General features: G+C 35.7%; 1 protein-coding gene across 4 annotated transcripts; it reads left to right on the forward strand.

Annotated features, from left to right (window-relative positions):
- Window positions 1–13,759: 13,759 nt before the first annotated feature.
- Window positions 13,760–115,031, forward strand: LOC106623281 (fatty acyl-CoA reductase wat). 4 transcript variants are annotated; one of them, XM_036373304.2, is made up of 12 exons: window positions 13,760–13,841; window positions 14,640–14,722; window positions 68,336–68,361; window positions 98,895–99,028; window positions 107,654–107,728; window positions 109,970–110,082; window positions 110,328–110,576; window positions 111,059–111,314; window positions 113,319–113,511; window positions 113,572–113,811; window positions 113,885–114,142; window positions 114,814–115,031. In XM_036373304.2, the coding sequence occupies exons 4-12, from the start codon at window positions 98,968–98,970 to the stop codon at window positions 114,902–114,904; spliced, it is 1,536 nt and encodes a 511-aa protein (XP_036229197.2). In that variant the 5' UTR covers window positions 13,760–13,841; window positions 14,640–14,722; window positions 68,336–68,361; window positions 98,895–98,967; the 3' UTR covers window positions 114,905–115,031. The 4 variants fall into 4 exon arrangements, with proteins under 4 accessions (XP_036229197.2, XP_036229198.2, XP_069963785.1 ...); XM_036373305.2 differs by having other exon boundaries at window positions 13,824–13,895; XM_036373303.2 differs by lacking the exon at window positions 13,760–13,841 and adding an exon at window positions 13,957–13,975.
- The last annotated feature ends 29,148 nt before the right edge of the window (window positions 115,032–144,179 follow it).

Genomic DNA, 144,179 nt, shown 5'->3' on the forward strand with positions numbered 1-144,179 from the left:
ACATACATATATATAATATGTGTGTGTAACAACCAGCGTCAGGCCCAGAGCTTGAGCCCAGCAGTACCGCCCTCCGCGCCTCAGCCGCAGCGTCGGTTAGCCGGTAGTAAGCGCAACTTCCACAGGGAATTTACGTGGTTTGTTTGAATTTTTTTACGTTTACCTTTTTTCACCAACATTTTGCGCTATTTGCAGCCAAATGCTTGTGTCGTTGAGTGTGTGTGTGTGAAAGAACTTCCAAAAGGCGCAAAAAAGGTTGCTTTCGTGATTTTTCGGCTTCTGCATAAATGCCGCAAAAGTGAATAAAAATGTCACGCTCGAGCACTTTAAATCATTGCATATTGGCTGACAAGCGTTCCGAAGTGATTGAATATAAAGCAATAAAGAAACAAAAGTAACAACAAGAAAATGAAATAATAACAATTGATGTCCGAACGGCGAGTCTGATATTCGAGCGTTTGTCTCGAGTGTTGAAAAGAATCTTTTGGCAAGCAGAAAAAACAAAAAATAAAGAAAGTTGTACAAAAACAAGCAAAATACTGTTAAATGGTGCAATTGAATTTTGGTGAATTTGTTGTTATTAAACAAATCTTCGATCGTTTTTCGTTATTATAATGTAATCCAATTCTGCGGATATAATGAGCAATTTAGCTGTTGGTATTTAATTAGCCTGTCTTAGGGTTAACTAAATTAGACATTAGGTGAGTATAAATGTCTAGTCTATAAATTTGAAAAAAATAGATCATATTTCGAGAGTTTAGTTATTCAAAATTCAATTTATTTTCATAGTTAAAGTCGTTTAATGTCGTGGCAATTAGACTGGTTTGAGACGACGACGAAACTCTAAGCGTGTCTTTCTCGAAATCAATTTTTTCGATGCGTTCGTCACAAAATCTCAAGTTCAAAATAGTCGATTTAATTGAATATTTTTAGACATCACTCTATCGTATGAAATCAATAAAGTGATAGTTAGAGACAAAATCGGCTTTTCTTTTTTAGTTGCCTCCATTTTTTTTTTACAATTTTGTTGGTTTATAAGGTTAGGTTAAGTTAAGATGTCTAGTTGTTAAGTTAAGTAGTTCAGTGAATCTTTTGCGTTCTACTCTAGACCAAAACGATTTCATAGTCGCACAAAAGCGAGTTATCAACCAACGCCTACTTAGCGCACTCGAGACCCATTGATCCAGTGCTAGAAGACAAGATGATAATTGAGATTCAAACATAAGCTAAGCTTTCGCGAAGTGCTCCTTACAGAAAACTCTCCAACCAACCTAACTTCGACACACTCGCCCATTGCGCCTCTTTTCCAGTGACTTCTCTCCACCCACATATACTGCGTTGGGCCAAGTTTTTTTTTGATATATGGATACAAAAACTATAAGAAAATAAAAGGTAAAAGTATCAATTGGGTCTTTGGGTAGAGTACCTCTTTAAAAGCCATCAATAAATATGAACCATTCGGTTCGAGCTCGGCTCTATTACTCAACTTTGGTATGTCTGATATGAGATTGAGAATAATATAGTTTTTATAATCAAATTATTTTTATGGTAGATAAGTAATTCTATAGCGGCATTGGTTCAAACCTCTGATATTTCAAGTATTTCCATGAACAACGTACTTCTGTAACACTGATTCCAATTGGAAAATAAAACAAGTAAGAACATCAACAATCGATGCAATCCAGAAGCTCACTAAGGTCGCAAGCAAAGTAATAGAAGAAATCAGGTGGATGTATGTATAGCTGTAAAGAATACTGCGCGGTAATCATGTTCGATGTGAAAAACGCCTTCAACAGCCGATTGCGCACATATGATACAATCCTTGGAACGAAAGACAACTTGTAATATCTCTATATCTATCCAACTAACTAGCGAATAGGTTACTGTTATATGACACAGACGAAGGAATTCAAGACTATGTAGATATCTAAGAAGATACTTAAAACTGTTGAAACCGGATATGCTGCTGATACCGCAGTGACTGTGGTAGTAAACAAAATCAGCTAAATAACGTACTCCGAAAATTGCACATGATCCGGTCTTAACAAGTATGAAATCAAATGCGTGAAGCGCGATATTCCTATTCGAGTTAAGAAGAAAGGAGTAACAACGGAACAGCGAGAAACGGACTATAAACCAGGAGGAGAACAGTGTTATTTAGATGTAAAACAAACGGGCTAAACCGATATAAATAATTTAAAGCTGAGTTTTGTGGATATCAAATGGAATCGGATACAGAAATATTCACATGAGGAAGGGCTGAGCAAGGTAGTTATAAAGATTAAGTTCGAAGTCACATCCCTGACTGGACGAAGTAATGAATAGCACAGATTGAATACTAACTACTTCTGAATAACATTTTAAAGGAATTATATTTGATGAAGTAGGTTGACGTATACATATCGCTTAGTAACCATACTTTACACGTATAGGTATTTGTATTTTTAAAGAAAAGCATTAGGTGTGTATTGGACTACACAATACCTAACGCTAAGTAGAAAATAGGGGACATATCTCCGTTTACGTCAGTAAAACAAGATCACAGCAAGCATGCCGGTCAACAAAGTCTTATAAATAGTTTCCGGAACCTGATAACATATAGGGGATAAAACCACCATTGATGAATATGAGTTCCAGTAGTTTCAGATTCATGAACGATTTGTAAAGGGAATTGACGAAAAAGGTGTTCTTACAGCCAGGTATTTTAGAGTTTTCAAGATTTAGCGACCATGCGAGCACTTACTGTGTCTAGGTTTTTAGATGTGAAAAAGTGACTTGGCGGTAAAAGTTATCGAACCAAGAAAGAGGTGATCATTGCAAACGAATGTATTTTTCAAGAAATTGGAGAGAATCTAATACGCTTGACTAGTACTAAACCTGCCAAGCAATTACTGGTTGCAGAAGAGTTTATACATAGAACATTCGGGCATAGCTCGGTGGCTAATGGCGATTTGGCAAGCACTGACTACATGACACCACTTTTTAACTGGGAAAGAAGGTTCAGAGTAAACATAGAAAAATATGGTAGACGTAATGGTATGCTAATTAGCTCCGCGCAACACACTACACATTTATACGGAAGGCTCGAAAATAGAGGACGGAGTTGGTGCGGGGATATATTGTTCAGAGTTAGGCATAAGGCAGTCTTTTAATTTACTGGACCAATGAAGTATATTTCAAGTAGACGTCTTTGCTATTGGGAAAGCCTCTAATGCATCAGCAGGTAAATCCAAAGTTAAAACCTACGCATACAACCAAACAGCAATTAAGGTAGTAATCTAGTATCGCATATCGACCAGAAGTGCGTTGGGAAGCAGGGCAGCAGTGGAGAATGTCGAAGCGACTATACTTCCACCGCATTGCCAGGTCACAAAGGAATCGATCTCAATGAGATAATAAAGATAATGGATAATGGAGATTGTCAAAAGTGGTGTACAGCTGTCACCCGTTAACGTGACCGACATTGGTAAACCCATGCATTGCCTTTACGATGATCTGGACAGCAGCATGACAAGGATGTTTAAAGTTCGATGGAATGATCTATCAGCAAGCAAAACTGCAAAGGTCATGTGCAAAGAGCTGCATTAGTATGGCCACGCTTCAAACCCTTGGCTGACCCACGGTATGAAACAGTGGAAGAGGTGTCGATAGTGAGGCTGCAGAACCTATTGTTAACGGCACTCCATCTGACATCGCTAAGGAGCAAAACTGGTCTTGCGTTTATCACGAGCCTATCAGACTAACCTAGCATAAATTAATACGCTTACAAATTTAATGGTATAAAAAAGTGGAAAGATAATGCTTTAAATGTATCGAAATAAGGGGTGTGAAGAATTCAATAGTCTTTAAGTCACAGATAATATACTATGACAACTCACTTTAACATATAAGTACAAGTAATAATAAGCCATAAGGTATGAGTGTAGAATTGGGAGAACAAAACACATCAATTACATTACAGGTGCACAAAAGAACTCGTGCTTTTTTGATTATTTTTTAAAGCTCTGTAATAAAATCGGAATTTTTTCAAATGTATGTATGTATGTATGTTCTTTCAATTATATACAATAACAACGCTTGTAATTTTCGAGTATAATTATCGAATAATGAATTACGATTGCTTGACTAATTACATACGAGTAATGAATTACTTAACTGCATATTGACAACTACATATGCAAGCAAACATACTCACTCATACATATATGTACATATATATTATAAGTATGTGTAGGTACATATATATGTGTAGTCAATGAGCGTAAAACATTTGATTGAAAGTTATCCGCTCATATTAAAGTATGTTTGTGTATATGTCTATCTGTCTGTCGGTATATTTTGCACCGGCTCAGGCCGTTTGCGCATTTGAATGCAGTACACTCGCGGACGTGACGGTTGCCTGTTTGTTTTTGTTGTACGTTTTTTGTTGTCGGCGCAAATTATTGTGCGACACTCCTTTTAAACAGCCGATTTGTATCATATGTATGTATGTATGCGTGTGACAACATTTACATAAAAGTTTATAAGTTTATAAGTTCACAAGTCCAACAGCCCATCAACCTGACAGTGCATCAGTTCAGCAGTCAGTTCGTCAATCGCTTAGTTGACCGTCAGTCGCGCATTGATTTATGATTCGCCATCGAAATAATTCCATTAAACAGCAAATCCTTAAAAGAATTGTTTGACATACAAGTACATACAAATAATTGTAATTAACATATTTGCGCACACAGATGTACATATGCAAGTGTGCATGTGTGATTGCTTGCATGTCGGTTTGATATTGTTTGCTCGTGAGAATTACAATAGCGTCTGCTGGCGATTGTGCAAATACATACATATACATATATTTATATTTATATATATTTATGTAACGGGTGCTTCAAGTAGAGGTACTTTTTTCAATAGCCTTTTTTTGACAGATCACGAGTGAGTCGTGTCAAGCTGTTATGTTATTTCATGTTATATTTTGTTCAGTATTGTTTGGCATTTCAGCATGGCAAGACTTATGCCCGAACACGTTTACAAATTGTTTTTCTTTCGCGCGCTTCGCTCAACTTATGGTCAACATAATCGGCCTACTGAGCGTACTATTCGCAACACAATCACCCATCCTGAGACCCAGCAAGCTGAAGCCACTCGATCTTCCTAAGCGACATCGCTTCGCTCTACCCTGGACTCTTGAAAAGTTCCGATGATTTCGAGACAAATTGTAGTCAGCGATGAGGCCCATTTCTGGCTCAATGAGTATGTAACCAAGCAAAATTGCCGCATTTGGAACGAAGAGCAACCTAAAGAGATTTAAGAGCTGTCATTTCAACCAGAAAAAACAACGGTTTGGTGTGGTTTGTGAGCCGGTGGAATCATCGGCTCATATGTCTTCAAAAGTGATGCCGGTGAGAATGTAACCGTCAATGGCGACCGTTATCGCGCCATGATAACCGACTATTTGATGCCTGAAATTGAAGCTAGTGATCTCGGCGACATTTGATTTCAACAAGACGGCGGCACTTTCCACACATCGCATCAATCAATGGTTCTACTGCGAGAATACTTTGGTGAGCAGTAAATTTCACGTTTTGGATCGGTCAATTGGCCACCAAGATCGTGTGATATCCCACCGTTAGACTTTTTCTTGTGATGATATGATAAGTCTAAAGTCTATGCGAACAATCCCGTTTCGATTCAGGATTTGGAGCAAAACATCACGTGTGACATTGGCCAGTTACCAGTCGAAATGCTCGAACGAGTTATCGAAAATTGGATTCAACGGATGGACCATCTGAGACGTAGCCGCGGTCAACATTTGAAAGAGATAATCGTAAAAAAAAAATACCAAAGAATGTTTTTTCGAAATTAAATTTGTTTTTTGTGTTTTTCTCTAAAAAAAAAAAGGGAATTTCAAAATGGATCACCCTTTATATATAATTGCTTCATAACTTCATTTATTTGCACATACATGTATTCCACAAATTAAAACCATACCTGAAAGTAGCAGAAGCTTGAAGCCGAATTGACTCATTCCGGGGAAGAACAAGCAAAAACTCCGACACAACTTCGCGTCATCGTCCGCTGTCACACCACATCAACGACGATTCTTTGCTGTGGCCAAATTGCTGGCAGAATTAAAATTCTCATTGAGTCACAAAACGAGCCAATTAATTTTGGCTGTGTTGAATGCTGAGAAGCAACGCGAAGGTGCTGCTGCTTGTGGCAAATGAACACATTCACACATACATACTTGTATGTATGTACGAATATATGTATGCAATTTATTTAAGTGAACACTTGTAAGGTGATATGAGTATCAATAATTGTGTTTACAATCATATGTACATACACATTTATATATGCCGTTTTATAGCATATTCTTAAAACTATAGAACTCGCCGTGTTGTTTTATTTATAAATCTGTTGTAAAAATACCCTTCATATGAACATTTCTTATAGCACAAAAGGGTATAAAAAGATCTTTATTTTGATTTTGATCGGTTAGTTTGTATGGCAGCTATATGTTATAGTGGTCCGATCTGAATAATTTCTTTTAAGATTATAGAGATTATCGGAGAATGTAGCTTTGGACAATAATCTGTGCCAAATTTTGTAAAGATATTCTGTCAAATAAAAAAAATTCCTTAAAAGAACTTGATATTGTTTGGCCAATTTGAAGGGCAGCTATATGCTATAGTGGTCCCATCTGAACAATATGTTCGTGAATTATAGCGCTCATGTGGACAATACTCCACGCAAAATTGCGTGAAGATTTCTGGTCAAATTTTCTTAAAAGAACCCGATTTTGTCCGATCAGTTTGTATGTATGTATACATATGTGGACCGATATCGACATTTTCGACAAATGAGCAGCTTCTTGAGGATAAAGGTTGTTGGAATTCCATACCGATATCTCAAAAACTGAGCTATAATGAGGCGCTCTGTATATCTAGCTTCTTCTTTCATTGATTGATTGAAGGATTTTAAACTATATGGATCCCATCAAATGCACAATTCATTTTGCTCATATATTTCAAATTCAAAAATTATAAGATTGAGTTTTTTAACTTCTTTCAAAGCGTTTATCAATCCAGGAAGAGTTTTCGCAAATGGCTTGATAGCATCGATCATATTAGACAGTGAAGTAAATTCAGTATTTTGGATTTCAGAATTTCCCAACGTTGTGTGCTGCTAAGAAAATATTAAAACACCAAAAAAGATTATTGCTAGAGGACAGCATTCAACCAAGTTGACTCCAACTATATTCAGCGTGTGGGGTGCCCACGGGCAAAAGAACTGCATACTTATTTTTACGTTGGTTGTGATTTCACGTTTCTTCATATTTACCGCTCATATTACTACCGTTATCATTCAATTTAAAAAAAAATTCAAAATCGAGAAAACGTTTCTTATCGCCAATCACAACGTCTCTCTATAAATATATTATTAATGTAGATAGTAGAACATCACTTGACGAAATAAACATATACTGCGACAGTTGCGCTGGTCAAAATTGCAACAAAACGGTTCTAGCAATAATAGAATATTTTTTTAAATTTTAAAATTTGTATAAAAAAATTAGATTTTGTTTTTTGCTTTTGGGTTATACCATGATGCCCATAGAATCGGTATATAGTACAAATGAATTAGTTGTGCGCAATCGAACCATTTGGACTCCAAGTGAATGGCCCACAATCATACGCAATGCCCGCACCAATCTATCCAATGTGCAAAATTGTAATTCCAAAAAACAAAATAAAAATAAAATTTAATTAGACTTCGAATTGTTACATTTGGAAAACAACTTTATTAATTTTTGCCAATACCACAGGTAATCACTACATGCTCAAAACTTGCGAAAACGAATTTATAGTATTTGCCATTAAATGGCAATATTTACAAAAATAGGCAGAGTTCGTAATTAAATTTTGGTTGGTATAGTCCGTTGCTTTACTATTGTTGCACATATGAAATTTACAAGTAATGCCCCAAGCAAAATTGGAAAATAACATAACAACAAAAAACGCTCTCCTGTTACATACGATTCGTTTGCAAAAGGGGGACGATATGACTAACCCATTAACTTTGATACCTTTTTTGCATCACTTTTAGATCCTGGTAGAACTTAATTTTTACTCCTAATATGTGCTTCTACAGTTTGAACATTTTTCAGCATATTTTGCTCAATTTCTTCATAATTTGGTAATTTATAGTTACCTAAGAAATTTTCGACTATCAACACAAAACTTTTCCAACCTTCAATTTCCTAACAGAACTTTTACTTTTCTACAAATTTATTGAAAACAATATCCTTGCGCTTTGACAAATTGTTTAACCATTCCTAACTTGTTCATGTTTTAAATCGAAACATCAAAATTTATTAACATAACACATCAAGGGGAACAAAAAAGTAGTTGTCCTTATAGAGCTGTGCAGTTTTCTGTTTCTTTTAAATAAATAAAAAACTTCTAAAGTTTAGAGAAATATGAACGTGTAAAGGTGACTTCCAGTAGGAATATAATTCTTTCATAAATATCTGCTATTGTTGACTGTCAAATAATACCTCACAAGTTTATGGTTTACTTTGGAATGCTTTTTTTTTATTCGTTAAGCTTATTTATGAAGAGCTTTTAAGCTCTTAACATGTTGAGAATATCAACTTTTCATTATTATCGAGTTGAAATTCTAAAATTAGTATTGTAAATACACTTTTATTTAAGATCATAGCAAACATCACCCAATACCATCAATTTACTACTATGATACATTCTAGGTTGAACATAGTAAAACCATCTTCAATTAAGGGAAGGGTCAGCCCCTCTGAGGCTCTTTCTCAGCTTTCAATAACATTTCACTAATTTTATCGATAATTTTTAGTATGTCGAGGCCTTTGAATATATATAAAATATATATGTATGTATATATAAATGATCAGCATGACGAGCTGAGTCGATTAGCCAGATCCGTCTGTTCGTCCGTCTGATTGTCCATCTGTATGTCCGTATCTCCCTCAGTTTTTCAGATATTGATGACACCTTGCACATGTCCCTTTCACCCTAAGAAGCTGCTCATTTCACGGAACCACCGATATCGGGCCACTATAGCATATAGCTACCATGCAAACTGACCGATCGAAACTAAGTGCTTGTATGGAAACTTCTTCATTTAACGAGATACCTTCGCAACATTTGTCTTGTAATATCTAAAGCAAAGGTGATTTTCCGAAGAAATTTTTCTGATCGGACCACTATAGCATATAGCTGACATACAAACTGACCGATCATAATCAAGTTCTTGTAGGGAATATTTTATTTTTGTGAGGAGTATCATAGCTTCAGTGCATTTGAAGTTTACGTTTTTTCTTGTTTTAATTTTTTTATGCTGGTGGCAAACCATTGCTTAACCCTACCTGATCGATCGTTGAAGCTTTCAATAAGCTGCAACATGAGCGTATCATCTGCTTGATTAATAAGCCAATCTGGTAATCATCACTTGTTTTAACAGTAATTGAAAATGATAAAATGTTACAAATAGATTCAGTTTGTTGTAATTGTATCATTGTAACATATCTGCACTTAGTATATCAAACTTCATCGTTTGTAAACTTACGGAAAAATGTTTCGAAAGTTCTATTAGAGATTGGGGTTTCAAGTGAGGATTTGCAAAGGCTGTTGGAATAAAAAGAATAAAAACTTACTTTGACCTCGACGACTGATCATAAATAGCGATACTCAACGACGAGATCTTATAGTAGTGGCCTTTGTACGTAAAACGAAAGTATTAAGTATGATCCTCCTCTTAATCCATAATTCGAAGCACACTTGAGAATTAACTCTGAACTAAAAATATTTGATTCGGGATTTCGACGTCAGAAGGTCATCAAACTGGTTAGAACATGCTGAGAATAACACACACCTCTAAAGATTACGTCACCTAATTTGTCAACTATTATTTGACGGCTTGTTGTTAATTGATTGCTAATTATGTTACCAACCGAAAAAAGATTATTGCTTGGTTGTCAGTGCCTTAACCTCGCAGCACTTACCAGCACATACAATGATAAGTGGAAGATTGCAAACTGCATTAGTCAGCATAAACTGAATGAATGATGCGCAAGTAACTGCGGATATGTCGGCATAAGTGAAAGTGAGAAAGAGATAAAAAAGTGGCGAAGCAGAACATAAAAAAGAGGTTGCGAAATGTAGGCTGACAGCCCGGCACATCAAGTTATAAGAGAATGTCTTATTATTAGCCGTCAGCAACAATAAATCTCATTAATTTTAAAAATACGGAAATTTCAGCACACAAGCGAGGAAAAAATAATAGCCATTGTCCTTCATTTTGCATCGGCGTAAAAGTGATCGCTGTAAAGATTTTATGAATTATGCATGCTGGCAGAAGGGCATAAAGTTCTTCGCGTTACAAATGAAATGGAATGTGGAACAAGTTCCCCGTCTATTTTAAGAATACTCGATATTTTGATAATTGAAGTTTTTTTTAATTGTTCCCACTTACTGTGCAATTTTCGAAGGTTTGGGAAATTATGTTTGAAAAGGTTAAATGACAAAACTATCAAGGAAAACTTATGTTCCGAGATTAGAAACCGAACTTTACATACTATCACAAATTTACAAGAATTAAAGACGTTTTTCCATCGCAGTAAAACAGCTTTCTTAATATTCGAATTATCTACCATAAAGTTAAACTCATTAACGGTATCAGTTTAATCATCATGCTAGGACTGGTAAAATTGTATAGATCGTTATCATTAAATTTTGGTACTGAAGCAAATAATGCCAGATGAACATTCCCGCTTAAATTGATTGAGATATTATGGACCCTGACTCTGCTTAATTCATTATAATACCTTACATACCAGTTTTACGATATATATGGGAAAAAGTGTACTGGAGGAATAATGGTTTTGTATTCAGTATATGATGGCTGTGGGAATGTATGTACCGATCTCCATCACTTATCGATCCGAGTTGCCACACCTCAGAAGTACCATTTGTGCTAAATTGTATTTAGATATTGCTCAATACTCAACGGTAAACTGTATCAATCCAGCTATCTAGTTTTTTACTGAAGTTATCGCAGACGTACCACGGGACATTCAGACTTGCCGATCAGTCATCCTTCCATGGTCAGACAAGATATGCTAGAACGAGTTCGAATGTTTCTTTTTCATTAAGTTTCAATGATTTTTCACTCTGGCTCCTTAGCTTATATTACCTGCTACTTATATCTTTCATTCAAAGCCTTAAGCAGGCTATCGATAGCTTTACAGCTCTGAAATTTTAAACTGGGCAGAATATTTAACAATGTAATATATAATGTAATAGTGTGGGAATGGAATATTATATATCTGTATTTTTTAGCACTCATTTTTCAGAAATTATTTATTTAAACTAAATTAATCTATGTATTTATGGAGTGCTGAAAGATGAGTCCTGTAAATATACTCTACTCAATTACCTTTTTGAAATATGATATCGAGTCAATAATCTGATAGTCCAGATATGACTGTGCAATTGAAAGTCAACGTTCAGAGCAGTATTGGAGCTAGAAAATCAATTTTGTTGGACCAACAAGTGGCTTTATCAGTTAAAATTTTGGATATTTCATTTAGTTTTATGTATTTCTAATAAATTTATTGACCACAGGCAGCAGTTCGCCATTATTCGGTGGATTTGTTGAAATATCTCAGTTTTTTGACCTATCTCCCTGCTTAAACTTCTAACTTGTTTATCATACGCCGCTTATGCTCTATATTCTTCCCATTCCACTTTGTCAAGTGTGAAGGTGAGATCTAAGATGTAAGTGCCCTGTGATGACTTCTAACCTATCATCATTTCTTATTTTCTAAAAATAGTATGTTGGTTCGGAAGTTGGCCTATCCACTATCTAAATTACTCCAAAGTAATTTTATGGTAGGCCGTACGCGTTGGTGGTGCCTGTTGTGCCCTAACATCCTAACTAAACAATCTTGGTCAACTTATGGCAACTGCGTTCCAGATCATACCAGAACGGAACTTAGTCTGCTATTTTTATTTCTTTCTATATATTGGTTAAGGACTGAGATTATTTGTTTGTATCTTTACATTTCGTGTTGGCGCTGCGAATAGCCTTTATTGCCGATTGGCAATCCACAAGAAAGCTGATAGACTTGCTTATTTTATTAAACCAGCAGTTTGCTTGGTGCATTCTTTTGGCTCAAGTCTGTTTATCCAGTCTCGGCATAAAAAACTAAATTGTAGTCAGATCAAATTTGACGCGGACTGTTGCATTTAAACTACCCGCGAAATCCAAATCGATATATTTGTTGCCTAGATTGGTACAACCTTTTTTATTTTCGTGCAAAGTTTGATCTCCATATGTCAATTAGTGTGCCTTTAGCAGCTGTTTGTTTACGATGCGTAGATTTTGTCTGGCGATTTTTAAATATCGGCTCAATGGACTCATGATGCTTTAACTTCAGTTTCGAAAACTGAAAAAAGTCACAAGGAACCAAATTTAGCGTATACGTTGTCTGAGCATACGAGATGTTAAGATCTTCTGGTATCTCTCTGATACCAACCCGCCGATTATTAATGGCTTTAACAGAGGTAGATGGACCTGCAAAGATAAAGCTTACTGCTATGCCTTCTTCATACTTTGATTCAACGGCCTATTGGATATACTGCCGATAACAGTTTGTGATTCATTTAAATGAGGTTCCCATAAATGTTAAATAGAATAGTCGAGGTTATTTGAACTTAATATTATACTATAGAGGAATACTGACTGTATAATATATAATTTAAAAACCTGACACCTCGGCTAAGGTCAAAGCTAAGTTATCCTTTCAAGGTCTTGAAGAACATAAAAATGTTACAAAATTTATTCAAAAAACGATAAACGTTATAAAATTTTATTTCAGCACTTTATGCGGTTTATTATGTCTCGACGGTAATTTTTTAAATTTTTTGTTTTTGTACTGCTCGCTATAAAAAACGTCACAATGTACATAATATTAACGTGTATAATGCCAAAAATATGTGATTATTGCAGAGATTTGACTCTAATGCGCAGGCGACTCAGAGATTTTGAGAAATTTTAAACGTTTACCGATAACATCTGTGGGACGTGAGATGATGTGACAACAACAATAAATAATAATAATTACAATGCAATGACATGAATAACAAGAGCAACAACGATAATAACAACATTAACCGCAACATCAACAATAACCTTAAATTGTTGAAATGTTTGTAAATACACACGCGCACACACACACACACGCACACAAATGCGCGCTCATGCGCACAAACTACAGCGAAATAAATAGATAAACAATACGACTGCCAGCCACACGAAATCACTACGAAAGAAAAACGAGTTAAGAAAGCGAAAAAACAACAACAACAAAACGGTATGGTAGAATCGTGCGACGCTGTTAGCCGCTGTTAATTAGCAGTTTACGATAGCAGCAGCAGAGGATAATGCTGTAAACGGCAGCGCAGATATGATGGCAACAGCAACAACAACCACCACAGCAAGCGATCTGCGTACGATCCTAATCCGTTTAGGTGAGGTTGCTCATCCGCACCGATGTCGGCGTCGCCGTTCGACTTACAGTCACGCGCTGCGTCGGCGCTATTGTTGCTAATTTGTGCAGCGCGGTTGGGCGCGTCGCTAGCTACGGTGCGCGCATGTTGGACGTTGGCGTGCAGTCGCTGCTGTAGCCAGTTTTTCACTTTTCAATACGCGCTCAGGTGCTGCTGACTGTCGGCACGGCCGCTGCTGCAGGTGTTGTGGTCGTTGCTGACTTAAGTCAAGTTGAGTCTGTTTTTGGCTGCGCTGCGGTAAGGTTCTGAAAATCTCCTGGCATTTCAGCTAAGCAAATTGCCAACGACAAAGTAATACTATAAAATACTGAATGAAATGCCAAGTGTTCGAAAGAAGTGTGGCTGAACATAAAGTGCAACATTTGACTTGCGTAATAAGAAAAATTTGCTGAAATTTATTTGTGCGCGCATAAACGCCAACGCAACGAAGTGCGACGCCTACGCGCAGGCGTTTGAAATTTTCGCAAATTATTTTTCTGTTTTCGAAAATGCATTTTCCACAATTTATGTAATTTTTATTCCAAATGTGTTCGCGAATGTCTTAAATTGTTTTTCTTCATATGAGCCGCATTTCATACAGACAACTTTGTTTGTCTATGTGTGTGTGCGCGCGTATGCATGCTTAAGTGAATTTTCGTGCGTTGCAATAGAGTTTTCGAATCCGTTGCAGTTCGCGATTTTCTCACCGTTTTCTACTTTGGTTTAGCGTTTCTAAGGCCTACGCTCGCGTATGTGCGCGCGCGTGTCTGTCTGTATGTGTGCGCGCTAGTTTTCGTTCGGTTGTTATGTGCGCGGGTATACTATGTTGTGTTTTTTTTCTTTCAACAACAATTTAAAGTCTAAATTTTACGTTTTTCTACTTTGTTATTGACTCCAGCAATTTGTAACATTTTTATTAGTTGTTGTTGTTGTCTAGTGCTTACTATATACATGCATATGTATACTTATGCATACGTACAATATTTCATTAATTTATTGTGCTTTTTCAATTACGAGTTTATTATTATTATTGGTATTTTTTACTACTTCACGCAGCTACAACTACTCAAAGTGGAATAGAAATTTTTGCAACGAAACTCAGTCAGTTTTACAGAAATTCAAGCAAAATTGTTTTCCAGGTGAGTAACACTAGCTGATACAGCTAAGAAATCTAAAACAACAAAATAAAATAAAATGAATAAAGGAATAGAAATAAAATTAAGCAAAACAAATTAAATAAATAAAAATAAAATTAAATAAAATAAAATAATATAAATAAAACAAAATAAAATAAAACAAAAAAAATTAAATACAGTAAAATAAAATAAAGTAAAATAAAATAAAATAAATAAAATAAAGTAAAATAAAACTAAGCAATAAAAAAAAAACAAATTAAAAAAAATAAAATAAAATAAAAATATAAATAAAATAAAACAAAATTGAAAAAAAATTAAATCTAAATAAAATTACTTAAATAATTATAATCGAACATAAAATAAAACAAAATAAAATAAAAGAATTAATAAATTCAAATAAAATTTAATGCAAATTATGTGAAGATTAATATATGGATATAAATAAAATAAAATATAATAAATTAAGATAAAAGAAAATGTTATCATGTTCAAAAAAATGCAGTGGAATAAAAAAAAAAAATTTGTCTAAATAAAATTACTTTAAAAAATTATAATCGAAAAAAAATGTAATGTATTAAAACAAAATAAAATAAAAAATTTAATAAATTCAAATAAAATTAAACGCAAATTAAGTGAAAATTAATATATGGATATAAAAAAAAATTAAAAAAATAATAGTTAAATGAAATAATGAAATAATAAAGTATTAAAAAAAGGTGAAAACAATAATAAATAAAAATAAAATGAAATTAAATTAAATGCAGTAAAATAAAATAAAAATAAATATTATAATATAAAATAACATGTAGGGAAATTAAATAAAAAACTTAATTAAAAAAATTTACTTTAAAATTATAAAACAAAATTAAAAATAAAATAAATTGAAATGAACAAAAATTAAATAAATTCAAATAATATAAAAAATTAAAATAAATTAAGTGAAATAAAGTAAAATCGAAAAGAAACTAAATAAAGTAAAACAAAATAAATAATTATTGATGTTATGTTCTATTAGGAAAATAAAATAAAGCCATTCTGGGGTTTTAAAATTAAAAATAAAATTAAAACTTGAAAAAAAAAATGATGCGCTGTATTTTAACAAAATATTTATTTTATTTTTCCATGAAAAATATTCGAACATTTATTCGGCGAAAATTATGATATATTGGCTCAAAACTCGGAATTTATAAATTTTTCACTCATCATGCGCTGAGGTACGAAGTTGTTACTAGTTCACATACGGTTTATCAAAATGTTAAGTTACCTAAGAAAAATTTTAAATCAAATTTTTTCAAATCACATTTCAATTCTCATCTAAGCTTAAGCGGAATGTTTCACATGAGTTTGACAGCTATTTATGATAATTTTTGACTGAAATACAATTTTTTATTACTATCTCTTGTGTTAAATTATTTATGACCGCACTAAAGTTTTCTTTTCACACAGATTTTCTGATTTTAGCATTTAATTATTACTACAATTGATTTTCCTCTTGCCGTTTGGATGTTTTGTTTTATTGTTATTTCAGTAAAAATCAACTCACCTATGATTGCCGATTAGTTGAGTTGTTATTTGTGTAATCAGCATATTAGCACCTGCATAGTTGCTAGTTACTCTTCTTGGTGGATGTCTGAGAATTTCGAGGTTTAAGTGTATATATTAGAAATAGCCATTATCACATGTCAATGCATGTACTTGCCTTTGTATTTGTATTAAATATGTCTGTAAGTGTGCACATTTAAACATGAAATATTTGACGCCAATTCGCAAGTCATGAGGTGACAACACTGAGGGAATTTTTTCGTTCTTTTTATTTGATTGTTTATTTTCAGTTATGTTCGATCACGTGCTAACGAGTACTATCAACAACGCAAGGTTCAACTAAAATAAATTTGATAAAAATAGTTCCTTCCCCTTGGATTTAATGATATAAGCTTTGGTTTATAGCTGTGAAAATTAGTAAAAAAAATTTCACTCTTGCACTTTATAGTCAGCGAAGAAAACTGCTATATTTATTATATTTTTGTCTTAAATTAACCCTTTGACGTTTGCTGCATTCATTTGAAAAGATAATAAATATCAATATGTATGGTTGTCTTTGGTCTGTCATAATACAAGAGACTTTAGGGCTTTTGATCCATCTGCAGAACCCGATAAGCGGACCGAGTAACGCACGTCATTTTTACTTTCGGAATATGGAACATTTTCAGGCTTAAAATACGATTTGTTTGTTTATAGATAAGAGAAAAAAAAAAGAAAATACAAAGAGAAACGTTTATGCACTAAAACTGTTATAAGAAATCTCGAGACCCTACGATTCAAGTATGTTATTTTCTTTGTTTTCTTATTTGGGTCTCCTCATTGTTAGCTAATGTTTAACTTCCTTTTCAAACATCTTACTGCAGTATCCTACAACATTTTGAACTCCATAATTTCATTCGTAAATAAAAAATGCTCTGCACGAATGTCAATAGAGCTCTTAATCGTATAGCCGAGTCGTTCTTATTATTGATATTTTTATAAGGCGACGCATTTAGAAGATTTACTTGGATATTACTTTCTTGTGAGCATCAAAAGCTCTTCATATTTACCTACGCTTTTTTTTCTTATTTCGAGAAGTGCGATACATTTTCTTTTGAATATTTATTTGATCTATTTGTCTATCGTTCCACATTGTAATACGACGGGTACATATACAGGTTTTCTTATATAGGAATGGCATTACAGACTTCATCGCTTCACTATTTCTTTTAGGTTCCCTAATGTCTGATTTAAATAGTCACCCTTTCTCATGTCACATACCGAGTTTTATAACAGAAGCTTTAGAAGATAGTAGTGAGAGTCGAGAAGACAGTCTTTTAGCTTTCTGTTTTTATTGTGTTCTTAAACCTGAACTACTGACTGGCTCCAAATAACTATCAGAAACTAAATTACGTCTTCTGAGGACCTCATATGTAATAATTTAAAGATATAAAATATAGGTATTAAGTCTCAGACATTAGATCAGCCCTAGTCCGTTACTGGAAGTTTCATCGAGGAGGGAGTATACCCGGAAGGTTGGATTGAAATGGTCTTCCTAGACCTGAGTGCACTAACTTCAATAACGTGTTGGAATCAGTGATTTTGAGTGCGGTTTATACAAGACTTTCTGATTATTTGCCTTTTCTATCTTAATGGAGATATCAAATTGATGAGATGTTGAAAAATGTTGTTGTAACAGAACTCATTTGCATAATTACTATCAGAGCGTACCGAAATTTCTTTATAACTTATCCCATCCATCTTCATTACCCTGAAGATGAAGAAATTTTGCACACGTCTATTTCTCTCCAAGTAGGTGCTTATGTGAAAACTTTTTTATTTGACAGGGTTTCTTCGCAAATTTCGGCATAGCTAATAGTCCAAAACAACGGTACAATCTCCGAACCAATTGTTCAGTTCGGACTACTATAGGACATAGCTGCCATCCAAATTGACCTAGCAAAATTTAGTTTTTGTGTGGAAAATTGACTCAATATTCTGACACCGGCGTTGTTTGAGAGTTTATTTGTAAAATGTTAAGCTTTACCGAGAGTCTGAGCTGTGAAGCCTCCAACTTATGTCGCTTATTTGTCAGTAGAGAGAGTTTCCTTATGCAAAAAAATTTTATATTATGAACGCATAAAATTCGGTTTGTTCGTTATTCTTCCTCTTTTATTTGTATTAAATTTTCACATTAACAAAAAACTAAGTAAGTAAATGAGTAATAAAATTCAGAACAATCCAACCGCATTTTTGAAACACTTTTCTAATATGACGCTCGAGGGAGTCGTACGAACTATGTCTGCGACAAAGTTCAATTTCACAAATCCATTACCAACCGGAATTGTCAGAATTGAGACTTCTCAGGGCAAAAAACTACACACAAACACTAATACATTCATATCTGCACGTGTATGTGTATGCGTGAAGCTTATTTATGAAGGTGCGTTTGCGTGTATGTGTGTGTGCGGATGTAGTGCAGCAGCTGCAACATGCCAAAGCGCCAACAGCGACAAACCATTTCTCAAAACTTTGCCACACTCCACTCTGCACTCGCACTTTGTTACGCTCCTCACAGAGCCATTCATCATTTCCTGCAACCGTCGCACATTGTTGTTGTTGCGTTATTATTGTATAACACTGTGTCCGGGTGTCTGTGTATGTGTGGTAGGTCTCGGTGCTTGTATATGTGTGTGTGCGCACACCGTTTTTCTCTCCTGACGCGAAAGCTAGTGTTATCGCCCGATGTCTTGTTTCTAAGTATGTTTGTTTGTCTAGTCTGGTGTTGTTGGTGTAATAGCGTTGTTTTTGTTTTTGTTGCCAAAATTCCTAAGCTTTAAGTGCATTTTGCAGCAAGTATTTGCTGGCTGCGCCTAATTCGCATTCTAAGCGCGCGAACGCGTCGCACATCCAGAATGATGATTGCAACGTTTCGCGCCCGCTTGGTTGTGTGTATGTGTGTAGTAGCGACGCAGCGCGTTGTAGCTCGCATTGTCATAGCAATTGATTGCATAAATGTTCGCATATTTGTAGACATTGATGTAATTATATCTTATATCTGTGTATATATATGTATGAATGCCTGTATATGCATGTATGTGTATGCATATGCGCGTTTAGCTGCAAAAGGAGCTATGCACTTGCGGTGAGCGCTAAACTTCGCAAGCAGATACGTTATGTTTATAAGTATATATTATATTTATATATATTCGTATATTTGTATGTATATCCCCCTCGTTGGCTTCATTGCTAGCATGGCGGCTCAGTTTGGCAGCTGGTAGCGCTCATTGCATACGAATTGCCACAAATCCCTAATGTCAATGGGAAGACAGTCGCTATGGCTCAACTATGTGCAATAGATATATGACATATATGTATACATATATATGTGTATATATTTATATGCATATGTATATATCTATGTTCGTATTATGATAATAGCGTTGACGAATCGTCTTTGGCAGGCAGTGGTTAGCAACATTATTGACACTTTGTTAGTGCGTGTATTGTACTGGTGTAAGTGTGCGTGTAATTTAGATATTAGATTGCAAATTTTACCTCATAGGAAAATGCTTGCTTCCCTCTGGGTTATTAGATAATGCATTTCAAAGTAGAGCCTGTCAAAGCGTAATTTCTATGCTGTAATAATGAATTAATTGTTCAAAATCTTCCTTAAAAGCAAGTTTGATGAATGGAATACTAAATACCATTATGTGTAAAATAGATCTGGTTTTTCTGATTTCCATACATCTTTCACAAAATCTTTTCTCCTATGTCATAAGAGCTGTCTCAGACTGAGTATTTTTTCATCGAAATTTTCGACAACTGGTCTTTTAGTGCATCGTGCTTCTATGACATGAAAATTACCGAAACGGAATCGACGATAGACGCATGATAGGCTGAATTGGAATTTTGCACTTATAGAACGCAAGTTACAGATTACTACACCCATCTATTGGAAAAATAGGTGATTTTTTTTACTAAACCTAATATATTGAGTCCAAAGTAACTCTGCTTTATAGGTGTAGTTCGACGTTCAATTTCACTTTCTCGAAAATATTATTGCCAATAGCTATGGTAGACCAAAGCAGTACGATTGCCGAAGTGTGAGAAGATTAAGATTAAGTTTTGTTTTCTTAAGAGTATCATAAAATTTTTGGTATTGTAGAAAAAATAAATGCCACAGTGTTATGTTTAGCTCCATTCACGTTTTCATGCTAGATGTAGTGAGGGTTGAAAAGGTCATAATTGTTCTCGCTCCCATTAGGATATATTGAAGAACCTTTGAAGTTCTGCTAAAGGCTTAAGTGGGAATAAAAATGTTTGATGGAAGTGTAATAAAAGATGGATCAAAAATCGAGCCCCGCTCTTCGTTCTGATGAAACATTAACTGATTTTGAAGAAAATCGCAAAAGAAAAGCGATAAGCTTTATGGGTTGAGCTTTTCTAAATTTAAGATGTTTCATCCTTTGTTTCTTTTGCTCTTTGTTTATAAAAAAAATGATGATTGGTTTTTAATTTTAAAGCGGTTTCAAACTTTTGACTAAGTACTTAAAATAGCCAAAAGACAGCTTATGCTTTCACCCTTCCCTTAAAATTCCCGATAGTTTCATGTAATGGGAATAAAAATGGACTTTTATAAAAATAAGACTTCAGAAAACCACTTTGATCAAATTCTTCCTAAAAAAGTCCGACGCAATGTTCGATGAAAGCTGATATGAAAGCTTGATGAATTGAGATACCAGAGACCTAGTGTTCACTTGACTTATTATTGCCAAATACGTCAAATAGCTTGGAAGAATTCTAGCGAGTTGAGACTCTTCGGCGAGATTAAAAATCCCGCTCCCTTTCCGTTACATTTAAACGGTTATCGTGGCAACGAATAGTCTTCCTAAGTCACTCCGACACAACCAGAAAGCGACTACAAAGCGATACCTGCAAATAATTCCATTAACAAAGCACTTGTAATTTATACTTCAATCAAAGGATATTTATCGCCACAATTTCCTTCGTTGCCTTTGTCTCGTGCTCCTCGCGGGGATTAACACAAATGCGAATACGTTGTACATTGGAAAAGTTGCCTTCGGTATGCGCGCTTTGTATGCAAACAATATTTTATTCAGTTTACTTCGTATTGCGCTTTTAGTGCATTCTTTCTTTGTTTTCCTCTTCTCAACTTTCATTGGTTTGCATTTTTTATTTTTTCTTTTTTAGTTATTTTTATTGATTGCGTGTCATCATATTTTGCGCGCTTACATTTGTTATTCGCTTAGATGGAAAAAACTGATAGATAACACGGCGCCTCCTCGCCACTCCCCTGTACCGTCTGCTCATGCAACAAATAATCACACACTCCCGCACATGGCGAATCAGAGCTGCCAACTTCGGTTTCGCGCGCATTGACATCAAAATCGAATTGCGAAAATTGATTACAATAAAATGGTGTAAAATACTAACAACAACAACAACAGAACAAGTGGAGAGAATGTGAAATAACAACAACAATTGCATACGCTTAGATATTGCATGCAAATTCCGAATTGTAAATTTTTTCCCCACCTCACTCCCCGCCCCCATGGCCGATCGCTCAGCTTTGATTGTGCTACACAATAATACCTACATACATACACGAATTTTGTGTTCGAAGTGTGCGCAAAGTGCTGGCATGTTTTGCGAACTTTTGCAATGCAGAGGTGTGTCTGTGTTAGTGTTTCTATATAAATTTGTATATATAGATTTTGAAAAATTTGTATGTATGTATTCGTACGTATGTATGATATTTGTTGTAAAAATACATAAATATGTTTCACAAATTCAACACGTTTGCCAAAGCATAGCCGATTTAGTTTCGCCAAAGCTTAAATACAATTTGTATAAACATGCACAACTACAGGGTGGTACAAAATGCCAAAATGGGAAAAATCGAAAATTCTTTCTTTCGATATATTAGCCGTTTATTCAGAAATATTCACATTCTATATGAAACGAAAAAAATCGAGTCTGGTATGTTTCGACGATTTCTGGCACTAATTTTTGCATACCTTATTAGATAAATCAGGTTAGTGAAATTATTGTTTTAGCAATAACGGTGCGTTTCAGAAATTTAAAATATCAAGTGAAACTAAGTCTATTTCTATTTGTTTCAACCAAAGTGTATCAGGTCTTCCCCTATTTCTAAACATGGGGTCTCATTTCTATTTTCTAAAAGCTATTACCGCACGGAATCCGGTCGATAAGTCCGAAGTCTATAAATATTAATTTCCTTCATTGGTTCAGTTTATTGATCCACATGATGAGATTTTGGCATCTAGCAATGCATAAATAGCTATTCCTTAATCTTCGTAAAAATCACTTGAGACGTTTGCTCGGATATTGCAAACCTTCGTATGTTTCTAAGAAAGCTTTAAGATGCCATATCGCAGCTCCGAATTATCTAACTTAGTTGTCTAAGTCCTGAGCAACGACTTCTCAGACTAACCAATAAAGTTTTTTGTGTTGGCGTGTGAGGGTGTGGAAAATGCCTTTCACATCATTAACTCGCCACAGTAACGGTATGTGACACTTGCAAGTCACTAAAAACCTCTCTCAAAGGAAACGTCGCCAACCCTGGAATTACGTTTGCATAATTTAAGGGTGTCTGGGTTTAATAATGACCTGGAGAGTCCAAATCGTTAAAAAATATAACACATGATTACGAATAACGATACCATCAAATCGGCTAACAACACGAAAACTGAAACTGATGCCCAAAATATCGACTATGGCATTAGTTACGAAGTCATCTAGTTGAAACAAAGATCGTTTAATATCAAGTATTTTTTTTTCAGTTAAAAATATTTATTATAATACCGCTGTAGTGCTCTTGTTGAACCAAGTAGAAAAGAAATTTATACTAACTATGTCATCGCATTGTAATCCGTATCGAAAATGAGAAAATGAAATGTGAGAGAAATTAAACTTAGAGCTTGTAATATAACCGCCAAAAATGACTGTCTGTATCTGGTCAGAAAAAATATTTTTTCGACAAAAATCGTTTCAAAAGAAAATATATCCACCAAGATATGAGTATGTAACTTTAATAGTTGTTGTAGCGAATAATTCCTAAAAATTTGCGTAGAATGCTTGACATTCGGAAAAAAAACCGAGTTTACTATATGAAATCTATCGGGTGAACCCTTACTATCTGGTAAAATCTTTTTCTATTTGGTAAGACCCGTTAGTTACAACCTGTCAGGAACTCCAACTTAAAATCGCTGTCATTGGTCAGAAAAATAAATTAAAATCAATTTATGAACCAACTATTACAAATTTTATTTACTTTCATATTTTTTTGTGTTCGCAACGCTTTTCACCGCTGTGATTTCATTCCTGCCACTGCCACTGATGTTGCTGATGTTGACGCTTCTTTGACAAGCTGTCAGGAAAGCGCAACGAAATTTCACAATAAAAATCGAGTAGCAAAAAAATGTTGAAGCTGCAAATAAAATCACTGCACATTTGCATTTGACAGTACATTCAACAAAAAAAAAAATTAAATAAAATTAGTAAAAGAAGATAAAAATTAAATTGAAAAATAAAAAATGCAAATTGTAAAATAAAAAGTCAGCGAAGCGTTAAGCAGAAAATTTGCAAAATAAAAGAGGTCACCTAAACAAGTTGTGCAAGTGTAGGTTATGCCCTCACCATTACAACTTCACACTTTCACACATACAGACGAAGCGTGTAAATTGCTATGCATGAGCATTTATGCCACGCCCAGTTACATCACTTACATATGACTTCGGTTACAGTTGACTTACGGCCTTTGGTGGGCGTGTTGATTGACCAGTTGAATGATTTGTCGCCGAATGCAAATTAACAGCCAACAATGCATTGTGGCAAGTGTGTGTTGCTGTATGTTTGCAATTTAGTGATTTCTTAGCAGATCTGAGTAAGAATTCAAGAGAGAAGTTAGAACTCAGCCCTTCCTTACTTGTTAAAATTGTTTCCAACTTAACAGTATTTTCGGAACCTTTAATTGAGTCAGGATCGCGTTTGCTGTTCATACACACTCAATTAGGCTTGCGTAATTAGTATTTGACAGTTGGCAATTAAAGACTTGAAAATCAAGGCAGCACTTAATTTATTATTCATTTATGAGCTTATAATAGAAATATGATTTCATTTCTTATTTTTTTATAATTTCTGTATTTTTTTAAAGTTTCAGGAAGTAATTGCTCACCGTATCATTGTTATACAACTAAATTGTATCGTAAATCACGTTAGCGACAATATTTTAAAAGTAGTAAATCATGATAAGTTTTCGTCTATTCTCTTCTCTTTTCTTCTCTATTTTATCGTAATTAGGAACCTCCGATCCCAAAGTAATATATTAAAATGAAACACAACATCGCGTGTCAAAAAAGTCGGTCAGAGTAACTCGTATTGACTTCATTAACTGTAGTGAATGTGGTCAATCAGCTTAATCAAATAACATATTAATTAAATTATCGTATTTGGTGTTCAAATTCAATCAACTAGGAAAACCATTTATGCTCTACAGCTGTCAAACGCATTCTGAGGTTGTCTTTGTAAATAAAAGTTCATACCAGAAATATTGAATTTTGGAGCTCTATACAATCGAATTACATTCCTCTTTCGTTGGATACACCTCAAAGTGTCGCATACGAACATTTACATTATTTTGTTGTCAATTAGATAAAAGTTGTATAATTAAATAATTAATTGATTTCAATTAGCTGTTAAATTCTTGAAATTATCTTAATTACTGAAGCAGAAGTGCGTTGAGTCATGATATTAAACTTACTTATCAGTATGTCCGTCCGTCTGTATATATGCAAACTAGTTCCTCACTTTTCGAGATATCGACTTGAAATCTTGCACACATCCTTTTTTCACCAAGAAGCTGCTCATTTGTCGGAACCGCCGATATCGAACCACTACAGCGTAAAGCTGCCGTACAAAGTGTATGAAAAACTTGTTAATTTGACAATATATCCTCACGAAATTTGGCTTAAAATATTACTCAAAATATCTCTATAATCTTGAAAGTAATTGTTCAGATTGGAAAACTATAGCATGTAGCTGTCATACAACTTCACTTCTATCCGTCGGTAGAGAATTTTACTTCTGAATATCTAACTCAGTCTATGCCAGTTCAAAGGTTGAATAATTAGTGGATAATTAATTATAGGTTATTCTCGGTGATGATACTTACTTATACCTAACTTAGGTACATTCCAAATATGTAAAAACTCGAGCTCGCTGGAATGTCCTTTGAAAATTGAGTGTCAGAATAGATAGATAAATTAAAATTCCATTAAAACTATATATATAATATAAGGTCTTCAAAGGGGCAACAGCAAGTCTAAAAGCTCGAACGTTTGATTGTTATTTGACGTTGTTTCTTTAAAAGGTCTATTGCTGGCTTTCAGTAAATATTCATTTGTAATATCAAATCTTTAAATAAATGTATTTACCTTAATTAAACGTGCCAATCACTATAAAGAGTTTTTCGATTGATTCAATGCCACAGAATTGATAATGAAATAAATACTGTGCCATTCAGATTGGCAAAGACAAATTCCTTTTTTTTAAGCTGCAGCAAAATCTTTTTATATTTTGCTGAATGTCAGTACATATGTACATATGTATATATATATATAAGAATCTATGTATATACGGCTTTAAGCTTTCGGTTTACTAAAATCACGAGAGCATGCAACTGCCCCGTAGAGATATCCACGCAGTAAATTTGTATACTGAATTATTTCAATCAGAAAGATATGGATTTTATTGGGGCATCCTTTGTAGAATCTGACTCGTCCATAAACTGGGACTTCAAAAATCTTAAATCGAGATTTTATTTATAGTATATTTGGATGGCAGTCAGTATTCACCAAACTAATAGATCCAACCTTATATTTTCCTTAGTAGTACTTTCTATGGGGTTCTGCAGAAGTAGTCTCGATTCAACTGCTGTATAGAGCTTTAAATAGAACTTAATCTCATCGCAATAATAGTTTTTAAGACATTTTGTCGAAAAGGGTTTATAGATAAGGGAATACATATAAGTAGATATGGCCTTTACGAGTCTAGATTAATTTTAGAGTTGCCATTGTAATGGAAAAGATATTTAGCTCATAGTTTTTCTGAAATTCTGCTGAAAAGATAGTTCATGGATCAACCGAATTTAGGTAATTAAACTTATACAGACGTAATTTTTTTATGAACATATATACATAGATATGACCTCTGCAGTTCTACATTTATCCCAGTAATGTGTAATATTAGAAAAAACCTTATCTAAAATTCTATTGAGCAGTCAAGTCTTGGAGGAACCAAATGTATGTACCTTTTGTAGAGATGTATAGTTGATACAACCTCTTATATTTGAGGATCTTTGATATCTACTTGGTCTGCAAAAAGTTCTAGGCACAACTTTTAATTGAGAATGAAAAATACGGTATCTCTTTTGTATTGATTCGAGAGTCCGAGTTTGACGAAATACAGCCAGACTTTCCTATTGCATTTATTTAAGAAAGTATATGGAACTCTAGCTGTGGACTGTACTAATATGTTTAAAAATTCTTGTGTAGTATGAGTAGACCTTTTATGGCTTCTATCGCTGTTTTTGTTATAAAAAGTCTCTGGTAAGACAAATAAGTTCTGGACACTGTTACTTTAGTGTTCATCAGCCGCTAGCAAAAGATATACTCACCATGCGGTTGCTTGCTTTTTTTAATCAACTTCAAAGTCTCAGTGTCTCACCTAGTGCAAATATTTCCTACAGGGCTTCTATGGCCGAGAATGAGTTCCACGTTTGTGAGGTTTTGAGCGGCGCAGTCAGGCGGCCGCAAAAGTGAATTTGTCGTGCATGAAATGTCGGTGAAGTGGCTGCTATTAGTTGCAGACTGTTGCTTCTGTAACAACAACAACAACAATAACGATAAAAGCAACAGCAACAACAGCACGACACTTGTGACACTCGCTGGATATGCACGTTCACCAAAAACGGTTTGTCATCGTACTTACTAGCTTGCTGGGCTGTGACTGTTCTCATATGTTTTTGCTGTTGTTGCTGTTATTGTTGCCAATGCAAGATGCAGAGATGCGTTTAATCGAAGATTGTTGAGGTATAAATTAACCACGGCATTTGGGTGGCAGCGGTCGGTGTAACTATAATAGCACGAACGACTGCTTGGACAATGGCCAGACGGCCGAAGATAATTCGAAAGCTACACAAACATACATACATACATACATGCATCACACATATACTATATATGTGTTTGTATATTTGGAGACAAAGCGCTTACAGGTGGATCAGATCGGCAAAGTGAATATGTTGCAAGCGCCTTACTTATAAGCCTGTGTTTAGCTCAGCTGAGCTCAGACGTGTTTGTGTGTATCTAACTGCGGGTGTTGCACCTGCGAAGCTGCAACTTTGTTTCTATTTGTTTGTACGTTTGTAGAAATGTGCTTACGTAGCCGTAGCGACATTGCAGCTACAGCATGTTGCAAGCACACTTACATACGCAACGACATGCATTTAATGTGTTCGCCAATGCAGACAGACAGACAGCCAAACGAATATATGGCGTATGTATGTATGTAAGTGCTTGAGCTATTACTGCTTGCTTTTATATGCACATGTGTGGCTGCGTGTGTGTGTGTTCTTGCGTGCTTGTGGGCGTTTTGTATACTCAGCGGACGGCATCTGCTAGATTACACTCGTAATTGGATTGAATGCAGTGAATTTTTAATACCTTCAAAAGCAAACACTGTCACGTACATACACACACACTCACACACAATAATAGACCAATGCATACATGCATATAAAGCCACACACATATACACAAATACATACACATATATTTGTATGTATATATGAGCATGCGGTCAGCAGCATCCGCAAAAACAAACGCGCTTTATAGCCATAGGGACACACACGCACACTTATGCAATCATATACGCACACATGTATGAGTATTGAAAAACGCACAAAATAACGCTTCCACATTTGGCCGAGTGCCCTGAACCTATGTTTACTCAACTATGGCCTTCAGTTTAATGTATCAACGAATTTGGTGTCTCACTTATTTGCAACAAACAAATTTTAACAGTTTTTTAAAGTCTTAGAACTGAAAACTGATGGAAGGACAAATGTAATTTGGTTGTCTATACGGAAAAACGTTGCCACATAATTAGAAAGTTGTAAGGGATTAATAAATTGTATTTCTGCATTAAAAAAAACTAATTTTAGCAGAAAATGTTTTCGTAGAGTTGCCACCTAATTTTCAACATAAACATGTATATTGAGCCAAAATTTTATTTGCGTTTAGCACTGCATAAAAATGTTTAATTTCAACTGAAACCCTATGTTACATACAAATAATGTTAGCATTGCCACTTTTTTTAAAATTTTTAAATATCTCAATTTGAAATATAATATTAATTTAAATAAAACTAAAAGCATTACAGATTGCCAGTTTATTTAGATTATTATTAATATAAAAGTATGTTTTATTGTCCTTGCCACCGGATTTTGAATATTAAATCGTTGAAGAAAAAGGGATGCCACCTTCTTTAAAAATTTAAAATATATTAACTTAAACTATTGGTTTTAAAGTAACTAGATGTGATTTATTATTGTAGTTAGTAACTTTATACTCTTAATATTATAAAAACACTTCACAAAGTTGCCATATGATTTGAAATAAATATTTATTTAAAAAAACTAACACATAGTGATAAAGTAGCAATTTACTATTTTCAAAGTATCAGAAGTTTGTTTGATTGATGAAATTAATAAATGAATTCTTTAATGCCTTGCTTTCTAACGGGATCAAGGCTTAAATACAAAAAAATGTAAAGCTTAAAGTTCGAAACCATTATTTTTTTTTTCATTAAGCATTAATGAAATGATTTTCAAGCCTAAAGAGTGCTTTCGAGTAACGGCATACCTCTTTCTCATTCTTTATGGTGACACCATAAGCAGCGTAATATGCTATATACTCGTTCTTTCTCTAAATTCAAATAGTTATCGAAGTGAAATAATGACCAGAGGTTGCGCTCGACTAAATATAATCGTTCTAAAATAATTATCTAACATCTTGTTTTTCGTGAATTTTTCGTAAACAGACATAGAGTTTCACATATATATGTTCAATACACCGCTTCAAACTTGTACGAAAATTTATTACGGTCCGCTTTCAAATCAAATTATATTCCACATATTTGATACATACTATACTTAATGTATGCCGCAGTTCCTTTAACTGCTTCGTCGAGATCTCATAATACTTTGCGGGGCTCAGAGTAGACCTTGCAATGCCATTCATAGAATTGTCTCTTAATAAGCGAGGAGGAGAACTAAGTACAAGTCGTTTCTCGCATAAGAAGTTTTCTAAGTGTCTAGAGGAGTGTCTTTCTGCACCCGTAGTATGTTTCGTAATTTTTTGATGCCGAAATAACCATTTTCAATACAAATACTATTGGCCAGCTAAAGTCGCTTAAATTGTTGAAATCAAAATAATTTTATTTAGTATAATATTTTAAGATTCTTCTACAAGAAAACTTTAGTGGACATCGCAATGGCCATCACACTTCGTCTCGACCTTCACATTGAAAAAAATAATAATAAAATAATTTAGAGTCAATTTTGAGTTATATTCACTTTTCGAAGAAATGACTTTACACATTAATCAAGATCAAGTGCGATGGTTTCATTTAAGTTTTTCGAAGTATTAGCTATATTCCAATTGGAAGAGTTTTTAAGTGAACACTACTTAGCCTCAAAAACGAGGATGTGAAAGAGAGATTATTTCAAAAAAAGATTGAAATACGGAAAAACAATTTCGTGCATTTCTATAGCATAAAAGGATATACAAAGATTTTTATCTTTCTTTTGATCGGCCAGTTTTTATAGCAGCTATAGGCCAGAGTGTTCCGAACCATATGTTCGGTGTTTGTAGCTTTTTCTTAGACAATAATTCACGCCAAATTTGTGAAGATATCTTGCCAAGTACAAAATTATGTCATATAATGACTTGATTTCGATCGATCACTATATATACAATATATTAGAGGGTCTCCGAAGTTTCCTTCTCGGTGTTACAAACATCGTGGCAAACTTAGCATACACTGTTCAGGGTATAAAATATGTATATAAATGATCAGCATGACGAGCTGAGTCAACTTAGTTATCTCCGTCTGTCTGTATATACGCGAACTAGTCCCTCAGTTATGTAATCTGAAATTTCGCAAATGTCCTTTTTTCTTTAAGAAGCTGCTCGTTTGTCGGAACCGCCGATACTATAGCATAGCGCTGCTATACAAACTGAACGATCAGAATCAAATGCATATATAGAAAACTTTTTCATTTGACGAGATATCTTTACGAAATTTATCCAAGGCAATAATGCAGTCTCATAAGAAACTGTTCAGATCGGATCTCTATATTATACAGCGGTCATACATACTGAACGATCGGAATCAAGTTCTTGTAAGGAATCTTTTGTATTTGTGCAGGGTGCAACCGAAATCAACGTTTTTTCCTGTTTTTATTTAAAAATATTTTATTTATTATTATTTATAAATATCTATATATATTTTATCAAATATATGTATATGAGTAGAGCAGACTTTAAGCACCATTAGCACTACCAACATTGTATGGTACAAATCTCTTAAAGTGGGCGATATGTGTGTATGCATGTGTTTGTGTATGTGTTTAAATATTTTTTACACATACACATACGTACATACACTTGTGCGTGCTTAAAGCCGCTTTGGTATCTCTATGATTTGTGTACAGGTAAGAGGATTATGGACCTTTTTAGCTTTTTGCGCGGTAGAGTTTCAATTTTTATTTGTTATTTTTATTTCTGTTGTTGCTTTTGCCAATAAAGTAGTCAATATTAACTAGCGATAAAATGTGTGCGCAAGAATTTTTCGGTTGCTATTGGTGTGTCGTGCTTATTTTAGCGCTATTTGTTGTTATTATACTTGTTGTTTTCTGTTTTTTTTATTTATTCTTATGTTTTGCTTTTCTGCATCGACTTGCTATATTCGCAACAACGAGCAGCAGCTGCAAGTCATCGCGCCTCTATTCATTGGCGTTAGTCAGATCGTTGCCACTGCCACTGCCAGTGTGGCCACAAGGGTGACCTTGTCTTTTGCACTTCTGCAGTGGTTTTCCTTGTATTTATTTTCAACAACTACGTTGCACACAAGTAAAAACTGGCAAATAAAATGTAAGTAAAACCACAAAAAGGTGGCAGCCAAAGCAATAGCTGCACGACACTAGACACACTAGATAATAACACTTACCACACAGGTGAGCACGCACACACATACATTTACCTTTATTTCTGCATGTGCAGTAAGCGTTCCAAACACACGCGGCGGCGGCGGCGATGTTGGCCGCTGAAACCTGTTCAAATAAATATTTATGCGCCTGAAAACCATATGTATGTATGGATGTGTGTGTATGTGTGCCTGAGTATGTTTGTGTGTGCGTGTGCCACTACAGAGTGTTTCAACTGAGATAAAGTTACTAAAAATCACTTTAACAAAATTTGCAATAAAAATAAAACATTTTGCAAATGCAACAACAACAACAACAGCAATTATGTTGGAATTTCTGCGCGATAGACGCAATTTAATTGCTGCAGCAAGCGACGAAAATAGCCAACACGGAGCTAAAAACAGCAGCTTTAAAACCACAACAACAACAACAGCAATAACAACGACAGAAAAAAAAACAACTACCCGGCCACTTGTAGTTGCGGTGCTTGTATTGTTGTTGTTTTCACTGGCGCGGCAGTGGCGACTGCTGTTGTTATTGTCAGTTTGGTTGTTGTTGTTGTATATACGAATGTTGTCGTTATTGTTGTTGTCCACTTTGAACGCTGTTGTTATAAATTTTATTCTTGTTGTTGTAAAATTTGCTGTGGTTGTTGTTGTAAAACTTCTTGTTATTGTTATTGCTGTTGTACATGTTAGTGTTGCAGTTGTTGCTACTGCTGCTTCTAGTGGTAATGCTGGTTGCGGCGGCAGGCGGCAACCGCAAACGAGTGGCGGCAAGCTGCTACAACAACCATCACACACACACGAGCAGACAGCACTGTCACAATAAGCAAAAGCAGCTGGCAGAGAAAAAATCGAGGCAACCAACAAGAACCTGAGCAATAATAGCCACTGCAGCTGCGGCAGCAATAAACAAGGTAGCAACAATGTTGGCAACAACGGCAACAGCAACCACAAATGCCACACGCGCACACATATACACGAATGAGCGCACACAGTGCGGCGTCAGTTGGAGTGACAATAATAACAACAACAAACAGCAACTCTGACGCCAATAACAACAGTAACAACTAAAATGCAACAAAATGCTCAAAAAAAAAAAAAGAATAACAAAATTAAGAATAGCAACAGCAACAACAATTCTGTCACCAGTAGCAACAGCAACAATATGCTCGACAACAACAAATACAAAAGTACGAACAGCAACAAGAATTACAGCGACCACACTTATAGCAGCAGTAGTCCAGCATTCTCCGGCGGGCGCGCTGCAATGTGGGAGCGAGCTGCGCGTCGGGAAAACGTTTAATAAATAAATTTACGAACTCGAAAATTGACTTTTTACACTTTTTCATGTTGTTAAAAGTGCGCCGATGCTGAAAAGTTGCACACATGACTGAGCTGCTGTCCATGCATGTAGCAGTTGTTGTTGCAGCCGTGCCGTGCATATGCGGGCACTCAATTGCCAGAAGTTGTCTCTGCGTGTGTGCGCAAACTGTTGGCCGCACAACTTCGTCAATAGTAGCGGTTACAACAACGATAACAACAACAACTGCAACGTTGCAACAGCAGCAGCGACTACGAAGTCCATAGCGATGGAGCTGCTGCTTCATCATGGACGTTTGAGAGCCAATAGAGACTGCCAGCCATCCGTCTGTGTCCGTCTGCGTCACTGTGGACGTGATGTCGAATTGCAAATAGCGTGGAGATAAGACAAGCTGAAAGTAAATATGTGCATTTGCAAAAATTCTGTATGTGTGCCTGTCTGTATGTATATCCATCTGGACTTAAGTATTTACGTAAGTATGCCTGTATGTGTGTGCAACTGCAACTGCAGATAATAATATTTACACGAATTTGCGGAGCGCCCAAGCATGTCTGGCATGCAAGAGTTCCTCTGCTGGCGCTGCTGGATAGAAGTTGGAGAAACCGCTTGTCGACGGTCGCGCATTTACGCCCGAAAGAGAGATAAAGCGGAAAATTAATAATAATAATAATAAAATAACAATAATCATAGTGGAGAACTCTCACATGCTCGGCAAGCCGTTGTGATCAAGTTTGCATTTCAGCTTGTGGCGCGAGTTTTTAGGAAGCTTTTCGGTTTTTTTGTGGCAATCAACGGTTGCAATTTTACGCATGAGCGTTCGTGGATTTGTTCACATTTTCCTTAGTTTCTTATCTACACTTTATACTTAAGTAATGTCGATCGTCTTTATCGAATGCAAAGCCGTCTTTCTTAAGGTGGCGAACTTAAGACATTTCGTACCTGGACAAAACTATTGGAAGTCAATTAAACCAGAAGCTTTGCTTACTATATTTTTGCATTTGCTAGTGACCTTGTGGATAAACGTTTTTCAGAAAATTTTAATAATTTCTAGCTCAGTATGTTTTGTGACCTCGTTCATGAGTAGTTCTCCTATAGATATTGACCGTTATAGGTTCTATATACTGTCAATACTATCATCTACATCGTATATACTTGTAGTTCTCAAGGATTTTGGCGTCAGTCACTTGTCGGGTAATTTCGAAGGGAGATTCCTTATTTTTTCTTTTATATAACGGGTGTTTTTTTAGTCATGTGGTTTTAAAAAAAAAAAATTAATATTGTGGTCAAGAATTTAGCTATATTAATGCTTTCGGAAAAGTGACCTCTGCGGTTAACTCTAATGAAATCCAGCTGAGAGGCCAATTATCAACCACTATTTGCACCAATTGAAGCCAAGGCTTCAATCGTCTTGGCTTTTTTGTGCAGATAAGCGACTTCACATTTACCCAAAAAATAATAATCAAGCAGTGTTAAATCGCACGATCTTGGAGTCCACTTCCAGGCCCTTGACGCGAGATAATGCACTCACCAAAAGTTTCATACAATAAATTAATGGTTTCATGTAGCACCGTCTTGCTAGTCCAAATCAACATCGTCTAATTCAGGCACGAAAAAGTCATTTATCATCTTTAAAGCGCTCTTCATTGACTGAAACATTATGGCCGAACCATTAATTTTTGTAATATTTGCAAAGCTTGCTCTGGAGTAAGTCTGTTCATTATAAAATGGCAAACAAAATTGAGTACAAATGAAGTAATAGCTGTCAAAAAACAAACTCTGAAAAAAATATTGCCTCATTAAAAATCACACGTCTAAAAAACACCCTTTATGCTTACTCTCTTTTGAAAATATTTCGGTCTACAAGTCATGATAAGTTTTTAATTAATTACGGTTTGTGGGCGTGACAGTAGTCCGCTTACGCCCATCTACTAACTTGATCCTGATTTGACCAAGAAACACGTGTATAAAGTTTCATAATAATATCTCAATTTTTACTCAAGTTACAGCTTGCACAGACATATGGACGGACAAACAGACAGGCATTCAAATTTCAACTTGTCTCGTCATCTTGTTCAACCTATATTTATCTCGATTAGTTTTAGGTAATAAAAACAACCGTTGGGTGAATTGAATTGAAATGTAAAAACTCTTTACAATTTAAGTGGTAAATTTTTTTCAGTTTATTTGATTCAAGAAGACTCTTTACGTTTTCTTTATTTGAGTTTTCTTACGCCCGACCTTACCTTACCTTTTCTGATTGAGTTTGGGTCTATAGTTTTACAGTTTTCTACTTTCAAATGAGACTTCATTAAGAAAGTTAGTCATGTGCAAAAAGTCATTGAAACTTGTAGTGGTAAAAATTCCTTATTTACTCTTCGAACAAAATTACATTTTTGTTCTCTTTGTTTGTGATAGTGAGATTCTTATGATCTACTACTTATATATCAACCGGCGTTCTAAGCTGTCCAATCTTTGTTTAGATCGACCCCATAACCTAACCTTTTCACGTATTTCTTTTGCTTTGGCTACCCAGTTTTGCAAGTAACCAGCTGAAGCTTAAAAGCTTTCTATCAATAATTTACTTATTTTTGGTTCTGAATACTGGAATCTTCCTTGTATGTCTATATATAGCAAGTTTTTCGCTTTCCGTAGACTGACGGAAGTAACTCATTACTTTCCAACTATCTGCAATTCTGGGGTATAAATAGTGTAAAACTATGCTGAACATTCTAGCGTTTTTCAATTGCAGTACGCTTATTCAATGATATTTACTAAATGTATTGTATGTGAATTTGCTCACAAACTAGGTGTGGTTAATAAACGATTGAGCCTACTTTGAGTATGTATACTTTTTTACTGAAGTTGTGTCAGAATCTTTTATTGATGGTCCGGTCCGGTGGAACTGAAAATGAGTGAAATCTGTCGAGGAATTACCTCAACTCCCATATAACACTTATAATGAGAGTATGTCTAAATGCATTTGTGTTCGCCATGAGAACTTTAAATCGTTTTATCTAATAGCCACACCTCGCATATTTGCATATGCAATGTAAATTTCGTCTATTGGGTAATAAAATGCGGGCGTTCGCAAATTGTCGACTAAGCAAATATTATATAATAAAATGCTCATAAAGAATGTATGTGTGTAAATACTTATAGTAATCTTATTGTTTGAATATATTTATTACTGTCTTCTCAAATTACCTGACTAATTGCTTGACATCCGTTATGCAAATCTGTCTAAACTTCTAATGGAAAGCAGTCAACGCCGAGCTATTTAGATTCCGGGCGGAAAGGATTGATTAAAGGTCAATAGTATAAATGCCCCTTAAAGTGTTTAATTAATAAAATGCTTACTAACTATTTGTTTGCCTATTGTTTATTGCGTATTTAGAAAACGTATCGATTTTATTGCAAAAGGGAAATGTGTGTCTTAATGCCAAGTCAGCATTTCTATTCATTTTATATAATATTAGCAGAGGTTCAGCAAGTCAAATGCATTAAATTGCTTTTCGGTGGGGGGCTTATTTAAAATTTTAAAAGTTTCTCCAGTTCTTATTGACTTCTTGACCTGCAAAGAATTTCTTTAAAACCAACAGCCATTCGTAGATATCTTTAAACAAGTAAGGTCCTTAATAAAGCGAGAAGTACAAGTTGTCGGTACTTTTTCAACACATTTCTCAAACATTGGAGTTACTTCATATAGTTTTGCTCAAGTTGAACGCAATTACCCAATACTTTCTGTATATTTGTGGCAACTTATGTAAAGAGGTTAATAGAGATAAAGTGCCTCTTCAAAATTTTCATCTTCGAGCACTCTACTTTGGCCGAGATGAATATTTTAAAATCCTGTAAACAACACAAATAGCGCTCGTATGTTAAACGTTCCGATGTATACATCAAAAATATCAAACTCCACGATAAGGCTTAGAGTTTTCAGATTTCAACACTAGCGTTGCCAAATCCCGAAATATAAAAGGCAATCTACATACAGTGCTACCGATGATTTTCCAAGTGTTATATTATTCACTCTCAGCTAAGGTGTCATTTGTAAAAACACTATAACTGCGGATAGGCGGAGATTTTAGGATTTATGGTAAAGGTTGAAGATGCAATGCTAATATTTTAAAGATCGCATGACTTCGTCTAAGTCTTCCATAGTTTTATTGAAGTGGTTCAGTTCTCTAATTAATCTATGATGATTTGGTGGTATCAATTATTGTTGGAATAGCGTATTAACTTACATGGTCCTAAAAGTATTTTTGGCCAAACTGCATTCAAAGCATTCATTAATTCAGGTTAATTATTAGTAAACCTTCAGAGAGGGTTTAAGGGTTTTACCTTACTTTTCCATAAATGTTTGATATGCTTTTACAAAGCATATTTAGATTTCTCTTTTTGATGAACTTTATGCGGTTTTGGCCGAGAAGCATTAGTCAGTCGTGGAAGTGGAGTACTTCCTGTTTTTGTGCTTTATAAAAAGTTTAGCCAATGTTTTCTTTACTCCAATTTTTTCCTCCTTAATTTTTGTGTGAGTACGTCAGTTTCCCGATTCCAAAGCTATATATAATATAATATTCAAATCTCTCGATGATGACATTTCTACAAGTATGTATCATTTACTTTGGAGACTATGTGTTCTTTAAGCGATATCAAATTACTTCAATCTCACCTAACCTAAAAATATCATATGATCAATATTTTCTCTACTTTTAGTAATTTAAATTATCTCATAGGGCCTAGACCTTGAATGACAATTAATTTGATATTGTATCTAAAGGGTAAATCCATAGTACCGCATTGACCTCTGATCTTATCTTATCAGACCTATTCTGTTGCCTACATATGTATTCCTCCCGTTTAAAACACTGATTTAGTTCGTTTCAAGAGGGATATCTATTATCCTTCTCACAGTTGTTCTGAGAAGTTCATAGCGGTTACAATGCATATTATTCTGGGACCTTCGATTTAGATTTTATTACTTCGTACCTCCAAAACTTCTTCTCTAGTGCCTTCTGGTGATGTATGATAATTGATTAAATAAATCGTCGATAGGGCCTGTACATATACCTTGAACAGGATATAGTAAGTTTGCCACGGTTTATAACACCCAGAAAACACATTTGGAGAGCCTATAAATTACGAGTTCGATTGTCTGTATATACACGAACTAGTTTCTCGGTTTTGGAGACATCGATTTAAAATCATGCATTCGCCTTTTTTTTCAATAAGCTGTTCATTTGTAAGAACCGCCGATATCGGACCACTATACATATGGTATACATACATACATATGTACATACAAACTGACCGATAAAAGTCAAGTTCTTGTATGGAAAGCTTTTTTATTTGACAAGATATCTTCACGAATTCTTGAGTTCATGTCAGAGGTCTTTGTACTGCGTAAGTTTTTGCAAAATGTTTAATTGAGAAAAGTAATTCTTTTTTTTTTTAAATTTTAATGTTCTCTCTCTCTGAGGGGAAAAAAAATTTAAAAAATGTATAAATTGAACCAAACATGATGAAAGAGCCAAAGCCTCCACCTGCCTGACTACTTATATGTAAATATTTACGCAAATAAATTTCTCGAAAAGCTGTGATGATGAGTTGAATGATGACATCAAACAACAGCGCTAACACGTCAAAAAGAGAGAGAGAAAATGCTGGAAAATTCGGATTCCCTTGAAAAGATAAAAACGCTGTAAATTTAAAAGGAATGCAGCGAAGCTTGTAATGGTTTCGCGGCCAACGTGTGATTTAATAACGTTCACTTATGTAAATATAAATATGTACATACATAGGTGTGTAAAAATAGCGGAAATATGAAGAAACGCTTAAAATGTGAATAACACTACGAATTCGACGCACGAAATGAGCGATCAAATGAGCAGTTATTTACATATGAATGTGTAAACACACTCAAACGCATGCGTTTTAGTGTGTGCTGATGTTCGTTTGAAGGTTGAGCACTTGAACAATTTTGGTGCTAATGAAAAGGATCAACAAATCAAGTCAGTCAAGATGTGATATACGATTTGCCATGAATTATGTTGATATCACATAATAACACACACATACATACTAAGAAATATATTTATATGTTTATACATATGTCAATAAACATATGTAAATTACAAAAATATTCTCAGATGTGATTAAATATTAAGAACAAATGCTTAAGAGCGTATTTACACAAGGCTGCTACCCTACAAGAAACTGCTGATGGCTTTACCAATACACTCACATTTGTTAGGTCAGTAATGACGGGCAATTTACCCGACAATTAACCGTCACTGTTATGGTTAAAAAGAGACCCTTACGATTTATATTGCTTACTATAGCTTTACATATGTAAAAATGAATTAGCTGCATTCTTTAGTACTGTCACCACTGACAGTCAAATGCATAGTAAAATGACTGTCAATGTTTACGATTTTTCCAAAAGCAAATTCTGTAGACGTCGAAAAGAGACAGCATAAATTTCCATAGAAGTTTTGAGAAGTTGTGAAATACCTATGTAACTGTTATTCTGTGCGAGAAACCAAAAGTGTTGCGTGCTTCTGTTCAATAACTCTTTCTGTGTTAAGAAAATAAATAAATAACGAAGGAGTTTTAAAATATAATACGAGTTTACGTAAATTATTATTAAGTTTCAAATAAAATTATATTTTTAGGTAATTTTTATTTTTATTTAGGTATTTTTAAATACTGGAGAAACACGTACAGCAGAGCTTTTGAGAGAAGCAATCATGGATTTAGGTGAAAATTTCTTTTCATAATTTATTATTTAAATGTATTTGTGTTACACTCCGGTTTTATATTAATGTATATTATTATAACTAATGTTAATTAAAAGTTTTGAATTTAGTAATGAAATAATAATTGTTTTTTATACTGCGCAAAAGAGTTTTTCACTTGTGATAGATTTACAGTCATAGCTGACAATTTGCAGCTATATGGATTTATGATCAGCAATGACTCCGGAAAAGGCATGAGAGTGAGCAGTATAGATATATAGGGAACCAATTCCGAATATCCATGTGTTAAAGGGAGATGCAAACTCACACACATACGTTTGTTTACATCAGTTTTCGCACAAGGTTCTTAAGAAAATGGTAAAAACTTTGTTCTGAGCGCTGACAAAAAGTTTTCAGCTGTGACTGTCATCTTACCGGCCAGATGACTGTTCTTGTAGGGTATAGCTGTTTGTATGCATGTGTGTGTACTTGGTTGTATATATGTATGTGTATGTGGCATATTAGGCATAATTGAATGCCTTGAAATGCCAGCACTCAGCTATTAAAGTTATGTTAACTAAACGGCGCGGCAAAGTGCAAAGGCAAGTATTAAGAAGAAGAAGAAGAGAGAGAGGGAGAGTGTAAGAGCATGAGAGGGTTGTAGAAAGGGTGAGGTGCCAAAATGTATGCTTCCTTGAGAACTTTAGGGAATGTGACGACTGTTAGGAAGTGTCTTAATATTAAATATTGAGGTGTGGTTGAATAATTGTACACTTAGGATTTTGGCATATGTATGTTGTGTATGTGTTTGTGTGAGAGCAATCGTAGATATAACACAAACACACATATGTACATGCATTGGTATTTAAATGCGCACTTATGCACTTGAGGCGCAATGCCATGCGTCACAATGACACAAACAAATACATATCCACACATATATGCATGCATATATACACACTCATACATACATATAAACAGCCTCACATACCCGCCTAAATACACACACAAGCAAACTTTTGCATGGAAAATCGCTTCAAGTCTCAAGGTGCCACAGCGAAGGCACAATGCAAGCACTCACACACAAACATACACATTCGCATACATACACAAACACTTGTACGACATGGCAGATGCCAATAAGGGCAACAACACCAAAATGATTTAGGGCAGCAAACCATTTGGGAAAAATCCGAGCAACATTTGGGGCAGCAGTCAAGTTTACATGCTTACACACGCACATACACACATACATATGCAGATCGACACAAACAAGTCCGCATAAAGGCCGCTGCGGCGCGCAATGCGCTCGCAAAGGATTGTTTTGTGATTTCTGTGAAATTGTTTGAACATTTCGCTATAAATTTTAATGACACATTTATTAGCATGAAAAGTTCCAATGGGAAAAGAAAAGTGATAAGCACTTATTTGCTATGTTTAAGAATGGTTAACAACAACAACAGCAACAGGAGTATATTTCGTGAACGAAAGCGCTGTGTGGCGAAATAAATCGTAAAGAGATGTAAAATTAAAGTGTACGACTTTAAGCTCATTAGCATATTTGAAAGCTTAAGTAGTTCTGGGGGGTCGCGAGTTCAAATCACGATATGGAAGGTTCTAGCACCCCTGCAAGGGGCTTGGTTTGTAGATCTTCAAATTTCGACGAAATTTTCTTCACATTTAATAGAGCTTTCATTAAAATTTATAGTGTGCGCCTTACTGTTGCCCAATAAAATGGAAGGACCATTTTAAGCCTACTCTGAACGGTAAACGGTTTTTATGTGAAGACTTTTTATAGCACAAATTTGTGATTGTAGATCTTCCAAGACGAATTTCTTGAAAGTCATCCAAAATCAGTTGTGGTTACGGTTATTGGTGTTGTGCGAAAACTGATATTGTAAAATTGTCATGTGACCTACCGTGAGATTGAACCAACTATAGGCATGAGTGGGATCAGCACACATTCAATATAGCATGAATATTTGACTGTAAAAAAGTTTTTTCACGTTGGATCCCACACAATTTGTCAATTGCTCAAAAAAAGGCTCGTGTCGACTAACGCAATGTTAAAAAATACGATAGCGGTACTTTGAAACAAGTCTATGACATCGTGACAGGTGAAGAAACATGGATTTATGCGTATGCGCCCGAAAGTAAACAACAGTCGACTGTATGGGTGCATCCAGATGGGCCGAATTCAACAAAAGTTGTTCGAGCATAAAGCACTTCCCAACAAAATGGCACTAAACAGTAACAGTAAATGGTACACAACCATTTATTTATCAGTTGTCTTTCAAAAAATCTTGAAAACTAACCGCCGAAGACTGATCGCTCCTCATCACGACAATGCGAGCTCTTCCACATCGACTGAAACAACTGCATTTTTGAGCACTTAAAACTCAATTTGATACGTCCTCCATCGTATAGTCCTGACTTGGCACCTAATTATTCCCGTACGTAAAATATATACTAAGAGGTCAACGTTTTTCGACACCTGAACCCCTTTTCACGTTCAGAATGCATATTTTGGAAATACCTCAATCAGAGTGGCGAAAGTGCTTCGACAATTGGTTCAAAAGTGTATAGATCTTGATTGAGAACATTCTGAAAAACAATAGAGCGTTTTTCAAAAGAGGTTTAGTGAGCAGTTTACCCTCAGCTCACCTTTCTCTAGTTGTAGGGTTTTAATTGATCAATGTCTGATTGTGAAACACTTAAACACGTTTGTGAAGGATACGAGGTAATTTGTCGATACATGAGATCCAATAGCAAGAGATTTCTGGCTTCAAAAAATACTGTATTTGTAGTATATCATAATTAGGTATACAAGATTATGGTAAATGCTGTTCTGACTTTGTCTTAACGTTGCACCTAGTCATGGCAGACGAAAAATCTCTTTACTACTTTTCCTTGACATCTGATAATTTTTTTGCAGAAGAGCCGCTCTCCATTTTACTCTCGACTACTTACAGTTCAACTATGTTGTCTTTGCTGACATTCAGAATAAGCTGACAAAAGAAGATTTTTTTTTTTTTCGCAAATAAAAAAAATGTATTTAAGTAAATATAACTAAGAGTACTTAATATTTTATCACAAAGTATAAGTATTTTTCCTATGTAGATTTTTTATGCAAATATTTGAATATAAATTCACATTCTTAGTGACAATAAATTTTAATTGCTTATGATGTTATTGCTACTGGCTGCATATTAAATTTGCATTAGGATTATAAAATAAGTACTGACGTACATAAATATGTGTACTTTAACCCAATAGAGAAAATGTCTGATTGAGGAGTAGTAAATTGATAACCTCACTTCTTCAACTGGCAGTTATTCAAAACTAACGAAAGGTACTTTAAAATGATAATTATAGTTTTGAAATATTTAGAAATATTATAAGCGACTTTTTCGTCTTCAATTTAATCTTTTAAGTCGCTGTTTAATTCAGCGTACGCGTATAATGGTTGTTGAAACCTGTTTGCTTCACAAGCTCAACTTGGTATTTCTTAAGCTGGATTGTCTGGTGAGGTGTCGAATCTTACGACTCTGCGCTATATTATGCGATAACGCTTCATATTTCCAAGAGATCGTAAGTAAAACTGTTGTAGTTACGATCGGGATTCATACAGTAAGACCAAATATCTGCCAACTGCATCAGCTGTTTGGAATGAGATAGAAATATAAGATTTTTTGTGTACGAAGAGTAAACCGCTGCAAAATTAAGTCCTTAATTAATAAATTTGACTAGGTCTGACTTTGCTTTTCTCGAACCTCAAATTTAGACTTCAGACCATGCGTCATCTCTGAAATGAGGTCACAAAAACAATTAAAATAGGAAAACGTTCCTACGACATTCGGTTCAAAGTAGAAGGAAAGGTTCCGTCATTAATTAAATTTATTATTAAAAAGTAAATTTTCAATTTATAATTTTGATATTGAAAATTTATTTAAAATTTTTTTATTATCAATTTTTATACTCTGAACAATCTGTCTGTCCGTCTATCTTTATATATGCAAACTAGTCCCTCAGTTTTTAAGCTATCGATCTGAAATTTTACACCTGTCCTTTTCTCACTAAGAAGCTGCTCATTTGTCGAAACGGCCGATATCGGACCGCTAATAACTATTACTTAAAATGTTAGTAAAATTATTTTTTTAAGCATTATTTGCAGCACTTGTTTATACTTATCTCATTTACCATTTTAACTTCATACAAGGCCAAGTAGAATTTTATGGTTTTCCTGCTGGGTTGTTTGTCGATGTACTTGTACATACACTTTTGTATATAGTATACATACAAACATAACTGTGTTACTGTATTGCTTATGTTACTTGCAATTTAAAATATTTCAAAGTGTTTAGCACTGTTCAACAAATTGTTATTGTTGTTTGTATTTCCGGTGTTTTCTTGTCAATGTACATATATACTATGTACATATGTATGTATATGTATCATATATACTATAGGTATAAATGTATATATGTATGTTGGTTTTGTTAATGTTGACAACAATAACCAAAGTTGTTACTATTATTGTACACAGTTAGGCACTACAACTATGTGTGTTTATGTGTGAGTATACTTGTATTTGTGTAAATGTTGTTGTTAGTGGTATTTGGTTAGAAAACACAAACAAATAAACAAGAATTTCATTACAACCGTTTAGTAGCTGAGCCTATGAGTATAGCACTCGGGCAACACTACACCTTCAGCAGCACCCAGCACCCCCACACTCCTTTCGGCAGGTCACGCCTTTAAATTGGCCGCCTTTACGCTTGTTGACTCTGTTGTCTGCTAAATGCTGTTGCTACTGCTTATTGTTGTGGCTGTTCGTTGTTATGCGTGTTGTTGTTTTTGGCAGACGTTGTTGTTGTTGTTGTTGTGCCCGCATAAATGCGATTGCTTTGTTGACGCTTTACTGCCTGCTATTTGTAGAACTATTGTTATTGTTATTGCTATTGCTGTTGTTGTTGTTGCTGTTGCTGCTGCCACAACTATAGTGGCTGTTATGCACACTGCCAATTTAACTGTTATTATAACCACAAGTGCAAACAACTAAATCGCCTTTGGTCACAAATGGCCGGATTAAAGATGCCGTCTGTAGCGCATTTGCACTGCTTGAGCTAACGGCATTAATGTTGTGTGCACGCGGGGAGGCGTTTCGGGTGGAGAGCATCGGCAATACATTCGAATACAAGTCATATGAACGGTTTGCGATTGCTGCAGCTGTTCCCGTTACCACAATGTGCCAGTAGTGGAGCCGGTTTGTTGCGGCTATTTGGTGGCAACCTAGTTTTCTAACGGCAAGCTGTTGTCACAAAATGCTGCACGCAGCTGTACCGGTGCTCATGCACTAGTCGAATTGCGACGATGCTTAATGTTTGTTGCACATTCGTCGTCGTTTGTGCTATATTTCTTTAATTCATTCACTTTTCTATGCGTCAATAACGTCTTGAACCGTTATCGCATGTATGCATGCACTGATTGAAAACTAGCTCAAAGAAATAAAAGAAAACATATCTCAGTTGGCACAACCGTTATTTGGCCTCTTGTGTGGAAAAGCTCAAAAGAAAACGCTGGCGCACGAAGCAAGTGCGCGAAAACTGTAAAAGAAAACGAGTAAAGCAAGGTTTGCGTTCGTCTCGACGACAAACATATATTCTTGTGATTTGGACAGTTTTATTGTATATTTTTATTACACTAGTTTTACTATACCAGTTTCATAATACCACAGACATCTCCTGGATACTCTCTGAGCATAAATACTAATGGTAGCATGGATATCAAGGAAAATGAGTCCTTTATTTTCTGAGATATCGATCTGAAATTTTGCACACCTTTTTTTCTCCCAAAGCAACTGTTCCTTTGTCGGAACCGCCGATATTAAACCACTATAGAATATAGTTGCCATTCCAACTGAATCATCGTAATCAAGTTTTTGTATGGATACATTTTTTATTGTTCAGATCGGACCACTGTTCCGTAGAGTACTATTGCAAATCTAGTCCCCCTTAGGCGACATAGAACGAAGCTATTTCTCTCGTCACGTTCTGAACCAGGTCGTCAAAAATTGCACCGATTGCTTGGAGTACCGTTAGATAACCCGCTGAAATTAGCTATCTTAATAGTAAATATGTACAAACTTTAAGAGAGACGTAGCAACTTTTTATTGTAAGAGCTTAAAAACTCTCAAAAGCTACAAAAACTAACCTGCATTACAACTTCTAACATTCTGTGCAATTTGTAGAAGCTTTACACAATTGACCTTCGCTTAAACAGAAATTTAATCAACGCTGCACCAGCGATTTTTACCCATTGATTTCCAAATGACTTTTTAATGCTTGTAAATCAACTGGTTTTTGCACAACCCATGTATGTGTGTGTGTGTGTGTAATAGTGTATGTATAAGTACATTAGAGACTGATCCATCATCAGCTACCAGTTAGCAGTTGCCAGCAAACAGTAGTGCACAGTCAGCTAGTCGCTCTGTCAGATAGTGGCAACTACACACATACACACATGCATACCTTGTAAACCTTCCATAATCGAGTAGACATCATTGTCAATGTCAGTCAATTGTGCACTAGCAGCTGTCATGCGGACGATGCCTCATACCGGGCGAACACTCAGCCATGCCACAGACACACTGCGCCACATGCCGCATGTCACATGCTACTTGCCACAAATGTGGAGTTGTTTGGAGTATATGTATGTATTCAGGTATATATGTATATCCATGAACTGTTTAGTACGAGCATCAGGCTCCGTCTCCCGCTCCGTGGCTTGCGGCAAAGCTTGCCACCCAATAACCCACTTAACCAAATGGTGTATGCGCGCGTTTGAATGGAATTTTAGTAGCATGTGAGTGATTGGGATGGTTTTTGATAGTGCATAATGTTCGTTATATTGAAATGTGTGCATATGTTAGACAACTGCCAATCGCGTCAAATAGTAGTGGAATATATACATATATATGTGTAAGTGTGGGCGTGCAAATACAATTGAAACGTAATCAAATCAAAAGTTGACACTAGTCGAGTTACATGTGACTAAATCGCAAGCGTTGAAATCGCGGGACAATTATCTGCAAGCAATAATAGATACAGTTGCAATCAAATGCAATACGAACCAATATGGTTTCATAAAAACAGAAAAATAAAAAACATTTTTGAAAAATTTTCTGTATATAGGTGAACATACACCCTCAGTGCATGAGATATCGATCTGAAATTTTCCACACTTCCTTTTCTCACAAAGTAGCTATTTATTTATCGGAAACGCCGATATCTGACAACTAAACTATATAGCTGCTATACAAACTGACCAATCCAACTCAAGTCCTGGTATGGACCACATTTTTACAAAATATCTTCAGGAAATTTCGCATATATTCTTATCTTAGACATCGCTATAATATAATATATTCATATCTTAGACAACCTCTGAAGAAATTATTCAGATCAGACAGCTATAGCATATAGCTGCCATACATTCTGGCCGATCAACTAAAATTTTTGTATAGAAAACTTTTTTAGTTGACAAGGTATCTTCACAGGATTTGGCATAAATTTTTGTCGCATTCATTGCTACAATCTCCGCTGATCGAATCAGATCGCACCGCTATAACATTAAGTTGACTTTCAAACTGAGTGTGAATTCAAGAAAAATATTTTTGTATACTCTTTCATCTCATTAAAAATGCTCACGGGTGTTGTTGTAGTGGCAAAAAACATTTCCCAAATAAAATTTAAAAATAAAAATATATTATACTAGGGGACCCGACATTTACGGTTTTTCCGCAAAAAACACTTTGATTGAGATGTGTTTCCAGCTTGTAGCGTTTACAAAGGTTCTGGTGGCGGATTTAGTGATGGCAGTGAAATTTTTAAAGATGCGCAATATAAACCGACCGAATCACTATTGTATTCGAAAGCATGACAATATTGACATTCTTTGTCCATCATACCAGTCATGATTAGCGAATGTGATGAAAAGTCTATTTCAGGGTCATATTCAAACGCAAGGTAAGGCCAGTGCTCGATGATTTTGCACCCGCTGTAGTTCATTTACTCTGTGAGCGTCGGCCACTCGTTCACGCGCCACTCGTTGCCTTAACGTATTAGCACGAAGACGTTGATTATATTGCTCTCAATTCTCATTTGAAAAAAAATCATTGTTAAAACATTATTTAGTTGATTGAATTGTGAATCTAAACCATTCTCAAACCCCCTTAAATACACACAAAAAATTGCATCAGAATCGGTTTAGCCGTTTAGAAGGAGTTCAATTACAAACACACGCACAGAAAATTTATATATAAAAAGATATTCCAGACTCTGTACCAACAATCCTCTTTCCCCTTCTGGTTATTCTGAGAGAGCCCAATGTATCACATTTTATTTTAGAGCGAGCCAGGACCAACTTCCGTTAGGATCCGTTATTTTTCGAAAGATTTAAAGCCTTGGTAGAAGGAATTTTGTCTTAGTAATTATCACCCACTGGGTTATACCGACCGTAATACGTACGCTGCGGAAGGAAAATCGGCTGTGCGCTTCACGTGAGCATGGAAAATTATGATTGCTTAAAGTTTATTTATGTTGTTCTTTTCTTTGCTTCACCGTGCGTGGCAAGTGATGAGCTGCAGTGATGTGACGTGTGCTATAACGTGTCATCGTTGTCGTCGCCGCAACAAAGAAAAGCCAATAAGTTTGCTGGAATTTCGACAAAAAATCGATGTTGACTTTGTAGCGATTCAGCCATTCAACTGAAAGCGAAAACTTCTTGCTACTTACACCTTGCGCTGTGGCATTGTGGTTTATATTTTTCTTTCTTTTGTTTTTTTTGCACTCGCTTTGTTTTTACGATCGAAGCTGCGATTAAAAGGTGGTGGTCACGTTTTTATTATTGTTGTGCGCACCGACAGCCATTGTTATTGGTTTTCTGATTGCTGTTTTACTGCATGCGGCATCTTTTACAGCTATTCTTGCGCTGAGCGGAGCTGAGTTCAACCGCTACTATTATAGTCATTATTGTTGTTGTTGACTCAAACACGGTTCACTGTAATTTATACCCGTTTGCTGGTGGCCAATTTCATCTGCTTGCATGTGGCAATAACAATAACAAGTTGCTGTGGTCCTGCTTGCTCTCATTGCTCAACTGCTTTCTCGCGTCTACGTGTCGCGCCCGCAACCAGCATGCTGGCATGGGTGCAACTCGGTTTCTTTGGCAACTGCAGCTTAGCGTTCGAATGCATCGCCTTCGCGTTGCGGCCGCACTCGTGCGCCTCCACGTTCACCTTCATCACTGTAGCTCGCTTCGTTTTCTTTAACTCGACGCCACTTGCCGCATCGTGCTCTTTGTGGCGCCTTTACCATTACTTTTTTTCGTATTTGTACGAGTGCAGGTTTGTTGCACCAGGGTATTATGGATTTGTGCCACTGAAGGTTGATTTTTGATAGAAATGTTCGAAGTAAAAATGTCTTAAAGGGATTAAAATGAGTAGATGAGTTCTTTCTCACGAGAATCTTTGTTTCTTAATAGAATGTAGTCAAATTCTGTAATTTTAAGAACATTCGTGTAAATCATAATTGGTCCGTAATCATAAACTATGCATGGTTAAACTTGAGTTTAAGATTTGTCAGTGTTATAACGAATGAGTGTAAGAAACTTTTCAGCTCTAGCAAAAAATGTACTGTGCTGCCAGATATTCAACATTATGTTATGCAGACACTTTTCATTTTGTAGATGTTTGGATGGATAAATCTCTTTTAAATTGATAAATCACCTTAGATCTCCTTCTATTCCTATATGACTGTGCACAAAAATGTTATTAACCGAGTTATCTATGTTGCACAGAGAGTACAATGAGAGTCCTATTTATTGGCTGCTTGCATAATCTAACGCAGTGAGACTTAGTATTGGCGCTACGGATAGCCTTAATTGCCGCTTGGCTATACACTGATTAGAGCAGAAGCCCATTTGGGACCTTCTCTTATGCCCGAAATGTCGGCATGAATGACTGAATTGCGGTCATTTAGTTTGAAGCTATCTTCAGTGTATGCATTACTACAGAAGAAGCCCTGTTAATATTTTACCCTTCTCCGTTCAAACTGTCGATCACGAACCCATACACGATTCTGCTCTATTGGAAAATGAAATAAATTCCTCCTGGGTCTCTTTTTCTCGGTCACATTGCCAAATTAGCCGGAATTCACTTCACTTCCTTATGTAATGATATATTTCCAGAAATAGAACGTAGACTATACTATGTAAAATAATCGCGAGTGCTTGCAATATAACGGCAATTATATTGCTGAGAATAAGTTTTTTTCGGTCTGTTTAAATTTTACTCCACCTTACTCTCCAGTGTTTGTTTTTTCGCATTTAATTTTCCGTAATTTCATTTTCCTTTCAAACTACCGGCACCGCATGGCAAATTGCTTTCAATTTGAGTTTTTCACCTCTGCACTTTTACTCTCTCACACACACACCCACAAACACACATATATAAGTACAATGATATTTTCTTTAGTTTTCTTTGCTAGTTTTAAGTTCTTCTGCGCTTCTTCTCGGTTCGCTAAGAACTATGCCCGTTCGTTTTGTTTTTTCGTGTTATAAATTTTGATAAATTAAGAAAATATTAGCAAAGAAGTCATAATAAATGTAATTGCTGTTCTAATTTCCACGGCACCCTGCATTTAATTGCATGCGAACGGTCTTGTCACCAAAACTTGCCGTCTTGGAGATGACAAAAAGTGTATTTGTTTTTACAGTAGTGCTCGCTGGTGTGAACTAATGTTGGTAAACGGTTCTCTAAGTTTTTTTTCATTTGCAGGTAAAAAAAAAATAATTTTTATATAAGATTTGTTAGATCAGAATCACGACCCTCCGAGTGGTGGCTAAACACTCAACTGTAATGGGCGATCAAATAGCTCAGCTTGTCGCGCATAATATTGACGAATGAATTAGATAAATCGAATTATGATTATTTAGAGTCATATCTTCTTAACGATCTCAGGAAAACATGACCAATAAGTGCTTCAAGTTTACTTTGATATTCCGCCACAGTTTTGGGATAAACGACTAATAGCCCTTGCCGTTTAATCACAATTATGGTCTTTGATTTGGAAGTTCTTTCAAATATAAAAGTAACCAGATTTTTCTATGTTATAGAATCATGACAGTTCCCAAGATTGTATCTTAACGGTAACTGAGATACACATCAACTCGTGTAATCTTTAGTTTAAGAAAGAACTATTGATAGATTTTTTGGCAGGGGATTTCTAACATCCTCTAAACACCTAGAACAGTGTAGATTGGACTGTGAATCCAATAATATTCCATACCAATCTAACCAGTTCCATAAGCTGTATTATTAGAAAGCTGAAGAGATCGCAACAGCCAGAGAGCTTTTTTTGGCCTTCTCAATTTTACAGTTGTTTGCTTCTTTGAGAAACGCAAGAACCTCCTAGTTAAAGAATATGCGAGCGACTCATCTTTCAAGATACAAAGCCCAATTATCGCGTCTGTAAGTAAAATTCCCGGAAGTATAACTTAGTTCAGGAACTCAAATTAATTTAAGGAGAAGGTATTTAAAGGCTACGGAGAGAAAAGTCAGACAACTTTTAATTATCTGGGATCAGATCAGCACCTGCCGACTGCCAATTAGAGTCAAAATTAAATCCCAAACAGCGAAGTCAAAAAAAGGTCTATCCATCAACCCGACACTTTTTTCGATGTTGAGTATTTTTTTTTATTAATCCTCTCAAAAGGCATTCGCTCATGTCATGTTCCACATTTAATTCGCCTTATTACATTTGTTTGAACTCATTAAATAACGATTACGCCTCGCTCGCTGCTTAACTGATATATAATATATCTATACATTCACACATACCAATTCGCCATTTGCATGGTCAACTTGTAGCAAGTTCAGTGACCGCTAGAATATAAAAATCCTTTCACTACCTTGTAATTACTCGCCATTTTGATACACTTCCCGAAAAGCCACAACAAAAAAACCGCCTTGACTGTTATCTCATCGCCCCACTGCCATTGCCGCTGTCTCATTAAACGGTCGGCATATCAATTTAAGGATGCCCAAAGTGTTGACCTCTCCCGTCACCAGCCGGCCTTTTGTGTTGCCTTCCTTTCTCTATGCCCTTCGTTTTGATGCCGCTCGACGGCTATGGACATATACATATGTTTGTATGTACCGTAGTTAAGTGAATAGACTAATTAATGTAATGTCAGGTTCTTACAAATTTTCAGCGGTCGTTTTGCCCTTGTAATGTACTCATTCTGTCTGTTGTCCGACTGGACAATCACAACAACAACAATACAAACAAATAAAAAACTTGAGTTTGCCCTGTTTTATAAAGTTTTTTATTTTTGTGCTTCGTCTGCCTGATATTTTGGTTTGCCCTTGTCGACTTTCGGTTCTTCCATGTATGTATGTTTGTATGTTTTGTTATGTTGGGTAAACGCTTGTACATCCTTGTATGGATTCGTACTTTTCGAAAGTTTAATATATGCTTGCATTAATGTATTGCTCTCAGCTTATCTCTGCTCTTATTCGCTCACTTTGCGATTTCGACGCATACTTTGGCGTGTCCGCAGTCAAGGTGGGCGCTGCAAAGATTAATGGAAACATGCAAATTCATTTAAAGAGTGCAAAATATCAAGTGTTATTGCTGTTGCTGTCGCTGTTGCCGATAATGTTGTGTTATTGATCAATATAAATCTGGCTTAATTAGTAATGATGTTTAGCAAATTATGGAGATTTGCTTGGGAACAGCATTTTTGAGCGACACTGTGTAAAAAACGTATACGTATGATTAATTGATTGATGGCTCTGTGTGTGTTTTGCTAAATAAATTTGCGGAGTACTAATGAAGAGTAAATTTGATGTAATTTGAAGTGGCTTGCTACAGTGATAGCTACTTTTTGGTTTTTATTCTCTTCGAGATAACTGGACATACTTGTATGGGAACATATCTGGTAGAGGGTGGGGTCAGTTATCATTTTTCTAAGGCCTACTGGTGTCAAATATGTATAATTTTTACCATGTACATGACAACTCCGTTTTATGCAAATTATTACATATATCCCGAAAAGAACTTTTAATATTTCCTTTAAAGAAGTTTCTAGATAAAAGATAAATTAAAAACAGTTGTTTTCTTATTAAGTTTTACTAAAATTTCTCAGCTTTCTTCATGTCGATTTGAGAGCAAATACTCTGGGCAATATTAGAGTAGATATTAAGGCGACAGAGTTCACATTCGGACAATTATAGATCGTTTCTCTGTGTCATAAAATACTCCTTAATGTGGATCAAAATCCACATGTATCGACAAGGTCGGAGAAATAGTTAGGTACGCACTTATTCCAGATCGATAGCTTGGTAAGGTCTAAAAGCGGTGTCTACCATCTCAATATAATACCTAATAGTGATTTTTTATAGTCGTGAATCTTCGTTGAAGTACATTCTTCTTCTAATGCGAAATAATTATTAATATTAGTATTCGCTGTAATCACTACTTCCGAATTTTTGGGGCGATTAGTACTTACATAGTCTGTGATTTACTGAACGTTATAAAATTTGTGATATTACCTTGGCTTAGGTTAGGTTGTGTGACTGATTAAAGATCGGTCGATCACGCCTTAGCAATTACAACATTATTTTGTAAGGACGACTGGTATATTTAATGAAAATCTCCTTCTTGAAGGACACGAAAATTGCCATGAGTTCCTAATCTCACGTCGAAAAGCACAATCGATTATAGTTGCAGTAATTAACGCAAGTAGTATTCCAAACTCTAAAACTTGTGGCACAATATCGCTATAGTTTCTGTTTTACAGTTATTAATTACTATAAGTGAGTTGTGACCTCCGAACTTATGACAAAATTTAAAAAATACTTAGCCATGTCGACATAAGTTTAGTGGGAGTATTTTTTAGAACTTTGGTATCTTGACTCTTGATATCATATTCCCTTCAGACATAAAGAAGGTTATGGGGCTAAGTTATGAGATATTTTACTATAAATAGCGATTCAATAAGTCCATAATAAAAAGCCTCTTCAAAACTTACATAATTATCAAAGGGTAACTAATATTTTCGAAGAATCAGAATTTGTTTCTGTCTTCCTATTAATTGATTGCCACAGTTGGTTTAATGATAATTTCTTAGCTCCAAATGTTAAATAATTAAATCAAGTATTTTTTATACCAGCCTTCTCTATTCTCTTCAACCACTGCTTTTGAATCATTAGAAGAGTTTGAATTTTAATTCAATCAGTGAACTTTTTGTTGTAGTATATGACAAACGGTACGTGGATGAAAGGGAATAATCGAGTTTTGGGGATTGAAAAAGTTTCGGAGAATCCAACCTGACACACACTCTGGAAGTGCTTGAGGAATGACTTTGGTTGGTTATTAGTTTGCTGTTATCTTTTTTAGGACCTGTAAAATGAGTTAGGTATTAATACTGTTACCTCTCTCAAAACTCTCATATATTACACAGCGTCGTGGTTCTATTACTATTTGGCAATTAAGTTCGGTTGAAACTAGTTCGCCTGTATGACTGAAGTTATGAGATTCAAGATGTTTCATCGTTAGTCTTGCGAAAGCTGTAAAAAGTAGTAGAAAAATGATCTGGAACCAAAATCTGTTGTCTACGTTGGTTTTGTAAAAAGTTGAAGTCTGTTAAGACAAGTCTCGTGTCTTGTAGCAATGAGCTTCTTGCCAAAAATATGAACTAAAGTTTGTGCCTAAGAGATTTTGGCGGTATTTGCTATCTCTTCAATGCTAACAGAATGCTTTTTAAGCTACTTTACTTGAATTTCTGTATCTTAATCAAATTGAATTGGAGAATATGGAAGACGCAATTTTTCAATAATAGCACTCGAATTTGTAGACGATTTTAGCGAAAGCAATTTCATATTGGAAATTATGGGATACAATTTTTATACCTTGAACAGCGCATATTAAGTGTGTTACGAAGTTTGTAATACCCAAAAGGAAACCTCGAATACCCTATAAACTGTATATATATAAATGATCAAGGTGACAAGCCAAGTCGATTTAGCCATGTCCATCTGTCTTTCGGTCCTTCTGCCAGTCGATATATACGCGAAGAGACTAGCTCAGTTGCTGTGATATCGTTCTGAAATTTTGCACATGTCCTTATCTCTTCAAAAAGCTGCACATTCGTCGGAACCGCCGATATCGGACCACTATAGCATATAGCTGCCATACCAACTGCCCGATAAAAATCATGTTCTTGTATGGATTTTTCTTTATTTGTGGAGAGTATAATAATATCGGTTCACCGAAGTTAACGTCTAACGTCAAAAAAGCATCCGTTATAATTTCGTAACTCATTTTGAGTATTCTTAAAACAACAAATTACATGTGTATGTATGTACGCGGTGTGTTCAAAGGTAAAGGTGAATTTTGAAGTTTTTTCAATAATACTTATTTATTCCTCAATATCTATGTTCTCTCCTTTAATGTAATCTGATTCGGATATAATACACTTGTGCCAACGCTTTTCGCAATCCTCTAAGCACTACTTAAATGCGCTTTTCGGTATGGTCATCAGCTTTTTCTTCGATTCTGACTTGATCACAGCAATTGTGACAAAACGCTTTCTTTTCATTGGTTTCTTTATTTTTAGGAATAGGAAAAAAACGCAGGGAGCCAGATCTGGTGAATACGGTGGTTAAGGCATAATTATGGCTTTGTTTGCCACGAATAAGCATTGATGTGTGAGCTGGATCGTTTGAGCCGTATTGCTTCACGCAAACTTGCATAACTTCCTTGTAGTATTCCTTATTAATTATACGACCTTTTGGCAGGAGCTCATGATACACCACACCATTGATCGAACATTGCTTGGCGTGTCTTTTTCGGTCTTACCTCATCTGGCAGCTTCTATTCGGATGATTGGGCTTTGGTTTCGACATCATTACCATATACCCACGTTTCATCATCAGTTATAACCCGTTAGAGTAAGCACGAGTCGTTGTTGACGTCATTCAGCAACTCCTAAACGATACTAATGTGACATTGCTTTTGCAGAAAATTGAGCAATTTCGTTCAAAAATCGAAGAGCACACAAAAGCGTGACTAACCTTTTTTGTTGTCAAAAACAAATCGATTAGTAGCGAAATTGGCAAACACATGGCAAACATATAATATGTGTTCGATTATAACAAAAAACAAAATATCGATAATCGCATGTACATAGCCAGTGAAAAATCAAAATTCACCTTTTCGTTGAACGCTCCTCGTATGTGCGTGTATTTTCGAATTCTCCGGCAAATGAAGCACAAAATTAGCTTCTTAGAAATACGGAGTTGAAAGCAAAGTATTTTGAGTTCATAAACTTGCTTGTTATTATTATTATTGCGCTGGTTGTTTGTTTACGCACAGCTTTTACTGTTATTGTTTACACGGCTATTTATATGCCGCACTCCTACGCAGATTGCCGTTATTTTTATTTCGCGTCGCATAATTACGCTTTGATTCAATGACACGACACTGGAACGGATTTGCGTCAACTTTTTTTACTTGCAATTTTTGCATTTGTTTATCCAACAAACACACACATACACATATGTACATGGATGCGCTATGCTAGCGCACACGAGCTTTCACACGAACAAATATGTATATGTCTGTATGTGTATATTTGTTTTCACTAAATTGTTTTACTTTTCGGCTTTTGCTATGCTTGTTAGTTCGCAGTTATTGTAACGGTATTTATTACCATTTGCATTTTGTTTTTCTAATTGTTGTTTTGACTGCTTTTATGTGCATAGTTACTTTCAAACTCTGTGTATTTATGTATGTGTGCACATGTGTGGTAATCTTCTTTCGAGTATTTTCTTTTCATTTTGTTTACATAACACTTGCCACAATAACAATATTTTGCTTGTCTGGCTTCATTTGTGCTTCGTAAGCGGTAAACAAGCTGAGAATTTTGTCACTTGCGTCATGCGATTAGCTGGCTATTAGATGTGTGTGTGTGTGTGCGCCCCACTTCCAGCATTTCCACAATTTCTAAGCTGTTCATTGTCAATTGTCTTTGATAGTTTGCGCTTATGGCTTTTATTCATTTACTATTTGCTGTTGTTGTTGTTGTTATTGTAACTTGTAGTTTTTCTGCAAAATTACTTAGCAAATGGCTGGATATGATTGGTAAATGAGTAGCTTAATTCGTATGGAATAGTCGGGTACATGCAGTGTTCATGTGTATGTGGGTTTGTAATTTTTCGATATATTAGCTTTTTTTGTACACTGTAAATAATTTATATATTTATAATATAAACATTTTAATTCTTAAAAACCCATTTTGTGAAACAATTTTATCAGCAAAATAATGGTAGAATTCTGTTGACTATTAAAGACGATGTCATCAGTCGAAGTCGTCAGTGCGGTTCTTTAACTTGAATTAGAAATATAATATAAAATATTGATTAAATCTTTAATTTGCAGGGGGTTCGCCTGAAGTCTTCAAAGTTCAGCACCTTAGAAAAAGCCCTTTTATGTAGGTCAAGGTCACCCCAATAACTAACCACTGTTGTCTACCCAGCGCCTGTAGCTATGCTTTGAGATTCCTTTCTTGTACATTTATCAATCAAATTGATGACATAGTCCACAAAGTTAATCAAATACGTGCTTTGTACTTCAAAAAATGCTGTCCTTACAGATGTGCGCCGTTAAGAAGATTGCTTGAGACGATAAGCGAAAATTTATCGTTTCACTCAGCTCAGGAACCAGTGCTTTACAAGGCTTTTAACTTGATTACTTACTTATTTATCACTTTTCCTGATCGTTGGATCGGCCTCCCATCTTGACAGTGATTTCATCAAGAATGATCATCACCACAATGTTTACTACTTCTTTTCCAGTTTGTTGGTAATTCTTTTCCTCGAATTATATAAAAAGTGAAATTTCGTAAAATTGTCGGAGTTCAAAAAAATTACTGAAAATCTCCTTGTTGTGGGAACTTTAAGCAGGTGTCCTAAGATGCCACACTGTTTTACGAAAATATGAAAAAATAAAAATCGGTAATTGATATTTCTATCTCTTGATTGTTTCATTTCCCCAATGAGCTCATTTCTGCTCTTTTCTTTGTTATATTTCCATAAAATGAAATATTCCATTAGAACTTGAGAGAAGCTTATGTCATCTACTCAGCGAACTCTGTATGGCTACAAAGTTTGTGAGAGTGAATAACTATACACTCTTCAAAATTATTCACTGCGTCGAAAATGGGTTCTTAATACTATTGAAAGACTTTCAAAATAAAATAGAACTATATAGTTTGCTTCGGTTATTTTAGTACAAATTGGCTAACGTTAAGTTAATCTGGTTCCAAAACGATATATTGAAGCTTACACCGGTTGCGATATATACTTGATTCAGAGTAACCTAACACATAAATTCAGTTTTTGAGAGGCCTGGAAACGAGAGTGTTAGAAAGGTTAGAGACCTTTGAACCTAGTATTGATTATGGAAATATTGGTGATATCGAGCTTGTTGTCCAGTGTTTAAGGTCCGCTTTAACTTCGCAGCAAGTGGAATTCCGCTACATCTTGAATTAAGTTTTCTCAACGACAATCACTTCTAATTTAACCTTTTCGCTGTTAGAGGGCCACGTTTTTAAAATTACTATTCGTTTTTTTCTCAGTGTAGCAATTTATGTGCCAACGAAGCATAAAAAATATGTGAACTTAGGTAATACGAGTACGTTGCAGTATTGTTGACTAAATCGTGCGTAACACTAAAAATACTTAAATACGTGCATACATACACACAAACATATATTACATATATATGTATGCATATAAATGCTTACCTAATAAGCGCGCGAGTATTTATTATGATTTCACTAAAACTGTGAACGCACAGACTGGAACTGGACAGCGAACACGAGCTTTAGTAATTATTTTAACGCATTCATTACACACACATATATATATACATATATATATATACATATATACGCACATATGTCGGTAATTTGATTTGCATTAACGTTGCTTTTAAGTACAAATGCCAGGTGCCGACAGGCAATAAGTTTAGTATTATGAAAATGCGCGCTAATTGAAGCGTTGGTAATTAGATCGACGGGGCAGGGATTGCGGCAATCCAAATGTGATTATTTAATTGGCGTATAAATGTTACTAACAAGTGATCAAAGGATATTGTAATAGAGTATTAGTATATGGGTTTCTAAATAAATGGACGTATGCGTATAATATATGTTGTCTATAAATACAAGTATATATATACATCTATATAAGTAGTGCTTTGTCGGATGGTTTGTGATTGCGGCGTCTTGGTCTCATTTTCAATACAGGGTGACTTCAGTGATTTTTAAGAAACGGTATCTCAAAAGTGCTTTGCATGACAAACAACTGTTTTTCGAAGCTAAAGGAACAGCTAAAATCCTCAAGCTGTAAGGTGTTCCATAGAATTCTATTACTAATTTCATGACCCGAAATTAGTATCGAAAACTGCTGCAAAATTTTGTAATACAAAGGAGATTAAAAAAAGACTTAGGTCAGAGATCTCAAGAGAGCTGATTATTAAAGTCAATTAAATTTCGATTTAGTATTTCTGGAGGAACCCTCTTTGCGGTTGGGTTAAATTTATGGCAAGAAAATATATGAATAGGATGATGATGAAAAAGAAGAAGTATGAGAAAAAGAAAGTATAATATGGAAGTCTACGAAATTTTTCGCAGACGGCATGGGTGGTATGAAGCCGCCGGAAGAGAGGGGCAGTAAGCTTCTTTACGGATGGATTAGAGCTTGTGGGTAAGATTAGTAGAATAGTCTATTGTCGAGATAGCACATCAATATTTCACAAACATAGCTAGCCGTGCGTTCGAGTTTAGTAAAGCAATTTCTATTCTCAGTATTATTAGCATCGAGCTATCTCTTGAGAAAATGAGTATTGAAGCTTGAACACCGTCGGAACCCGTCGGAATTGTAAAGCTGTTGAACTTGCAAGGAAAGAAAATTATATATCGGTATCAGTAGAATGGGACATGTCGTAGCTCCACTGTCTTCTTACCGTATACTACTGGATGACTGTATCTCACGTAAGCTTGGCGACCCCGAGGTTAATGGGAAGAGAGTGAGCTAATCCTTTTTGCTAAGGCTTTTCGTTGTTTTTTAGGGAAGTTACCTAGTCATAGCGAAAATATAAATAAAAACGTAAAGAGATTTCTCATAAGTCCAAGGATCTTTGTCGATACATCAGTGTCAACATGAGTGTTCGGGCGTTATGTCTTTAGTTGCTTAAATGTGATACCTGTCTCGATAATCAGCCATAGCACCTAATTTAACTAAACATTTGAAACCTCTAGATTGTATTAAATGTTCAATAGTTTAGACATCTTGCCACAAGATTTCTTAAGACGGGATGAAAAAGAGGTCGGATGAGACTGATGGTTAAGGTATTTGCTTTGAAGGCATATATAAAACTATGGACACTTAAGGGTTCTTGAAAACGTGTTAAGTGGTAAAAATAGAGTAATATCTATGCTAAACTATCTTCAGCGATTGATGGATGTCATAGTCAATTTTGTAGTTGTAGCTACAGACCTTAGGAAAACTTTTTCAAATAATAAGTTTTTTTTTTTATCAGAACTCATATTTCTAGAAATAATTTCGTTGCTGTTTTGGTTCAAAAGCTCTAGTAAAAACCCTGCAAAAATAACTCAACATTCTTAAACTGAGACCTTAAAACCTTGAATATTTTCTTTGATCTCCCACTATGGATGTAAAAAAATTTCCAAAAAGTCATCCATTAGTTGATCCAGATGTAGAAAAAATTCTGCTTATTTCGATATTTTAGATATTTAAAAATATACTCTTAAAAGAGTTTTTCATAATTCAAATTACTTTGAAATTTATAAGAATTTTATTGTCATCACTAGATGTCAAACCTAGTCTGAAGCGGACGTCGAAGCTTTAAATGCGATTTTCGAATATAAAAATTATTAGTTGATTAAATTGAAATTTGCCAAGAATATTTTTAAGAATATTTTTTTATATCTTCATTGTACGAGTATGAATCAACAAAAAGCGTTATTTACAGTGCCTTCAGAAAACAAAGTTTTCGCTTTCCAAAGTGGAGGTAGCGTTTATTGGGAAAAATGTTGTAATTATAGAAAATACATTGTTTTGTTAAAGCTGACGTTTACTCAATACTTGCTACAATCTCCCGCGTTGTCTCTTATAACCTGACATCTTTGATAGCAGCTTGCAACTAAATTTTCCTCATATTCCTCCACGTATATTGAAATAGCCGAATGCAGTTTTTTTTGACGTTAATGAAAGCCAAAATATCTGGCTTTAATGAAAGCCAAAACATTCTCTATTGTGTAGGTGTTTGTGTTGGAACGAAAAGAAAAAACGTTAATTTTTGAACGCACTGTATGTGGCTGTGGAATATGAAAAAAAAACTGGATAGTAAAAATATTAATTGCTTTTTTATCAATCTAAAATCTATTAGCATTTCTATTTGGCTTTCAATTTGACGATACCAATTTGCGAGTTAAACTCGAATGTTATATTGACCATATGTTTTTAGAAAAAGTGTAGCATACTGTTCAGCGCCAAAATGAAAATATGTCAAGCAATAAAAAGCAATAAAATACTCGTACACAAATGCACATATTGAAATAATTATACGCACTTCGGTTGTGTAATTGAAAACCATTTTCTAAATCGCTGAATAAAAATAAAAATACCGTTAAATATATACGCAGATATTTTCGCATGTGTGCGTACGCTTTTACACCTTTTCACCACACACCAGCTGATGTTTGCACGCGCGCCTTTAGCAACCGTTAGAGCATGTGTTAAAATAAAATTGCGGCTGTTGTGGCAAGCGGTGGCAGGCATCGAAAGCGCACACCAGCGCAATGTCTGAAAGTGAAACGCAATAAAAACCGCAACAACAACAACAATATATGTATACGGGTGAGAGTAGAGCAAAGCAAAGAGCAAAGTCAAGCAATGCAAAGCAATCACATCAAAAACAACAAATAAACAAATAAACAAACCAACAAAATGAACAAGCAGTCATCAAACTAAGCATGCACTAATAGAGCACTCATACGCCGTGTAGGGCGGCGGGCATGAACTCGCTCAACGCACACACACACTCAAACAGACGCGCAAGTGCACGTCACACCCACCGATTAACACTAAACACGCCACACTGATTGACTAAATGACTGACAGACTGACTGACAGACGAACGGGCGGGCGTACGGACTGTTTGACTGACACGTATAAACAATTTGCCATCATAAATGTAAGACGGCTTGACGCCGCGATTGATGGGCGGATATGCTTGAGTGTGAAGTGTGTTGTGGGTTGGTGGATTGTTGGGTTGATGGGTTGATGGGTAGTCGAGCAGGTCGTGCGGGTCATGCGGGTCGTCAAGAAGGCGAATTAAGCGTAAAGCCATCGATAAGGCGTGATGTATATGTATGCGTTTAGTGCGCCAAAGTGAGTTTATGTGCGTGTGTGCGTGTTTGAATTGTTGTGGTATATTGAGGTGACGCAAATTACTCGCATGCGGAGCGATATGCGTCAGGCATTTAGACATCAACACTATAGGCGTTGACTAACATTATTATTACATGCTTGTATGACACGCACGCACGCACACGCACAAGCACACAACATACTTACATCTCGTAGAGATAATGCATGCCATGTAAGAATTGTCGAGCTAACGGTAATACATGCGTTCTACGTTCCCATTGGCCTAACTTCTTTTTTCCAGATTTTCTTAAACAAAACCTCTTGCTTGAAATGTGACACCATGTAAAAATTGTATGCCCTCACAACATGCAGCTTAGAGTATATTAGTTTTGTTAACCTAAAAGTAATTATTAACGCTTAAATTTAACAAAGCTAAATAAAGAATTGTGTCCGTCCGTCTGTTCATTTGTCCGTGCAAGCGATAACTTGAGTAAAAATAAAGATATTTCGAAGAAAAGTTGGTACACGTATTCCTGGCTTCTCTTAGGCTAATATTGCATATGTTGAAAATCGTATTACTGCCACGCCCATAAATTACCGTTATTCTAAAAATTAAAAAAATGCCTTCCTAAGTCAATAATTCGAATTTTGTAAAGCATATTTGTGGTTTAAAAATATTTTTAAAAGTGGACGTGACCCCAATCTTTTAGTGATTTAATATACATAACATATAAACTACTAGAATATATGGAATCGGAATTATCAATATCCGCAGCGTCGATTTATCGTATTTTGACAGAAAATTTGGGCCTCAGAAAGGTTTGTGCTCGATTTGTCCCGCACACTCTGAAACAACACGAAAAAGATCTCAGAATTCAACATTCAAGATTTTGATGTTGACCAAAAATTGCATTCATATCATCAACCATTCACCCTATTCGCCTGATATGGCACCCTGCAATTTTTATTTGTTCGGAAAGCTACATTTGGCCATGAAAGGAAACCGCTATGCTGACGTTGATGCCATCCAAACGGCGACGACCGCCATCCTCAACGCTATACCGACAAATGACCTAAAAAAGTCATTCGATAACCTTCTTGAACGTGCAAAACGTTGGCGGAAGGAGACTATTTTGAAGGCGACCAATAAATTTTTCAAAAAAAAAAAAAACAAATAATATCCGTTTTTTTATAAAAGTCCTGAAACTTTGGAATTGCACCTTGTACATAGGTCAATATGTGAAATGTGAGTGAAATCAATCTACGAACAGCAGATAGTATATTCTCGCCTTTGATCCTTAAAATTGCGATTAGTCTTTGTTATTTGTTTTACTGATATTGGAAGAGTCCCTAAATCGATAATTTTGTAATCCTTTAAGATATTCTTGCAACTTTTACAGCCGGGTATGCGCCTACCTACACACGTATATAAAAGTATATGTTTACCTCCATACAGCCACACATACATACACATTTTACACAAATTAGGCGTCTTTCTTATTATGCGTGTACATATATGTAGCATGCGATTATATTAGCTGGCATCGCTGATAAGTTCATTTGTTTGTTTATGACAGCCGATCAAGCAGGACCAGCGTCTGCGCCTGGAAGTATGTAAGCGACAATGCGTATATGTCAGCACGTGTGTATATGAATGTGACAGCTGTTTAGATGTGTCACACTCATGTATTTGTGTTTATTCAATTTTTTGTTGTTGTACTGCATATTGAACGTCAGCTGCCTCTAAGCGTGTTTGTATTTGCTTAAAATGGCGTGTTTATTTGTTGTTGTTGGATTGATTTTATTGTTTCGGATTTGTAAAGGCCCACAGCCGTGCAAATAGCTTATCAACACTTACAAAGCACACCTGCAAACATACCGTTAGTTGTATGTGTGTGCGTTCGTTTGCAGTCTAACTGGCGAAAAGCGTATTTACGTATATGTGTGTGTGTGTTTGTGTAAATTAGCATTATATATTTCATCATGGAAATGACCATAAGTGACCCACAACTGTGCCGCATATTAAATATACCAAAACCATTGATTGACAAACGCTGTGTTCAGCAGGCACCTCGTAATTAGTCCATTGGACAACAATGTTGGTTATTTTTGGGTATTCCTTGAATATACTTGTATAATATAAGTAGGAGCAGATGGTCATTCTCATTGAAAAATATTTTGTTGCCGACAAAATCAGTACCTTTTCAAAGCCCTATTGGTTTCTCCATCACTCATATTGATTGACTAAGAATGCAGTCCTTTAAACTTCCGGAAGGTTGATCTTCCATTAAGCGCCTGTTAGAACCATAAGTGGGCCAGTCTCGATTTATTCCTACTAAGCCTCGAGAAAGTTAATGAAACTGGCTTTCTAGCGCCCAAGGTCAATTGTACTCGATCGCGTTAACAGGTTTCTGAAGAAATTTTCTATATCGGACACTATAGCATATAGCTGTCATACAAACTGAACGAACAAAATCAAGTTCTTCTATGGAAACTTTTTTTATTTGTGAAGGAATTCTAGCAGCGAAGCAACCGAAGTTAAGTTTAAATTTACATATAATATTTTTACATTTTTAAAAATACCGTAACGTTAGCGCTATGAACCGATTGTCAACATGTTCAATTCCAACCTTTCCCATTTTCGTTCACATATCTCAATACATTTTTAAAAGCATTCGGATATTTCTACCTATATAAAGTATATACGTTGGTCTATAGCCACTTCGATTCCCTTATACCAATACAAACAACCGTTAACCGAAAGCAATAACACTTGTACTCAATAAATCGACAAAAATATCCCTTTTCATAACTCAAATCATTGCATATCTTTCGCAAATAACATAAATCAAAACTCATATCAAACCTCTTTTTGTGATTGCTGGGCACAACAGCACACAGGCACATACACACACAGGCATTCACAACGGTTGACGCATGGACGAGCCGGGGTGGTTTTTGTTGTTGCTGCTGCTATGGTTATGGCTTGTATTGCTACTTAATTTGTTGTAGTTGTATTGGTGGTTGTTGTTGTTGCTGCCGCTAACAGTAAAAATAAAATTATAATAGCTTAGTTGTAATACAATATTAGTGGCGCAACGCAGCAGCGACGCCGGCAGCGTTGCAGTTGCCATAGACGCCATTGATCGGTTGATTGGCGGTCAAGTGGCAATTGACATGGCTATGTTGTTGTACACATTTACGTACATACATATATACGCCATTGTAGTTTGTCAATGTTGTCAGTTGACTTTCGTGGCAGCGTTAAATGATACTATTTTTATGCTGCACGCAGACGTGGTTATTATTTTGATTTTCAGCTTTAGGCAGTTTATCGCCATTGTCGTTGTTGCCCATAACAACGCCACCGCACAACCAACTCAAATGGCAAAAGCAATCGCAATGTCAATTGAAAGAGCAATTGCGATAACGGTAATGCATGAATGGCTGGCGATCAACTGGAATGAATTACAAAGTAAGGCGCATAATATGTGTGTGTATGCTTATATATATATGTATGTAAGTGTGTGTGTGTCTGTGTGCTAGTAATGGTATGTATAGGTATATGGCGCAAGTGAGGTTAATAATAAGTGCGTGAAAAATCGTTTACTTAAGCATAAAACATGTACGTGATTGCCTTAAGGAGTATATATGTATATTATAAGTATATAATACATATATAAGGTATGTATGTATGCATGTATTTATGTATTTACAATATATCAATAACATTGCATAATTTTGTGCGAATTTACGCAGCCTCATTTTGACCGAAAATACTTATTAATCCCTTTTTTCGGGCTGAGGTTTTTCCAAACCCTAAAAGTAAGCTATGAATGAAGTCATTTCCGTTTAGAGGCGATAAAAATTGTACAAGTATACTTTCATTTCACTTTGTATGCTTTTATATTTTCTTTCCTTATTTTGGTTCAATATATATATATATTTGGTTCAAACTTCCAATGTTATTTGCTGGAAATTGCATTAAGCAATACTCGGAGTATCACCGTTGATAAACTCGTTTTATTTCTTCCTTTTGCTGAGAAAAGTTCAAGTTGTACAAGTTAAGACTTATGTACCTTACGGGAAAAGTATAGAATTTAGTATACTTGTATTTGTATAGAAGGTTTGTTGAAATTGCTTAAGAGAAACGACTTTCATCGACATGGGTTTCAAATTTTTAACGACGAGTTCGTGTTGACCCAAGTTCCTAATATCCAATGTTTTGTATTTAGGCCACATTTTTGATGGAAATGTGTACTGTGTAACCCTATTTTTTTACTTTAACTCTCAGAAACATTTTCCAGCCTAGCCTTGGAGAGAGCGGGGGCCATATTGATATCAAAGACGGGTAAAGGAGTCTCCCTTTATTTAAAAGAATATATACCATTAAGTCTAACCTCATTCGTCTGAAGACTTTCGAAAGGATTCTAGATGCTTACATTAGGCACAAGATTCTATCGGCTTACCTCTCAGAAATTCAACACGCAGATAAGAAGGGCATATTTACTGAGACTACACTTCACTCGTTAACCGAAGCCAGGCTCTATGGCATGACATAGATAAAAGCTATACTAAGCTGCAGAAAGTTTAAGGCAGACTGGTAACAAACCAGATTGCGCAGATAAGTGCGAATGGGAACTCCTCTGGGGATGTACTGTTTCTCCTGTGGTGACTTGCAGCAAATGAGCTTCTGGGAAAAATTGATGGAAGAGCACCCAAACTGATAGTCTACGCAGACGATATCGCTATACTAGGGACGTGCAAGTTCCAAGACACAATTAGAAGCATGATAAATAGCGCTCTAAAAGTCATACATCAATGGGCAATATCGGCTAATCTAGAGGTTAATGTCGATAAGATGGGTATGGTACTCTGTACAAGGAGGTTCAAAGCTCCGTCATTGAAAATTCTAAATCTCAGGGGTGTAGAGCTAACTACTAGGAAGAGAGGAGTAATTTTGGACAGCAAACTGACATGGAAACTTAATACGGAAGAGAGTGTGAAAAAAGACAGTGGAGTCAACATCTTATGCATCATATCCTTATGCAAGCATCATATCCTTATGCAAGTCGCTTAGAACGGTATACAATGAAATTTCCGAAAGGGCTGACAGTTGGATCAGCGTGCATGCAGGATCGACAAGATCGTATTTAAGGGAGCGGACAAATAACGTCCAAGCTTTCTACTCGACACAGGTCACAACTTACTGGCTTCCCATGCGAGCCGAATGGGCAATAGTAACGACATATATGCAGAAAGTGCAGTGAAATAGACATAAGAGAGGCATTAGAACACCTCGTCTCAATAGATAATAAACCACAGAGATGTCAGAAAATAGCTTTGAGTTGGATGACGAAATAAAAAAATGACTGACCTATCAAAGTAATATTGTAATAACATTGCGGAAGCGATTCAGTTTTTCCACACTCAATTTTTATTGCATAATTTTTAGTTTTCGCCAAATATAACATATTCCACTTCTACTAAACATCCGAATAAAAATAAAATAAATTTAATAAGCACTCTCAGCTAGCCGATTAAAATATTTTATTGTCACGAGTGATAAACGTTGACCTACGCCTTCGACAACAACAACATCATCTACAGATATTCCTCACTTCTTGGCTGTTGCTCTGTGCACTTTAATTGCCTTGTTGCAATTAGCCAACCTTGTCATTTACCTTGAAGAGCAGTGTCAATAATATTATATTACTGCGAACACATGCATTGAGTTTGTGGCAATTGTATCAAGTGTTAGGTTAAGACTTTGAACTCGATCCGAACACTTTTGCAAAGCTCTTTGCTTCGTTATCAATGTCAGGCCACATGGGCCATTACATTAATGAATCCATTCCAAACCAGTTTGATGGCCAACAAGACTAGCTGCGAACTAAGCCAACACTTGGGCAGGCATTTCGGTTGCAATTTCGTTAAAATCTGCGAGTTGAAGTTCATAAAATTTATTGCAACAATTAGTAATTTCATAATATTTAACCGTTTTTTTTTATGAATTTTGAAATTTGGTCAGCAGTAGAAGACAAATGGGATGTATTACATATTTTTCTTGAAAAAATTCAAATAATACGTACCTAATTCTTTTTTTCTTGAAAAAATTCAAATAATACGTACCTAATTCTTTTTAAAATGTTTTTGAAATTTTATTGACAATTTTTAATTTTTTTTTTTAATTTCAGTGTCGAAACGATCCATTACACTATATGTAAGTACTTAAGATAGTTAAGATTGATTGAGACGGCAATGAACAAAGGTCTTCTGGTTTAGAAGTATATTAAGAGGAGATAGATATAAATTTCTCAACCTAAGCTATATATATATATATAATAACTTTTCAGATTTCCCGATATCTAACATATGAATCCGCGTGTCTGTGGCTGACTTTTTTACTGAAATTATCGATAAATCTGTGAAATATAAGGTTGTCATATCTCCCTTCCGCTTTTTTGTCTTCTGAATTTCGCGGCTATGTACAAAGCGCTACAGAGCTCATATCTGGCAACACTATACATAATTTGAAAGGTCATTAATCACATAACCTACAAAACAACGCTATGCATGATTAGTTTGGATATTGCGTTCAACAGTTAAAGACGTGTAAACATGGAGTTCACTAACGTTCCGTGAGATTAATGGTGTTTGGGGGGGATGGTACTCTATCACTTCGAACCGCGGAGGAATGGTTTCGACGATTCAGAGCCGGTGAAAACGACACCATGGATAAGCCAGCCGGCGGAAGACCTGCGACGACAAATACCGATCAAATCATGGAATACATCGAGTTAGACCGGCATATGGCATCTCGTGACATCGCCCAGGAAATGGGAGTTAGTCACCAAACCATTTTGAACCATCTGCAGAAGGCTGGATACAAAAAAAGTTTGATGTTTGGGTGCCGCGTAATTTGACGCAAAAAAACCTTCTGGACCGAATCAACGCCTGCGATATGCTGCTGAAACGGAACGAACTCGTCCCATTCTTGAAGCGGATGGTGACTGGCGATGAAAAATGGATCACATACGACAATATCAAGCGAAAACGGTCGTGGTCGAAGGCCGGTGAATCGTCCCAAACAGTGGCCAAGCCGGGATTGACGGCCAGGAAGGTTTTGCTGTGTGTTTGGTGGGATTGGAAGGGAATCATCCACTATGAGCTGCTCCCATATGGCCAGACGCTTAATTCTACCATCTACTGCGAACAACTGGACCGCTTGAAGCATGCGATCGACCAGAAGCGTCCAGAATTGGCCAACAGGAAGGGTGTAGTGTTCCACCAGGACAACGCCAGACCACACACTTCGTTGATGACTCGTCAGAAGCTACGGGAGTTCGGATGGGAGGTTTTATCGCATCCACCATATAGCCCGGACGTAGCGCCAAGTGATTACCACCTGTTCCTGTCCATGGCGAATGCCCTTGGTGGTGTGAAGTTGAACTCAAAAGAGGCTTGTGAAAAGTGGCTGTCCGAATTCTTCGCAAATAAGGAGGGGGGCTTCTACGAGGAAGGTATTATGAAGTTGCAGTCTAGATGGAAACAGATCATCGAACAAAACGGCGCATATTTTAACTAAATCCGATCACTGTAACACTTTTTATAAAGCATTGAATGAAGAGGAAAAAAGCGGAAGGGAGATATATGACAACCTTTATATAGTTGAAATTCAGAGATAAACTTTTCTCAATAATAATGCGCTCTTGTAGCACCAGATAATATGCCACCAGCTTGAATCCTTGAAAATTGCAAGAATATAAAAAGCTATTTTATTTGTTTCGAATAAATTTATTCCAAAAATAAGTCGATTTTTGTTGAAGTTAGTATTTATATATATTGTAATAAGGATAAAACTATTTCAGCTTGAAAATCGAAGAGTCCATTGTCCGAATAAGTTATAAAGTTCTTTTAGCAGTTGATTCTTCGAAACCGAAATTGAGCAGGTTTCATATCCAGATATTGTTTACTTTTCAACGCAATTCCAAAATAGGTTCTTCACAGAATTTTACTAAAGCAGATTAAACTTAGCTATTCATACAATTATATATAATTAACGCATGCAATGTAAGGCTAAATACTTTTAATAATGTTCACTCTGATCTTTGTTATTTCTACCCTCATCCGACCTCAATTTATTCTATTCCGAGATAGAGTTTGAAGAACACCTCTGTTATTTCAAAACATGATTAGATGCTGATAGTAAAAAATTAAGGGGAAAAAGTGCCAAGGCAGCATTTCGTTCTCTAATCAGTCATCAGTCGTATTTCCAAAAAACAAAAAACAAAAAAAAAAACAATATGGCGGTATAAAAATCTGTAAATACTTTGTAGCCATATTGTTTCTCTACAACATTAAATATTTAATTTGAAAAGCAATTGGAGTGTACAAAAAATTTGAATGAAATGAACATCAATTGTTGAAAGCCAAATTTAATTAAATTGTGTAATTAAAAATGTTATTGAATTTGATTTTTGATGGCCAAAGATTTTTTGAGATTTTTTTATGTGCGAAACAAAAAATATGTATATGCAATAGAGTAGATAAAGGGTGCCTTAGAGAAAATTTCTCAATCTATGATTTTACAAAGTTGAACAGTTCGAGAATCTCGATGGATTCTAGGCCAGTAATAACTTATTCTAATATTAATATATTTTAACTCATCTTCCCAAAACAGTTTCTAAGGTTTGAGATCAAGTAAACAGGTTTCTTTTAAGAAGAAATTCCAATTTTATAAATAAGAAGTTATATAAACTATATACCATATTTACTCAATATAATGTCAAGTCTGATTACATTAGCTATAAGCTTAAATTATTTCACCCATATTTACTTCTTAAAACTTATTTTTAGATAGTGGGATTATTGGTATATTGCTCTGTGTAACCAATGTTAAGTTTCCAAAAAGGTACATATATTTAAAGGGTGATCCATTTTGAGGTTCACTACTTTTTTAAAGAAAAAAATATACAAACAACTCAAATTTAATGGGAAATATTTATTATCATTCGCTGAGTATCGAAAAGAGTAGAAAGATATAAGAATAAAGAGAGAGAGAGAGATTTCGAAGTTCGTAAGTATACACAATAAACAAACACTTATCTTAGTTTTAGTTAATCTTAATACCGTCTCACTCACAGCTTTTGAGAAATAGCTGAATCAGCAAAAGTTAATGGGAAGACTCCATCCTTAGGAGTACCTTTGTAGGAGCACAATGAAATGGTATACAGGCGGTCCGAAAACAGCAGATGAAGTTATGGTATAGCGGGACCACGTACTAAACTATCAGTGCACACGGGCAGGTCTCCAAGAATTTTTCAAGCTGAGGTCTATGCACTTATGCAGAGATTATTCTAGAGAAAAACTATAACGGGGAACAAATTATCATTCTCAGTGACAGTCAAGCTGCACTTTAGGCAATCTCCTCTGTCGTCAAATCAACAACTGTACTGGAGTGCATAAGAATGCTTAACAGAGATGTCACTGAAACAATATCCTACTAGCATGGATTTCTAGGGATTGAGGCATCAAAGGAAATGACCTAGTCGATCTCCTGGCGAATGAAGCTGCGGCAACCAGTCCGATAGGACCGGAACCGTTCTGCGCTGTGTGGGCCCACGCTTTACGAGAGCAGAGAGTTCGATACAAAACAGTTAACGAAATGCGGTGTCATCTGCACAAATTAGACCCCCGCAGTCGCAAGAAAAAGTGGTCAGACTGAGGCTGGGTTTGGATTTGACTGGGTTAAATGAAGTCTTGCGATATAGATAACCCTCTCCCATAATAGACCACAAGTCGCAGTACAATTCCTCAAATTTCAATCTATCTATCTATTTAAATAAAGACGCAAAAAAAGTTGTCAGTCGCTATGTACATAAAATGGATCTGTATTTTTAATCGGCCAAGAACTGTCAACTTCACAGGATTTTGCAAAGTTAAAACAACAATAAATCGAAATAACTTGGAGTTGCTTTATGGTTTTTTTTTCAATCTCATTGGTAGTATGAAAATACCACAAGGAGCTGAATCGGAAATGCATACATGAGTTCGACTTATTTTATGTCCCCGTTTTCTAAATAAATATAAACCATCAAATCAATAACAAAATTTCGTTGCTGCTTCAAATGACCATGACATTTGAATCCAATCGAAAACTATTATTTTACTCTTCAAAGAGGTTATCAGTTAGTTAGACTTTTTTGTGCGACAAGAGACAACAAATTGCACTGTTTGCTGGCTTCTATTGTTAATTTTTTTATTGTTGTCAATTCTTCAATTTCAATAACATCAGCTGTAAATTGGCGTTTTTCATTTACCTCAAAATATTTTCTGCATTTCACGGTTGCTGGTAGTGGTGGTGGCGTTGAGAGTTCATGAACGAACGTTTCGAGTTTGGTCGCTAAGCCAATAAATACACACATACGCGAACACCTGTTCATCAATGAGCTGCACTCGACAAACATACACCGCATAAATATACGGGGACGGTCTGTTAAGTACTTAGCCTACAAAAATTAAACGGTAAATTTCGGAAAATGGTGACGTATTTCTGCTCGGAGCCTTTTTTTAGCTTGATATACTTGACCCGTTTTCTGGTGGTCTGCAAAGTACAACTTCGTGATCGGCAGTCACTCAGCTCAGTTTTCTATCCGAAAAGTGACTTTTTAAAGTTTGGAAACAAACAGAGATCAAACGGAACCAAATCAGCACTTGATGTAGCAGCTGTTCATAACCTAATGCATTATTTTCCGCGTGACGGCGGCGGACTCGTGAAGCGCTGCCTTCACATGGTGAAAGAACACTTTTTTTCTCCGCCATTTAGATTGATTTTTTCGGCAATTCGACGTCAAATCAGATCAAGAATTCAGCATAATATAGCCATGCTATCGTTTTGGTCTCTCTCCTTCTGGTAATCAATGTAGAACACACCTTGTGAATCGTAGATTGGTGCAAATCAACTTTCCAGTCGATGATAGCCTTTGCCTTCTTCGGAGTAGATTCGTCTGGTGAAGTCCACTACTTGAACTGTTCCTTGGTCTCTGGTTTTACCATTGGATCCATACTCGTCGACGCTCAAGAAATTAAACAAAATGTCTTAGCGGTTTTCAAGATACCTGGGCGTAACTCATCTGTAGAGGAGGCTAATCAAAAACCGATGGGCAACCTCGAGCTTTTCACACCAATTTTTGACAGTCACCATCGAAGAAGAATCTTTGATTTAATTGCGCGATTTCCCTTCCAAGAGCGAGCATCAAATCACCTTACAATATTGCTTTTACTCTATTTTTTTTTAACTACAGGGACGCACCCATGGTCAAAACAAAACTACGACTTCGATTCGCCTGAGATTTCGGAACGCTCTCGTATGAATGTACATATACTTGTATGGCTAGGTAATTCTGTGTGTTAGCCATATTTATTACACTCTGCGGAGCGGCTTGCGCGTAAGGGTCGTGTAAGCCACTGTTTGCCATGTTAATGACGTGTGAACAATCAAGTGTAATTAGTCGTACTTTATGTAATTATTTCTACAATATTTGTTATTGCAAAGCTGTTGTGAATGCGCGTTAGTATGTGTGCATTTTTATACTCGCACAATTTACATAGTTATTACTCGATTGTGTCGAGTGTTGCAGTTTTTTTGCTTGTTTGATCTGTTGGCAGGGCTGACGGCGGCGGAGGCGGGACGTCAGCGGTTTGCAGATGGTTTTTATGCGCTTGCCACAGCGCTGCGGCTGGTTGTATGACAAAGTGCCACAAAATTAAAAAAAAAAACGCAGACTATTGATACGATTTCGAGGAGCACTAATTAAAAGTGGGCGTAGGCCATTGAACGGTACATATGGTACATACGAAGGTGGCCACAAAGGTCTACCGTGCTAAATGAAGCGCCGTTTTTGTGGCATGTCAAGTGAGCATTGACAGCTGTCAATGTGCTGCAAAGTTTCTAGGAGCAAGTTCAAAGTAAAATCTGCAACGTTTTTTGGTTTTAAAACATCTTCGGAAGCATCAGAGCTTTAAATTTCGTATGCATTACTTAAGTCCGATAATTTAAAATCTTTTTCTATCGAATGAAAGGAATCATTGAAGACGTTACAAAACTGTGCTTATTGAGATCGTGAACTTGAGTGACGTAAAGCATGCAAAGAGTGTCGAGAGATCGCAGAAACTCGATCGTTTATGTGAACCATTGAAATAGTTCTGAAAAGGTTCCTCAATACTTATCACGATAGCATTAGGAAAGATATCAGAAGATCTCTTGTACTACATTTACACGACGTATTTAACTAGATGAAGAATGTGGCGTTTTGGAAGTGTCGAAAAACCCATTCTGACAAAACCAATGATATTGAGTGGCGTATTATGCCAAGAATAGAGGAAATGAAATAATAAAAAAAAATTTTAATTAGCAAGTCATGAATGAAGGAAACACAGCGAAAGAGACGAGACAAAGATTAACGGTGCGATAAATTTAGTACAATTTTGATTGAAAGTTTTGTTGATATCATTGAAGTATGAAGGGAGTGAGAGGCAGAGAGAGAATTTGAGAGAGAGAAAGCGAGATAGAGAGAAAGACAGAGAAAGAACTAAAAAAAGAAATCAAGAGAGTAGAGATAATGGAGTTTTCTTTGTAAAGATTTTGAAAGTACAGTTCCAAGTCTCTCCTACAAAACATAATTGTGTTCTAAAATTTTTCTACATGGTCTCTTTCAATATTTTCAATCTATAATCCAAATATTACTGAGATTCTAAATAAAATTGCAATTTTTAGAACGTTGTTGATTTTGATGGATCTCTTTAATTTTTTTGACTTCGTCCAACTCAACATTTTTAAGTGAATGGAAGTCATTTTAGCCTATCCATCTTTTCGCCCTTTAAGAAGGAATATTTAGTTTATCACGAAGTTTGTAACACCCCGAAGGAAGCGTTGGTGATCCTAAGAAATATTATATATATATAATTTTTCAGCGTGACGCGTTGAGTGGATTTAGCCATTTCCGTCGGTCTGTCTGTACATACGCCTTCTAGTCTCTCAGTTTTTGAGATATCGGTCTAAAATTTTGCATACGTCTTTCCATCTCTCCAAGAAGCTATTCATTTGTTGGAATTGCCGATATCGATACTTTATAGTATATAGCAACGGTGTGAACGAACCTAATCTCATTCAGGGAGTACTTTTTAAAATAATAATTATGAATTTATAAAAGAAATTAAGGATATTTCGACCAACATATTCAGATTTCATGTATAATTATCTACTGCCCACTATAAAGCTGTCAGGCAAATATTTGAAATTATTCTATTCTTACATTTACTTCTTGCTCTTATAACAGCGATTTGCCCACATGGACTTTTATAAGTTTTACAAATTCCTTAAAGATGGCAACTCCTAGTTAAAGTGTGGTGGGCACTCCAAATTGTCTATTTAATGATTTTTTAATATCTTAATTTCTGGTCAGCTGGCAATACTATGAAATACATATTTCTAGGAAAACGTGCTAAGACTTTTAATTATTTACAAGTTTTTTTTTGGTAATTATTTTGTATTCAAATTTCGTTTAAAATTAACTATTGCCGCAGTAGTATTTCAGGTGGCAAAGTTGCAATCAAAACATTTTAAGTAATATTCGTATACTTATTTATTATTAAATGTTATTATTTGTTGAAGAAATGGTTTCAGTTGCATACGGGTGGCAACGCCATTTAAAATTATATATATTGTATTCAAAGTTTCAATATATAAATTGCAAATTTTACATAATTTGTACCGTTATCTGGCAACACTGTGAAAATAATTTTTGCAAAAATGTTGTCTAAATAGCTTTACTGCATATACAAGTATGTATGTACGTAAATTGTAAAGTTTTGCTTCATTTTTATGTTATTTGTAAATTTTAAACTAAAATAATTGGCAACCTTGGTTAACATTTTTTTGGGGTAAAATCATAACAAAACAACAAAAAAAAAAAAATTCAAGCAACTTTTTTTATTTATCTATATGAATGAATTTATATAACTGTCAATATGGCAACCTTATTTGAAAAGTTTTGGAGAAAAACCAAACACCCCAAGAATAGGACATTCAAGAAACTGGCGTCACATTTTATCTGTATACATGAATAGATTTATATAACTGTCAGCATGCAAAATAACCGAACTTTTACAGTTTTGATCCACTGTGCAGTCTCATCAAGTTGCTTCGTAGAAGCTCTCGAAAGTCGTTGACTAAGTAATCGCTCAATGAGCTGTTTGCCAAATCAATTGCGCATGCGCACGCGCACGCATCGTAAGCGTATTCAACTCACATATTAGTGCTGTTATTGTTGTCGATAAGCTAACTGCCCTTGTGCGACCAAACCGGTTTACTTTAGTAAACGCTTCAAATTAAATTTGGCCACTGATTTTGTTGTTGTGTTTTATGTTTTTATACATTTTTATGGAAGCTGTTTCAATGCAAAGCGGCGAGTATTTACCGTTAGTACGCAACGTTTGGCAGCAGCCAATGTGGTAAAAGCGCGCTAATTATTTAATAAGTTGCAAGTGCGGCCAATGTACCGTTGCTCATATGAATGACATGAAAACAGCAACAACAACAAGCCGTGAAGCTTTGCAACTCCAATCGTAGGGGAAAAGGGAAAAAAGAATATATATATATGCACATCAAAGAGTGCACACACACACACACACACAAATAGCCACCAAATTAGCTGTTAAAGTCAACAATGGAAATAAAAATATGGTAAAAGAGGCGTTGAGGAAGCCATTTAGTGGCGCAACAACAACAATAATACGCGCGCGTATGAATTGCATTGCTATTAGCTGCTTTTTGTGTTGGCATGTGCATATATGTATGTATGCGTGTGCGCGTGTGTGCGCTTATAAGTGGCGGCGGCGCCGGCATTTATACGCTGTCGGCGCTGTGTAAAGTGGCTGCCATGCCACAATAACTACAATGCACACAATGCGGTAACAAATAGTAACAACAACAACAATAAGAGCAACAACAATACACACTTGGTGTTTGCGAAAGCGCGAGTATTTTGTATTTCATATGAAAAGCGAAATGCCCACGGCAGCAACAAACAACACAAAAAGCACTCAGAATACAAACAACAAAAAGCGAAAAAACGAAATTGCAAGCAACAACAACAAGCAACAGCATCAAAAATCGCGCAAAATTGGCGAGTGGCGTGCAACGGCCGTGGTGGCACAAACATGTAGATATGCATAAAATGCGCCAAAAAATACAATAACAACAATAACAATGCAATGCGACAAACCGACCGACAAGCGAAAGCACGGCGCGACGAAGGAGTGTTGCCACAGCGCTGGCGTGCAACTGTGCAGCTTCAAAGGATGGCTATGCATGTGTTTGTGCGCCTAGCTGTGTGTGTGTGCCTGTGTTGTCCGACTGCGGCTCGCCGCCGGCTATGTAACTTGGTCGGTCGCAATTCGTCGGTTGAATTGGTCGGGTGCAAATGTTATTTTGTAGCGCTTGACGCGGCAAAGCTGTGACGTTGTCAGCGTTGTGTTTGTTGTTGTTGCTCTGCTGTTGGGTTCGTCCTTTTTTTTCGGGAATTTTTTATTTTATTTTTTGTGCTGTTGCGGCATGTTGCAGTTTTTATTGTCTCTAATGCGTGCATGTGCGCTTTACGGTAAATCCTGCAAATGCAATTAAACTTGAAAAAATTTGTATGGACTTTATTCAAGGTTATTCTACATTTTTAGATATTTTATATGTATTTCATGTATATTTTTTTACCACAAGCTGTAACAAATGGTACTTATGGTTGGATTAACCATTTAACTTTTATGAAGCGATCGATTTTCATATGACTTCCAAAATTCTTATACCGTGTTCTTGTGGTGGTCCTGAAAGAATGAAGTCTCAAATAGCTGCCGAACTATTGACGCAGTTTTATGAAAATATGTTCCAAGTCCCAACAATACTTGGTGGATGACTGTCGAAATCGCCTTACACTGAACAATGTGTTGCCTTTGTTTTAATATGATACCATGGGTTTCGGCCCAAGTATCCGCACCACTCGACTATTCTTCGAAGTAATTCTGTTCAGTAACTAAATGTCCATTTATGGTATGCCCTCCATGTCTCCATATAGACCACTTCCACAAATCATTACAGCCAATTTTTCTTCTCTGCTTTCAGATTTAGGAGGAGTTTGAAACCATTGAAATTTATTTTCAGCCTCTAGATCTATATTTTTGTTACAATGGATTCGGATCTCTATAGTTTGGTTGACTTAATTGTCGAACATTTTCCAGATTCTTATCCTGCTATGCGAGTCTTTCTTGTCGACATGCTGCTGAGTTTTCGCCACTATTGACACTGTGAGGCTTTTTCGATATCAGTAATGGCTTAGTTTTGACAATATTGTGAACGATTTACGTTGTTTATTCGTTACGTAATTAGCTACAATACTGTCTTTCTCTAACTCTAACACTGCTAGCACGAAATATTATAAGACCTAAAGCTGAAAATAGATCTTATATGTATTATATTTATTATATTATATTTTATTTTGCTCTGTTATGTAAGCCGTTGATATCATTTCCAAAATCGACAAGACTTCAGGAAGCCAATTTATTCAGAACACTGGAATCGTGCCTTCCGATACCAGGCTCCACTTAGTACGATAAGGTCCCAGAAAAATCATCCAACTTTAGGCAAATACCGGAAGTTACATTGTGGAGGTGTATCTTTCGACATTTGTAAACAGTGTTAATTCTCATTTAGTTAAAGGTTTAAATGCATACTAGCAGAACTAACGTATAGAAAAAGTCACGGGTACCGTAATACGGTACAAAACTATTAATATGCCAATTGTTTTAATTTATTTTTAGATTTCTGGTTTATCCAAATTATAAAATCAGTATGCCGGGAGTAAAGAATATAAATCGAAATTCAATATTATTCATTTCGAATATTATGTAGTAAATAATAAACATAAAATCGGTATTTGTACCGATTAACCGTACTAATTATATGCCTTCTTTTTTAATCGACTGTATTTTGTACTTTGTTTATTTAATAGCAATAACGCTAATAACAAAAAACTTAAATCGACCGGAAACAGAAAGGAAACTTACCGAAATTCGGTGCAAATAACTTTCTATTACTTGCAATATTTTTGAGTATATTTTACAATATAGCCAGACACATACCTCTTGTACCAAAATTTCGTACATGTACCGAAAAACGGTGCACATATTTTTGCCATTAATATATAAAAAAAATTTTAATCAACGATATTTTTATGCTCTTTCTAGATGTTGTCGGTGTTTTTACACCCGAACTTATCTCTACCTTACAAGTTTTAATTTATTTACTCATTTTTAGTTAATCTAAAATCTAAAATCAATATGCAAAGTGTATAGAAAATGTGTCGGAATTTGGCATTATTCATTTCGTATATTTTTTATACCTAATTAACAATAATGATATGGTCAACTAATACATACTACATAAGTTATTTGTACCGAGATTCAGTATTAATTATATGTGTACTTTTTTGATCAAATATACTTGGTACTAAGTTTATTTATGAGTAACAACGATAATAACCAAAAACGTAAAGCGATCTGCAAAAATAAGGAAACTTAGCGAAATTCGGTACAAATTAGTTTTTATTCACTTTTAATATATGTGTATTTATTTTATAAAACAGACACCTACGATTACTAAGAATCGCATAAAGTTGCTGTACCGAAATATGGTACATGTACCGAAAGGCGGTACATTTTTTTTTGTTTTTATTTCATAAATTAGTTTTTGTTTTTATTTCCTTTTTATTTTTGAAAAAAAAACTTTTAATAATCTTCTAATTGTTGTCGCTGTTGCTTCCAATGTTCGTGCTTTCCGTTACCATTGTTGCCGCTGCCTGTTAACTATTTCATTTAAATTTTTATGTAACACAATATTGTTTTCCTTTTTTCGCTGTTGTTGTTCTTGCTTTTGTTTGTCCTTTTCCTGCTACATTTTACACTTAAAACATATTACGAAATTATAAAGTAAAAAATAAATTTTACGCCACATACATTTTCTCCAGCAGTCACAGCGTTTGTGGGGAGCGCATTCCAACACACATACATATACACATTTATATGCATTTGTATGTGTGTGTGTTTAACACAGCCGAACTTTCATGTAGTTGCCATCTGTTAATGAATGTGTGTTTATATGCGCGAATTTTCATTTTCGTTCTCAAGCGCGTCGCCTGCTCTTGCATGTATTTGTGTGTGGCTGTGTGCGCAGCCCACACTGTAACACGCTTGCAAACAAGCACATTAAAGCGACGATGATGACGATGCAAGCATGCAATGTTGCGGCCCTTGTTAACGCTGTTGTTGTTGTTGTAGCTGCAGCTGCACTTGCTGTTTTTCGCAATTTTTCGCCGGCTACTGTTCTTGTTGTTGCTGTTGTTGTTATTTTGCTGTAATGTGCACGCGAACACCATTTGCGGCGCCGGTCGCCACCCTCTCCTTGCCGCACTGTCCACATTCGCAGTGCCATTGCATGACTTTATGTGGTAGTCTATGTGTGTGTGTGTGTGTGTGTGTAGCGCCATTTAAGCGCCCATTATGTGCAAAGCAAATTCCCACACAAACAAACAAGCGACATAAAGTAGGACACACACAAACACACTCATCCAGACTATTTTGGCTGGCAGCTAACTGCTTAAGTGTGGCTGTCGTTGTGTGTGTGCGGGCCTCCGAGTTCATAGCTGTCAAACTGCTTTGTGTCGCCAAATAGATGAGCTCATAAAAGTAGGCTATTATCTATGAAAGTTTCAATAATGCATTATTGAGTGAGTTGTGGCGCTGTAAATGGAGTTTATTTCATTATTACTTTTCATTCGTTTTTATTTTTTACTCTTCTCTTCCTCCTGCCTTCCTCTTCTTTATTAAGACGACACTAAAAGGAGTGCTCCTTTGTGAAATATGTTGCTGTGCGACGCAGAAGTAAATAAATAAAGCGGATAGCGATAAGCTGGTTAATAATAATAATAAGTTGGCTATGAAGAAAGGATTTTGGAATTATTTGCAGGAATAAATGGAAAGAAATACGAAAGTAATTTTTATACCCTAATCAAATTTGTAACACCCAGAAGGAAAAATCGGACACCCAGTACAGCATATATAAAAAAATCATCAAAATCATCCGTCTGTATATGCATGAACTAGTCCCTCAGCTTTTGAGATATCGATTTGAAATTTTGCACACACCCTTTGCTCCACTAGAAGCTGCTCATTTGTCGAAACCACCAATATCGGACCACTATAGGTTGTCATACAAACTGATCGATCAAACACGAGACCTTGTATGGAAAACTTTTTTTATTTAACCAGATATCAACACGAAATTTGGCATAGAAAAAAGAGACAACACTAAAATCTTCATGCCACAAAGGTTTTCGGACGCAAAATAGTTTATATAGTCAGATGCTCAATGTAATAAAGTTAGGTTATGTGTAGAGTGACACCATGGCTATGGCAAAGACACTAACAGAGAACAGCTTAAGCATGATCTCTTAAAAAACTAGTCGAACTATTTGGTTCAAACTTGGTTAATAAAATTAGATTGAACATAGAACTATAACCCCGACTACTTCCCATATAACATCAATATGAAGATGTTGAAATTAAGCACAAAAGAAGATATTTTAGGGTCTATCAACTCTATGCTGAAAGTTTTCGAAATTGTAATATAATTTTTAAAAACCCCCAGTTACCGAATATGAAGGACTAAGTACCAATAGCTGACTTCACACAGTAAATAACAGTCAAAGTGTAAGATATCTTCATGGAATTAAGTGGGGTAGTGGGGTATTAGTAACGAATAAAATTTGTGAAATTACAATTGTTAATTAAAATCGTAGAATTGCTATGGAATGCAGTTAAAACGTCCTCGGAGTCATATACCTACAAGGTATATATGCATATGCATATAGCTATGTACATATGTATATAAATAAATAAAAAATAAATTCAATTTAGTTTAACAGCATTTTTAACGCTGTAGCTATTTATACTCTCTTTTGATCTCTCTATCTCGCCTCCTCACTTCATTTTTTTTTTGTTTTCTCCAAAGCTCTCAGAAAGGTGTGATACTCATACGCCCCAGCCGCCAAGAGAGAAAGCAATGACGTTTCTCCCCCTTTGAACCTGCCTGAAAAGCTAGTTTGAATTCCACGGTTTTTTATATAACGGTTTTCTGTTCATACAATTTTGAAAATCTCCCGCAGAACCGCATTTTCCAAGGTGACTGTCAAAATGAAAATTGAATTTCTCACAATATTTTTGGCATCGAACGCAATCTGTTGCAGTTAGTTGCAAGCAAATAATCGAATTTTATTTTATTTTTTTTCTATTTGTTTTTGTAGCAAAACACATACATACGTTCATGCTAAAGTGCGATTTTTCGGCCACATTGCACTTCTTCCATTACTAAAAGCTTGTAAGTGTTGTTGCTGATGCTTTTATTATTGATGCTTTTTGTTGCATGGACTAAAATCTGGCATGCCACATTGAAAATAAAGCACATACTCATACAAACATGCACTGCCATTTTAGATTTCGGTGAATTTTTACGCGCACACGCGTCCACATTTTTTTATGTGTGTATTTGAGTACATGTGTGTGCATTTTGATTTTACGGTGCAATAATATCTCTTTTTATTGCACCACACTTGTTGCTACACATCAGTCACATTTATTGCTAGTTGCTAGCGCTTGAAGTCTGATTCAATTAGTCAGCAATAACAACACTACGTAGAAAAGTGGAAAAATCCAAACGGTTGAGGGCAAATATATGTACGTATGTATGTTTGTGTTACATATGTGTGTATATGCATTCTGGTGGTTAACAACGGTAAATAACAAGGCCATTAGACAGCATATGAACTCATTTAAGCATAAGTTTTCATATTTTTGTGAATATAAGGGTGGTGCTTAAAAGCAACAATAAAAGTTAAACGTCACAACTACGGAACCTAAGCCTCTACACATCGACGTTAAATTCGAAAATTCAAGCACATTCTGATAACAATTTTTGTAATTAGTTTATTGTTTTAAGCATCGCTTTTTAGCATATCAAAAAGTATCAGTTAAGACCATAACTGCTTAATACATGTTTATTATGGTGTTCCTTAAAACTCGGTTATAATATTTTTCAACTTATTAATATTTTTTCAAAGTATTTATTATTATTTTTTATTTATACATCAAGTACTTAAAACTAAATAATTTACTTAATTTTATTGCGTCAAAAAGTATTAGGGCACTCATTAAACCGGGAAGGAACATTTTTCAACAAATTATTTTATTTTATGCATTTTACCTACTTTTTATTTAGGCTTTTTCTTTATAACACCTAAAATTAATTCTTTTTAAATGAAAATGCTTTTCAGCATGTTAATGCATATTGTTCCGGGGTTCAAATTTATAATACGCTGCTAAGACAAAAATGTTTAATTATTGTCTTTTTTTTTGGATTCTATCATGTAACAGCTAGATTGAGGAATGTCTTTTAAGAAAAAATAAAAAAAAGTAAATATATTTTAAGGTGTGCATAAAATCTGGAAGACATAATTTTTATTATAATTAATATATTAATATTTTTTTTAACAATTGAATACGTTTTTTTTTGATTTATTTTAGATTTCTTCTATTAGAAGGCGGAGATTCATAAATCCGTACTGCAATTTTTTTCATAAATTATAAGGGTGTATCTTAAATTTTTATTTTGTCTAATACTCAGTCTAAGTAGGTGGGGGGATTCATAAATATTTACTAACATGTTTACACATACATTAAAGTGTTTCTTAATTTGTTTTTCTTTGAATAAGTATAAAATATTTTTTATTTTCAAACACGCATACATACGTAGACATTTTTGCTATCCATTTTACAATTACAGAAAATATTTAAATTATTTGGTGTTTTAGGAGCTCCCTAATATGTGTTTAGCTTTAGTCTGTAACGCATATGTCTGCCTAAAAACCCACTGACACGCTTATACGCCTTCAGACACACACACACAAATATTGCCGGTTATTAACATGCCAATATTGCAAACACACACGCTCATATGCACTCAAACGTCATATACATATGTATGTATATTCTATATGTATATATGGCATTTTGTACATATATTAAAATATGAGTAAAGTATATCCATTCACATTTCTCCTCATTCATCTTGCCATCTACAAGCTTTGTTTCATGCCACACAGCCGTCATTCAAAGCAACAACAGCCTCCATCCTCTCCCCGCGTACCCTCTTTGGTTGCCTGTGTGGAGTGGCTGCCATGCTCTGGTGTCCCAAATTGTCTGGAATGAATTGGCGACTGTCTGTCTGTGTCGACTGCCTATTCTCTGCGTTAGCTCCATTACATTTAAATGCACGTCTATGGCTATGTGTTTGTCTGTATATATATGTATGTGTGTGTGTGTATATGCAACAGCGTACTTTGCTGCTCTTATTGACTACACCCACTAATCCTCACCCTGTAATCCTTTCCCCCCTTTAGCTAGCGCTTTTATTGTTGCTCCTGTTGCTTTCATTATTGCGCACTTTGCTGTTACTGTTGTTGTTGCTGCGCCTGTTGCTGGTGCTGCTGTTGCCGTTGCCATCAACTATATCACTATGTCAGTCTGTTAATGGGTTTTTAGTGTTTTAGTGTAGGCCTTACTTTATTCGCCATCGTCATCATCTTTGCTGCCGTTAATGCTACTATCATTTATTGCTGTTGTTGCTATTATTGCTGTCATCGTCATCGTTTGCTTTTTGGTAACCTAGTAATTCAACGTCAGCTGAAGGCAACAGCGCGAGCAACAACAACTGCAAAATTGGCATAAAAACAGTAACAATCTGCTCGCTCGCCGCTTACAACGGAACTATCAGTAGCGGCATTATAGGGTCTAACGCCAGACTGGCTCAGGCCGAGGCTATCCGTCTGTCTGCTCTGCTGCCATCGTTCAGCTATATTGGTTAGTCATTTCCAGCTCCAACGCCCGCTCCAAGCTTACTCCCTCTGACACATAGACCCCTCATTTCACACCCATACACACACAGCACCAGCAATTAACGCAAAATAATCGCTTCGCTTTGTTGTTGCTCTCTGCCTTAGCCTCCACAATATTGCTGGTTGTTGTTGCTTTTGTATTTTTTTGCTAGTCGCTGCGTTAATTAAACGACTTTGGTGATCGTTGTTCACTACGCGTTTATTTTCAACATAATTCTTTCGTTTATCACCATTTGCAGAGTTTTCTCGGTGTCGTTCGACATTCATTGTTAATATTCACTCAGTTGGTTATATACACTTACATATATACAAATATTAATATTGATATCTTTGAACATTAAAAATAACGGTTATCATTTTTGAATTAACTTTTAATCAATTTAATATAGATTTTGACGGATTTTCGCTCAATTCTGTATTATATATTAGTTTGTAATAGGCTGGGCGTTACAACGTCCATAGCAATCTTCCGTCTCTCCACTGCAATTTTTTGTAATAAGTTGGTTTTTTGCTTCTGATGGATGATTGCTTTATTATTTTTCTAATGGTACTGTGCTTCCCCGATTTCTATGTTATATTCACTACTGATATTATTCCCTTTCTGTAGAGTCGATTATTTCGTATACATCGCAAAATATAGAATTTGTTAGTTAACTGTTGCTTTTGCGTGTCATGCTCATGCTTCGGTTTCGGTTCTTTACGTAATGACTGTGACCTCACTCGCATAACGGTCGATTGCCATCTGGAGAGAACTGAGAGATTTACATATCCAAATGTTCCTGAACACTTTGTTCAACACATATCTTTAATATCTTCAACATCTTTAGAGTTCATTTTACCACAATCCCAAATTATTTTTCTAGATTTTTGGTGTTTTCTTTCGTAATTGTTTATGTATATTATTAGACGCATACTCACTAAGTTTCTAAACAAAGGATGGGAAGTGCATTCATTCTGAACTAATGAAATTGATTATATGTAGTATATAAGAGCTGGGATAAAATGTGAATCGAAACACATTCCCTCCGAATTTAGTCCATATTGACCGATAGATACACTATAAAGTCAGCCGGAAGTTCGAAAATAATTATATTAGGTGTATGAGAATTAAGAGAAGTATTGCCGCGACTTTATTAATTTTTTTCACAAGGGCATGTTGTCATCACAAAAATATTTAAACAAAATTTCAATACTAGAAGTCACATATTTATTTGTTGTATGGGACCATGAAATGACTTAAGATGGATTGAGGGCACTGTTTGTTCAAAGTTGTCTTCTGATAACTACAATAGTATTTGATTTTTATTTGTATATTATAAGCTGATGAAATTTAAAAGTTGATTGTATGGGCAGGAGGCGTGACTGCCAACCGATTTCGCCCATTTCACAGTGTATAATACGTATGTTTGGGTAACCTCACACATCAAATTTGGTTGAAATTGCTAAAGTAGTTAATGAGATATAGGATTTCACTTTAAATCTACTTCTAGATCCTATATCCTATCCTGGTTGTAAAATTTAATACTTGTGGCTCATTTACTCAGTGAGCTATCGCACTTTTAGTTGTTTTTAACATAACCGTTAAATGGAGAGTAGGAGTAGTTATTACTGATTTTTATATACTTTGTAGGCATTCGTTTAGTGGCGTTTTGTGAGTGTGGCAACGGTCCAATTACGGTACAAATAAAGGAACGTTAGGTAACGGTTGTTTGTATCACCTAAAACTACAATACTTCTAATATTACACAATATCAAATTCCATCTGATTCTTTTGCTTTCCAGTATACAAATTAAGCAGCAATGAATGTATCGAGATAAAACTTTGCACGAATACTGCCTTTGAAGTGTGCCAGTTTATGACCCAAAGTTATCTAAATCGAAACAAAACTGTTCAAGCCCCCAGCTAAAGAAAATATGGACCCCAATTCCTATTGCGAACCCTTTATCGAAAATATTTGTCAATTTGTGGGATATAATATAGAAACTCAGAGCGAATCTTTACCTAATATCAGTATGGCTTTAGGCTTGTTTGCCTAAAATGAGTGGAATCAAATCAATAATTCCCTTAGTCCTCATATACCTAATAGAAAATTTTACGAACTTATGGATACTTTATACCACAAATATCGGTCAATATGCGAGTTAAAAAATGTTGTCTTTGTGCATAAAATAAATAAAATCGATTTAAAACTAGACCTAGCCGCCACATAACTAATATTATGATATTTTAAAATCGGTTGACTTTATCCCATATACTTGTATTTGTGATGGTATGTGAAGTACTATAATAGCAGTTCAATACTTTCCCTATCTCTCATATACCAAATACTCGTGTAAAATTTGCAACCTTCTGATTAACTTTATACCGTATATATCGGTCAATATGTAAGATATCTTAACAAAACTAACTGAACGGATAATTTTGGACATACTATAGTTTAATATCGAATATATGTGATATTGGTCTACGAATTACCCAACCCTCATATACCACATATAATGATTTTCGTTATTCTAACAAACCCTATGCTGAATATGTCGGTCAGTGTATGAGGTATACATATATAAAATTAATTAATTGAAGGAGTTTCCTCAGATTTGATCCATGAAAATTGCAAGAGTATGAAATAACCTTCCTTACATGTTTACTCTTGTATTAATGAAGGTAAGATAACACCATATTGAAGTGTTATATAAATGAGCTATGCAATAATTAACTTAATTTTTTTTTCAAATTAACGAAAAGAATTATGCATGCAAAATAAGGACGAATAAAAATGTATATGTATGGATGCCTGTACGAATGCATTCACACAGCCTATTTGCGTTTTTAATTGAAGGTTGCATTATGATAATATTTGAACAATAACAATTGCAAATATTTATGTTAATTGGCAATTGCACTCGTCTTCTTTTTCGAAAGCACACACATATGTACATACACGCACATGTATATATGATATACCATAAATCTGGTAAGCCAATTTTTTTCCTTATTTAAGTATAATTTTTTATAAAAAATCATATGCATGTGCGTATGTATGTATAAACTTACATATATGTATATGTAGCTATAGCAATAAGTACATGCTATGAAAACATGTGGCAAACAGCAGCAAATTGTGCGCAAATAATGAAGTAACCGCCTTTGTTGGTTAAACGCAACCGCAAACAAAAGCCGCACACCACCAAACGCAACCGCATTCGCCGCCACATTTTCCGCATAATAAATCACAAAATAATTGTACATTTTAATTACATGTAAATCCTTGAAATGGTTAATTATATGTATTTGTAAGCATGTGTAGATATTTATTTATGTACTAAAGTATAGATATATATATGTATATATATATATATATGTATGCCTGAATTCACTTACCTAAGTGATAATACCTATACACCTACACTTCAGCATACATATGTACACAGAACTAATTATGTAACCGATATGTGAACGGTAATATGTCCGAGCTACCATCAACCCTGTAGAAAAATTTCACGGGAAAAGCTAGGTTATTCTTTTCAACTCATAAAATGTAGAAAGCCTAGGATAAGCCATTATATAAAGAGCGATCAGATATGCACCATCTCCATTTTAATTGACTTATTTAAAAATATATGCTTTAATAAACCGTTATTATTATAGAATTCCAAATATTTTTTTGAACTCGGTGGCAACATGACTCAGTTATGGTTTTTAGGAATAACTTCTTAATTAATATCATTACTTTTTAGTTATTTTACATATAATTTTTTTTTTAAAGTGTGGCAAACCCATTCCAATTTATAATAATAGTCACAAAGCATTAAGGCTGTGAAAAAGTGTTGAATTAAATAGTTTCAATTGAGTGGACAGGAAACTGGCAAGCTAACAACTCTACACAGTATTTAATTCACAAAAAGATATATATATTTTTTTAAGACCCATATTGCAGTGGCAACACCTGTGCAACTTACAATTAGAATCACAAAAATGTAATTTGTCACCAACTCAGAAGTTAGAATTTTCACTTAATTATTTAGTTTGAAACACTTTTTATTTAAAGTCCGTTGGCAACACCACAAAAAATGTATGCATAATAAAGTTAGAAATTATGCTTTGAATAACCCGTTATAATAATTTTTTACATTTCATTATAATTTATTTATTTTTTAATAAATACATGTGGTAACCTTTTTTAGTTATTTCCTATGGTAGATATTTCTAGGCTAATTTTTTAATTGTACAACAACACATTTGAAATGAAGTGACAACGCCGTAAAATCATGGTATATCATTACTTTTATATTTGGTACTAATTTCATACGAATATTCAAATACAATATTTTGTACTATCTTTGATACAGCTTTTAAGACTGGCAACGCCACATAAACTCATAACTAAATTAACATAACATTAACATTAACATAATTGAAAGCATCAAAGTTCAACATTTACATTGTGTTACTATTTTCCATCTATAACTCTACTTTAAAGAATTTTTTTCTGTCAGGCGGCAACTACAAAAAAAAAATTTGGAAACTTCCTTTTTTTTAGAAAAACTTCTTCTGTGTACCAATATAGAAAAGTTTTAAAGGTTTGTCTGACATTTGAAATTTAAAAAAAATGTGGCAACCCTCTACTTTTCAATAATAACAATTTTTCTTTTGAATCGAAGGTTGAAGGTTGATGTATATGATGTGAAGTCATCTTGAGACTATTATAGAACTGCTCTATAAAATATTCCGACGATGAATGCTTTGTATTCCTATATACTTTTAGTGACGACTTCGAAGACACTTTCTTAAATATAGACCAAAATAATTATACCTTGTACAGGGTATATTAAATCTGCCACGAAGTTTGTAACACCAAGAAGGAAACTTCGGAGACCTTATAAAATACAATATATACATAAATGATCAGCTTGATGAGCTAAGTTGATTTAGCCATATCCGCCTGTTTGTCTGTATATATACGAACTAGTCCCAAAGTTTTTAAGCCAACGATCTGAAATTTTACATTTGTGGTATCTTTCCAAAATTCGAAGAAATTTATTAGATCGAATCATTATAACATGTAGCTGCCATAATAACTGAACGATCTGAGTAAAGTGCTTGCATGGAAAACTTTTTTATTTGACGAAGTATCTTCAGGAAATTAGATCGGAATCAAGTTCTTGTAATGAACCCTTGTATTTGTGAAGTGAACGTTTTTTCTTCTTTAATTTTGTATTGAACATAAGACAAATATGTTTTAAATATTACAATTCTTAAACCGGAAATAAGAGTCCCGTCCAATACTTTGTAGAGCCCAAGTTTTATACTTATTTGACTGAAATACTATTTATATAAACCAATCCCACATTCCAAATTCAACATTCGATTAACTCGTTCGCTTGGCTCGCAATTTGTCCAGTTTCTCAGTATTAAATTACGATAATTTTCAAAGCTCATTGCATTACCAGTCGAATTCCGCTTTTCTCCTTTGCATTGTTCCTTTGACTTTGCTTTACTACATTTAATCCATGCTAACTCTTTTGAATCCGCTTGCTTATCGTTACGTTTTTGTCAACAGATTTTGGTAAAAATCTCATTTAACATTTTTCGCATTTATTTGCTTGTTGTTGTTGATATCGTTGTTGTTGTTTACACTTCACTTGATTCCTTTGATACAAAACCACTTTTATTTGGATTCGTTGACTTTGTGGATGGATTCATCGGTAATAGCTGTGCTTAAGCTAAAGTTTAATTCGGCAAGCAAGTGAGTATTTGCTTCTTGATTCGTCGTTAAATTTGATTACACTTTTTGTGCTTTAATAATTATCGCATTATTTATTTACTTAATTAGTTGACAGCAATTACATAATGCTGGATAGCTGCTCACTTGCCTTTCAATGGTAATCTCGCGTTCATTTATGTTTTAACGGTTTCCCTTTTGTGAATGTGAATACAGTGTTTTAAGAGTAGACAGACTTGTCTCAAATTTGACAGTTGTTGTTCTCTGTGAAACAGTTTTGAACTTCATGTGGAAATCAAGACATTAATAACCGCTATTTTATGCTAATTTGACTTATATAGCGTATGAAAGGTTTTTCTTAACATTCACATCTTCGAACCCTTTCGTAAATGCTGTGGAGGTGAGTAATGGCAAAGTTTTCTGTACCTTCTCATCGACAAGACAATTAACGAATTCAAAAAATTGTGATCGAATCAAGAAATTCCGTAACGGAAAAAAACCTAACACGATAACAAAGTATGCGCAAAATGTTTGCATACTTTTAGGCTTATTTTCGCATATATCAAGCGAAACAAATCAATTGAAGAGCAGGGTGATTCAAAAATAATAATACTCAGTAAAAATTTTTTTAATGGCAAATACAAATATAGAATTTAATAAAAATTTAATTAATAACAAATAAATTTTTTAATATTCGGAGCCATAATATTAGTAAGTATTATTATTGTTTTGGTAGATAGCTATTCCACCTTTTGGAACAGTATCTCGTTTTGACCAGTAAATTGAAATGAGGTATTTCCACTTATATAATATTATGATTATTATGATAAAATATCAGACCGGTTGACAACTTTTCTTTCGGAAAAATTGAATTTGAAAATGAATAATAATCCACAAGAATCCACAACAAAATATGAAGCCACCATTAACGCGGTATTTTCCAGATATTATATTTAGAGTATATCAAGCCTCAAATTTATGTTTCTTATTTCAGCTACCATAAACCTATAGTTTCAATCAGGGATAAAGAGATGCCCAACTCATCTCTCACTGGAAATGAGAGCCCAATTGCTAAACGTCAAAACCTCCTGAACTCAGGCAATTGCCAAGGTTCAGTAGGTCTGACATTTAGCATTTGGAAAAAGAAGAACGGCCAGATTGAAATCCTACAGAATAATATGTGAACAGAGAGATTTGTTGCTGCACTTGAATATCACTAACAAAAATTGGAAAGAAATGATAATGAAAGGAAACGCAAAATTGAAATGTATGCGATGAAATATTTTGTAATGCCATGCTTAGTAGTATTTATATTCAATTGAAAATTATAAAAAACATTTATTAATTGAGAGCCAATACATTTATTCTTTTCATTAAGTATTGAAAGTTCAAAAATCAATAGTTTTAATATATAATATTACAAAAACACAAAATAAAAATTTAAATAAGTTCTGCATATGTTTAACGGATACATGTATAATAATTTTTAATCTTAATAAATTTTGAATATTTTAATTTAAATTCCCAAAAATTATTACTTTGTCCGATCTGGCTGCAATGGTAAATGTTATAAAAAACGCTAATTTTGAGGCGCTTTCACGCTGGCATAAGTTGGACATCCTTTTATCCCTGGTTTCAATGATAAAAATTCCTGAATAAACTACATGCATTTTAACCAATATTTACTTATAGTTTACGTATCGGTCACCATGCTCAAAAAGTGTAATTTGAATTAATATCAAAGAAAAAAAAAACATTGCATAAAAAATAAATAAATAATTATAATAAGTTGATAAAAAATGCCTCGATCTGTTTCACTGTGCGAATGCATTAAAATACAGTTGGGAAAACTTTATTCATTTCGTCGCGCATCGAATACAAACCATGTTTCACGGCTCGGTAAGCTGAGTTGCCATTGGTTTCAAGTATTTAATTGCCGAGTAAATAAGTACATGAGCAATACATACACATACATTTACATATATACTTGTATATGTAGCAATTGGCACTTAAATTGTGCTGTCATTTGATCATTCGTCAGCGAAAAGTTTCATATTAACTTCAGACGCTAGACAATTTTTCAGCGCTTGCAATATTTCAGAGACCTCAAGTGACCAAGGGCCCACTAATTTAAAAAAGGGCAGTAGGAACCATTTTACACAGTGTTGTATTGACGTCTTCAAGCGGTCCGATCTATGACTCTCAAATAAATAACAGAATCCCAATATGAAAGGATGGGAAGCTGCCGAAAGTGAGTCATAGCCCATTAGTGTTACTAAATTAAATATTGCCCTTGAAGAGATGAAAATCAGTCAGTTTGAATGGCGATTCCGAAAAAGAAGAGCAACTTCTTGGAGAGAAGAGGATTTGTGCTAAATTCAGATCTAAATCTCAAAACTGCGGAACTAGTTTTCTTATAAACTTTATAGTGTCTCTGATTTTTCTTTTTAGGTGTACGTGGCTATATTAATATATCCTGTTCAGGGTATAAAAAGGGAAACCAAGTCATAGCTTTGTAATTAACAAAGGTTGGAGCCTTAGTTAAGTTCGAGAGACTAGATTTTGCTCGTTTTGTCTACAAATATTATTTCTCACAGGTGCGTAGTGTATTATACTAGCCATGTATGCACATCTATAAGCCTCTGCTGGACGGTCGCTAAAAAAGCTTGAGTACTGGAAAGGTTTTTGTTACTGTATAGTCGGGTATTTCTGTATGTTGTACTAACGTTGGCGTATCTTTTTCCATTAGTGGTGGTTGGCTTTATCCGACGATTGTAAGATACAGTAATTTTTAAGCAAACTTGCTATATTTTTTAAAGTGAAATATTTTTGAAAGTAGACTTTTCAACCGCGCAATACATCCAGCACCTGTTAGACGTACATTAGTCTACATTTAAGGTAATTAGTCTATGAGCTGATGTTAGTCCTGGTAAATAGAATGCGGTAGTTCAAAAAAAGTTTGTGTATTCGGGAGATTCGGTAGAGTCTTAAAGTTTCAAAAGTTTGTTACAAGAGCCTACATGGGTCAGACTTTTGCCGGTCGATTGGGACCGTTTTTATTGAAAAGGCATTTTTATACCCAAAACAGGGTATTTTAAATTTGCCACGAGTGTGTATAATCCAGAAGGAAACGACTTAGACTCTTTAAAGTACATACACACATATATAAACGATAAGCATGACTAGCTGAGTTGATGTAGCCATGCCCTTCTATCTGTCCGTTTAAATATACGTGAATTAGTCCCTCAGTTTTGAAAATATCGAACTGAAATGTGGCACACACCCTTTTCTCCACTAGAAGCTGCTCATTTCTTGGAAACGCGGATTTCGGACCAGTAAAGTATATAGCTGCCATACAAACTGAGCAATCGGAATAATGTACTTGTGTGATAAACTTATTTATTTGACGTGATATCTCCATGAAATCGGCTTGGAATATATGCAATGATGCAAACTCCGCAGAAACTGCACGATCGGAATCAAATGCATGCATGGAAAGCTTTTTCATTCGACCTTTAACAAATTTGTCCTGTAATATATTCGTTAACTATTTATAAAATATTCCTCAAGAAATAAATAAGTAAAGTATTTCAGAGCTCAGAGTTGCACTTGACTTTCGACACACACATTGAACGCAGTTCAAGCAATTGTTCAATTCAACTTCTAATTGATATTATATTTATGCAGAATATATTGTTTATATTACAAACATAACATTTTTCAGAAATATGTAATATATAAGCATATATGTATGGTTTGTATTAGGGTGGTACTGAAAAATTTCAATTAACGATTTATGTCAGCCTCATGCATTTACGTTAGGTTAGTCCATAAATAATTAAAATAAATTTCTCTACAGAAGATTAAACGAGATTTTCGAAAGAGATACATATTTCGACATGGTTTCTTGACCGTATTAAACCTCCGAGACTCAACGGTCTAGAGTTAACAACTGAAGATTATACCAATTACCTGGGAGTAGGAGAAAGTTTAAAGTTTCACTAAAAGATGGTGGAGGCACGCGACTAACAAGCAGAACTCTCTACACGGACCGATTCAAAACTAGATCTCAGTCGACTCTTCAAGCTGTCGGAATACTGCAGTATCTTCCAGGCTGACGTCTTTGCGCTCAGAAAAGCTGGTGAGATAGCTAATAATGCAGGAAATGAAGTAAAGAACATCAGTATGTACGTTGATAGCCAAGCGGCAATTAAAGCAATAATTTCAGAGAATGTCCTTAGAAGCAGGACAACCGTAGCTATAGTGGCTGCCGGTAAGCGGCCGCATACATGCTAGGTTAAAGGTCATAATGACATTCCTCGAAAGGAAATAGTAAATAAGAGTGCCATCTGTTTGGCTACCGAACTTGTTCAGGAAATACCCAGGATGCTGAAAGCGATATATAACAAAATTTCGGAAAAGTCTCACGTACTGGCATCACATGCGAGCCGTACAGGCATTATTAACGATGACGTATGTAGAAAGTACAGTGTCGTAGGCAAATGAGAGACGCTAAAACACCTCCTCTACTTTTGCCCGGCCATATTTAGAACTCGGCTTAGATATCTAGATGGTTCGAAGTTTAAGGAACTGGTGAATTATCAGAATTAGATATTAAGTCTCAATTAAACTTCACAAAAAGCGTGGACAAAAACTTCAGCTCATCTTAAACTGAACCGCCGTCTGACATAACATATAACATATAGGTTCATGTGTGGGGTGACAGTCAGCCAATATGAAATAATCTAACCTTTGACTTTAATGTAGTTATAGGTTATGAGTATAAAACATAAAATAGTAGTTCTTTAAATTTGTATGGAGAAATTGGCAATTCGACATCCCTACGACACACCCTAATGACGCCAAAACTTAGAAATTATATTATTTGATTAGTTGAGATTTAGTGTTGTTGTAGCCCTAGGGGCAGATTTCAGCCTTAACAATTATTTTTATTTACATATTTACGAACCACCCGAATATGCCTATACTACTATTTGCAGCACCATAATAGCAGATATTGCACAGCAGTCGTTGAGATCATTGTCGAATGTGTCTATTGCTAATTATTGGGTTGCTATTGTTGTTGTTTTCGGTAGAGTACAGCACATGAGTGCATTACAGCATTTAATATTTGCCTAAGCCACACACATACATGCGTGTAATTTCGGTTTATATGTATATATATATATATATATATATGTGTATATATGCGTGTGTGTTTGCTCTGGCAGCTATGCCTTTTATAGTAGCTAATTAATTTGTTTTATTTGTCATGCGGTCATTTCATGCCTTAAGCTCACACACACACACACACATAAACACCTGCATATTAAAATATTTATATGTCTGCTTGTTTACACAACAAATGGCCAAAGTGCCAAATAAACAATTGCTCAGTGCCTAGAATGCAATCCATACGAGCAAGTGAACTAGATTTGCAATTACTTACGGTACTTATACAACAATTGCCTTGTCTAATTGCTCAGCGTAAGGAGGCACTTTGATAAGCCGGTAATGTCAGCAAATGCATTCATGGTGTCACATGACTTTGTAAATGTGTATGTGTGTGCTCGAGTGCAATAAATCTCTAATTACACAGATGCACACAATTAATGTTTTATATGTATGAAAGTATGTATATATGTATACATATATGTATGTGTATGTATATACATACGTATGTGTGTTTTTAATATTGTGGATAATTTTAAATCGAATATAGGCATAATAAGTAATAAGTAGCTTATCGAAATTCGAACATAATTGCTAATCATGTAAGTACAAGCGCATGTTTGGGTGTGTTTGTGCCGATACACACACACACACACACAGGCATACAGAAATAGGTTCAATAAAGATATACATTATTCTATGCAAATCGGGGTTATTAATTATTTGTGAATTAATGATATCAAATATTAATAATACTAGTTAATGCTGTGAAAAATGCATGTGTGCATGTGTGTCTAATATCGCTATCAAGCGTTAAAGTCAAAATTAAAGCCTGATAAATAGGCAATCAAAGAGCTACATACATTTGTAATTTATTTAGATTAGGGTTTGGTGCCTTTAGAAATGTTCAGAGCTATTGTGTTTGTTGTTTAGCAGTAAAACAAGTAAAGCGCTTACTTTGGTTGCACCGAGGCTATAATACCTATCACTAATACAAAAGATTCCAAAAGAATACAAAAATTTTATTCCGAAGATTCAGTTTATTTGGCAGCTATATGCTACAGTGGCACTCTCTGAACAATATGTTCGAAGTTTATAGCGATGCCTTAGATAATAATCTACGCCTGATTTCGTGAAGATGCTTTGCCAAATAAATAAGGTTTTCCATACAAGAACTTGATGCCGACGATTCAGTTTGTATAACAGCTATATGCTGTAGTGCTCCGATCTAAACAATTTCTTCGGAGATGGCGTTATTGCCTTAGATAATAACTCATGCCGAATTTCGTGAAGATATCTTGTCAATTAAAAAAGTTTTTCTTACAAGAACTTGATTTTAATCGGTCAGATTGTATGGCAACGATATGCTATAGTGCTCCAATATCGACGGTTCCAACAAATGAACAGCTTCTTTGCGAGAAAATGACATGTGCAAAGTTTCAGATCGATACCTCAAAATCGGGAAGTTGTGAGTCTATATATACTTTTCCTGGACCTTTTTAATAAATCCTTAGTTATTGTTTATCATATATTATATTTGACGATATCTGCTTCGCTATTCGCATTTGGTTATAGATTGCCATCTGTTCTATGATATTTTTGCAAATTGTGTATTTGGTTGCCCTTGATCGTTCCTAGCGGGTCTTATTTTTGCTTCGGATTCGTCTAGAGTGGCCTCTGACTTGGCGAACTCCTGTAAACGGGAATTTAAAATATAGACAAGTAAAGTAGACCTCCCTACATTTGTTGACTGCGGTGGAATTAATATTTTGCAACGGCAAGGCTATCAATACCGCTTGGCTATTTGTGCATATGGTAGCTTTCTATATCCTCCCGTAGTCAGTCAGTAGAACTCCACAGGCCTTTTCTAAACCGAGTATATCTGCTTGGAAAATGCTGGCTGAGTTTGGTAGACGGTTACAGAGAGATATATCAAGATTTCTTGAGTATACCTTTATCCCTACTCCGCACTCCATTTTGGAACCGTCAGCATAGATTGATATAACATTCAACTCCGCTACTAAATCGCTCCTCGATTCACGTTTAGAGGGTATTCTAACCTGGAAGTAACTGTTATAATCTAACCTTGGGAGGATATAGTATGATTTATTTAAATTAGTATCGTGTTGGTTCAAAATATCGCTATATCCATAACTCTTCCTGTTCGAACCGCCCAATCTCCTTAATTCTTATAGCAGAAAATGTTCTTACTTTTCTATAGGTAGTGGATGCAGGAGCATATAAAGCCCATCATGCGGAAATGCTGAATAGCCACGGTAGCCCTGCCCTCTGTATTCCGTTTAATTTTCTGATGTTATATTTTTTCTTTAATGCTGGCCACTAAATCAGTGCTCCATATGTAAGAATTGGTCTACTGACGGCCATATACATCTGCATGACTATATTCGGTTTTAGGTCCCAGTTTCTGCTGAGTATTCTCTTGCACGTGTAATACGCCGTATAAGCTTTATGAATTCGTTTCTCATTACTCATTTTCCAGAAACCGGATAAGTTCCGAAAACGGATAAAGTTTAAAATTGTGGAAAATAATTATTTAAATGGTGGTCATTAGGTAAACCTTCTAGTGTGTTCCCTATAGCAAAAATAATTGCTGAAAGTGTTTTGAGCCAGTCGAAAAACTTTGGATCTTATGAGATCTTTTTTTGAAAGAGAAGATTAACGTTCATATATTTTTTTTCGAACTATTAAATAGGTATGTGTACCAAGAAGAATATTACGTTATGGTGTTTTGAGTAATTGCTTAAAGAACAACAAATAAGATTTGTGTTATTTTTTATATATTCCAGATTTTTGCAAATATTTGATTCCAAACATCACTCCGAACTTCAAGATAAAATACCCTAATCAACTCAAGTAGAAATGAACAACAACATAAAGGAATTCTCCAGTATAGAGGATCAGTTTATTACGCCCGTCTTAGGTAAGTACAACAACACTTAAATATTTATACGTGAAAACCAACAACAACAAACAAACTGTGCGCAAGCGAAATGAAAATTTAATAGACTCCGGCGAATTGGGTGCGGGTTAATCTGAGCGTCACTTTTGTGCAACAACAACACTGTGACATTGTTGACAATTTGTAGTAAAAGCGAGAATGACGCAAAAAAAAAAAAAGAAAACAACTACATACAACAATAACAGCAACAACGACAACAAAGTATCACTGTGGCATAACAAGTGAAAATATGTTGTCTATTGTGTGTAAGTTTTAGTATATGCATGTATATATGGTAAAACAGCAACAACAACAACAAGCATAATAGTAATAGCAATAATAACAACAGTGCTAATGGCTGGTGACAATAACTTCAGCGCCGCTGATGGCTGCTTTCGGCGAAAAAGTGCGCTTAGCTTTTATTCTGCCTTCGCGCGTTTCCTCTCCCCCACCCAAAGCGCTCAACCACAGCGCTGTGTATTTTTGTATAGCGCGCGCTTTTGAGTGATAAATGATGAGACAGCACAGCGACAATGGCTGAGGAAACAACAAAAAAGCACATAAAAAGTATGCCAAAATAATAAACATGTTGTAGTTGGCGTAAAATCTGTCTGAACTTTCAAGCTGTCGAAAAATATGAAGTGAAATGTCTGACTAAATGTGCTAAAAAAATTGACTAAAAATTCAGATTTTCAGGCTGATGTACTCATATTTTTGCTTACGCTTGACAGGTTGCTGAAAACTAACGGAGTTTATACCATAAAAGTTTATTGTATTAAAATGGTGCTGATGGTAGTTGAGCTGATCAATGAGTGAGTTGCAGAAGTTGAGAGTTGGAGTTTAAGTTGGAGTTTTGATTTTAATGTTTTTTTTTAAGTAGTTGCAGTGGTTTTTAGTATACCCAAATTGAAGTTAGTTTTGTTTCTTTAAATATTTAGTTTAAGTAAACGCATATTTGATTTTGAGTGAGAATATTTGTGTATATTTAAATGTAAGTTACGTTTATTACTTAAAATATTTGAATTGAGTTTTTTGCTTTACAAAATTTTATATGAGTCTTAATTGAAATCATATTACCATTAGTATTAATTATAGTTTAAGCTTAGTCTAAACGTGTTACTAAGTAAATGTATGGGTTTATAATTAGTTCTACATAGTTGGTTGGACTCAAATTTCTACAATAACGTTTATAGGAAAGTCAACTATATACAAGTATTAAGAGGCAGTGAAAGTTGAGGTCGAGTGTATAAATTGGAGTTTATTAATTTTCATGGAAAGCGAAGTGGCTTAGGGCAAAGAATATAAACTACATTCGAATCAAAAACTTACGGAGTTTAATTGCACTTAAGTGCGTACTTAAATTGTGACTAAAAATTATATAGATTTAATGTTAATTAAATTAGTTACAAAAATTTGTGTCAAAACTGCAGTAACAACTTGCATTTAAAGATTTATTTATTAGATAGTTATTTTATATTTTTAACTTATGGAGTGCAATGAGTTAAACTATTACCGAGCGCTGATTATTTCACTCATATTTAAAATTCTGATGAGAATAATTTGTTTTTTTTTAGTCTGAATTTCAATTTAAGTTACAATTTTAAGTGGTAGTTGGATTTTAAATTTTGTTTTGAGTGCATGCTACATAGAGCTGAACTGCTTTCAATAATTATTAAATGTTTAATATTCCTTTTAAGTCTGAATTCCAATTAGAATATTATGATACAATGGTTGAGTAAAAAGTTATTTTTGAAATATATTTTTTTATTCAATCTCCCTTAACTTCAATACACCTATTCCAATGATTCTCCAATAGTTTTATGCCATCCCAATAATGACTTTCCAGCAGCTCTGCAAAATACTCGTCTACGGCTGTAATAGCTTCTTCATTCGATGAAAAACGCTTTCCAACAAAGAAATTCTTTCAGGTCTCTGGTAGTAGTCGCTGGCAGCCAAATCTGGTGAATATGGATGGTGAATATGAATGCTCAAGCAATTCATACTTCAATTTGTTGAATTGTGTCTTTAACAATAACAAAAAATCTGATCACTGCTCAATATACAATTTTTTCCATATTAAAAGAAATACTCTGACACGTCAACTTCCAATGGCTTGTAAATAAAGAATTAATTCACAGAATGACTTGTAACTTTGCATGTGTTCTCACGACAGATGTACCAACTTGAGAAAAAAAATTGGAGCTAGTAGTGCTATTTCCAACTTGTCAAACAACCAACTTGTCAAACAACCTGTATTTGCACAAAAATTCCACTTTGAACAAAATATTCAAATTTCATTGAAGCGAGAGGTTTTAGTGTGGCAACAACGAAACTGTGTGTATCGGCTGTTTGATATAATATGTCGCTGCCGTCCTCAAACGCTCAAGAAGCTGGCTTCAAGACGACATTTGCTGACCAGAAAATTTTGCTGCTGTTGCTGTTGGGCTTGTGTGGATGTTCGAATCGAGCTAAAATTGAGTGAAAATTAAATTTAAAATTTGAGTAGAAATTTGAAAAAGAGAGCTGTTTACAAGTTCAGTATAATGTATATTAAAAAATTTTTAGTGCCCCTTTGATTCAGATTTCAACTTGCATAAATTTGAGTAAATTTTTAATTTGTATACTCTCGACAATATAGCCCGATTTACCACGAGATTTGTAACACCCAGAAGGAAGCATCCGGAAGCTTATGAAATATATATGTACATATCATAAGTGACCAGCGTGACAAGCTGAGTCGATTTAGCCCAGCTGTCTGCCTGTCTATCTGTCTGTAAGATTTATACGCAAGCTAGTCACTCAGTTTTTGAGATATCGATCTGAAATTTTGCACACGTTCTTTTCTCCGCAAGATGCTGCTCATAACTACGTATTAAATTTAATTAACAGAAATATATACGTTATGCAATCGTTGCTGAAAACTGCATGAAATCCATTGTGAAGGCGTTAAATATTTCCATTAATAAAAATCGACGCTTCAACGCGTTGAAAAACTAATAAAACCACAGAAGCGTTAGTGGGTGCAACCCTAAGGACATAATGTGCGACAAACAGCAAAAAAAAAAAAAAAATGAACAAAAAAAACACAGAAAAAACTCTCACTCAGCTAGATTGCTGCACCATTGTTATGCACATCCTCGGCGCTCGAGTGTGTCGCCGCTTTACCCACTCCAAGCTAACCTCTCAGCTGGCAACGTCGAGTGGGCGACTTGGAGAGTGCTCGAAATGCATTAAGCCAATTAGCATAGGCAAACACAAAAGCACTTCAAGCAAGCGATGGACAACAAAAACAACACCAACAACGACAACAACAATGTTAGCGGCGAGAACCGCAACATTTATGATAACCAAAATGCAACACCAACAATTGCCTGCTTACGAGTACACATACATATGTATGTGCTTATACGGTGCCTGTATGTGGCAGCGCAGTTGTTGTTTCATGGCATCCGTACTTAACGTGGTTGACGCTGGTTATCTGGCCGATAGCGGGTGCCCGCCAACTGCAGACTGTCTGCATGCGCTTTGTTGTCGGTTATACAAGGCCACTCGCTGATATGCTCGGCTGCGCGGCTGTCTGCTGGATGCCTGCTGCAATTGTACCGTTAACATGTGTACGCCATTGTCGTCGCTGATGCGCTCAATGTGATTGTTGATTGACTGAAGCTTTGCCTGGTTATAGCTGGTTGTGGGCTTTTTCCTTGTCGGCGTTGTCGCTGTTGTAGTTGTTGTAGCTGCTTGTAATTTCGCAGATGTTTGCAAACAAATGCGGAGATACAAGTATGCATATAGATAGGTCTGTATATGTGTGTGCGTGTGTGAGGCACTCGACGCGTCAAAACGTTTGTTACATTGTAATTGCCAATGTTGTTGTTATTGTAATTTGCCAGCTAAGCAGCTGTGTCGCGTTTTAATGCTAATTTCAAGTGTCTGCATGCTGCACATGTGCCGCGGTGTGGTGGCAAGTGTTGATGGCATCGCGAAACTGCCAAAAGCGGCGTCGTTATTGTTGTTGTAGCCAAACGCGTTTATGCTCGGGCTGGCACGCACATGTTTGTGATTAACGGTATCGATGGCGCGCTGTAACCTGCATTAGCGGAGCTTCGCGGTGACAATAACACTGCAAAGAACTGCGTTAATAGGAGTCTTCGCGGCGCGGGCGCATACGCAGACAGTCCCGGCCAGTTGTTGATTGACGAAATTGGGTTTTCCACTTCATGGCTCAGAGACCGTCCCCTCCACACATTCTTCACACAAATTTTGGTGTTGATGAATGGCTTTGGGAGCGTTCAGTGACCATCTGACACTCAGCCAATGAAGCTCATGGTAGAAATAACAGAAGTTTCGTTGTAAGGCACATGTTGAGGCTAACCCGCGCGGGAAAAAATAAATGTTGTAACGCGACGTTGTTGAATGAGTTCTACGGTTCCGCTGTGACCGTAAGCGCTTTCCAGAACACAGAAGAATTTTTATTTATTGGTTGGATAGACCATAATTTTCTCATTTATAGCACATTGCTCAATCAAATTCCCCGACATATATATTAATATGTATATCTATCTATCTATAAGCATATCATCTAGTTACGAACCATAATCTAATGGCTTAATATCCTTGACCTATGTTGATTGAAGTGGATCTCAGTATTGAGTATTGAGGAGTGAACTAGATTGAATGATGAGCTGTTTACGGTTAGTACCCATTCGTCATAAAATTCTTAAAAAACTTGACCTTAAAATTAACTCTGTATACCCTAGGTCCCGCACAAGTGTACTGCAAACCCTGCTTATATTATTGGCTCTGCTCTAATTGCGATGCATTTGCCCTCACATTTTCTGAGAAATTACTTGCTTGCCTCTGAGTTCAAAGCTATCCAGGAATTCTAACCAAATATTTAGTATGGATTCCAATCCGCTTAAGAGCTGCTGAGTAAAACTACAAAATTCGGAAAAAATCATATGTTTTTGCAAAACCTGATCACATAGTTGACCCCGCTACGATTACATAAACCTAATAATACGTAACTCAGTTTCTTTTGGTCGTCGATTGGTGGAAGGATGCCAGCTAATCTTACAAAACTCAGAATTAATTATTTGGGTATCGATCCACTAGACAGGTTCCGGGTTTAGCTATAGATTTTCTTTACTTTCCGGTTGGATCCCAATCTTTCTGCATATGACGTAGAACCTAGTCAGATGATGGGCTTTGTTATCTAATCTTTATTAGTCTGAAAATTTCACCAAAACCATAAAATATTTTTAGTTCTGATACATATCTGGTACCGAGTGGCTTAAGAACTCGAGCAAAAGTGCAACAATTCTTTACTTCTTCCTCAATAAGTTGAATTTCTTCTAAAAAGTTATTCTTTAGTCTCCTGCAAAATGTTGAATTGAACTCAAATCCATTTGTAATATCCTGCAAACTATAAACTTATCGTGCTGTATTGGATTCAGATATCGATCCATCTGAGGATACCTGAAAACACTGTACCGAAATCTCCTCTAAAGTACCGGTGTTACCATCTACTAAAGGAGTAATTAGCATTATTTATTAACTCTCAATAATGCGAAAGCGCACCATTAAAGAAATCGATTTTCCTAACAGACATCTCTCTTCGAAAAGGAATCAATTAAGTTGATTTAAAAAAACGTTTCCTAAAAAATACCCTCTATTCTTTCACAAGCAACTACATATTATATTAACCCCAAAACTGTGTGGGAATAAAACCCCTGCTAAATTGCCGCTTCGTGTGACGCGCAAAAAGCCACAAACTGTCACAGATAATTGCTACGCGGGGAGTTGCAGATACGCTAAGAGAATGCAGGTGATGAGTATTAACTCCTGATCCAACGGTCGTAATATGCACAGCAACAATCTATGGGCGTTGCTTGTATTTGCGTACAGTTAAAGCAATGTATACAGTAACTACAACAACAATCGCGTCAATATTTGTTGTATATATTTGTCAACAAACGCTTTGGCCACTTATAATTTATGGTGTCATCATGATGACAATAATGAACAAAGAAAACGTCAGAGTGACGACCAGACCAGACGAAATTATTGCACACATGAGCAGATGGCGCGCGGATGAGGGTACGCACGTGTGTGAACTTTTGTAAGCTTGTGAGTATTGTAAGCGTGTAAAAAAATTCGCCACTTTCGATGTCAAGTTTGTCAGTTTTACTCATTCAAGCAGTCAATCAGCGAATAGATTTAATGGCGCACATATTATGAGCACACGAACCCAGCAATGAATTGGAATGTGACTCGAGCGAACTGTAATTAGCTTTGTTAAGAGAAAATGGAGCCTTCGATAGTCTCCATTTATGTATTTCACGTAGCGTAAATTTTTGAAGCTCCACTATTTATGTAAAAATATATGCCATACTATTTTGACCACACCTCTATGTTATGGACCGAAACGTCTACTCTGATATTCTCTCTTGATTCAGTTGTCATCTTTTATGAGTCGTCGAACCCTGAACAACGCTGAAGTGCTTTGAAACGATGTTCCGATATGAAAAAAAACGTTTTATGATCTATTCATATGATCTCTACAACGATGTAAAGATAACGATAATAATGTATTTCTACGATAGCGCGGACTTAAGCAAGGACTGATTGATAACTAAGAGCCTTCTTGTCTGAAACAGGTCTGTAGTAGGGTTGATCCTAAATTGATGGAATTCATTGGATAGATAATAGTCGTACTTTGTGTTACCCATAAACACCAGTCGATCACCAGATGCTCATAGATATATGAAGTGTTTTGAGCTTATCACAAATTTATTAAGGCGGTTAATATCAATTCCAGAAACTTGGCTAGGTTCGCAAGTGGCGTTAGAGGTTCGGAGAGACGAGTTCGGAGGACCTCTTATGGTTACCTCGAGTCAGAAGGATCTCGCAGTCGCACAAGTTCTCGTTGTTGACCAGCATGGGGATCCAAAATTTCAACGCTAGAAGACAAGACAACATCGGATAACCAACTTGCTTCCAATCTGATGAAATTGGGAAAAGCTCGCCCTCCCTAGCAAGCTCATCGGCTTTGGAGTTTGAGCCGATTCCGCTGTGACCGGGCATCCATGCATGTCTGATATGGAATACGTTTGAAAATATTGCTAATGAGGTCATGCACTTCGTGACGAGGTTTAAGCGAACAGTCAGCGAGTTCAAAGCACCTCTCTGAAGAAAGCTGCACTTCGGAGCAGTACATCTACTGCTACCTTGATGGCAGCCACCTCCGCTCTGGCCCGGACTCTTAAGCGTTTTTTCGATGAGACACGATTTAGCTCTATCATAATGTTCCGCAAGCAGGAAATTTGTGTAGATAGCGTAGATATAACACAGTTACCCAAGAAATTGTCATAAATCTACCACAAAACTATGAGTAGTTGAAATTTTTATCCAACAGGGTTGGACGGGATTTCGAGCTCTCGCTAATCTCATTAAATAGGACAATCCAAAGATAGAAAAAATTCCAGCTATAGCCTATAATATCAATCCGAGATCTAATTGTCAGTTTCTTCAGAATTATTATAAAAAATATTAAGTTGACAAATAGTTTACATAATTGTCAGATTTCCTATTTATTTCGATCTGTAATATTATATAATATTTATGCTAAACCTGATTAAATAATGGACACTGCTTACATTTAGACTCTATGGACCTTTACAAAACGGATCCTTTATTGAGCCCTCAGTTAATTTGATTGAATAGGACTTCATAGACTGAGAGATATAGATTTATATTTACGGGACCTTACTTAGTGATAATCTCGCAACGACAACAATAAAACTAGGTCAGGGGGTTCACTGAGAGGATGAATACGTCACTACATTGGAATGGAGCTTCTGTAGGTGGAAAAGATAAGAGGTCTGCTCTATAGCTGGTTGATGGATTGGCCAAGAATAATAACCACAATATATAACCAAAAATCGCACTTAAATTTCGTAAAGTTACTGGTGTAATTTCGGAAAACAAGGGCTAAGTTCTTCGTATCCCCTTTTAAGCCGTTTTTGTACTAGTTTAAAAATAATTAGAAAGTAGATTATATTGTACTAGTTGAAGCCTGCTATAACTAATCCCCTAGACTATATTCGAGTCAATTCTTTACCACCCATGTTTGTGTGTGTGCTTATGCATCATCGTGTCATGTAATTACGCGCAGACGCAATGCACGCATTCGAGAAAAATTCAAGCACAGCTCAGCGCTTTTGCCATTTGATTACTTATTTGCATCGTCCAAAATGCGCATTCATAATGAATCACCGACGGAGAGGCGAAGCGCTGGCTAGTGGATGGTGGATGGTGGGTGACGGCTGACGGCTGACGTGGCGATAGCTAGGCACTTGCATAATTTTACGAGTACCTCGAAAGTGTCATTAAGTTGCTGCGCATTTTTTGTCGCAGTCATCTACATGAGAATGTAACATATGATTATCATATATAAATGTGCGCGTGTGTGTGTGGGTGTGTGAGCGCCGACACAAGCATGAATTTATTTTCGCTTGCTTACCAATTTATTCTTTAATATTAAATGCTGACTATACGAAATATTTCGTTTATTATATTTATGCTCTGGATTTTGTTTTTCTTTTGCAGATGAGTCGCCAATACAGAAATTTTACAAGGATAAGGGCGTATTTCTCACCGGCGGAACCGGTTTCTTTGGCAAAAGTAAGTATTGGTGCTTTGTGATATGTGTCTTCACAGACAAAATGTGAAAATTATAAACGAATTTGCTTATGATACCGTTCGGCTCTCAAGACGTCGAATTATAATTTTAACACAGTATTTTATTATATTATCCTTTCAAGGTAAAAGTACTGCGTAACATTTTCCAATTTTTAAAAAACTTCAAGTTGAACCATCTACTAGAGAATCATAAAATCCAGACTTTTTCTTGTCATAGCTATGTATATACATATATATTGTTAAAGGGATGTTTAATGTCCTTTGGGCTTTCAGCGCTTATTCCATTTAAAACCAATTTTCTTTGTAGCAAATAAATAATTTCTCGCACATCATCGGCTTATGGTGAACTTTATGAAGTGTCCAAACGATTAGGCGATTGGGTATTAGAACAGACCTTTGTGAATTGAACATCTGCAATTGGTGTATCCGCGAAACTTTTGTTTTAATGCTTCGAATAGAGTCCCAAGTTCATGGAATACTTAAAGGATTGGTAGTCCGATTAAAAACTCATCTCTTGTGATTTTCACTGATTGTTACTATTAAATACTGCTCTTTTAAATGTTAGATACATGGTATCGCAATCGCTAAAGATTTTTAATGGAACGCCATTCCTTTGACAGTCGCGTTTACGACTGCTTCTAACGGCAAGATTTTTCAATTATTGGGAGAGTTATTATCTGCCGGTTAAGTTACAAGTAGGTTTGGTTAGACGGCTGATCCATCAGCAATGAGATGGGGTCACACTTAGACTGTTATGTACAGCCTTTTGTGATGACAAACTAAAACTGCTGCTGTAGGATATCAGTAATCGGAAAAAACGTCCTGATCCTATCACAAATATGCATAAGCGTTTTATTTATATTTCCGCTATTTCACTTGGCTGCTTAAAAGTATGGGATCCGAGGAGTTTTTGCCTTGATCTGGCAAAAGCAGGACTTTCGCGTAAGAAGTGTTGAGATGATTCTATCCCATGCATGAACCCTAATCGCGCAGTGTTCAGTTAAAACTCCTACAACCATTGATAAGTGGACCTTGCTGAGAGCGAAGAGTTTTTGTCTCTTTACCGCAGTTATTGAGACTAAAGTACCAGTTCTAGCAAGCTCAAAATTTTTTTGATGGTATGATTAAAATAGTACTGCTGATAATGTTTAGGATTCATATCGATCCTTAGAAGTTCGGGAATTTCAATTGGTTATCCGGCGAAACGTTTCAATAAATGTAAGGTGTTTCAATGTCCTTAAACTATGTCTACAGATGCGTAATTTAAAATCTTCTTAGATTGTCAATTTAATGAATAGTCGAACGAATTTGATGCGGACCTTTAAAGCCTTTAGTAAATTTTGGTCTTTTTGGTTTCGGCTAATTTTTGAAAAGCCATTGGCTAGATTGTTGCATAGCTTCGACGTCACATTCACAAAACTACGTCTCGTCAGCAGTAAGAATGCGTTTGATGATTGTGGGGTCCTCAGCTATTTTACCAAGTATCTCTTTTGTTAGCTCAACTCGACGTAGGTTTTGCAAATCATTGGTATGAATCTAGCAATGACACGCTTTATACCCAAAACACTAACCAAATAATGTTGAGTCGTTGTATAAAAGATGTTGAGATCTTATGGAATTTCTCTGCTGCTAACACAACACACAATTTTGAAGGACCGTTTCTTTAATTTTTTCGATATTATGGTCATTAACTGAAAAGTGTCTGCCTATAATGTATTTTATACTGCTCCGGAGTTTCGAATACTCAACCCATGACGTGACAGTCTTTAGTTAGCCTTAACTAGTGTCATCTATTGTATATTATTATTCTCACAATTGTTATTTTAGATTCAGTCATTACTGAAAGAATGTTAAAAGTGTTTCACATGTTCACCTTAGCGTAAACTTAGCCTAGGCGCACACTACATTAGCTGCCTCTCTCATAACAGATACATACACTTTCAGCTTATTTCTTTGTTGTGCTCGTAATTTTTTTAAATAAATTGCTGCTAAATAAGTATCAAGTAATAAAAGCGCATATTTTGTTTTATGTAAAATTTGTTTAGCAGAAAATTATTAAACTAAAACCGCAGTTGCCTTATAATTTTTACGCGCCGTTTGTATTTGATGGCTTTTGGTATAGAAACCACAAGTAAATAATACATACGCACTTTTATCTCACCCTTCTTTTGTTCATTTATTTTATTTAATTCCTTTTTCTGTTGTTGTTGTCATATTTTCCAGTCATAATAGAAAAATTGCTGCGCATCACCGAAGTGGCTCAAATTTATCTGCTCATTCGCACCAAAAAGGGCAAAGACGTCTACTCACGCATCGACGATCTGTTCAATGATCCAGTAAGTGATGCTTATACAAACATATATTTATATAGTTATATAGCGTTATAGGCTAAAACGCAAGCTAAACACTTCGTTTGCTTGTATAAAGGAACCTTTTTTTGCATTTTATAAGCCAATATTTTTACCTTTTCCGTTTGTTTTGTTCTTTCAATATTTCTCGGCATTTATTATTATTAGTATTTATTTTAGTATCTGTGTTTGTTTCTTTTTTCCACACTTTTCATAACGTGCTTGCCGTCCAGGTGTTTGAGAAATTGAAAAAATGCAATCCCAAGTATCGGCAGAAAATCACTATCATCAGCGGTGATTGCTCGCTGCCCGCGTTGGGCATCACGCAAACCGAACGTGAGCTAATCAAGGAGAATGTAAACATTGTCATTCATGGGGCGGCGACGGTGCGTTTCGATGAGAAATTGAAAATGGCCATTGCCATAAATGTGAACGGCACCAAGGAGATATTGCAGCTGGCGAAGGAGATTGTCCACTTGAAGGTAAGCTCGGACCGTAATCGCTGAATGATACTTGGCTAAAAGGATATGCACGCACACAAACACACACACACATATACCGACACATTTGTACAGAATAGGTGGAATTCAGCTGAAACTTTGTGTAAAATAATGGAGGTTCGGTAATTTCGTCCGCAAACTCGATAGTGTCCACTGTGCTTGTGTTTGTATGTGTGTGTGTATATGGTATGTAGGCGTGTGTGGCTTTGTTATTAGGAAGCGATTTCAATTTGCCCGTTGCAAACTCACATACATACCTATACATATGTAGTTGCCACCTGACAAACTTTGCGTGCGTCTATATATACACTTCTATCCATGTGTGTATGTGTGTGTTTGTGTGTGTCAAGCAATTTATGTTTCTATTTACCGTTTTGTTGTCGCAAGTATCTCACTTTCATTTCATTTTACTTTTTTCTTTCTCTTCCCATCTCTCTCTCTCTCTTCTCTCTTTCAACCCACAGGCCTTCGTACACGTCTCGACAGCCTTTGCCCATTGCAATCATCGCTATATACAGGAGCGTTTCTATCACAGCGCCATTACCGGTGAGAATGCCTGCAAGCTGGGCGAGTGCCTCGATGAGCATACGCTCAACGAGCTGACAGCGACCATAATCAAAGGATATCCGAACACGTACACATACACTAAGGTCCTGGCGGAGGATATTGTGCAAAACTATGCGGAGAAATTGCCAGTGACGATATTTCGGCCAGGCATTGGTAAGATTTATTTAATGAAATTGTGATTTCTCCGACAACAACAATGATTGCTATAGACAACACCAACAAGAACAAGCCACGGCAGTAAAGCTAGGAAATTGCTTTCGTGTACTGCGAATTTGGTTGTTGGTATACTTGTTGTTCTACAACTTGTTGTTTTTGTTTTTTACTTGTTGTTGTTGTTCTATTAGTTGTTATTTTTGTTCTACTATTTGTTGTTGCTGCTTAAAACCAAATTCAGCAGTCAGCACATCCATAAGCATTTGCTATAAGGTACAAATTGCAAAAAGTCGATTGTCCAGGTGCCACACACCTCAGTTTCAGGCAATTCCGGCGTCTCAGTTGACAAGCAGTAATACTACAAGTGGTAATCCTTGTACTATGTAAAATCGGCCAATTCAATGTAATAATGCCGCACGATTTTACTAAGGATTTGTGAATGACACGAGTCGATAGCAAGCCATGGCAAAATAATTCATTTCACAAGCGATATTTGCTGGCTCAAGTGCGGTTGGCTTTTGCGTTGTTTTAAGAGATGACTTTGTGCCGCAAATTTGGTTAACAAGTTTTCTTAAGATTGAATTTTTTTTGCTAGAATGTTAAATCGGTATGAATTATAATTAGAAGTTGTCTGCTGGGGGTTGTCAAATATTAACCCACCATTCTTCGAAGCAATTTTTCATTTGTTGGTTGTTTTTGTTGTTACTGCAGAAAATCGACCTGAACTCAGTTCGGCCGACGAAAATTTCAGTTTAGTGAATACACGCAGGTCTTGAAAAAGATCTTTAAATCCAATGAATACATAGAGGTCTTGAAAAAGATCTTTAAATCCAATGGAGAGATGGTCCAATACAGGACGGCAAAATTGGTATTGGATATGGTTGGAATTTTGAAAATCCTTTACTCATTCATCGACATTAATGTTTCTTTCAGAATCGGTTCAAAAACCTGATGCCAAATCGCTAAAAATTCCTTAAGCAAGACCAATCAATATAGAGAACTCAACCCATGTACCTAGAGTTCTTTCGAAAAGCTCAAACCATACAAATACCAACTCATCTTTTTTTTAGTATCAGCATAAAATGTTTTTCAGCGTAAAGAATACATAGAGCTATATAACATCAATTATTCATACAGGCAGTCCAACACTAGATCCAAATTGGTTCGAAAACCACATGTCAAATAGTAACAAAAAACAGAAATATTTTACTATTTCTTTTCCTTTAGTATGCGCCGAAAATTAAAGAAGAATATATGCAGTGATTCGACACTAACCCGCGGAACTAGTTCGAAAACCTCTTTCTAGACACTGTTAAAAGATAGAGATCTTTTACATTTTTAATTATCGGTACAAAATATACCTATATGTGTATGCATGAACTTCACCAGAGTAAATTTATTACATTTGAGAAGGAAGTTCTAAAGATTGTCACTGCGGTAGTGAAGGTCTCTAACCTTTCGATACTCAGTAGATTCCGTTACCTAAAAAAATTCTTCTCATTACAACGGAGCTTAAAACCACTAGCAAATTAGTTTTGATAGTAAAGAGAAAGGCCTGAACAATTTAAGTTCGAGTTTGGTACCAAAAAGTATAATGAGTACAGGGAGTCTTCTGTAATGAAAAAATGAAATTTGTATCGGCTTTTAATGATCATAACACTGAAAGAAGTATGTGTATGTGCTTGCTGAAGCAAATCAAAGGCTGGGGTTAGATAGATCAAATGGAATATAACTTTACTTAAAATACGTAGCTTGGAACCCAACTAAAACTATTTCTGATATCGGGTTAAGCCATGTGATGCGGTTGAGACAATAATGAGCTTGTAACCTTCTATGATTTGGTAAACCACATGAATAACTTGTTGGTCGGTCTTGCTCACACTTCAAGAGGGTTCTTCAACTGCTGTGTACTACTTTCAAAAGTGTAGTCTTCGGAGCACTCCTTACGCTTTTCCAACTATTGTTATTAGTTTCATTTATATTTAAATTCTTCCTCCGCTACAGTTATCACCACATACAAAGAACCCATTTCCGGTTGGATCGATAACATGTATGGACCGTGTGGCATAATCGTCGGCATCGGCTCCGGTGTGTTGCGTGTCTTTAGCGGGAAGGTGGACAACAAAGCAAACATAGTGCCAGTGGACTTGTCGGTAAATGCGCTATTAGCTAGCGCCTGGGATATTGCACGCAATACGTAAGTGATAGTGAGAAGAAGAATTAGCAAAATTTATGGTGAAATATTTTTATCTTACAGTTACGATACACCGCCCATCTACAACTATGTGCCAGATGCCGACAATATGGTCACTTGGAAGGAGTATATGGAATATGGTTTCGAATATGGCTGCAATATACCAATGCGCAAATCGATTTGGTATCCACGCTTCACAATCGTACCCTGGCGTTGGCAATTTGTGATCTTATCCTTTTTGTATCACACAGTGCCAGCGATGTTTATGGATTTATCAATGGTTGTAGTTGGAAAGAAACCAAGGTTTGATAAATATATTTTATTAAAACTATAATAACAACAATCGATTAATTGCTAACTTTCGGTATCATTTCAGAATGTTAAAAATCTACCGTAAAATACACAAATTCTGCTCTGTGATGGAATACTTCAGTTCTAATGATTTCAAATTCGATAACGATAACGTGCGCACATTATCAGCGAAACTGGAAGGTGCCGATAAGCAAATATTCGGCTTCGATATGCGTCATCTCGATTGGAAGGAACTATTTCGAGTCAGTTTGGTGGGGTTACGTTTGTATGTGGTGAAGGATGATCCTAGAAGTGTGCCGGAATCGATCAAACGTCATGCGCGGTAAGTTTTAAATACGCTATACAAAACAAAATTAGAAGTGAGGGAAGGGGCGTACTAAATTAAAAAAGTATTGGCAAAAGTGTATAGTAAGAATTGAAGTCTGTGATTGGAATAAGAAAAGATATAAATATAGTAGTTAAAATTCGGTCGATTTAATCGATAAATTACGCAATCAAAATGCTAATATAAACAATCGACAATTTTTCATGGTATTATAATATTAATCTTAATTACTTGTTATTTGCTACGTAACAGTTATTCGGCAGTATTTGAAATATATTTTTATGCAATAAACTATCAATAGAATTAATCGGTATCGATATATCTTCCCATAGTTTTATCTGGATAAAAAACAAAATACTATTTTACAAGTAAAGAAATATTCTTCGAATAGTTTCTGAGAGATTATTACGTACCGACTTCGTTTTCGGTAACCGTTCGAAAATGAATATTAATTGTTTCGAAAAATTTGGAAGAATAATTTACCATAATTAAAGCATAAATAATGACATAAACAAATACAAATATATATATTTTGGTATTGTACCCTTTTTGAAAGAATCAGTTTTTCTCTTTCGATATGAGAGATTGTTGATATTTTAATAACTATCTTTAAGCTTTCGTACATATATATAGACTTTTTATTAATTATTTTTCTCTTTCTCTTTCAGGCTAAAATTGCTGCACTACACGACGCTCTTTATTGTTTACTCACTGGTGTTAGCGTTATTATATAAGATTACTAATTTCTTCTTTTTCTAGCAGTCATTTAGCTTATTTCCCTTTTAATTACTAATAACGAGTGTTTTCTAAAGTTTTTTTTCCAAATACATATGTGCAAAATGCGAAAAATAAATATAAATTTATAAATCACAGTTTAAAATATAAATATAGGTTCACTGGCTATACTAGAAATTGAAGACTGTAAAGTAAAAGGGTAATGGTTGCTGTGTCATTATGGGTATGTATAATTATATAGAAACAAGGCTTTATATGTATATGCTAGGTATATTAATCTTATTAACTTTATTATGAACAATTTAAAAACATAACTTTGAAGATAAACCTACTAAGAGAGCCATCATTTTAATCGAAGTAAAACAAGGTTCAGTCGCAACTCCCCTTCTATAGAACTTGTCAGCAAAGTGTGTCTCTTAACTAACATTAAACTGAGGCATATTTATCATATTATATTATCATATAAGTTAGTCAGAGGAGGCTTAAAAAAATTTCCTTAAAATAATCAAACTTCAACCGCTAATATCCTTTAAACGAAAAAATCGTTTAAGACCTATCTTTTTTGTAAAGCTTTCAATTTACTACAAAATACAATAAGAGCTCATGCTTGGAGAGACTTTCTTAGAGAGGTCTAAGAAACTATTTTTCAGAGTACAAAGCCAAAAAAATTATATTCGATTTTTTTACTCGCCCTAATAGATATTGATATTGATATTGATATTGGTATATGTACTATACGAGTATATACCTATATATAATATAATATATTGAAATGGGACCTGAAATTTGTGAATAAAATATTGAGAAGAGAAGAGCTATTTTGGTATTCTTACGATTAAATACATAAAATAAAAGTAAAAAATGCCTCCGAGCTTCATCACTTGCGACTTGATACTTCCTTCTTTCAACACATGTACACTTCATCAGTATATTGTGCATTTGACAAACCACACTCGCAACGCATGACCGGTGAAATATTCTTTTCATATACCATAGCGCACAACCTTTCATACTCACAACGAGAAAATGCAAATACTTCGTCACCTGAACTCGAACAAACTTACTTATGACAGAATATAGCCCAAAGCTCACTTTTCTTTAAAGACGAACGGAGTCTTATGACAAGAGCGTTGTGTGTGTGTGTGTGATACGCCGGCGACCGAGCTGGTTTATTTGAGTGCGAAAGCACGCAAGTTAAAAATGCCTAAAGGCGCTGCTGCCTCTGCGCAAGATGGCACACACAACAACAACACACATATGTGACCTCACACACACGTACAAAGGCACATCAGCATAAATACGCTTATAAATGCTACATAAAAAGGCATATAAAGTTTTAAAGGCGACCTTTTGTCGGCGGGCGCACGTAAATGGCAAGCGTCTGTGCGAGCGCAATAAATCCCTTCGGGGCTGCCAAGTGGCAGGTGAGATTTAAGAGTTGACACGAATAACATAGACTTTGAAAACTTTTACCTGTTTATACAATACAATACGCCAATGAATAAATAAACTTTAAGTAGACATATACATATACATATTGTACATATGTAAAATATGTAAGCGCACACATATACAAACATATTTATACGAATATGTAATGTAATATATAATATCTTGTGTATATGTTTTTAGCTTAAAGCGAAACTCAAATATTTGTTTTAAATACGAAAATAATTAGAGGATCGCAGTGTTTTAACTAACCTCAACCTCAAACAGTTGGACTAATTTCATGCGCAACCAAATATTCTAAACTTATTTATATTTTCTCGAAAATTATAAACTATTGTCATTATTATTACCATTTTCATTACCATTACCAATCGCATTACTACCACCAGTTTCATTACCATTACCATTACCATCACCAATACCATTATTATTTCCATTATCAGTCCCATTATTATCACCATTACCCTTACCATTACCATTACCATTACCATTACCATTACTAATATCATTACTACTACCATTACCGTTAACATTATCATTATCATTACCATTTTCATTAATTTCGAGGCTAATGGCAATTCCCTTCCTAACACTTTTTGTTTTGTAGCGTAGTTTAAGCCAAACTCACTGGTAAGGTAGCCGTAGATTTGTAGCTGCGGAGAACCGCCTTCAGATAAGTTATTATCCATTCCGATAGCAAACTATCAACCCTGCATTCGAGCCTAGTTAAGAAATACAGAACCTCACTATCAACGGCATCGAGTGTCATCTTGTTAAATCGAGTATGGGTGTCAGGCAAACCAAATGAGTTCATAAGAAAAGGATGCTCGGCCTCACTATCAGTAGAATATGAGTCGTTATAGTCGTCGTTGTTCTAAATGGTAATTTCCCTAACGATATCCATGCGCCAAAACTAAGAATATTACCGGCTGCCAATTGTAGAAGCTGTAGGGAAAAAAACGGGTTAGAAATATCTCAAGGCTACTATCTTGTCTGTCCTGTCTTTTCGAGACTAAGGCTAAAACATCACGGATCTCACAGCGTCTGCCATCGCAGCGAGCTAGCGAGAATATAAATAAGAAGTTATGTCTAAGCACATTTCTGATTGACTCAAGACGATCAGACAACTTCTAGGTTCTAATTAGTGGAGTTTTTTTTCTTCACAAAGGATTTTATATAGCAGTCGAAGTGGCATCCCATCTTGAGGTTCAGCCATAGATGCCTAACCTAACATAAAAAAATACTACTATAAATACGAATATCATTCAAAATTCATTATAAGTTAATATAAAACTGGTTTATCTCAACGACATATCACCGCCCTCTAACCACATTCAGCACTGGATCGAAATAGTTTACCTTTAAACATTTTTTGGCTTCCATTTTACTTTGCCTTGAACTAATTTGGCTCCAATCAAACAACTTCAAAATTGGGTTTCACATGCCGGAGCCACAGCAAATTCGAATTGAAAATCGCTACACTAGTTGGTGTGTACCCTGTAGGCACGCATTCGAGCACTTTGTGTGTGAGAATGCTATCACATAACGGTTATTAAATCTACACCCACACACACACATACACACATACACAATAAAGTTCACGCATGCGACGGAGACATCGAGAATGCAATTATCCACTCGGTTGCAGTGCAAATACAGCAAAGTAACTTCAGTCGCACTATGCAGTTGTGTGTGTGTGTGTGTGTGCAGTATAAGCGTATGGATGTGTGTGCGTAGCTACACTTAATATTTGCAACATATTTCAAAATTTAAATACCTAAACGTCCCCTAATGCCTGTTTTGTCAACCCTGCGCTTGCGAGTGCCTTCCCCCTCAAACAACTCTCGTTGAGCGTCACTGTCGCTAACCTAGAAAACTTGTACCGAAATGTGAGGAACTCTACATAAAACTTTGTTTGCTGTGCCCGACGTTGCATCACAGACGACTGAGTTATGTTTTGGCTGGCAAAGTTGTAGTGTTGTGGCATACAAGTTTAACACCGCCACAAGCCACCCTCATTCGCATCATCAAGCCCTAGCCAACCCTGGTCATGTGGCCGGACCATTGTTGATTGAAGTAATTTAAGCATCCTAAAAGTATACTTCAAAATTATGACATCAAAATGTTCTCAATTAAAGCACTTGCGCCGAGCTGAGAGTGTGTTAGGCAACTAAACTTTGATATGAGATCAACTTTAGTTTGTGTTAGTGTGTGTGTGGGTGCAAAAGCAGGCCAATATGCAAGGGGGTGTATACATGTATGCACGTGTATTAGTGTAAATGTAATTGCATGTTGGTGCAGCTTATGCTTTTTTGCTGGGATAAATGATTTGCTTCACTGAAGTGCAAATTAAATGAGCTACTCAAGCACCAGATATACTCATACATAAGGACTAAACACATGCATACATATATATAGGTATAGTTAGTATGTTGTTAAACATAAATGTCGCTATCAAGGTAATGAAATTACTGTACATATGCATTTTGCAACATCAATTTTATGATTTTATGCGATCAATAATATGGCACAGTATCGGAGAAAGCAAGGAAATATGGAGAAATCAGTTCAAAAACTTTGTCCGAGTAATGTAGTAAAGCGTAGTCAGAAAACTTTTAAACATAGAAGAGTTGTTACCTGTAGGCAGGCAGTCAAGGAAGCTTCTAAAGGTCAGAATTTCTGATATATACAAATCAGCATTAAAAAAACAGGGAGAATTATTACAAAACCTCGACTTAATTGGCATGAGCATTGGCTACCCACTTGTCAGCAGTACCACAGTGTTGCAGTTGGGAGGTATCTAGTTAAGGTCTGTCTTTTTTTTTGTTCGTTGCTACTCAAGAGCACAGTATTCAGATGAAGAGTCTTACTATGATTGCGGGTACAGAAAAAGCTGGATTAAGGTGTCATGCGACCCGTTCCGAGAATCAACTTGGCTGGGGCCTTTAAAGAGCCCAGTCTCGAACGGAGCTTATAGATACCTGGCGCCCTCTGTGATAAGATAGTCTTACTTGGGTAGCGGGGACTAACTAGTTGTTCCGAGAAGAGAGCAGCGCTCGAGCTCGAAAACATCCGGTACAAAGACTAGCACTAGCAAGGGTGCTGAAGCTAAGCCAAGCTCGAGGAAGGCCACAACAACACCAGTGGCAGCCGCAACCAAACACTGTAGCCACAGTATGGTTGCTAAGCAGAAAGCGGATGGTTATGCCAAAAGTGTTGCTGCTAGTAGTGGCCGAAGAGAAGTTGTAATATATGGCGTGTTTGCTATATTTCTCTCGTATTTGAAGCATGCTCAAATAATAATTAAGACACAAAACTGTAATTTGGTTCAATGAATCGCAATAGGGAGATACATTTGGGGCTTAAAAGTTTTTATAAAGTGGGTGTGGCCCCGCCCCCTAAATAGGTCTAATGTATATATCTCACAAACTACTAAACTTATCAGGACAAATCTTTTCGACATCTCATGCGACAGTGTGAAATTGAAAACTAGTCAAAGCGCGTAGCTAAATACGTTAGAAACATTAAATTTTACATCTAATATGACATGGATTGATTCATAGGAGCGGATGCCAAAATTGGACAATAGGCATGGCACCGCCAATCTTTAAGTGAAATTTTATACTTCAAGGGCTTTTGCACCACATTCAACCAACATTCTTATGCCACATTGAGAAAGAGGCGAAATCGCCCTACAACCATGTATCACAATTTTGAATTCCATGTGATTCTTTCAATTTACAGTATTATCGAAATAAAAAAATGTGTACAAATTGTTGAAATCGGACCCTAACTCTCCAAGCCCTTGCATACTCAATATGTGGTTCAAAGTGTTTTTGGACGACTTAGTACCGAAAACTTTGATCAATCTGGAAGATGAATTAATGAATTTCAAAAAAAACCTTTTCTCAATAATATGCCCCAGACAATACTTCCCATTTCCCCCATAGCCCTATAATAAAAGGTTCTAAAGTTCCGGTTGACTTTATACCATATATGTATCTGGAAAAAATTCCCAACCGAAATTGAACCGAGTAAATTGCGAAGGGATAAAATGTTGACTTACACCCTTACCTAAACCTTCCTTAATTGTTTTAATTTGTTTTGTATACATGTATATACATATGCATGTATGTGTAAAATGCAGACGACAAAAAATAACTCAAATTAAATTTTCATTTAAATACTGTAACAACACTTTTGGGAATTGCAGAGCAAAAGTACCTCAGAAATCATATTATGAATGACACAAATGCACACACACGCCCACATACAAACTCACACAGATGACAGCGCTTAATGAAAAACACCAAAGTATTTGCAACATTTAATATAAATACTCGTATGAATGTATGAGAAAAATGTTATGTGTGTGTGCTTTTGCTTGCAGCACACAATTGCTGGCAATGCAACATGCCACACAGTAGCCGATTACTTGCTTGCCACACAATGCCAACGGCGAGTGTACGAAATTGTTGACGAACTTAACACATAATATTGTTGTTGTTGTTGTTATGTTTACTATTGCGGTGTCGCTGTTGCTGCACAATAATGTTAACTGTTGCAGTTGTTGTTAGTGCTTTGTATATGTATATGTGCGTATGTTAGTATGTGAGTAATTGAATACACGACAGGAGCACAAGTTGAGCTCTCCAATCAGTCGTCAGTTGGCGCGTTGTTGCTGCCGGAAGTCAGCTACAAATTCTCGACACTTACTTGCCACAGTGAATTGCATTTGTGGTGAAGGAAAGCAGCGAAGTTGACAGCTGCCACTCTCTTAGCGCCAAACATTTGAGGTATTTGTACTTCGTTTGTTAACGGTATTAACGACGCGCTTTCATTTTTATCTCTCTCTCTCTCTCTCTCACTCTCTCTTGCTCTCTCTCTCTCATGCTGTCCCTCTCTCTAGTTGTTGCTGTTCTTAAAACAATTTGAGGCTCTTTCCTTATAAAGGTTTCATCAAAATGTATGCACTTATCATTATTGGCATAAATAAACTTTGCTCTCACACAATTTTGCCGCTCTCTCGCAACATAAAACACTTCGCTCTCTCACTTGCTTACGCGGTGGCAGCCTCCTACTCTATTGTAATATGTTTTGAATAACTCCAAAATTTCAGATTCTCTCTCACTCCGTTTCTCACATTTCTCCGCCGCCTAGCGCTCATTCTCTTAGACCACGTTTCTTTCTTATTACCTCAAACTCCCTTCACTACGGCCATGCAGTGCTTTGTGTGCCATTGTATGCATTTGTGTGTACGTGTGCATCTGTTTGAGTCTAAATATTTTGTGTGTGTGTTTGCAACTGTGCGTTCATATTGAAGTGCTCCTTAAATGTTGCCACTCGTGACTCTTGCTCAAACAAACTTTGCCCATTGTTACAATACAACTATGCAATTGGTGGTTTTGTTGTTGTGTTTCTTATTGTTGTTTTTGCTTTTGCTTAAATCGTTCTCTCTGTTTGTTCACTCGTGAAATTAATATTTGGACGGCATTTTGATGAGCATAAAGTGTAAGCGCCTAAATGTATACCTCAAAGCAATGTTACTTCAACAAATATGAATGAGTAACCGTGCGGACAGACATATTGACAGGCTGTATGCTTTTGTGATGGAGTGCGCGCTCACTCTATTCTGCTTCCTGAGCTGTTGTTGTTGATATATTGTATTTTTTTTGGTTGCGTATAGTGTACGCCATCATTGCTATCGAACAGCATTAGCTTCATTGCATATTGTTTTTGTTCCTTCTATTATTGCTTTTTGGATTATTTTGGGGTTGTTGTTGTTGTCAGACTTTTGGTTGTTGTTTTTGTTGTTGATGTTTATATTGCTATTGTTATACGCCAGCATCGTTATGATTATTAGTATTGCAGCTGATGCGTTGCCTTTATTGTACTCATTGTTGTTGTCCAGTAATTTTGTTGTTGTTATTGAATTGTTATTATTGTTGTTGCTATAAAATTTATTTTCCGGCTATTTCGATCTAAGCCGCTTTTGTTGCTATTGTTGACCGTTGCGCCATAGCCAGCACAATCAACTCATAGCTCTTCCCCACCGCCCCTCCGTGCATGCTCTTCGGCTCTTTACCCGCCTTATCACGCATAACCGCTATTTCCCTGCTATATTTCTATTTTGGCTTATTATACTTGATTGCTTTTGCTTACGAAATTTTGCTGAATTTTTTTCTCGCTTTTTTCTTTGTTTTTGTTATTCATTCTCTCATTCCTTTGTCGTTGTTTTTGTTGTCGGCGTTATGCCGCAAACTTATTACGCTGGTCGCTGTTACTATTTCAGTAATTTGCTGTCATGATTTTGTTGTTGTTGTTGTTGCCTTCGATTTTGTATACAGTTTGATGTGCTTTGGCTCGTTGTTGTTGTAATTTTAGTACTCACAATTTTGTTGCATGTTGCCGGCTACTTTAGCTATTTTATATACTTCTATGGCTGTTTTTATGCTACAGCGTGTTGTTGTTATTGTTTGTGGTATGCAGCTTTCGGCTGTGTAATTTCAGGCTGTTTTTCCTGATTCTTTGTCCCCCCGCAGCGCATAGTGTCGACGCCAGCCGTTGCAACAGTGTTTACAGTTATCGCCTTTATAGTTCATAGCTCATGCCACATACACTTGTTGTTGTTGTTTTTATTTTCATATTGTACATTTTTTGCTGTCGTTAACATTATTACTTTATATTCGCTTTCGCTTCACTTCGTCTACACCACTTCATGCGCTCCTCCCCTGGTCCACCGTATTCGTCCGCTGCGTAGTAAAATATGACAGGATGCTCGGGTCATAAGCAGAAAGCGGTTTTGGCGCATTTAATATTTTTGCTTGCTTGTGGCACAACGTCGAAGTCATAGTTTAAGTATTTCGTAGTCAAATAGCGGGGAGAAGGCAAGGGTATCTTTTGAAAGGGATTGTAGTAGTTAAGATTAGAAGAATACTTAACCTATTAAAAATATTTACCCTATGGTGAATATAAATAAGATGTATTCGACACCCTCCAAGTTACTTATTGCCTTGCAGAAATTTAGAAGGAATAAAATAGGGTGATTTTATACTCCAAATTTTGAAAAATTAATACGTACAAATTACGAATTATGTGAAGTTCAATCTCCATATGTCAATAAGTATGTATGTGGTAGCAGTTTGTTTACGACGTGAAGAGTTTCTTTGAGGATTTTCACCATAGAAAAAAATTTGAAAGAAAAAAATAGTTTGCTTGAAATTTTTTGTTTCCAACGGAATCACGGCTACGGAATCATTGAAAATTTTGCAGAAGGGTTTTGGGGAGTCTACTTTTTTACGAATATAGGTAAATATTTCAGTGGCACAAAGTATTCAGTGAAAGTTGTGAAGTCATTGAAAACTCGTCTCATGCAAGTCCTCCTTTCACTTCTGACAATAACATCGAAAAAGTGAAAGAAATAGTGCTTGAAAACCACTGTGTTTGTATCAGAGAGATATGAGCGCATCTTAACATCTCAACACGGATCGACTCATAACATTTTGGGTAATATTTTGCGCATGAAGAGTGTTAATATTAAACTGGCAGCAAGCAAAGTGAATATTTTTCAAAAAGGACTTAGAGTAGAGGTCGCAAAAGACACGCTTTTGGAAGTAGCTAACGACCGTACATTCATCAAACGCATTATTACTGGTGACGAAACGCGAGTTTATGAAAATGATGTCGAAACTATTGAACAATCTAACGAATGGCGCTCCAAAAATGAGCCGAACCTAAAAAAAAAACGTCAAAGTCGGCAAGAAGCCAATGTGATGGTCAGCTTTTTTTTCTTCCACAAGGTCAAACGGTCAATAAGGAATACTATTTGGTGATTCTGAGGCATCTCCGTGCATCAGTTTTTCGTCAATTATTGGGTTCAGGGGAATTCATAGATTTTCTGAACCGATAATGAGTCGTCATATTCTAGCATAATTGTGTAGACTATTTTTAACGTATCGACATTTCTTTGTAGAAATTCCGTCCTTTCTTGTCTATGACAACAGTCTTCACTAGTATCTAAAAAATGGAGTTGCATATGATTTAAGAGGCCAAAAGACACAGTATACTTCCTTGTTAACTTAAAATTCTTCCTATCACACCCTTCTATAGATCAGCCCTATCTTTGGAGTCTGAAAAATTCCGATTGCGATGGTAATTCCGGCGTGGAGGTCAGTGACGACATTAACCAAGATTCTCGATAAAATTTAAGGCATGTGTCCCAGAAAATCAAACAGAAGGAGGCTTGTTAAAATATGAAAACGGGACGAGCTTCTGAAGTTAAAGCAATGTTGCTTTCTTAGAAGCGAATAACCAAAAACCATTGTAACACCAAGATCACTGCATGGAACGATACATATTAATATAGTTTGTATCTGGGCCTTGAACTTCGCTTAATTTTGATGTCCTCTTGTATTTTGATTATTTACAGATGTGAAGCCCACTTTCAGTTTTCCTTTTATTGGCGAGCTTGATACAATTTTTTTTTTAACTGGGAGTTTTCAGGGTTTTGAAGAAACTTCTTTTTGTGATACCTTAAAATACCTTTATTATCATACCGCACTTATCATTCTAGTTCACATAAATTTCAGTGTCTGGAACCGTTAGGTGAAGACTGTTCTACAACCTTTGAGCTTCAGAAATCGCTTGGTTATATTAATATTTATAATTATTACAATACATTAAAAATTAAAACAAAGGAAGTAGCAAAACAACTACAACAAAAAATCATACCTAAAAACAACAACGATTATAATGTTACTTGCAATAGCAGCAGCATACCTGAAACATATTTTTGCTATTAGTAGTTGCCATGGTAATGAGTTTAGCGCCAGTGAAAGTCAGAAGTTGAGAAACCACAGTAATATTCATAAAATTAAGCGACGACAACCTCGGTACGGCACAAACCCCAACAACAACAAAAAGAAACAAAAACAACAACAACTGTGTAGAAAGCACAAGCTTCCGCATGCCGCGCAGTTCGAAGAAAGCGGGATAAAAGGAATTTCGCACTCAAACCCAGTCACAGTAATTATAATACTTCTAACAACAACAACAGCAACAACCGAGCAGCTAAACATACACCAACAACTAATGGCAACAAAAGTACATGCGCGAAAATCAGCAAAAAAACAGACGCCACAACAAAAACAACCACAACGCCTAGCAATGGCTCAGCGAGTCAAAGCCAAAAATCGGTGGAGCAACACACGGTATTTGTTTTTGTTGCACTAGTATGTCAGCAACAAAGGTAATTAAAAAATACCAGCAGCAGTGGAAAACTGTGTGCAACTACAAAAAATGTTGTAGAAACACTACAACCTGGAATTGCAGTGAAATGCAGCCACAAGCACAACAACAACAACATTAACTACAATATAACAATTGTCATCGACATTGACAACGAAAAGGAAAGGAAATGATTGTGGAAAAACATTTACAAGCGCGCATACACACATATACACATATACATATATACATACACATTGTGTTGCCAACAGCACCAGCTGCATAATTTGCAACAATTGGCAACATGAAAAGGTTTTTATGTTATAAATAAATACTTGTAAATTTATTATTGTGTGATGTGTAGGAAAAAAGTTGTGGGAAACGCAAAAAATACTCACGCACACACACACACACATATACGCACGACCCGCGCCACTCCTGCGGGAATCTCAACAAATGCCATGGAATTGAGTGCAAAAGCAAATGCGAAGCAGCAAATTGTCACAACAACAAGTGCTGGCACAGTCTAATTGAGTGGTGCAGCTGCGGCGGAGAGGTTTGGGGGGAGGGGTGGTACGGACGCAACTAGAAGATTTGAAAAGTAAAGATGGCGTCTTTAAATTTTGTATGTGTGTATGTGAATGCTCAAATGTTATTGAAGTCTTTAAAAAAAAAATTCAAAATTTTCTAAATTCTAAATTTTTAAATTCTAAATTTTTTTTTTTAATATTATATGAGTAAGCTTTTTATACTTTATGGCATTAGTTTACGAAGTTTTTATCATTTTATAATTCTATAAGTAACAAGAGAATCAGCTGTTTTGTTATGTGTGCAATACAGCTTAAATCACCTGAACGAAATCTGCCTTTTTTGACACAGAAATGTAAATAAAAGGAATGTGACTTAATAACTTTTTTGTGAACACATATTTTTAATGGAAAATATTATTGAAAACTTTTAAAAATATTTTTTCGAAACAAAAGTTGATTGCATAATTATTGTTTTTCCTTACCACCTCTGAGGAAGCAATGTAGGCCTGTTACCGATATTTTTTCGAAATAACTACTTTAAACAAAAACCAAAATGAATAAATAAAACCAGGTAATTAATTAATTCAAGTGTATTCATTAACAAATACATGACAAAACAATATTTTTGGATTAATTTCAACAAAAACAAAAATTTATATAAAAAAATCGGGTGCAATTCATGAACGACATAATAATAATCCAAACAATCTACTAATTAGTAAATAATATAATATTTATAAAATGTTTTAAATTACTCACAGCGATATAATTATTAAATGTAAAATTAATTTTTAGAAATTTTAATAATCGAAAAATATTTAAATATGTATTAGAAACATTCTTAAAGTTATAAATTTTAAAATATAACACGGCACTACACTGTAGCAGATTTGGACGTTTTATTAGTAGAACAAAAAGGAGGCAACCCGTAACAAGTGGGAAATTTTGGCGTGTGTATTAGTGAAAATCTCAGGATTGGTTACTTATACATTTATACAATCTTGTCTTTATAAACTTCAGCTTGTTAAATTTAAAATATTATTAAATATTAAATCAAAATTTTTCCAGATGTAACATACATACGGTATAACGTGGGAACTTTTGTGCGTAGTGCAGAAACTTATACTAAGAACAAGACCACAATCCAAAAATGATAAAAAGTTACAGGAACAAGAAAAAAACGATAACTTCAGTTGAACCAAAGCTAGAAAACCCTTCACAAGTAAAAAGTTTCAGCTTTTTAGAGAAAAAAGGATGTGAGCAAAATGTTAGAGCGATATCTCAAAAACTGAGGGAATAGTTTTAGTATAAACAGACAGACAGTTCGTTACACCAATCATTTTTTATAAATTTTATAGTGTCTCAGAAGTTTTCTTCTGGGTATTACAAACTTCGTGATAAACTTAATATACCCTGTTCAAGCAAATGGTGGACTAGAGGGCGGCTGTTTCAGCCCGATTAATTCAGTAGAGCCTTCAGATCAATGTTTTTAGGAGAAGAATTCCGCGGTGAATCTCAGAAGATGGTTGTTCCAGCCACCACAAGATCAAAACGTTTTTTTTTTTCAGTAAAAAGAACTTGAAGACTCGAATCGTGTCGGGATCGCGTTCGGCAAAAAGTATTATCAATTGCCACCAAGCTTTTAGAAAAAAGTAATTTGGAGTTTTGAGAGCAAATTTGAATTGAAAATTACGAGAAGCAGAGAAAAAAGTTTGATGAAAGAGTCATAATAGGCGCCAAAGTAAAAGCAACCGTAGCGACATAAAGTTCTAAAGCGGAAATGTTTTAGTTTGATGTTGCTTTAGCTAAAGTAGTCTCTCAAATCGGGTAATGGTCGAAGGCAAAATGATACAAACTTAAAACCCGCAGCGCAAAAAATAGGCTTACGAGATAACTTTAATTGTCAGCCAGACAATGACTCTAAACATACAAGTCGAGTTGCAAAAGAATATTTCGTTCCAAAATCTATAGAGCTCCTACCAAGGCCTGCCGAAAACCGGAATTCAAACCCTATTGATCATTTATGGCAATATTTGGATGATAAGATCGACCGATTTTCTTGTCGTTCCAATAAACGAGAATTTTTTAAGAGATTAAAGGACTCCTGGGAAATCATACCACAATCGCCTCTACAGAACTTGATAGACCTTGACGTTTTTTGGCTGTAATTAACGCGAAAAATAGCAAAACTAAATATTGAAGCTCTACTTAGAAGGTAATATTACAAGTATAATTTATAGTATATGTATATACATTTGCCATTGCTAAATATTTATATTCCATTTTAGATAATCTCGTATTTTGCAACTAATAGTTCAAATGTACATGCAATATTTAGATTTAATTTATTTTAAGAAATATATTCATAAGCAAATTAGAAAAACAAACAAAGATATACATTTTACTTCTCAAAACCTATAATCATATTGGTCTTTACATTAATAGTGTATACAAAGTTTTGTCGGACACTGTATACTTATATATAATGATATTTTCGTCCATTTCTTTTTTTTAGCCAAAAGTTGCCAGATTAGACAAAATACTCATTTTTGGGCATTTAATCTAAAAAACTTAACTTTTATTAGTTTTGAAAATAATTATCTGTTGACCGTTTATGGTATGGAGAACTATTTAAATCTTTTTTGTAGTTTTATCGTTAAGATAAAAAAAGAAACTGAGTTTTGAACCATTAATAATAAACAATGTTAATTAAACTTTTTAGCCGTCAATTAACAGATATTTATTATCATTCAATTGAAAATTAATGCTCTGATGCGACAAATCCTCACATAACATTTTACCAAAAACATTTAAATTTCGCTTTTCTTTTTACGAGGGCTGCCATATAGCTGGCTGACTTAGGCAACACTAAGTGTTGCCAGGTGCAATCTGACATTTCCATTGGAAAGTTTGACATATTTTAGCATAACATCACTCAGAACGTTTTGTCATTTAATCGTGAATTGTTTTATTTACAGGGAATTAAAAAAATCATCTCGGCCAAAAAATGGAATTAACTCGTGAACATTTTCGTGCGATCATTTTTCACAACTTTCGACGTGGATTATCACGACAAGAGTGCATCGATGAACTAAAATCTTTGCGTCGCTATGAAGCACCATCCCATAGCACTGTGAAAAACTGGTACAACGAATTCTATCGTGGCCGACGCTCGCTCAAAGACGAATTCCGTGAAGGTCGTCCAAAAACAGCCGTTGTGTCAGACAACATCGATGCCGTACGTTAACTGATAATGCAAGATAGACATGTAACATACCTTCAGATAGAGGCATGCCTATGCATTTCTCCCACCAGCATACATTCGATATTGCATGATACATCTCGTTGGATCCCGCAAATTTGACAATCGCTCAAAAAAAGGCTCGTGTGGATTGGTTTGGCGGTGCTTCAAAAGACGTTTATAAGATCATGGATCTATGCGTATGAGCCCGAAACAAAACAGCAATCGACAGAAAAAAAAACCATTTTCGTTGATAAATATTCGTATTTTCATTATTAGGCTAGAAATATATATAGCAGCCCTCGTATGTTCGTTGTTTTAATTTTTTTATTAGTGATCTCTCACGGCGGTTTCAAATGTCTCGGTTAACATACTTTTCGGGCAGAATATCAATCTGACCGTTCGAGTCATTCGGATTGCTAAACATCAAACCTACCCGATCCAGTCAACTGTCAAAATCTGACAGGGGAGTATTGCGATTAAATTTACACGTCAAGAGACTTCGAAAAACCGAGGGCATACACATTTTCTCATTTTACAAAGAATTTTTAATATTCTGATAATATTTATCGATCAGTACATCTCGAGAGTGAAATATGTCGCAATATGACACCTTCTGAGTTGATAGAGTTGACCAGAGATGTGCTATAATGGAGAGGACTTCGACGTTGAAAAAACAAATTTAAGACAGGGTGTTGTTATTGGTTCTAACTATGGTAAATATGATATAATTGTCAAACCATTTAAAGCTAGGAAGGGAGAAGAATTAAATTGGGATAAAAGGTCGATTAAATAATTATATAGATATTTATAATTCCTTGTAATACTTAATTCCCTCCCTGAAATGACGTGAAAATTATACTATTTATGAAGATGATCGCACGAGCTACATCTAGCAAGGAAATACATACCTGGAAGCTATGTACTTACATAGTTGTGCCTCGAGATTTCTTGCGATTTCGTGAACTAACATAATTTAAGTGCCGTTATTAAGTCATGATATGCTAAAGTAAATTTATTGTATAAAATAATACACTCTTTTTTTTTTATAAAGCATTCCTTTAATTTATGACACGAATTTACAATGAGTCGCCCTACAACAAGTTGCCACTCGAGCCACCCACGCTGCAGGCGTTTTATGTTGTTAAATTAATTAATTAATTTCATTTTAATTCACTTGACTGCAAACGCAGCATACGCCAATGTTAAGGCCACGGATTTAAGCAGCTTTTGCAAATACAATGGACAAATACTAGCCTTACACTCACGAGAGCGACACTCTCGTTTTTCGACACTGTGCGACTTTGAGCGCTCAATTAACTGTCACTACGTCACACCGCAAAGCGTTAAGCTCACGTTGCTCGGTAACATGCCCGAACAATACTTACTCAGTGAAGTCGATTTCGTCTGCAACTCCCTCTCTTCCTTTTTCGCTCTCTCTCTCTTTTTGTGTAAATAAATGTCGTAAGCTACATAAATGTTGATGCGGTTGCAGCATCGTCTTATCGAAGTTCACAGACAAGTGTAACACATTTATAACGGCATATATTTCTTACAATTGTGTGTGTCTTCGTGCGCCTTATCAGCTGGTATAGCAACTTTTATTGCCGCACATCTAACGGTAACAACAGACGAAGAGGAATATGAAAATCACACGGCCTGTCAGGCCATTCAGGCACCTACCTATTCACCAACAGATATTGGGTGCTAAGTGAGGCAGCTGTGGACACGTTTGACTAAATGACTTAAGAGACGTGGTTACATACAAATATTTATATTGCTTCGACATCTGAAGCCTTCACATCATTTACTCGATGCTTAGTTTGTTAAGTGTTAGTGGATTGAGCTTCTGATGGGCTCTGGGTCGAACCGTTGCTTATTCAGTTTATTTTTAGCATACTCTTGAGACTAACTGGATTTACTTTGCATTTTTAAATTTAGAAATTTGGAAAGCGTAAGAAGCATTACGATTTTGTCTTTGTTTTTATACCAAATCTCATAACAATCTCGATTCCGGCAATTTTTAAGAAAAAGCTCTTCCGGCAGACACCGGTATTTGAGGTAAAAACTCTTCTACGTGTAAGGCTTCGATTAAAGTATATTACAGCTCCCAGTTTCGAGACAGATGGCAATAAATGTAATAAAAAGTTAAGGGAAAGCAAGTGTGAGTCATAACAATTCCTATTTGCAGTTAGATTTTAGACTTTAACCTAGTGCTATCGTTATACTTGTATTAAGAAAAATCCAAAGGCCTAAGTTCATTTAGCAGCCAACTTTTGCTGTGTAGAGTCCCGCTACAGATATCTGGACTCAAATGGAGTCGAGGAGGAAGGAGTTAGACATTCATCGACAACTCTTAATAACTATTTGAAAGCTCTCATTGTCGCTTAGTTATGTTGAAAGTTTAGTATGTACTAAACTCGCTAAAAAATTGGAGTTTTCGTATTGTGGTCAATTACATTTAAGCTAATCCAGTGACCAGGTCTTTCAAAATACACATGTGCTGCAAAGCTAATTAAAGCGTTCATTTTGAAGTCTGCTGTTTTCAAATCTACTGTTTTCTTAGAACTATAGTTTTCTGCGCTTTTTGTTGCACCCGTGACCATTCTGACTGACTGTCTGTCACGTTATCACAAACCATTTTCCCCTCCACTTACTCGCAATGAATTATAGGTTCATTCATGCGCTCTACCATTTATTGTTGACGTCCAGTCGTTGCTTTTGTTTTTGTTATTTCTTTGTTGCTATTGTTGCCGTCTTATATGTCATTTCATTTGATTCATTCAATTTTCTTCAGTTCCTGCCCGCACCTGACGCTCTGGCTGATGGACTGACAGACTGCTTGGCCGGATGGCTTCCCGCACCGGCGCGAGCTCTAATGTTCGCTTATTCCCCGCCTATATTCCGCTTCATTTTTCATTTTGATTTCACTTCTGTTTCACGCTTTTCTCCCTGCCTTCACAAAGATAGCAACTGTAACAACAACAACAATAACAGTAAATATCGAAAACAATAGACGAAGTATTGCCAACAACCACAGCTGTGGCTATCGGCTACGCAAATATTAGCAACAACAAGTCAGCTGGCGTACAACGTAACACGAAACGGTAAATAATAAATAGATGAAATAGTGGCGGAGTTGGTAGTTTGTAGTTGGAGCTTAGCTAATGCACTGTTGCTGCACACACCGGGCATTTACATGGCAACAAATGAAACTCTGCTTTGCTAATGGTCCTGTCTGACTATACGCGTTGTGAACCAGTGAACCAAGCAACCGACTCATCAACTAATCCAGCGGCTCCACGACCGATTCTTAACCATGTTTAGAGACAAAGCCCCGACCTCCAACTGACCGACCACATGAATTTCAGCGGAATTTGCTGGCTCTCTCATCCTCCGGCCACGCCGACGAACCGACCGAACAAATGTTCGTTATGAGCAGATACTGAACCAGACGACTGACCGACTGACCGTCTTTCTTGCCAACTGCCAGACAAACAGCCCATCCAACCGCCGTATACCATTTCAATAAGTTCACTTGACTGCCTGCTCATTTGTGTGTACTTTGACGCCCCCAGCAGCACGCACGTACTTTCTTGGCCGCTTGCGCTCGTACAATGGTCGACTATTTGCCGCCTTCTTTAACTTTTCATTCGTCTTACTGGCCTGCTCCACGCTTGTATGCCTGTTTGTTTGCGTCGCCGACCCACGCTCGCTTACGGTTTTCTGCCTTGGTAGCGTGTGCGTCCGTCCGTATTTCGCGTCAATTAAAAATTTTCCTTTTCGCTATCGCTTTTCAGCTATGCTGCAACATATATATATATATATATATATATATTGTATATATAGGTAGATGTTTTTGTTATTTACCGTTACCGTGTCCGCCTTTCTTTCGTACTTTTCAAAGCACTTTGCTGATTATGCCGCGGCTCGGCAGTTGTTACTCCTGCTCCGCTTGATGTTTTTTCGTAGTGTTGTTGTTGTTGAGTGGTGTCTTTGTTGGTTATGTGATCTGTTGGGCTGGCGTCTCCCCTATGTGTGTTTGTGCATGTGCTTGTGTTTGATAGTTGATTTTTCATTTTTTCTTAACACTCACATACACACGCACACATATAGCAACGTCTTGTTGCTGTTGTTGTTGGCATTTCACGAGATAATTATTTACATTTCTGCTAATGATGACGATGCTGTTGCGGTTTGCAGCGTTTCCTGTTGCTATGCTCACACCCTTACAAACGCACACACAAACACACACATGCACACACACACGCTTTTATGGGTATCTTCTTTCTGCCGATAGACTTGTTTCAACTTACGGTTGTTATTGTTGTTGCCATTATTATTATCGCTGTTTGTATGCTGTTGCTGCTGTTGTTGTTGCTGACATTGCTCCTTCGCCTCCGAACAGCTGGCAGTCTGACGATTGAGATGGCAGCGATAAGCTTGCTTTGTTGCCGCTGATAATGATGCCACCGGTGCCTCGGCATCTAGGCATCTAGGCATCTCGCTGTCACAGTGTCTCGGTGTCGATGACGGTGTAATTTCGCTGTTGCTCTTGTTTGTATGCGTGAGCCCTTTCTAGTGACTGAGCTGTCTGGCGGGTCGATTGGCATTTGTCTCTTGGGCCGATGTCGGTGTCGTTGTCAATTTGTGTACATTTGTTGCCTAAGGTGTACGCACAGTGGTGCTCACAATGGCCGATGAAAAATTGTCCTCAAATAGAACTGATTGGGATTAAGCAGTCGAACTAGGTATGGAGGGCGACATTGTGAACAGTCTTTAGTATAAGTCCACATTATTTATCCTAATATTCCAATAAATTAAAATAAAGACCAACGGAAGTTGTTTGGTGGCAGATTCGCAATCAAGATTAGTTATATATAGAAGTGTGTAGATTGAAATTGCTGAGGAGACAAAACTCTATTAAGGCACTATTGATGGCTTTAATTTTGGCTATTACCATTAGTTGCTAGGTGAGATGACATTAAAGCTTACATGTTAGAGCATACCTCTCGTTTGGTATTCTATCTACCATAATTTGTTCCCATTTTGACCCAATAATCGTCGATAAATTTTTTTCCATATGCGAGTATTTTTACATCTCACAAGTCTTCACCACCTTCATCTCAATTCTTTCACTATAAATCTTCATTTAAGTCTTGCTCACTTCGCGTTTTTTCAACTAAAAAAAAAAAACACTAATTGTTAAGGAATTATGTTTTTTATTTGCTAGGGTCTGGTTTACTGCTAAAGACCTATGACTTTAAATAAACCCACAAGAAGTGGTCCAATGGTGTGAAATCACAACTTCTTGGAGGCCATTCAATGTCAAAATTTCTTGAAATTAACGAATCTCCAAACTTTTCTCGCAATAATCCGGTTGTTGCACGTAGCTCCATCTTGTTGGAACCAGATGTTGTCAAGATCAACTTCTTCCAATTGCAGGTATAAAAAGTTGGTTATCATCAATCTATACTACTCTGCATTGACAGTAGTACGGACCGATGATCACCACCACACAAAACTATCAATTTAGGTAAATATAATGGTTGTTCATGAATAATTTGAGAATTTTTTTCGCAATAGAAATGACAGTATTGTTTATTCACCGCACCACCCAGATGAAAGTGGGCCTCATCGGAGAAGATGATTTTCTTAAAAACATCGCAATTGGAGAACAATTATTTTGTTAATAAAAATGAATAATTTGTGAACGTTTTTCTTACGTATATCTTTCCATGATGAAATTGTAAACATTATTGAATAAACTGAAATAAAATTACAGATTATGACATATTAAAAATGGCCGTAACGACACTTAGAAATTTCGCCTGCTTCGCCATATGCGTTTTCAGCTCAGTAAACGTTTCATTCTATATCTAGCTTTTATTTAGTAAATATATCCACCTTTTTATTATTCATTCACTAATCAACGGTTTCTATATTTATATTCATCCACCGCTTTGTCTTAGTTTCTATGCCAGTTTTATACTCAGTACTTATCTCCATTTTATTATCCCAGCTTCATCATCACGTAACTATCTTCATTTTTTTCTTGTTTCCATATTCATTCCATATTTTCCTTTTTGTATTTTTTCTTTTACAATGCTTGATTTTTATTCTAAGTTATCTATTTACTGAGTATTATGGCGACAACTTTCATATGGAAAGTATCTTTTTGGATTTTCAGTCATTTGGAAAATTTGAAACACATATTAACTGGGACTGGGCTTACCCAAAAACAAAAAAAAACTGTCTAATACTCAGTGAAGGACTCGATCCCCTAAAGATCTGAATTGTCGAAAACATAAAGTATAATTTTTACGAGGGATTCTGAACTAGTTAGTGCCACTATCTGCTAGTAATTAGTTATAGTAGCCTTTCGTTTTGAAACTTTTTTCACCATAGAAGATATTTAGAGCTTTTAAGCTTTTTGACGATCAACTCGGTACGACAAACCTGTACGCACTATACTTTCTACAGAGAAAATATTGAGAGAGTAGTCCAAGTGCGACACTAGTTGATGTGCGTCAATTGATATTTTAAGATCGGCGTGTGCTTGTTTTCATTGTGGTTGATCGTCAAAAAACGCTGAAGATGGCTCGTGTCGGTCACTGCAAAGAAATGCCTAAGTGATTCAACTGTGGTACTCACTCCAAAATGTATCCATATATTGTAATTTCGAGATAAGAACGTATGTGTAAGTTTTGTAAATATTTAGCTAAGTATAATCAGCTCCCTGTAAATGCGTTCTTTTAGAAATTATTAATTCAGAGTCGGTGAGAAAAGTGTCTCCGAAATGGCTGAACTAATCCCCTTAAAATTTTCCTTCGTAGATATATTTTTACTCTGAACAGTGTATATTAAGATTTCAACAAAGTTTGTAACACACAGAAAGAAACGTCAAAGACCGTGTAAATTATGTACACAAATGATCAGCTTGACAAGCTGTGTCTGTTTGTACATACTCAGTTTGGGAGATATTGATTTGAAATTTTGCAGACATTCTTTTCCTCCCAAGAAGCTGCTCGTTTGTCGGAACCGCCGATATCGTACCACTATAGCGTGTAGCTTTTATACAAACTGACAGGTCAAAATCAAAAAAAATTCTTGTTTGAAAACCTTTTTTATTTAATAAGATATCTTCAGAAAATTTCACATGGATTATTGTCCAAAGAAATTCTAGAATATCGGATATCTTTTTTAGACCGGACCACTAAAGCATGGCAGATGCCATACAAATCAACCGATCAAAATCTAGTTCTTGTATGGAAACGTTTTTAAAGTCGGTTTCCTTTTCAAACCTTTGCTTGAGAACGCTGGCTTTTACTTAATTTTTTCACATAGAATTTTACTCATGTGGCATCACTGTATGCTTGTCTCTTTACGCTAAGTCTTTTCTTTCTTTTTCATTTTTCATTTTGCTTTTATTGCAAGAAATTTGTGTTTGTGCGGAATCATAACATTTTCTACACTGCTATGCCAGCTTGTATGTATGCATGAATGTTTGTGTCAAATTGTCGCATTTTTTGTCGAGCCATAATAATATTTTAAATGAATTACAACAACACAGAATATGAAAAGGTATGCGGCACAAAGATACAAGCTTCATTTGCGCAGTATATGCCTGTACCGTTAGTTGGTGTAATCTTACTAGTGCATGAATATGTATGTGTAACTATGTGAGTGTGTGTGCTTCTAATAATGTATTTGTTATTGTATGCTGACGCTCTTGTCAATGTAGCAACGGGTTTGTTTGCGCACACATATTCACACACACAAATTCGTATAGTATACATATAGGGTGTGTGTGTGTGTGTGGAAAACTGCAGCGTGCTGGTTTGCGGTGGTGTTTGAGAACCAGGTGTTGCATGGAAAATTTAAACTCGGACTTTGCTGAAGTACGTGTGCGTGTGCATGTGTTTACGGCAGCGAGTGTTGAAGGCCGCAAGCGCGCTTTGTGCGCTTAATATATGGCATGGTTGGGGCTTACGCCTAAAAGCAGGCTCTGATGAGCGGTTCTACAATTAAAAAAAAAATGCAATAAAAAAAAAACAACGCCGGCTTTACGCATAATAACGGCAAATGAAAGCAATAATAACATTGAAAGTTAAAAAAACGAAGGAAAGGAAAGTAAAATCCCAAACGAATAAAAGAATGTAAGACAAGCTGTTAACTTCGGCTGTACCAAAACTACATATTTATAATACCCTTTACAAAAAAAAATTTCTATACAAGAACTTTATTGTAATCGCTCAGTTTGTATGACAGCTATATGCTATGTTAGTTCGATCTGCACAATTTCTTCGGATTTTAAATTGTTGCCTTAGAGAATATCAGATGCCTAATTTCGTGAAGATATCTCGTCAAATGAAACAGTTTTCCACACAAGCACTTAGTTCCGATCGTTCCATGTGTATGGAAGCTATATGTTATAGTGTTCCGATATCGCCAGTTCCGACAAATGAACGGCTTCTTGGAAAGAAAGGACGTATTTAAATTTCAAATCGACATCCCAAAAATTGGGGGACTAGTTTGTTACCATTATATTTGCATGCATATTATTTACGAGTATCTGTATGTCAGTTTAATTATATTTGTTTGTGTGTTTAAATAGCGCAAAAGTGCACAATTCAGTTCAGTTAAAGCTCATAATTACACATTCATTATACTTATACATAACACACGCACACAAATATGCAACCGCCACTTTCCTTTTACAATATTAGATGTACTTGTCTTTCACTTACATTTCGCGTTAACTGAAGCTTATGTCACGAATAGCGGCGCCCTATTGTTGTTGGGTTCATAAGCGGACGGAGACAGAAATATTTAACTTTTTATGTGCATTTTAGTCTTTGTTGCTGTATATCTATTTTGTTGTTGATTAATTTTCTATGGGCTCCTAAATAGGCGCTATATTATTATCGTAGGTAGCTAAAGCTAGTAAGAACTTAAATTCCTGTTATGTTTACAATTTTTACTGTAATGATCATGCAACCAAGGTTTTTAAGCGTCCAATTAATAGGCGTGTTCTATCTACCGTTACATGATTTAAGTTTGCTTATCACTGCGTTTTCTGACAGTATTCAAACTTTCGATGAGGATTTGAAAACTAGTCCTTCCTATAAAAACTAAATACAAAAACAGAAAGCGCTAATTTTTATCTAAAAATGTATTTTATCTTTCACCTCATCTTCATCTTCACCTTTATCTTCATCTACATTTTAATCTATATCTTTATCCTTATATTCATCTTCATCTTCATCCTTATTTTCATCTTCATCACCTTCATTTTTATCTTAATCTTCAACTTTATCTTCATCCTCATCCGTATTTTCATCTTCATCTTCACCCTTATCTTCATTTACATTTTTATCTTTATCTTTATCCTTATATTCGTCTTTATCTTCAACTCCATCCTTTTATTCATCTTCATCTTCATCTTAATCCTTATTTTCATCTTCATCTTCATTTTCATCTTTATCTTCACCTTCATTTTTATCTTAATCTTCAATTTTATCTTCATCCTCATCCTTATTTGCATCTTCATCTTCACCCTTATCTTCGTTTACATTTTTATCTTTATCCTTATATTCGTCTTTATCTTCAACTTCATCCTTTTATTCATCTTCATCTTCTTCTTAATCTACATCTTATCTTCATCCTCATCTGTTATGTTATTGTCAATAACTTTAAAAACCAAATATGTCAATCGGTACAGCGAATGTTTCGGCACGAACGTTTGTCTTGAGCTCATTAATGGTCCGAGGACTACCGGCAAACTGTTTGCAATTCAAAAAAGCCCAAAGAAAAAATTAGTGGATATTAAATCAGCAAATTTGGTACCTAGACTTTATCACCTCTTTTTGACAACACACATCCCTCAAATTTTTGTGTCAGAGACTGAATAGTTTAATTCGCAATGCGACACTACATGGACTGTCAACGAGTTGCAACCACTAATCATCAAGATTTTTTTCTCTCATTTTCGGCAGACAGTGTTACATTTGATTTGACCTATGAGTAAGACTAGACTCATCAAAATTTTTATCCAGAAATCAGGCTTAGTGTCAGCCATTCGGACGATTGTTTGACCGGAGGCCAAGTGACATGACACTTACAGTTCTCTATTCCAGTTTACTCTTCTGCTAGATACCGCAAAATCATATTAGCTCATTACAGACTTTAAGCTTTTTTCCAATCCGAGTTGAGTTTTGAAAGGCAAAATTTCAGTTTTATTTAAATATTAAATACAAAAATCTTCTTTTTTTTTTGTTAAAATCGTATTCTTTATATGACACTTTGCACCCGTTCACATCCGGAGTTGATAGCTAGCAAAGAAAGTATTATGAAAGTAAGTCTAATGACCTGAACTCGTTGCATTCAAATGCCTCTGTTGAATACTAAAAATTATATTCTTTAAATGATTTCTAAATAGCTTAATTTGTATTGTTTATACTTGGACTTCTTTAATGCCGCCCTTACAGGGATAACTTGCTAAGTCAGACTACTTCAGTAATCAATCGGAGAGCAGTCGTCGTCATCTCTAGTTAAAAAATGGAAAGAGATATTGTAGAGCTTTAAGCTCTGGCGAATAATTGTTACTAAGCCAAATGGAAGAGATCTGCGGCACCAGAATCTGTTAAAAAATCTCTAGTTAATAAATGTATAAAATAACTTTGTAAGCTTTAGGCTATAATAACTGAGTTAAAGCCAGAAAAGCTCTCTAATGTAGTGACTAAATAGTGAAACCTTTCATTATTAGGTTGTGAATGCAGTTTGTATAATTTAATTAATTGGTTGGCTAAGAGATCATATAAAAATTTACATCTTTAAAGCTGCAGTAATAAGGCATAAGTTAAAATAATCTAAGCGTCGATAATTGCATTTCCTTACCGCAAGGTAAACCTCATTTGATACCCATGAGTGGATTTGCGGCTTCAAAGTTACTTGAAAAGTGTCGTCTACAAAATACAGACAATAACTGGCAGCATCAGTGATGCATGCGTAGAGATCATTTCTTTAACCGACTTATCAAGAAGCCCTCGTATATGCTGATTTATGATACAAAGAATCACGTCAGTCTACGAATTAAAGAATCTTCTGAAAACCACACCAGTTTACTGTTAGCCGAAATATAATGTAACTTCGTTCCCTTCTGTTTGCAGCCCCTTTTATCCGCATTCAACCATCAATTTGTCTTATATCGAAGGCTATAAAGAATATTCGCTCAACCAAACCGTTGCATTCAGATAATTTTCATAAACTTTTCAGATATTTCACACACTTTTGTTGCATAAAGTCGCTCGCTCATTGTCGTCGCTGCGTCATTAATAGCGAAAATGTGTTAAGCCTTTGTAAGCGGCGTTTCCATGCGCTTTCACCACGAATGGCAGTGCTGCGATGCGCTTGCCATACATTGATGACTGGCCAACGCTGAAACATACATTCAATACATTTGATATGAGGCGTTGGTTGTCTTTGTTATTCTTTTCGCTTTGGGACTCTATGCACACGACTGCACGCCATTTCGCCTCATCATTAAACCGCAAATACTCCTACACGGACTTATTCAGCGGTGTGAATTCATTTCAAACGCAAACAGACAGACATACAGCCATATATGTTACTACATCTCGTCGTAGAGAAGAATGTTAATGGCAGATATAAAAGGTGCTTCAATTGGATTGATTTATTTTGTATTAAATAATTTTGCTGAAAGTTTCTGACATCCCTTGATCGGTCTGGATTCAGGTCCGGGTTCATAAAATTATCTTCAAACTATGTGAAACTTTTCCTTTATTTATGTTCTTGAGTTCAAAAGTGAGATGTGTTATCTATTGAAAGTTTCCGTTAAATCAGTAAGTCAAGTTACCTCTTTCTTAACTGGACACATCAATTTTTAAACGCGGCAGAATTGTATTCGTTTCAAGGGTACATCTGTCTGAAGGATAAATCTATTTCTTCGATTTTTAGCAAGACGTAGATTAAGATCCATCCTTCTGAACTCAATCGAATAATTCTAGGTTAATTTCTCAAAAAACTTAAACAGCAGCACTAACGCAGTCAGCGAGGGTGTGAGTTCTGTATCATTCCCATTCTTCTTTTTTGACCCTTTTCTTTAAAAGAGAGACTCATCTCAAGGATGGATCTGTTTAGAGGCTGGCTGTATCTTTTAGATTATCTGCATTGACAAGGTCCATACTAAGATTTTTTCTGAAATTAATTCGAAACCATCGGAGTCGATCGTGAACAGCTGTTAGTATTGAAGTATGCTTCAGATTTTTTAAAATTTACTTTTACTTCATTTAAACACATCATAAAGATAATTCTTTCTTAAACCCCCGAATTGGTATAAATGGGTCTTTGATTACTATATTTCATATATTCTTAAACTTTCTTCAGCTGTCGCAGGTCACAGTCGTTAAGACTCAATTTACGTTCGTATTCAAGGTTCATATAAAACAGCCTTCTCTAGGATTGTTATCTTGTCGCGAGGGTGCTCAGTAAGTACATTGGTCTTGAGAGCGTCGCCGGCGGTAGCTTAGCTACTGGTAGGGCCTATAATACCGAAGCTAAAATAATTCACATAACACAATCCTTCTACGAGACAGATCGTAGCCTCTGTTCACATGATAGTGATGGCAAGCGGCTCGCGTTATAAACGTTTATGTTTTTGTGGCAGATTCGTAGACCATGGTAGCAGCCCTGCTAATGAACTCCAAAACCCATTACTGGATTATTTAACAACGCATGTTATCCTAAGAAGCCTGTGATATAACCTCGCATTCCATTCCGCTACTACCACAATGATGAACGAGGATCTCTCGAAGCATTTAAATAATAATTTACATGCTTTTATTCCTTGTAAATACCTAACCATACCCAACGGCAACCCCTTTAGCGCACATCCACCTCTGCGGCATGCAGATATGCAGCAAGTATTCACTTTCAACGTTCGTTATCGGGACTGTAGCCGGCAGCCGGTCTTTGCGCCACCTTCGCTTGAAATGAAAATAATTTGCGAGGCGCGCAGCAATCCCGACACTTTAGTGGCACGGTAACGGCTCAGCGCAACTCACTTCAGCCGCAATGGTTTGGAATGTTGTGCAGCGACGACAAGGACTCAAATAAAATGAATGAAAATGAAAATGAAAAAAGACCGGCTAAAGTGTAAGCCAAAGTGTGGACTATTTGCAGCTTTATGCTAATGTATAAAGCCACCGGTGATAAGAGAGTAAAGGATTTTCGTTTTCTGCAATGATAATGTAACATACTGCCGTGGCCCGGGGTTGAGATGCAGAGATGCAGCGGCTGTGTGGCGAAGCATTGCATTTGCGGATTATGGCATTAATAGACAGCGGCGTGAAGAGGAAAAGCAGTGCGAATGCAAATGGACACAGATATATGTGTGTATATATGTATTTAATTTGTAAGCCGCGCAGGATTGTCTTAAAACGCCGCTGCACGCTTGCAGCTGCAACAAAAGTACCTAGCAGTAACAAAAACTATCCACATCAGTGTGAGACCGCAATCAAATACCAAGAAGCAGGCAGAGGGCTACAAGCGCCACCTGCGTGCAAACTGCCGCCCGTCCAATGCTAAGCGCTGCGGCAAGTGAACAACATTCGGCTAGTATGACGCTGGATGGCCGGTTGCCGCGCGTGCCGTACCGCTTCCGCGTAATGTGGTCGGTATGCAAATTTTAATCTTCTTATTAATTGAGCAAACACCCCGAATGAATGCAGGCCTTTGCAACTACACACACACATACACATTTATCTGTATGTATATATGTCTGCATAGTTGGCGCCAACACCACGATGTCGCTCACCAAAGTGCGTCACCGTTATGCGGTTATGTTTTGCCTTGCCGCTTCTGTATCTGGTGGGCAAACATGAGCGGATTTGCGTGAGTCATATCACATATCGCACTTCAGGGTGTTTGTTTGTCTGTGCGTGTGCATGCGTGTCTACACGCGCGTTTTGTGCAAATATTTGCGAAACATTTGTGGGTGTTTGTGCGCAGTATATTGAAATTCAATCAATTTGTTGCGGTTTCACCTTAAATATGACTATATTACACAGCAAACGAATATTGACTACGTAAATTTTTTTTTTGATTAGCTCTTTAACTGCCTAGGAGGACTTACTTTAAGCGTAGTACTACTTTTATACTAGTAAAACTCTGTGGTTCGGGCTATCTCTTTTGAACTATTTCAGGTGTTTACATTTTTTAAATGCGAAATATCCGATTAATTTCCCAGGTGTGCCGATATGACTTTTTTTGTGAAAATGAAGTACTTATTTTGAATGGGAAAGTAAAAAAAAATGATTCAAAGTATTAACCATTGCTTATTACACATTTTGACGCCCTTTCTGGCAATTTGTGGAGACCATATCGCAATTAAAATGTTCGTCTTTTGAAGCAAACCAATCAGTCACCAAAATTTCGACTTCTGCGTAGGAATCGAAGTGCTGCACAGCCAATGCATGCCTCACCGATCGAAATAAATAGTAATCGGAAAGGGTCAAGTCTGATGAATACGGTGGGCAGCGGCGGCTCCGAGCCAAGTACTTTGATTGTAACCTAAACCGATGTTGCTTTGTGTGCAAGTGCATTGTCGTGTAACAAAATTACTTTGTTAAGTCTAATAAGTCGTTTATCGATCAATGCATGGTTTAAATTGATCATTTTTTGTAGTGATACGTATTAACAGTTTCACCAGGTTTTAGAAGCTCATGATATACCACACGTTTCTGATGCCACCAAGTACCGAATCTTCTTACCGAATCGATCTGTTTTTACAGTCGATGTTGATGGTTGTTACGGATTTACTCAGAATTTTCTT

The sequence above is a fragment of the Bactrocera oleae genome, chromosome 2 (assembly GCF_042242935.1).
Source record: "Bactrocera oleae isolate idBacOlea1 chromosome 2, idBacOlea1, whole genome shotgun sequence".
In the NCBI taxonomy this organism is placed as follows: domain Eukaryota; kingdom Metazoa; phylum Arthropoda; class Insecta; order Diptera; family Tephritidae; genus Bactrocera; species Bactrocera oleae.

Bases quoted from the DNA above. Each gene is read 5' to 3' on its own strand.
- LOC106623281 (XM_036373304.2), top strand. From the start codon at position 98,968: ATGAACAACAACATAAAGGAATTCTCCAGTATAGAGGATCAGTTTATT. The intron at 99,029-107,653 runs GTAAGTACAACA...TTTCTTTTGCAG, and splicing joins GTTTATTACGCCCGTCTTAG to ATGAGTCGCCAATACAGAAA. The intron at 107,729-109,969 runs GTAAGTATTGGT...CATATTTTCCAG, and splicing joins AACCGGTTTCTTTGGCAAAA to TCATAATAGAAAAATTGCTG.